The sequence below is a fragment of the Caretta caretta genome, chromosome 1, assembly GCF_965140235.1.
Source record: "Caretta caretta isolate rCarCar2 chromosome 1, rCarCar1.hap1, whole genome shotgun sequence".
Taxonomy (NCBI): domain Eukaryota; kingdom Metazoa; phylum Chordata; order Testudines; family Cheloniidae; genus Caretta; species Caretta caretta.
Window position 1 is genome coordinate 247,056,274 of NC_134206.1, and position 144,179 is coordinate 247,200,452.

Genomic DNA, 144,179 nt, shown 5'->3' on the forward strand with positions numbered 1-144,179 from the left:
AATCTAACAATCTAGCCAAAAGAGAAAGTGCCATTAAATAGAACTAAGTCTCCACCAACCTTATCCCCCCCCCAAATTCTCTCTCACACAAAGAGAATGCTCATGTCTCATCCTTCTGCTTTTATAGGAAACCAGTCTCTACTTCATGAGTTGATCAATTAATGATTGGACAAACCTGCCATGAGCTTCTAAAGCCTGGAGCACCCAGCTGCTATATTAAACTCAGTAGTTCCTGCTTTTTAAAGCTCCAGTGCATATTGATTTGCTTTGAAGGAGCAATGGCGCTATTAGCCTAAGGTGGCCAAGGAACAGTGGAAAAATATGGAATCAATAAGAACATCTCCTCCTCAAACTTTCATTTTGCCCTTTCGCTGAACACCATAGGAGACTGATGCCCTCTAAATTATGTAGCGTTAGGTAAAACTTTCCAAAATTATTTAAAGTCTTAAAAAGCCAGAGCTCTGAGACCCAGTGGATGAGCATCCTGCCATTAGCTCAATAGCCCTTTGGTGCCAGAGTCTGATCTCAGTGAAGTCAATAGGAAAACTCCCATTTACTTTAATTGAAAAGAAGGAGTCCATGATGCTATACGAATGCTTAGGATTTGTATACTGCTTTACAACACCACCATGAGTTAGATGGTTAGGTATTCCAACTTTCAATTTTATAGAGAGGGAAGCAGAGACAGAAAGATAAAGTGATTTTGCCCAAAGCCACACAATGAGAAGTAGCAGAGTCAGGATTACAACCTTCTGAGTCCAGAATCTACTGTTCATAGTTCTAAAATAGTCCCTATATGAGGATTTCTAGCTATTTATTTATTCATTGGGTTTCATTATGTCTCTAGGCTCCTGTAGTGGCAAGAACCATCCAGGACATACAGGGAAGGAGAGGTCATGTATTGGCTAAGTTATGAATTGTGACTTATTCACTGTGCTGTATTACTTGCATTGCATCCTGGTGATAATCACAGTGACTATTTATTTGTGACAGGGGACTGAACCAGAGATCTCCAGACAGTGGTGCTGGAACAATTTTTATAGTGAAGGTGCTGAAGGCAGAAACCATGTATTCGGGTTATTACTTCTTCATGCCAGGGGGTGTGGCAGCACCCCCAGCACGCCTACTTCCAGCGCCTATGTCTCCAGAGCTAAAATCGTGCATAGCAGGAGCTAAAGAACCAGGCCCCAGAGCAGAGAGCTGTAACTGAGTCATATCTTCTGTGGATCAGGCACAGAAAAGGATGCATAATACACTGGAAAGTGAAATATGTATTTATCACAGAATTTTGTACAGTGTCCATCACCATAATATGCAAACACTTGAGTTGAGAATTTCCCTGTTCGACTCCATTTTTGAAATACAATTGCAAAGCATTTCATCCACAACAGAGGTCAAAACCCTTAATTAAAGTATTCTTTCCTTGATGCATTGCTTACCGTATCTATATTACATTCTGGAGGAGCAGCATTTTAGGGCCAAAGCCTAAGGTCTTCACTCAATTTTTATTAAGTCTTTATTAGGACTTCAATAGGAGTTTTGCCTATATAAGTACTGAGTAAAACTGAATAAGGAGTTCAGGATTTAACTTGGATGCTTAACTGGGATGCTTTTGGACTTTCAGAAGACCAACATATATTTGTTCTTTCAGTGCAATATAAAGTTGTCAGGAGGAGTCAGACTCAGGTGGCATGCGATGATGATTCAAGAAAGCACAAAAGTTATGTTTTCTCAATCCCTGCGTTATCAAGAATAGGGTCCGTTAACCAAAGAAATTTAGAGACAAGTCAGTATACAATTATTAACAATGACTAATGGTGCATGTTTATTATTCTATTTGTAGGTATTTTCTTTTCATTTTCTCCTTCACTCAACTCCTTATCCCACAGGGAAACATTTGATATAACAGCATCTATGAATAATAATGTGAGATGTAAGGCTTTCTGCAAACAAACAGGGTAAAGGAGTTCTGAGCATTATATGGAGTATTTTTAGATGCTATTGAGAGCACAACCGCAGGGTTCTAGAGACTGAAAATCTTTTCAGGTTCATTATGCTGCTCCGGTCATCTATAGAGGACAGGAGTGGGAGCTGGGGAAGTTACCAGGAAACAGATGGGGAAGAGAGGAAAGGAAAGGAAAAAGAAAGGGATAATAGGAAGAAAAAGGAAGAGATTAAAAAAACAAACACAGAGAAGGTTCAGTCATCCTAGCCATTCATGGTGACCAAACATGGGAAATGATCAAAGCTAGGCAATGCCTTCCCTTGGAATGGTAGTGATCTCTGCTAAATAATAGAGGTTGCTGTACTCTATATTTGGGCAACGCCAATGGCCCATTGTGCTTAGCTGCACACAGAAAGCAGGTAACCCAGGGAAGGGGGGTGGGGTTCCCTGAAAAGTGGTTCTGGTGACAGGAATTAAACTAGTGTAGCACGAATTTACTAACAATGCACATATAGCATGAGGAAAGTAAAGCAGCCCGAGATAGCTTTAAAGTATCTGCCATAGTACCAACAGCCAGCTGAATATACAAAATGGAAGCAGAGGAGCTGCGTGTCTTGTTTTCATGAGCTGCATTTTCTCTCCGCATGCCCAGTGTGTGAATCACACTGGATGACTGTGTTCTATATGGGGCCATGTTTCTATGGTTTCCACTGTTCATCTGATGGGTGAGACAACAACTATATATTGCTTTAGTGTCACAGCTTTTCTTTTAGGCATCCCCTCCAGACATATTGTCACCACCACCTTTACTGCCACCACCTTCAACTAGCAAGAGTGCTAAAGTATGTTATGAGAAGTGGCGGTGGGGGAAAAAAAGGAAAAAATACCCCCCTTTTTATATAAGCCCCCCACAAAAATGAAATAAATAATTTTCAAAAAGATTTAAATAAAAACATTTTTTAAATTTTGTTTTCGTATTTTGACCAGCTCTAATTCAATCTCCCATTATGCAAAGTATTGGTCACATCAATGTATCTACAGACAGCAAATGACTACAGCAAACTCTGCATCTTCTAACATAATAAAATACTGTAGCAAACCTCTACAACTAATAATGTCGGAAGGTGACTGTTTGAGGGTTAGTCTCATGTGTTTAGTGGGGGAAGGATGGTTAAGGCTGGTTTTGGAGCCAGCCATTCTGCTTTGTGATCTGTTTTATATGTTAGCTGTTGTAATGGTCCTTGTTTTGTGGGTCAGGTATATATGTAGCAAATGTAGCAATCTCAAAACAAAGTTTTCTTTGAATAAATACATAATAGTTTGGTTAAAATATATGCACATCATCACCTGTATTCTTTTTACTCTCCTACTGATATGAGTGCTTTTGTGGTTTCCTCTTAGCTCTGCTCATCTGTCCTTTTCCTTGTTAATATAAAACACGCAGTACAATTTGTGTGTGTGTGTGTACACCCACCCCACCCCCAGACTCAATAAAGCAAAACATTATATTTATTCCTAGAATAATGGGATAATAAACTCAAATAAATAAATAAATGTGCCATTCACAACAGTTAGGGAAATTACAGGTGTACAGAAATTCACAAATATTGGGAAGAAAAAGCTTTTAAAACAGTTAACACTTAACAAAAGGCAGTTGGGCATATCTGTTAACGTAGTCACTTTATAAGAGATGTAAATGCTTGTCTTTGAATCACACATCCAGCTGCACATGTATAGGGATCAAAACCTCAAAGATGATAAAAAGCCTTTAAAGTATTTTATTGTTAAGAAAGAGAGCAGGAAAAATAAAACAAAATAGCTTCTCTACAGGAAAGAGAACCAATCTTACAAGGAGTTACTGAAATGTATTAGTTTTGTGTGTAGGAAGGGGCATGTGATGTTATCCTCTATTGACATGAAAGGATGAGGTGGAGGAGGGGATGCCTGGGGGCCCACCAAGGTGATAACTATGGAGAGAAGATAGATAGGATGTTCCAGTAGGCCATTGATGCAGTGGTCCAGTGCTGGGACAGCAATATCTCTGCCCAGAGTTCTGACACCCATTTAGGGTCCATTAGTCTATAAGGGTGGACCACTGAAACAGGAGGAAAGGTAAGCTTCTACTTCAGCCTGGAGGAGATAATGATCTGCCCACAGCACAAGTCTAATAAAATACCAGCTGAAATGCAGGTCAGATTCAGTGTCCCCCCCAGGTAAATGATACAATCCAGAAACCACTTGGGAACTGGTTTCCATAGAGCCCAGGAGGTATCAAGTCCTACAAGAATCATTGTCAGACTGGCTACTGAAGTCATAGAATCATAGCATCATAGAATATCAGGGTTGGAAGGGACCTCAGGAGGTCATCTAGTCCAACCCCCTGCTCAAAGCAGGACCAATCCCCAATTAAATCATCCCAGCCAGGGCTTTGTCAAGCCTGACCTTAAAAACTTATAAGGAAGGAGATTCTACCACCTCCCTAGGTAACCCATTCCAGTGTTTCACCACCCTCCTAGTGAAAAAGTTTTTCCTAATATCCAACCTAAACCTCCCCCACTGCAACATGAGACCATTACTCCTTGTCCTGTCCTCTTCTACCACTGAGAATTAGTCTAGAACCATCCTCTCTGGAACCACCTCTCAGGTAGTTGAAAGCAGCTATCAAATCCCCCCTCATTCTTCTCTTCTGCAGACTAAACAATCCCAGTTCCCTCAGCCTCTCCTCATAAGTCATGTGTTCCACATCCCTAATCATTTTTGTTGCCCTTCGCTGGACTCTCTCCAATTTATCCACATCCTTCTTGTAGTGTGGGGCCCAAAACATTGACACAGTACTCCAGATGAGGCCTCACCAATGTCGAATAGAAGGGAACAATCATGTCCCTTGATCTGCTCGCTGTTAGGATATAGATATTCAGGCCTGTCTGCAAAGGCCTGTACTTTAAGAATTTAGGTGTATTCTTATCGCTTGGCTAGTTCTAGAGGTATAAAAGAAAGAAATCACTGTCTGCCGGTGTAAGGGCCTTCTCTTACTGTGACAGTTTGTGGCCCTGTGCTTAGGCTCAGGCCTTTGACTAAGCAGCAGAGGCAGCCATAAGCTGGGAAGCGAACGGTCACATCCTCACATTCCAAACTAGTCACATTGAAATAAGGTGCTATTGGGCTGTTAGGCACTATCAGGACAGGATTGTATTCCTATCACCTCCAGAGAAAGGGAAGTGCCTAGAAAATGTAAAAGGAAACTTAGTTTGATAGCATCCTGTCTGGCAAGAACTCACTTATCAATAGCTGGGATGTGAAACCCTCACTTCTGTATTGTCTTGTCATTATAGTTTCCACTTTGCTATTGTTTGTCTGTATAATCTCTGTCTGGTTCTGTGATTGTTCCTGTCTGCTGTATAATTAATTTTGCTGGGTGTAAACTAATTAAGGTGGTGGGATATAATTGGTTACATAATCATGTTACAATATGTTAGGATTGGTTAGTTAAATTTCAGGAAAATGATTGGTTAAGGTATAGCTAAGCAGAACTCAAGTTTTACTATATAATCTGTAGTCAATGAGGAAGTGAGTGGGTGGGGGTGGGCGTGGGCATGGGCATGTGGGTAAGGGAGATGGGAACAGGGAATGGGGGTAAGAAAATTGGAATCATGTTTTGCTAAAGTGGGAAATGGGAACAGGGAATGGGAGTAAGGAAGTTGGAATCATGTTTGGCTAAGGGCAGGAATGGGAACAGGGACACAGGTGTAAGGCTCTGTGGTGTCAGAGCTGGGAAGGAGGATACTAAGGAAGGAAACTGGAATCATGCTTGCTGGAAGTTCACCCCAATAAACATCGAATTGTTTGCACCTTTGGACTTCGAGTATTGTTGCTCTCTGTTCATGTGAGAAGGACCAGGGAAGTAAGTGGGTGAAGGAATAAGCCCCCTAACACTCGCTATGCCCTTACTTATACATCCCAAAATGCCATTGGCCTTCTTGGCAACAAAGGCACACTGCTGACGCATATCCAGCTTCTCGTCCACTGTCACCCCTAGGTCCTTTTCCGCAGAACTGCTGCCTAGCCATTCGGTCCCTAGTCTGTAGCTGTGCATTGGGTTCTTCCGTCCTAAGTGCAGGACCCTGCACTTATCCTTATTGAACCTCATCAGATTTCTTTTGGCCCAATCCTCCAATTTGTCTAGGTCCCTCTGTATCCTATCCTGCCCTCCAGCATATCTACCACTCCTCCCAGTTTAGTATCATCCGCAAATTTGCTGAGAGTGCAATCCACACCATCCTCCAGATCATTTATGAAGATATTGAACAAAACCGGCCCCAGGACCGACCCCTGGGGCACTCCACTTGACACCGGCTGCCAACTAGACATGGAGCCATTGATCACCCGTTGAGCCCGACAATCTAGCCAACTTTCTACCCACCTTATAGTGCATTCATCCAGCCCATACTTCTTTAACTTGCTGACAAGAATACTGGGGGAGACTGTGTCAAAAGCTTTGCTAAAGTCAAGAAACAATACATCCACTGCTTTCCCTTCATCCACAGAACCAGTAATCTCATCATAGAAGGCGATTAGATTAGTCAGGCATGACCTTCCCTTGGTGAATCCATGATGGCTGTTCCTGATCACTTTCCTCTCATGTAAGTGCTTCAGGATTGATTCTTTGAGGACCTGCTCCATGATTTTTCCGGGGACTGAGGTGAGGTTGACTGGCCTGTAGTTCCCAGGATCCTCCTTCTTCCCTTTTTTAAAGATTGGCACTACATTATCCTTTTTCCAGTCATCTGGGACTTCCCCCGTTCGCCACGAGTTGTCAAAGATAATGGCCAATGGCTCTGCAATCACAGCCGCTAATTCCTTTAGCACTCTCGGATGCAACTCGTCCAGCCCCAAGGACTTGTGCAGGTCCAGCTTTTCTAAATAGTCCCTAACCACCTCTTTCTCCACAGAGGGCTGGCCATCTACTCCCCATGTTGTGATGCCCAGCGCAGCAGTCTGGGAGCTGACCTTGTTAGTGAAGACAGAGGCAAAAAAAGCATTGAGTCACTCAGAACAATAAGCTTGGATGACCCTATGACAGGGCAATATCCCACTCCTGTCTTCTGCTCCATCTACACAGACACAGAGACCTTCAGCTGCTAAAAACCGCAGTGCAGTTTATTTATATTTACTCTTCCCACCACCTTACTGAGCCATACACCATATTATTTACATATTATGAGTTTTCCCTCCGTTCTCTGCCCAGGAGAGGGAAGGTCTCTCTCTCTCTCCACTCAGAGCTTTAGTCTGCCTCTCTCCCCTTTGCTCTCCTCCTGTGCCTTCTTATACCTCCAGTGTAAATGGGCCAATTTGTTCATTAGTCCTCCCTCAGCCCATTAGTCGTTCCTCAGCCCATTCTAATGTAGTAACTGGGCTCCATTAAGTCCTCTCTGGGAGGGAATTAATTGGTGTTTAAGTGATGAGAGCACTGGCTCAGCTGTTGATTGCCAGCGCCCTGTCACAACCCCAACTCCTGGCTCCAAAAGAGCTCATTTCACTACAGCAGCTGGCCTGGCGAGTAGCGGTTTAGACTGTGTGTCACTCGGATAATGGGACTTCTACATTAGTTTCATTCTGGGACTCACAAATAGATAGGCATGCTGAAATGAATCCCTCTTTGAGGTGGAACACATCCTACATCTGAGATCAAATACAAACAGCACAACTACTATTGATAAGCCTCTGGTGGGCTCATGTTGACAGAGTAACCATCTGGACAAAGCTGCACCAACACAGGGCCAGTTGGTTGGTCAAACCCGGCCTTGAGTATATGACTGAGGTCAACAATCCTCCATGATGAAACCAGTGATGGTGATAGATTAGCAACTGACAGTGCATTGACTCAAAAGCTCTGGCTCACTCTAGTGACTACTATTGACCAGGACTCTCAAGTGAAGATATGAGGTGGGAACTGATAGACAGAAAAGAAATGCCTGCTAGCCAGCCTGTGCTCAAATACTGGTATTTTCCTTCCCAGCTTTCCTGTGCAAATAGTGATCAGAGAAACGGAAGAAACTCTATTTTGGCATGACAGATCCAGAGTAATCAGTAAACGTGCTCCACCATTTCAGCCAGATAAATACGATCATTGAGAGACTGCAGCTATCAATGCTAGGTTTTTTTTTAAATGAACCATAGAATGCAGTGCCATAGGCAGAACTCTCTTAATACATCAAACTAAAGTGAATCAAGTTAAATCACCATACACAAATCCACTTTCACCCCATGCCAGTGCATACCCCCACACCTCGTTCCCAATGCAGTTGCTGGACTCTTCTAACCCAGTTCAGACATTCTTTGGAAATACTGTAATTTCATAGTTCACGTATCAAAATATATCAACTATGGAATTTAAATGAAGATGGCACCTAGATATGGGCCACATCCAAAGTCTACTGCAGTCAGTAGGAGTCTATTGACTTTAATGAGCTTTGGCCCTAAATCTGTCCAGTAGCATTTTCTTTAAAAACTAAGATGAAGATATTATGAATATCAATTGTACTGTGCCTCACTTCTCAATTATGTTTCATTTATGTGCATTTCTTGTAGCTTTGCATGTGTGATCATTAAAGAGAATCAATGTATATTTCCCTGCCACCACATTAATGGACCTAATCCACTGAAATACAAGTCAGAAATGTCCAACTGAGAAGGGGAAAATTATAGTTCACAGTTTGCTCTTTAAATATGCCAATTAATTCTAAAGAAATCAATTTAACACCAGAAAACTTCAAAAAAGTCTCCTCAACCTGCAGAAAACATGTTCATAAATTCCAAGGAGGATGGAAAGAGAAAGAAGAAAGTATAAATTCAGTTGATTGTTACAAGATTTTTTCTCTCAAGTGTGTTGTTTTTCCATCTGTGTGTCGATTAAACCACTGTACTTAGAAAATGTTCTTGTTCAAGAAGAAAGTGTTCTTGTTTTAAAAGTGGATTTGCTGTTAGGAATATACCTCATGGGTCTCCTGTTTTAAAGCTTGTTTTTCTGTTATATGAATAGCCAAAGAAACATTGTAAAAGAGCTGTCTGACTTCAGCCATACAGATTCTGTCTACCTTGGGAAAAGCCTATAACTATAAAAGACAAGTAAGAGTACTTTAGCACTAAAAGGTCCTAATGGAAAACTAAACATGAAACCCAGGTAATTTCAAGGCTAATGCATTAACTATGTTAATTGGCAGTGCTCCTCCACCTCAAACACAATTGAATACATAGCTTTCTTTTTGTTTGTTTCCATAGTTTTATAGGCTTAAATTCTCTAGATTTGGAAACTGGTATTTTCAAAAGATGCTAATGGAGCGTGGCTCATCATTTTTATTGAATTTCAGTGGCGTTTGGTTGGATCACTCCCTTAGGCTTCTTTGATAACACCAGCCATAAAGAACAGCCTAGTTGCTGGCTAGTTGTGCTATGAGAAAAGTGCTATGCTTGTGTGAATGGATGCAGCTCCACTGACTTCATAGTGGAGTTTTGCTCATATGCACCAGAAGAGAATTTGGCCAAACAGTTCACAGGCTGGGCCATGAAGGCGGTGTCTGAATCCAGATCTAGAATAGGTCAGGCTAGGATTCCAGAGTTAGGTTCACTGTTGAACCAAAGCTAAAGTCTGACTTTGACAAGGCCAGAGTTTTACAGAATTTCAGCCCTAAATGCCAGAAGTCTCATGAGATCAATGGAGCTGGTAAGATTTCCATCAAATCTATTCACCATATTGTGTTATTTCAACCACACTGTAACCCAAACTCTAGGAGTGTGTTCAGATCTAGAAATTAGAATCTGAACATTCATCTCTGAAAGTTTGAATTTGTGACTTTGGTTCTCCTTTAGAGTAAATTATACCCCACTTCGCTACTGTCCTAAAGGCACAGTCTCTGGGCCACATCCAGTGAAGTTATAGACAAGACAATTTGGTCTTTCAAAAATAACTAAGCATTCCCTAGTAAACCAGGCACCATATGGAACAATCTTTTTCCTGCATTCGCAGAACACTGTTTTGAGCCTAGCCCCAAATGAAGTAAAATAGCATAGCGTAGTGATTTATTTAATAGTGTCTTCTTATTGTTATTAACTTTTTCATGTTTAAATACAAAGGACTAGATTCCTGAGGAGAGTTAGGCCCCTAAAGTGGCAGTTAGGCATCCAAATTCCAGCATCAGGCACCACTAGTATTCACAACCCCCGTCCCCTCCCGGCTGGGTTGCAGCCAAACCCTGAAGGCAATTAAACTCATTCAGCACCTAAGTGTTTGCAGTAAAAGTTCCATATTCATCTATGTTTCTGCCTCTAGCATGCACCTTGCAGGCTTGCTCTAGGTGTCTGGATGCTGAAGCCCCAGTGTAATTCTTGAACTGGAGGAAGAGGTGCTCCTTCTCCTAACTTGCCTGCAGGACCTGATCTGGTAGTCATGCTCATAGACTCATAGATATTAAGGTCATTATGATCATCTAGTCTGACCTCCTGCACAATGCAGGCCACAGAATCTCGCCCACCCACTCCTGCAATAAACCTCTCACCTATGTCTGAGCTATTGAAGTCCTCAGATCATGGTTTAAAGACTTCAAGGTGCAGAGAATCCTCCAGCAAGTGACCCATGCCACAGAGAAAGGTGAAAAACCTGCAGGGCCTCTTCCAATCTGCCCTGGAGGAAAATTCCTTCCCGACCCCAAATATGGTGATCAGCTGAACCCTGAGCATGTGAGCAAGATTCACCAGACAGATACCCAGGAAAGAATTATCCATAGTAACTCAGATCCCACCCCATCTAACATCCCATCACAGGCCATTGGGCTTATTTACCATGAATAGTTAAAGATCAATTAATTGCCAAAATCATGTTATCCCATCATACCATCTTCTCCATAAACTTAACGAGTTTAATCTTGAAGCCAGATAGGTCTTTTGCCCCCACTGCTTCCCTTGGAAGGCTATTCCAAAACTTCACTCCTCTGATGGTTAAAAACCTTTGTCTAATTTCTAGTCTAAATTTCCTAGTGGCCAGTTTATATCCATTTGTTCTTGTGTCCACATTGGTACTGAGCTTAAATAATTACTCTCCCTCTCCGGTATTTATCCCTCGGATATATTTATAGAGAGCAATCATATCTCTCCTCAACCTTCTTTTAGTTAGGCTAAACAAGCCAAGCTCCCTGAGTCTCCTTTCATAAGGCAAGTTTTCCATTCCTTGGATCATCCTAGTAGCCCTTCTCTGTACCTGTTCCAGTTTGAAGTCATCCTTCTTAAACAAGGGAGACCAGAACTGCACATAGTATTCCAGGTGAGGTCTCACCAGTGCCTTGTATAACGGTACTAACACCTCCTTATCTCTACTGGAAATACCTTGCCTGATGCATCCCAAGACCGCATTAGCTTTTTGCATGGCCATATCACATTGGCGGCTCATAGTCATCCTGTGGTCAACCAATACTCCAAGGTCCTTCTCCTCCTCCGTTACTTCTAATTGAGCATGTCTAACTCCCCACAAAACAACTGGGGATGGTATATGTGAAGACAACTATCATAACTTTTGGCCCTGTCACAAGGGTGCTCACCCAGAGTGTGGGAGACCCTCCTCAGTTAAAGCCCCTGCTTCCCGCCTGAAGCGGAATAGGAAACTGCTACCATTCAGATGAGTGCCCTAACCATCGGGCTACCCTGATGTGGGGCTCCCTCAATAACGCCTGCTGAAGCTGTTCCACTGTTGATAAATAATTAAAGAGTTATTGGCGCAGGGGTCTGGATCCTGAGTCTTCAGCATCCTGGGTGAGCGCTCTAAGCAGCAGGCTTAGAGTCATTCTTCTGCAAGTGGTTTCTCTTGCTGGAGGAAGGATTCTCCAAAGTGAAATTTAATCCACTGTGAAACAGTTTCAACAGGATAGATTGCAGGAGCCCGCACATCAGAGTATCCCACAGTCCTGTGGTTCTGGCATTCACAGAAAGGTGGCAGAGCCATATTCATATACATTCTCCCCCTTAGGCAGAGGAGGGACTTGAACCAGGGGTCGCCCACTTCCCAAGTGATTACGCTAACCTGGAGCTAAAAGTTCTGAGCGAGTCCTCTCCTGGCTTCTTTCAGAAAATGCCCAGGTGCCTAACTCCCTCCGAGGGGCAGGGCTTTGGACATGCCCCTCTCCCTGCCACTGTGCATTGGCTACCTTAGGCAGGGAGCTGCCTAGTGTGCTGGCTTTTATGAATTCCATTCTGAGGTGCCTATATCTGCCCATTCATTGTGTAGGAAGCCTGAGTACCTAACCCAGGCTTTGTGAAGCTCAGTGATTTTCTAGGCACCTACAAGTTAGGGATGATGATACCCAGCATCATCATGCCTAAGTGTCTTTGTGAACATAGCCTCACATGCTAAAACTTTTGGATTAGACTCTGCCTAGCTGTAATATGGGTCCACAGCAGGGGCTAGAAAGGAGCAAGGAGCCTCTGCTTACCTTTGCACAGCCTATGTAAGGGCTGGACAGACTTTCAGTTTCTGCATTAACAGAGCTGACCAGGTATACATGGGGGAGTGTGTGCTTCAAACTGCATACAGGTGTAGCAGATTGTGCTCTCCCCTGCACACTGGGTTGCTCTTTTTGTTCTGTGTTTGTACAGCACCTAGGGCAATGGAGTCCTGGTCAGTGATGTCCTTGGTACTACCTCAATACAAATAATATAATATAATACAAATAAATAAATACAATACTAATTCTGCCTCCCTGAGGTAGAATGCCACAAGTGCACTCAAGGGAGTGATGTGGCAGCTGTGTACTAATGCAGGGCGAAAAATCAAAAGGTCTGATCAGGCCCGTTCCCGTTAGTGAATAAGAAGAATGCAAAGGATATGTTTTGAGCCTGTGACCTGCAAAAGGGAGCAGAGCATGTGAGCTCTTTGTTGGGAGAGTGCTGGCAAAGTAAGGATTTGCAGGATCAGGTCCTGGATTTGTAAATGCACTTTTTTTTTTTAACCCTCATATGTTGTTTGTCTATTTCCTAATCCTATTAGCTATCCATTTTTCTAAAAGACATGTTATTTTGGTAATGCACGTCAATTTTAGGTGTTTTTATGTGTTAGCAATTACTCACTATTTATAATGCATGCCGCCTGCTAATTAAGTGGTGAATGTTCGGATTGGTTGTTTACTAATCATATTATTTGACCTCTAACGAAGAAAGCTTTTCCTGGAGCTGTCAAATAGAAACATTTGGAAATAGCAGGTGTCAAGGTTCCTCCCCCACTCTGAACTGTAGGGTACAGATGTGGGGACCTGCATGAAAAACCTCCTAAGCTTATCTTTACCAGCTTAGGTCAAAACTTCCCCAAGGTACAAAATATTCCACCCGTTGTCCTTGGACTGGCCGCTACCACCACCAAACTAATACTGGTTACTGGGGAAGAGCTGTTTGGACGCATCCTTCCCCCCAAAATACTTCCCAAAACCTTGCACCCCACTTCCTGGACAAGGTTTGGTAAAAAGCCTCACCAATTTGCCTAGGTGACTACAGACCCAGACCCTTGGATCTTAAGAACAATGAACAATGAACAATCCTCCCAACACTTGCAATGTTGGATAAAAAGCCTCACCAATTTGCATAGGTGACCACAGACCCAAACCCTTGGATCTGAGAACAATGAAAAAGCATTCAGTTTCTTACAAGAAGACTTTTAATAAAAATAGAAGTAAATAGAAATGAAGAAATCCCCCCTGTAAAATCAGGATGGTAGATATCTTACAGGGTAATTAGATTCAAAAACATAGAGAACCCCTCTAGGCAAAACCTTAAGTTACAAAAAAGATACACAGACAGAAATAGTTATTCTATTCAGCACAATTCTTTTCTCAGCCATTTAAAGAAATCATAATCTAACACATACCTAGCTAGATTACTTACTAAAAGTTCTAAGACTCCATTCCTGGTCTATCCCCGACAAAGACCAGCATATAGACAGACACAGACCCTTTGTTTCTCTACCTCCTCCCAGCTTTTGAAAGTATCTTGTCTCCTCATTGGTCATTTTGGTCAGGTGCCAGCGAGGTTACCTTTAGCTTCTTAACCCTTTACAGGTGAGAGGAGCTTTCCCCTGGCCAGGAGGGATTTCAAAGGGGTTTACCCTTCCCTTTATTTTTATGACAGCAGGTTTCAAGGTGTTTGGGCTAAAATTCAACTTTATGGGCTAAATTCTGCCCTGAGTTGCAGCCTGTGCAACCCCATGGAACTCAGTGGAGTCCAGGGGGATATGAATCACAGCAGAATTTGGCTCTATTGGGCTACGTAAAAAAGAAAAAAAAATGCATGATAAAATAGATTATGGAGCACCCTACAGCAATGAGCTGGCTGCAGCCTAGTTTCCTCAGTCTGGGTTTCAAGGGGGCTGGAACTAAGCCATGAATTACCTGACAAGGGACTTGAAGCCACTAGGTGACCTGGCCGAGGGGTTTGGAACTTTATAAAAGGACACATTCTCCTCTGAGCTGGCTCTCACTTACCAGCCGTACACTGGCTGACAACAGGCGTACAGTGCAGGAGGAAGACGGGAGAAGAGGCAAACTTGCCTTACACACTGACTAGACTTAAGGACTCACATAGTCTCAGGGGAGCCAAACATGTAGGTTCACACTGTTTTTACCTAAAAATCTATAACCCTGGCTTGCTTTGAGAATAAAATTAACTGTGGGGTTTTGTCTCGTGTGCAAAGTCTGTGTGTTTTTCTTTGCTTTAACTGCCACGTGTTCCTCAAGGGGTTAAACAAATAATGCAGAGGCTTCACAGCTTCAGAGGAACCCTGGGGAGTAAGCAGTAGCTACTGAGGAGGCTTGGGAGAGCCAGTGTTAGTTTCAATGCCTAGGCAGCATACCTCAGAAAGTGATGCTGGAAGGAGGATCTGCACCCTGAGACTGTGCCTAAAACAACATGGGATCCAGTAATTAGGATCCCAACACAACAGGCTGGAACGTGTCCACGAGGGAAACTGGTCTGGGTCGTAAAAGTGGTACTTCTAGAGACGTCATAAAAACATGGCAGTGGGTCCACTATCCATTCAGCAGGTCAGATCTAAGTGGTTCTGAAGGAGACACTTGCAATTGGATACCCTGGGTTTGGCTCAACTCTAGGTAACATACCAGCTGATAGACAAAATCAAAGTGACTGTAGAGTAAGGACTCTGTGGAATTAAAGGAGAAGTTCTAACCTGGCTTCTGGTTTCGTGTCAACTTTTACTGATCTCACTTTAAAATCCCATCTGGGTAGTGGTGGGACAGCTTTTCATTTCCAATCCAACTCCTTTACTCTATTCGGGTGGTGCAAAAGAGCCAGACTCTGGCTAGAACTACCCCGTGGACAATTCCCCTGGCAAGGGGTAAGCTCATGTGATATGAGTAGATATGGCTCTTCTCCCAATCACTCCCTCAGTCCTGGCCACTCCCAATCACTCCCCTCGCCTGGGAAAGTGGCAGAGAGACATGGAGTAGGGATGCTGTGCTGATCCTCATCTGTTGTATTGTCCTTTAGGGACCGTATGCTGATGGCAAAAATTAGAGAAGCCTTAGGCTGCTCTGACACCAAGGCTGGGTCCAGCTAAAACAAGGCCACAGAATCAAGGAGCCATAACCAGCTGCCTGACTCCCACCTCTTACACGGAGCAGAGCTTGGATACAGGAAAGAGTTTTCTCTGACTCACCTACCAGAATAGTGCCCCTTAAACTACAAAATACTGGCTCATAACACACTCAGAAGGAAGAGTGCCACTAAATGAATCACCAACACTGCTTCCTGCAGCATCTGACTTCACTTAGATATCTTTGACTCTACTGTATATAGTCTGTCCAATAAACCGGGCTTTCTACACTCTTTCCTCCTTTCCTTGTTCCCCTGCATTAGAGTCAAGCCTGCTGCTTGGCTGTGGAAAGTATTCATTCTATATGTCTTGAAGCTATTTCTTTGTCCTCCCACATCTGACTCTGTCACCTTTTAAAATTACTGAATGGGAAGCTTCCCAGGCTGTCACTGTAAGAAACAAAGATGCCAGCCATGAAGCTCTTTTTCTGAGTAACACCCATAAGTTCTTTACATTTGTGCATCTGGCTGTAGACTTACACTGCCTTGCAGTTTGCTTCTGTCTCCCTTGAGTAGCTTAACAACAACGGAAACAGCAGCAGCGATCTGCTCTTCAGACTGATGGGCACTGGTGCTAGTTTCCGACAAAATGGAAATACACTGTACTGATCATAATGGTATATGCTTCCCTTGATTTCTCTTCCACTTTAGCCTGTTTTTTCCTGTTTACCTCTGAGGATCTCTTTGATCGATAACATGCAGTAGCTAACAGAGGTTGAGCACAGATATGGTGACTATCTATTGCTGGGTCCTAAGAAATGCAACTCGTAGCATCTTTTGAAGGTTCTTGCCACTATATTTTTAGCTCAGTTGTTTTTGTTAATAAATAAATAAATAAATGGCATAATGTACTGAGTAAGACTGAAGCTATTTTATTTGTGTGGATATTGGATAGGACTGTTTTATGCTTGCTGAATAACTTCAGGCTCACAGGACTAATAGCTAAGAATAAAGCTGGGCTATGGATTGCTTTATCCAAAGGCTTTGGGAAGAATTGCCAAACACAAACTATGTACCCTTGATAAATCAGCAGCCAGCAGATGGAAAGTGATATATAGTTTAAAGAATGACATTTGGAAGCCCTTTATTGAATACATATATAGATATTGCAATGACCTCTGTAATACAGGGATTGTGACTTCCTGAGCAGATTATAAAGAAGTGCACAGGGTTGCAATCACTCTAACATTCCCATATTACTAACATGGAAAACCTGGGTTGAGAACCATTGTTTCAATATTTGAGCATAACAGATGCTAGATGACACTTGTTGTGTTGTTGAAAACTGTAAAAATTACAAGCTGTCACTTTAAATTGCAGGGATTTTCCTGCTCCTGCTTGCAGGCTAAGTGGCTCTGTAGGGAAGTGTGCAATCTGGCCCTAACAGCAGCACAATCAGCCTGCAGACAGCTGACGTATAGTAAGGTGGTGTGAGTTGAACCAGTCTGTTTTAGGAGCAGCCTGCTTTGTCTCTCCCTGTTTTGGGTGTGTGTGTGTCTTGCGTGCTATTCTGAATTCTCAGAAATAAAGCAATGTTACATTGCAACCTTCTAGAAAGAGTATTTATGTTTTTATCTAACTTCTCTGATGTGTGCCATGAAACATGACACTTATAAACAGGCGTGCTGAAAGTTAACCTGTGGTACTGTAAATTGGCATCAGATTCACTTGATCACCTAAAAGTATCACTTTGTTTTTGGCTTGTTGAGAAAATCTTTGTGAAGTCTCTAGGCAATATAGGGTGTTTCACAAACCTTTAAATGTCTAAACATGTGTTTAGACTACGTACTAGGAAATACTGCAGGGGGGCTGCTTGGGGATTTTATTTTGTACGTGCCTTCAGAATGTTAATTGTCTTAGTTTCTCTTTTTGTGAAGTGCTACTAAATACATATAGGCGTTTCTTAAAGCTTCTGGAGTCAGATGACGGCATGAGCACCCCAGCTTCATTATAAAAAAGAGTCTAGTGCAGGCAAAAGCTTGAAAATGTGAACTCTAAAGGTTCCCAAACCACAGGGCAAATAAAATGAACTCAATGTGCTACTGCTACACTTCTGCAGAGTGTGCAGCATACTGTCTCCATGCTAATCCGGCCGACTGGTTGGCATGTGCGTGTGTGAGAGAGAGAGAGAGAGAGAGAGAGAGTGTGTAGGAGTGAAGCTATGACGCTGCTTCCTCTCCCTCTTATATTCCAAATGCTGTTGGTACTGCAACTGTGCTCAGCTGCTGCACAGGGAAGCAAAGGGTGTGTATGTAGTGGGGGCTGTTTACATCGTTCCCTAAAACAGTTTATTTAATGACAACTAGGACTACGGGGCTAGTTGTACAGTCAGATTTTTTCCTGCATTAGACATGCAGGCTGGAACCCGTAATTTTTGGTATTACCAGCTGAATAGAATCATAACATTTAATAACATACATAAGTACAAACTAAAGAGCACTCTTGACCTGTTTTGAGAAGAAATAGCAGATAATAGCTGTGTCGGTACATGAACCATTACGACAACATAATGTGTTCCAACAAGCTTTCTATGGGCACAAAACAATAATGCACTGACACTTCAAAACACTTCTTCTATGGTTTTTGGATGACATGTTACACTACTGAAATTGTATAAGAGTATTTCATCATTTTAAACCAAAATTTCATCTGTGCGCTCATAAAATCTGCAATGAGATTATGAGTTTGACATTTCCCTGAATGTCATAAAGATGAGAACAATGGCAATAACTGGTAAGCATCAATCAAAACTTACTTTTTAAAAAAACTATGTTGTATTGAATTTTCAAACTGAATGAAGGGGCATATTTTGAATAGCAGATTATACAAGCAACATCGCAGGGGATTCGGTATGTTTGCCGAGACCATAAACATTCCTAAAATGTAGGCTCCAAAACACTGTGCTATCTCACCAGGCAAGTGTAGTGAACCTGAAGAAAATGGTATCAGTTGAAATCATTAACTCTTTTCTTATGGAACAAGATTAAAGACTATTCTGGCTTTTGCACTGTTGCACAAGCTGGGAAGGTACAAGGAGTTTTATGCAATTCTTGTGTCAGGCAAAACGACAGTCCTTGGATTCTGGGGGAGCGGAGGAGAACAACCACCTCATGCCCCTGGGTACAGAAACTAACTCAAAGGGGCTGGGCAGTACTGAACAAGAAGTGCTGCTGAGGCATAAAGAGTGGAGCATGCTGCACCATCTTAGTGGTTGATGAAGAGCATGTATCTCACCTGCATGCCCAGGAGGTCTTCTCCATTCCCAGTACTTGCTAGTAGTGGACATATTCTGGTCTACAGTAATGAGGGAGAGGTGAATAGGTTTGGCTGAAATAAAAACAACCTGGATGTTTGCCAAATATCTGAATAAAATCTGGCAAACTTTTTGAGGGTTTTAGTCCAGTTATCATTAACCGTGTTGTTTACAGAACAGTCTGGGAAGTGTAAAATGGGTGGGTTAGGAGAACAAAACAATACTCCCAGCACAGGCTCTTCCAACCTTCTTAAGTAGAGCTTGTCAAACATTTTTAGGCAAAAATATTTTTCATCGAAAAATGGGGCTTGGATGACAATGACACTTTTCATAGAAAACATTCATTTTGGTTCAAATGTGTCATTTTTCAATATGGGTTTCTCCCCACATTCTCTCGGGTTTTCTTCTTTCTCCCCACTTTTTCCAGTGTGGAGGAAAAGGGATTTTTAAAAAAAAAAAAATAAAGTGGATTTTTTCCCCACCAAAATTAAATGAGCAATTTTGATTTGTTTTCAAAACAAAAATTCCATTTAGAAAATTTTTATCAAAAAGTGAAAAAAATCACAAATAATTTCAAAGAAAATTTAAAAAAACCACTTTTTTTCTTCTCCCCCAGACACCCAATTTTCATGAAACACAGTAATCTTTTTTCTGTTCTACTCTTGATTCACTTGCCCTGGCCTGCTCCTAGCATGCCACCATCACTTTTCCCTGCATTGGCCTGTGCACTGTTCTGCAGCACTCAGAAGTGCTCATGCACAGCTGCTGAGCCTAATCCACCCCGTACAGTCCCAAAGCAGATTCTAAGTGCCATGTAAGTCCTTGTACTGGCTTTTTGCATCACTGGTGAATTTCAACTCATCTGAGAATCTGATGGTCTGATCCAAAACCCATCCAAGAAAAGGCTTCCTGTGCATTCATTGGTCTTTGGACCAAGTCCTTAAAGCACCTTGCACCTTTTAAGATAAACCAAACCATTTCCCCTCTCACACAAGCGAGTTAATTTCCATTGGTTTCCTTTGATTCTCCTGTCCACATGATACTTGACACTGTTTTACTCACCTTTAAAAATATTTGGAAGACCACTCACACACTTATTAAGCTGTACATTTTCTATTCTCCTTTTCTATTTAGCAATTGCAAATACATTACATGAAGACAGAATAGGGCATGAAAGATGAGAGAGGAAAAGATGTTTGCTGTGATCTAGCTGACAGTGGTGCAATTAAACTGCCAGAAAAGAAAATACACGCTTTATTTGCCTAAGAGTGGTTTCAAGCTGAGAACATTTTGTCCTGCACATTTAAGGAAGTAATTAGCATATCTGGCATTGTAATAGCTTAGATGATAGGCATCAGGATATTAGTCACTGCAAATAACTGCAGTATGGAACTAAAGACCATTACAAGGATTGTTGTCTTACATCATTTGTTTGAAGAGTAAAAATATAAATAAATCTAAATAAATTAGAATGTGAAATTACATAGTTTTTTTTTTGTTTTTTTTTTTTGCAAACAGTCTTTGATTTCCTGTAATGATTTTTCAGTGCCCATTTCACCTCATTGCTCATCCTTTTTGAAAAACGGATGTTGAATTTAATGGATAACCTCATGTGTCATTGGGTGCAGGAGTGACTTGAGGTTCCCAATCTGAAACTTTGCCTGAAGATGATGCAGATAGTCTTGGTTACAGCTGTAATCAATGCTGTGCTCAAGGCACCATGTTGTTAACATGATTTAAGAACATAAGAATGGCCACACTGGATCAGACCAAAGGTTCATCTAGCCCAGTATCCTGTCTTCTGACAGTGGTCAATGGCAGGTGCCCCAGAGGGAATGAACAGAACAGGTAATCATCAAGTGATCCATTCCTTGTCGCCCATTCCAGCTTCTGGCAAACAGAGGCTAGGGACACCATCTCTGCCCATCCTGGCTAATAGCCATTGATGGACCTATCCTCCAGGAACTTATCTAGTTCTTTTTTTAACACAAGCAATTCTTTAGATTGACTTAATCATAAAAACACAATAAAAATGAAGGCCTTAATCTCAGCTGTGCCAAGAGGAGGGGAATAGGTTTCAGTACATAATCTTCTGGCTTCCCTGATCTGTATGGCATGAGGGGGGAAAGTCAACCCCTGGAATAATTCAAGGCAGCCTCAGGTCATAAATCCCACACTAATTTTTTCTGGGAACAAACTTCCAGTTACAAATAAACAAAACCAAGAAAACACCAAAAAACAAACCCAAAACAAAAGAACAATAGCAACAAAAACTCTTAACACTTGTTCCCTTTTCCAGACTCCCCCAATATATTCCTTCAATAAAACTCTCACGTAGTGTAATTCATTTGAGCCTTTAAGAATACTTTATTTTCTTGAATTTTCCAAAAGGATGTGCCATTTTCCATCTGAAGTTGCCAATATATGATTGGAATAGCAGATGTGAAACATAATACTAATGATATGCCAGGACAGATGTCTGAGGGTAAAGAATGGGGTGTTATTTAAAACAATTTTTAATTAGCTTTTTTTAAAAAAAACTTTTGTGCATTTAATCTCGTCTTAAGCTGGAACGTTTTCAAACTGTGAAACAAATAATTAAGGAAATGTTCACTGTGGGCCTAATTCTCTTCTCATTTACCGTACCAGTGTGATTCCTTCAACTTCAGTGGAGATATTCCTGATTTCCAGTGGTGCAAGATAGAGGTGAATCCAGTCCTCTATCTCTAGGTTTTGAAATGAAGTCTCCTTCTTTTTTCCCTTGAGTATAAGAATCCAAAATATTGTTGACATAGGGGGTGGAAGGTAGAAACAAAGACATTCATTTTAAGCATGGCACTTGTGCTAATATAACTCAATGCCCAGAAGCTCTAGAGGGGAATGAGCTCTCTGCTTCTTCTACTGAAGGAAAGGGGAAAGTGCTGCCATACATTGCTTCGTTTGCATACGCTACCAAACCACAATTTCTCCATTGACACTGGGGAGTCACCGTAACAGTACATGAACTTGGATTTGGGGAGGGAGGGTAGGCTCAGAGAAGGGAACAAGCCCTTACCTTGCAACAATGAGCTCATTTCCAAGCAGCCAGGACTCAGCTCAATGGTCCTAAGTGCTCTTGCCTCCCTTCTGGCATCAGTTTCGCCGTACGAGACAATGCAGACTGAGGATTTTGCTGCAAGGGCTGTGGCAGATGGCAGCAGCAGAGCTGAATGGGCCCTGAGGAGGCCAGGCCCACCCAGCATCTTAATAAAGCTGAATTACTAAGATGGGTTTGGTGATGGCATCTCCTGGTGGGACCAGGCAAGCAGCTCTCTTGAAACTGGAGATGGACCTGCGAAAAGACACTTGGACTACTGCTGATCCAAACTGTGAGCGGGAGCTTACGGATGGGTGAAGTGGGGTGGCCAAGGAATGGGACTTTCTCACTGGTGGCTGGGAGAGGAGTTAGCCAAAATTACTGCAAGGGGACGCGGATCAATTGTATGCTTTATTTGCATATAAGTATTCTATTACTGTGTTTTCCCCAGTTAATGACTGTGTTCCCTTTCCCACAATAAAGGTTCTCTTGTTTGTGCACAGTCTCAGAGCACTTGTGCATGGGGATGTTCAGCCTGCTCAGGGCACCCCAGGAGCATGCATTTAGTTTCCGTAGTTTCTGGGTACGGACTTGAGCTGGTATAGTTGTTTTTCTAGAGGGACCCTACATATATTGAACCCAGCCCTTTTTTGCTGCTGTGGATCACCTGGCAGAAGGGTTACACTAGATCAGAATGGATTTTAGGAGTCTTACATTTTGGTGATCTCAGTCTAGCCCTCTACTGGCAATCCACCTGTATCACAAAATACCATTTGTTACTGCCTTTCACATAGCTAGAGTTAAAATCAGGAGAGTTCAGGTTGCCAAGAGTTATCTACAGTCTGTGTCCTTTCATCAAATAATTTATATGCTGTGGCACTTGTGTGATTTATGCTTTGTAGGGCCCTCAGCTGGGGAAAATTGCGGTAGCTCTGTTGAAATCAGAGGCACCACGGACATTTACACCAGCTGACAAGTGGCTCTCACTGTGCATTGTCCATAAGAGATTTTGTTTTAAATTAAAATTAGTTTGCTACTTTCCAGGGCACAAATATTACCCCAGATTTGTCAAGAAAGAGAAATTAAATGACAAGAAAAATAAATTTTTTAAAATAAATAAAGTAAAAAAACGTGGTGGATGATCAAGCCATGTATGTGTGTAGCACTCGATCTGTAAAACTAGCAATGAAATGGAAACTAGAGCATAAAGTGAGTGCCATAGGAAACGGAAACCCAAACAGATGGTGCTGTTTACCTATTGTACCCAGGCCTACAACTTTCACCCCAACCATTCTGAGATTTATACCATAGATCAGGGGTTCCCACATTTTTTTCCTGTGCCCTCCTTCTCCATAGGATTCACATAACAGCCCCCGCCCCTTCATCTCCTGCCCAGTTGGGGCACAAAGTGACTCACTGAGGCGAGTGGATGGCGCCCGCAATGGGTGGCAGCAAGACCTGGCTGTCGCAATCCCCGAAGCCCATGGCAGTGAAGTGCAGCTCAGCATGGAGCGGATCAGGGTTCATCATCCTCACTTCCCCTGCTCAGAGTGTTTTGCTGCCGCAGGCTCTGGAGAGTTTAAAATATGTGGGGCTGTGGCCGGCCAGGTGTCCGGGTCAGGGGAGTGGGGATACTGGGCGTTGCCTGTGGTCAGTGAGCGGAGGAAGGGGAAAGCAGCAGGCTGCTGCCAGGGCAGGGTGGATCTGTGCTAGGCAGGCCAATCGTGCATTTTTAAGCCAGACAGCCCTGTTTATGTAAGAACACTGGACGTGGTTTTGTCCACTGTCATTGTGGATGCACGGAGGACACCATTTTTCAGCGTGCACTGCTCACGCAAGTGGGGGAAGGGAAGGTCAATCTGCAAGATGGCATCCTCTGGGTCGGCCATTCATGCAACTGAGGGGATGTCCAATATTCTGAGGATACACCAGTGTCCACCCTAGAGCACGCTGTCCCCAATCCCAGATCCCTGAAGATTCCCAGCACACTCTCCTCACTGCTGCCTTGCCTTGGCCGGGACACCTGGCCAGCAGCAGCCTCGTGCCCTGCCTTCTGTACCCCTAATAACCTTGTTGTGCCCCCCTTGGGGGGAGGCATGCCCCACAGTCTTCCTTAGGTAGCAGAAATGCAGAAAGTTGCAAATGTTTATTAGCAGAAAGTAGATTGTCATTGTGATAAATGTCCCCAAAACAGGAACTTGAAAAAAATACATCTGTGTGACTCTGACCTATACGAAATGGCCTTCAAAACAGCTACAGGTCACACAGGTCTGTGCCTCAGCATCCTGTTGTTAGAAGCCAACATATAACGATAAATGTAAAGTAATGGGGGGGGGGGGGTAAAAAACAAAGCAAAATCAAGTCACTGAAAAGGCATTGCTGAATAAATATCTGCAGAAAATGCTAGTCCAAATACAGCATGAAATCAAAGGTGTGGACAACCCCTGTAAAGGATGGATTCCGGTTCATACTCATTTGGATTCACATGAATTTCATGTATCTGAATTTGCACCTCGCTTCCTGTTGCATGAGAGAATGTACAGTGCACGCAGCCCTGGCCTTAGGGCTCCTGGGCTTTGGAGTGAAGACAGAGGTAAAGGAAGAGGGGTGGTGAAGGTGCATAGAGTTCCTCCTTTTCTGTTAGAAGCAGATGGAGAGCTCCCTCACCTGACTTTCAGAGAAGCTCATGCTTCCTCAGAGCTCCCACTTCTCCTTGGCTGGGTGCCATTTTGCAGCCAGAGGACTGTGAAGGGGAAGCAGCAGGAAGGACTGAACGGTTTCTGGAGCTCTCAGTCTTCCCAGCAGGTAAAGCAGCAGCAGCACCCAACAGTACTTCCCCCACACCCTTGAAGGTAGGTGGGAAGTGGTTGGCAAAGGGCAGGAAGCAGGCTAAGCGTGGCTCTGTCCACAATGAAGTACATATATCTTGTGAAAACAGATCTGTCCCTGATGAATTTTATACAAATCCCTCTTTAGAAATGTCTTAATCTTCTAAAAAGCAGGACATTGGCTGCTCCCCATAGGCTTACCTAGCGGCAGCCTTAGGAAGGCTGAAAGAAACTGTAAACTTCTTTACATTGTAAGCTCAGTATTCTAATCTTCCTAACCCAAAGTGTCCAAAAATCATGATTCAGACCACCATATACCTGAGATTAACTTTAAAATCATCAGATTTTTTAAAAAAAATAATATTAAAACTTGGGTTCTTTTTATGTCTTTGGTTTTGGGGTTTTTTTTGAGTCTTTAGGGTACACTTGGGGCTGCTTTCAGAGTTTGCTCCACAACCAGGATAAGAAGCTTACTTTTAAAAAAAATGAAAGCTGAGATTCTCATGTATTTGGATGACTCTGGGGACTGAGGCTTCATGAAAACCAACCCAACTCCCACCATCCCAAATATTGCAAGACTCACGATAAAATTGTAAAGGTTGGCAACTGTGTAAATTCCACAGGGTAAGGCCCATGTTTGTTTTGTGTATTGTAGAGAACTAATCCTACTGTAGGGGTTTAACAAGCAAGGATTACACCAATAATGATAGCTGGTTAGCTCCAAATGTCATTATTGAAAAATGACTTACCAGTCAGTGTATGGTGGCAGACTTGCTCCTGCGAAACCGGAGTCCTGACATGCTAAGTTGGCCTTGCACTATTAGAAGTTAACCTAACTGAGGTCAACAGAATTAAAATAGTGAAAATGAGAAGTGAGTCAGGCCTATTAGTTGGGTGGTTAAAAACTGCTCCATTGAATCCTGTTTGCATAATAAGCCCTCCCGCCTTCCCAAATGTAGCTTTGCATGTACAGAGAAGTTATTTGTCTTTGCATTTCTTTTCAGGGTGCTATTTGCTTGTTTGTGAGATTCAGTTGTACTTGAACTAAAATACTCACCATTTGAAGAAGGCCACTGTACACATTCAAGAACCAAATGGGAAAGTAGCTTCCTTGCTGTTTTGGTTTATTAAATCTAAATAATATGAAGTGACACTGAATAGTGAAAGTAATTTATGTGCCTGCTGTCACCCAGCATTACTACAGAAGATGGATGGTAAAACTCACTGTGTTTTTCTCTTTCCCAGGTAAACAGCTGAAGGAAATGTGCCTGTGTTTCTCCATTCTTGCCCAAGAGCATTTTGATTAATATTGTCATCAGCAAACCCCATACTAGTGGGACTCAAGAGGAAAATCACATTCCTGGTGACTAATTCAATACGGACAGCAGCAAGCAGTTTGAATGGAACAGAGAAAAAATATTTTTAGTAGATTTCTCATGAGTCTTTAACTGTAACAGGCACTTAGTAAGAGTTGTCATTTAGTAGACTATTCTCCATTTCTCAGAGAGCTTTCAGAGTGATAAAATGATAGGTTTTTGTCTTTTTCAGCACCTTGCCTTTTATAGTCTCCTGTGAAAAGTGATTTATTTTACGCTCCAACTCATTTGGGAGAAATCTGCTCTTCAGAAGCATCCACTGATCGCCAGGGATAAGGAGTTGAATTTGGATGAAATAAAAAAACAAGATGAACCTTTGACAGATTTGAACTGAACCAAACTCAAACCTTTTTCATGGACTGAACAAGTTTCCTTTCCTTGCCTTCTTTTATTTTAACAGCTCTTTGCTATCTAGTTTAGGTAAGAAATATTGCATCACAAGAGTAGCTAGGCAACGGCAAGCCTTATGTGGACATTTGCAGCTTCCACTGATGTCATGGGGAATTGCAGGTAATGGCACTTTACAGGATTTTGTTGGTGGTATTCATCCCTCAGTGGGAACGAGAAAGGCAATTCTGTGGGATTTGCAGTCTAACAAAGCTTTTGGCTAAGCTTATGTTAAGCAATACTAACGCTAGTACTGACTGTTACTTCCCAAGAATAATTACAGACAAAGAATTTGTTGGAGAATTCTTCTGCAATTTTTTAGCAAATACATTTGAGAGGAGAGGGGGAAAAACCCACCTGTAAACAATTTTCTAACAGCAACAGGAGTAAAATATCTTTAATACATTATTGATTATGAGATAGTTCTTTTTTTAGGGGCCAGGCCATGGCCTTGCCTATGTAGTCACCCAGAAGTGTAAGGGGGAATAAAATTCTACACTTCCTTACCTTATAGCTACTGGCATAGGGAATGGAGTGCGGGTTGCATGCATTGTTCTTCCCCCCACTCAGGCAAATAAAGGGAAAGGGCAGGGAATGGGCCAAGCCTTGGTTCTGCCTCCCTTTCCCCAAACAGCAGCCTGTGGAAATGAGTGAGGGTGAGGAGGTAGGAATCTGTTACTGATAAAGGACATAACAGATTATTGCACCTTGGAGCAAATGGGAAACAGGGAAGTAATTGTTACTTCATGAGTCCCAATTCCTTCCCTTAGTTTGTCCTAGGTTGGCATAACTTTGCACCACATTGTACAGGGTTAGATGGATAGGCACAATCTAGCCCTATAAATATTGAACCCAAAGAACTATGGAGAGGTGTCCTGTGGAATTCTTCAACAGCAATTATTTTGCGTGGATGAGCGATCACCCAGCACCATCCTCTTGGTTCTTTCTGAAAGGGAAAAATGCAAAAATTCTTTCCTGAGCAATTCCATCAACCCCTAGTAGGGTCAGTAGCTGAGCCACAAAAGTCTAAATGATTCAAGATGGTCAGTTCCTGGACACATGGATAACTAAAAGTGTTATTCCTAAAGCTGGAAATTTTAGGCTGTAAAATAAATCAATCAATCCCATTTGATCATATGCTTTCACCATTATTCATACAGCAAATATTTCCAAAACATAGACTTTCAGCTTTTCCATTAAGTTTGTGAACCCACTGTTAATAATTTACCTTATGTTATTGAGTGTGCAGGGTGTCTCTCTCTGCTTGTGTGTATGGAACCTAACTTAAATAGTCAAAGACAATTAAGAACTGATGTAAATATTTAAATCCAGGATCACTTGCAGGAAGCACACTGACAATATTACCAGAGAACGATGTCAATTGAAATTTATGCTTAATTCGCTGCACTCTGAAGACAATCACAATTTATATGAGCAGTCATGTTCTTTATGCAGTACAATGAATGCACACATTAGCTTGTATTACAACATCTTAGGCAGGTTATCACAATCAGCTAGCTGAGATCCATAAAGCACCAGAGATGGATAGTTTCAGAGAGCTTTTATTGCTGCATTTGAAAGAATTAGGAAACACAACATATTCCTATTCAGGTACATGAACACCATCTGCCAAACTGCTCTGCTGCTGTTGGTATTTGCAGGATTTACCCCCTAAAGCCAGGCCAGAGGGATTAGAGAGAGAGTAAACACATGACAGCCAAAGACTGATACTTAAGGGTACTGGCTGCTTGTGGGAGCCAGGTGGGATTGGCAAATGTATTATTTCACTTTTCTTGATCTGTTCTGGACTTTTCCTTCATTCTTTCCCTCAACAGTGGTTGCATCTTAGAAGTATATTAGACTATGTTTGAATTTATGATTAAGTGACTTTATTTCTTACTTTATGTTGTATTGCTGAAGAGAATTTGTGGTAAGAATACAATCTGTGGGCCAAATTCTGCTTTCAGTGTTAGCATTTGGTTTATTCACTGTGAGTGGACAGTGAGAAATACCTTCCTTCTCTTGTTTTATTCCCTGTTTTCCTTTTGCTTGGTTGGTTATTTTGAATAGGTGTAAGATTGTCTGCAGCCGAGAAGGAAAAAGAGGGAATGAGTTTTCTTGTGTTTGTCTTGGATTGTTTTTGTGTGACTTATCTCTTGTGAGGATTCCCATTTTACAAAACAATGATCCCAAACCCTTTGAAGCCAACTGAAAGATTCCCATTGACCTCAACAGGTTTTTGGATCAGGAGCCAAGAGCATCTGGGCCCAAGTTGTTCTTTTGTTGTTGTTTGTTGGTGTTCATGGATGATGGCACTTAGTAGAAGGTTTTGGGCCGAGGGGGATTGGGTAGCCAAGGCAGTGTGGCTAGCAGGTTTGAAAATACCCCCAGGATAACTCTTTATAGCAGAGGTGACTCCTGGGCTATGAGAAGGCATCTTGCTTGAAGATAACAGGTTCAATAGTTTTAAAAAGTTGCAACTGTTTAGAACTGACAGTTGTGCCTTGGAACAGCATGACTATAACACAGGATCCTAAAGAACGGGATCAGGGAACTTAAAAGTTTATTATGCCTAATAATGCAGATTGCTTTAAACATATATAGTGGTAATGCAAGTATAGTAGAGGAATCAAGAACTCAAATGTCAGGAACTCCCAAATGTAAAGGATAAGTTAAATATCAAGATAACAGAGTTGTATTTTTCTTTTATATTTGCTTTTGGATAAAGTATAACATTTTAATTAGATTAGAATATGTATATTTTTGGCTAAAATTTGGGACAGTCTCTTGTGTATGGCTTTGGACTGAGAATCAAGAGGTTTGGATTTGGTTTCCAGTTTTGTCACAGTCTTCTGTGTGACTTATTGCTGACAGCAAGTATTTTTGTATTAGTGTGCCAGTATACAACATACAATTATGGAACAATTTAAATATTATTTATTCTTACCGGTTGAAAGATGGCCCACTAAGGGCCCAATCCAACTCCCATTAAGTCAATAAAAGTTGACTTTAATGGGAGCTGAATCAAAGTTCAATGGGACCACTTGTGGAATTAGGGCAAGAAAGATTTGGCCACCGCAATGTGTTCTAGGAAATATCAGGAAGTGCTTCCGCAGTATTACGAACCCCAAACACTCACAAGTCGTGACTCGGGCTATCAAAAGTCATGAGCTTGGTTTAAAAATTGTAAAGAATCTAAAAAATAATAAACTATGGGTGTTTTAATTTGCCTTCTGGCTCTTAAACCTTTAGGTTTCATGTTTTCCAGCTCCCCTCTGCTTCATGAGGTAGAAACTTACTTTTTTCAAAATCAAACCTGAAATTGTCAGCAATTACATGACCCTAGGAGCCAGAGTTTTAAGAAAAATACCTAATATTGCCAGACTCACGAAAATCTCATAAAAGGGCGGCTATGCTGCTTCTAAGTGGAGAACCAGAGCAGCTGATTTTCCAAAATAACTGGTAACACTCGTGGCAGTCAGGACCAGTCTGCCTGATGAATGTGACTATTTAGTGTATTAAACAGGAAATATTGAGATTAAAGGCAACATCAAAAAAGGAATGACGTTATTCTTTCTTAATAAGGACAAGCAACCTTTCAAGGGAAACTAAATCATCGGCTCACACTTGTAAAGTGAATCCCCACCATGAAACTCAAAATCAAATTGCATTTTCTGTCTTAAGCAGACATTTCATTTGGAACTGATGAATTTTGTGACACCAGCAATCAGAAGCATGACTGGAAACCCAATAGAAAATACCGCTACTCTCATTTAGGCAAAATCATCTGAGCATGGAATGGGGCAATTTGTGATACATTAAACTTTATTGCCATATTTTACAAACATTTTCTTGTACAATAAATGTGGTATTCTTTTTTAAAATTTGCACACCACACAGTAAAACTCATTTTATTTTTTCCACGTAGAAATAAGCAGCTGATCGGGTGTAAAAAAAACCCACATGAAGTTGAAAGTAAAGCTAATTCAGTCTGGGTTCTAATTGTAATAATACCATCTTTCTGAAAGACATGTAATGAAAAGTCAGTGACGACTGAGAATATAAGACCAGAATCATCATTTACCTCCACATTATGTAGTCACTTACACCAGTGCAAAGTTAGTGTAAAAAGAACCAAATCATAATTTTCCCTTTCTCTCCCTCTGGTAGCAGTGTTTTAAACTTGAATAGGTGGAAAGGATAAGACAGTTGAGAATCGGGGACCTATGTTTCTGTGTCAGACTTACAGTTACTTAATTCTGAATATTTAAATTAGGTACTATTATTCTCAATATTACACGGAATAATGTTGTAGAAGAAATTGTGCAGAATAGTACTACACCAAATCCCCTTTGCTGCAGTGTGACTACTTGTTTAAATTTCTTCTTCATTCCCAGATGTGCTGATTTTTACCCCATCAACTCGTGGCAGAAATGTATGCCTTTATTTGATTATGTTCTTTGCCAAATTCATTTATGTAGGTCATCAGAACTTGAAATAGCAAATTTGTTAGAAGACAAAATGCTAAAGAAGTATTTTGATACAGAGGATCAGTTCTCAACCCGGGCATTGGGGGGGGGGGGGTGTCACAAACACGTCTCAGAGGCTTATGAGCATTCTACCCTTCTCACCGTGATAAATAGAAGGGAGTTCCTGGCTAGGCCCTTGATTCTATACCATTCAAATCAATTGAAGGGTTTTTTAATTACTTGAATGGGAGCAGGATGAAGCCCTAGATGCAAAGAGGGCCCTGATACAGAAAGAAAGGAGAATCATCATGTGGAAAAGGATGAGACTTGCTGGTATAGCCATTTACTTAACTATGGCCCCAATCATGCAACTGATCACAGATTCTGCATGGGCACACCACTGCATCAACTCAGGATGCCATTGAAGTCTGCAGGTCTCCATACAGGTTCAGCACTGCACCTGCACACAATCTCTTGCCAGACTGGGGCCTATATGTGTCTAACTCATGAACAAAACTCAGGAGAATGTGGGCCAAAAATCTCTGGTTACTTTCCACTGTTTGCTTTTTGTAAGAAAGACAAAAATGAATAATTTTTAATCACTTTATTTCTTGTTCAAAATACATATGAAACAAATAGAATAAAATTATATTTCAAATGTGTTCTTTTCTTTTTCTTTTCTTTTTTTATAAAATTATCACAAACTGTACACTTCATAACATCTTTTGAGGTTTCATTGTTACATATTTTTTCAGAACTGACAAATAGATTCACACTTTCTAGAGAATACATTGTAAAAATACTGTAATGTGTTACATCTCTTAAAGGCTAGTGCAAAAACATTTACTATCAGTAATACAATTATATGCTGTCAAGTTTCACAAATGGCTGTTTAGCGCGTACAAAAAGCCAGTAACACGAGTTCCAAAAAGATTTTATTTTCTTTCCCTTCTATAATGCAGAAGCCATAGATATTGACTCGAACAATGGCTGGGTACCAAATCACAAACTGCATTTAAAAAGTCACACCATGAACACTGAATAAAAGGTACCAAAACAGTCAAGTATTTAATTTTAGATCCCAGTCAACCAATACCACATAGCAAGAAGAGACGAAAGCTTAGAATAACTCTGGAGTTCTTCATAGGCTACATAGATTTGGCAAAAGTTGTGATCTAATTGTAAAGATTATCTTAAAGGTAGGCAGTTTATTGGTGATTTTGGGCCTAATCCAATGCCCACTGAAGTCAGTGGAAGGATGTCAGTGGGATTAGAATGGGCTCTTAATTCTAAAATGTTTTAGATTTATATTTTGTATTTTAGCCCTCAACTTTTCCACAGGCCAGGAACCCAATCTTAACTTCTAACCTTTCAGGTCATTCGCTCTTGAAAGCGACTTCGCCATAAATAAACAAAATATTCTCTTGTGAAAAAAATAGAGTCCCAAAGGCTAAATCCTGTTCACATCACCTCATTCCCATGAGTAGTTCCACTGAAATCAATGGGCTGGAATATGATTTGTGTTACATGCCCTCTCAAAGGAGTAAGAGGTGTAAAGAACCCACTTTAGCTCCTACACAAATTAGTTGGGCTCTGATATGGAGTGCACAGGGTTAGGTGCCACTAACTTGGAGGGTGAGGAATAAGCAGAGATAGGTGGAGAATGGATGGAAACTTGACTCTACCTCCCACATCCTGGTTCGTGCAGCTGAGCTGGCATGAGGGCTGTTGTAATTTACTGCTAGTATAGGGTAGGAGTAAGACTCTGATACAGCCGTCCATCTCTATTCAGCAAAGTAGTTTAGCAGGTGCTTAACTTTAGGCACATGCCCAAGTCCCAATGACTTTAATGGGACTTAAGTTTCATGTTTTTCTGTATAGGAAGAGACTTAAGCATGTGCTTAAATCTCCTAAATGACTGTGCCCAGATCAAAGCGGAAAGAGGGAAGGAACTGGGAACTGGAGGGGTGTCCTCCTGGTCTGCTCCTGGGGTGGTGCAAGTAGCTGCTACCCCTGGCTCAGGGCTGTGCCTATAAAGCCCCATTGAGACTGCTCGTGTGAGCAAGGTGGCAGTGTTTAGACCTACATTTGGAAGAAGCGAAGAAAATAAACAATCTGAAATATATATAATTTCTTAAATTAATAAGTAGTTTTCTACTTGGTATTCTTAGAAAAAGTATATTTTATTTCCTATTTTTCATAGAAATATATATTGAAAATAAGTGCTTCATGTTTGCTGTACAACAGGACGATCTAAGGGTGACACCGGAAAGGTCTACTCTGTCCAGACACACGCCGAGCTTCACTACTAATATGGCATCAGATGGAAAACTCTAGGCTACAATTAAAATAAAAGAGCCAATAAAGATATGTCTGACCTCGACACCAGGCTACAGACACCAGACATTTTTATTTACTGAATCAGGCAGCTGAGGCTTACATTGCTTGCCAATACTAGTCAAATCAACACACGTGACAGGCAATAGTTCATACTCTAGAGGTGCACTGAAGACTTGAATGTAAACTGAATTGGCAGCAAACCAGAAGCATCAATAGTGGAACCTTCAGAATTAATTCTGCTTGCCTCCAGTTGGTTTGCTGGGTTCGTTTCATGACATTTTTACCTTACTCGTATATTTTATCATATGCAGCCTGATCCAAAGCTCATTGAATTCAATGGGGATCTTTCAATTGATTTCAATGGGCTTTGGATCAGGTCCATGGGGCTGTGCTTCAGCCCCTTGTCATCTGTCTTGGTATTGCAAAGAAATGACATACTAAAAGGAATAATAGAAAACTGGACACTGCCTGAACACTCATTTTTACTGGGTACATATAATGGCAGAGATGTAAAATATGACTTGGACATTTAAACAAAACTCCAAACCTCTCATTTGAATTAATATAAGAACAATTACTTCAAATACAGAAAGAACAGCAGCTTACCTGCTTAAAAAAATCTTGGTGTGAAAGACTGCTACAATTTTTATATATTGCAACTAAAATGGTAACAGATTTTAATAAGCTTCCTTTACCAATGCAAAATATAAAAAAGTGTATTATTTTTAAAAGTATATTTATATCTTTTTAAAAAGCTAAATGGAATAACTTTGTGCTCTATTCTTTCAATAATTATTAAAGCTGCAGTATTGTGTTATTTTGTGGTTTTATTGGGTTGAGGGTTTTTTTTTTCTTTTTGACAACAGAAAGGGTTGCAATTTTTTGTCCTACAATTGTTTATCACTGAGAAGGCTTTCAAAGTACAGTGTACAGCTTTTTTCTTAGCATCTCATAAGAATAAATATTTCTGCGAAGAGATTTTTAAAACCTTTCTTTGCATAATGTTATATCCCCTTCAGTTCACGAGTAGATCAATAGTACCACTTTTGCTGCTGGTAGATAACAAATTATCAAAGTTGCATCTCTTTTAATAAAAAGAGGATCACTTACTAACAACCCTCCTTGGGCAGGATTCTCATTTACTCCATTTGTGCATGAAGTGGTTTCAGAATCAGGCCTAAGGTCTTAAGAGGTTTCCCCTCAGGCACTGCTTTAACGTATACCACCTGACTATGATGCACAGTGGGTGTTGGCCAGTGGTGCCAATTCAGATTTTTCCTATGATGGGGTGGAGTGGGGAGGGTTTCTTTCCCTCCACCTGGGTCTCTGTTCTAGTTTCTGCTCCTCCGAGGGAGACCTGGCATCCGTGTGGGACAGAGAGTCTCCCTTTCTCTTATCCACACTGTGCATGAGTTCGTGGCACCAGGAGTCAAGCAGGCTCCCCAACCTCTGCTGTTCAGGAATAGATACCCCATGTGCCAGTTTGCTGCACAACTCACGGATATTTGGCCTGGTCTCCCATCTGTACGGAGGAGCAATTGGGTCAAATTTCAGTGGCATTGTGACCATGCAGCTGGAGCAACGCTCCAGACCACTTCAGCACTAGCTATACTAATTTGGTACAAGACCACTGCTTAAAAATGGTCCGGCCATGCCCACCCTGGTTCTGTGGCCTCCGGAACTTGGAGCAAGTGCAAAAACCCTGGGCTAGGGGAGGCATTCACTCCCTCCAATCCCCAGTTGGCACCACTGCCCTCTGCCAGGTGAGAGTAGCCAGAGCGCAGTCGTGCACCAGCCAAGGCCACTTTCATCCTAACATGGAGCACAAAGGTCTACCAGTGTAGATTCAATTTCAGGACTGGGGCTTAAACACAGTGAAGCAGTACATTTCATATTCAGCAGTCCGACTATACCCTGATAATAAACGTGTACTGATTTGGGGGAACCTGACAGATGAGAAGGTTAAAAGGTTCAACAAATTAGTCAAGCCCCTGTGCTAAGGGAATAATTCAAGTCATTAGACTCTCTTATCCTCTCTAAAGCTGAAAAGGAACAAAAAAATAACATAACATAAAGTGTTCTTTGGAGGTTCATTCTAATCTCCTTCCTCATTTTCTGTGATAATCAAGGCTCCCTTCTGATAAAGAAGTCCACTCACACACACTCATGTGCTAAATACAATAAAATAATTAGATTTGGCAATTCTAGATCCCTTTTCATCCAAAGGTCCTCAGAGCTCTCCACAAACATTAATTAATTAAACCTCACAAAAACCCTGCAAAGTAATGACTCTATTAGAATCACTTCAACCTCTGCAGAAACACAGTCACCTCTGGGGTGAAACAGTCACTGGTTAGCAGCAAACACCACCACTTTGCAACTGCTTAGGACAAGAGAAGAAGAACTCAGAATCCAATTGAAACTGTATATGTAACTTTAGATAGAAAAAACAAAATCAGTTGGAGTTTGGACTGGACACCAATCCCACTACCTCTATTCATACTGAAAGAGCTGTTGGATATTAAATGAGAAATACACTGTAATCAGGATTTCAGTTTTGTGAGTCCTCCTCAATAGGTGCAGGATGGCTACACCCATTATCTTCCTTCTTCAGGAAGCTGTCACAGAAAACCATTGACCCTGCTCCAGTGAATCATGGTCATCAGAGGTGCAGTAAGCAGCATTACTCCCATCTCCTTCCCTTCCAGCAGGCAGCAGGAGAGGGAAACACACTATCCCTGTGCTGCTACTTGCTGCTAGATTGAGTGGCATGGTGACCCCTACATTGTTCTGTGGCATTAGTCTAACTATGGTTCAGATTGAAGAATGGTATCTTCTGAATCACATCAGCACTTACAATAGGTGCTTCCTAGTAGGTCTTCCATCCAAACACGCACCTGGTCTGTAGCGATTGGAAAATGTGCTGGGCTCATAGCACAGAAGGCTGGTTTGTTCTAATCTGTGCCAGCTGCCAATGCCATTAAAAACCATTACAGCGGTAGGGGATCAGTGGGTCATGAGGAAGCTCTGGCTATGTCCCTTTTGCCCGAAGTATGCTGCAGCGGGGAGGGTAGGCACCGTTATGACACCACGTTAACACCTTCGAATCCTCTTTGCAGGGGAGCTAGAACTGCTGGGTTTAGGGACACTGCTCTAGGAATAGGCAAAGTGCCTGCAGTATGGCTCAGGCCAACTGGCACAAACACAAGGCCATGGAGAATCAGACCCAAAATATTCACTTTTTTTATGGAAGTGGAGCTTGCTGCATATACATTTTGTGACTCAGTCCATACAATGTCACTTTACCCCTGCCTTTAATTTTGTCACTCTTTTTTTTTTTTGACAAGCTTTCATAAAAATCAAGTGCTCTTCAGAGGCTCAATTGGCTCTTCTCCCCTCTCACCATGAGTTAGTGACTCGGATGCTAAAAAAGGGAGCTAAATGTCTTGTTATGCTGTTAAATCCTCATTTCCCTTTCTCCTTCATTTTCATGCAGCTCTCACTCTGGATTCATTTGATTAAACAACACAGGCCCCCACCTCCATAATCTTTCTCCCTCTCTCTGCTCCTAAAGGAGCTTGGCTTTCCAGGTGAAGAATACCAAAAATATTACTCTTACATTTTAAATAAAATCTCAAATATTTATCATTTTTATTTTTGGGGGGTAAAATATGTGCATCTACAACAGTGTGTTCAGGTGAAAACTTTTATTGACATTCATTTGGGATTGTCTGCATAATATATAAATGGCAAAGCTACCTGCGAGTGATGCAGCTGTCAGGGTTACAGGACGAACGGCAACTCTGTCCTCTTCCTGCGCGCGCCCCCTCAGGCATCAGGCCTCATGACTTTACCTCTCCTGGATGGAATTCCCGAATTCCCCCATTTTTAGACCAGGCCCTGGGCTACAACACCCTGTGTATTGACCATTCTTACCCAGCACATCTAAATGGGTTTAGTTACCTGTCATTCTTCCCTTTGGGAGTCTGTGACCAGTGATGTACATAATGGCCAAATCACTTCCATAAAACAAATGGATTGTTTATTTTGGCAGAAGGAAGAAAGCATTTAGAGAAAAAGAATTTTAAAATGCCCACAGTTTACATGCATGTCTATTTTACTTAACTGTTTGCCATACCCTGAGGTAATCTAGGCAGGCCTCACTTCTGCAGGCCCTTTCAGCGGGTGCCTGCATCTTAGTCTGGTTCCCATGAACAAATCCCCCATCTCCTGAGAGAAAGAGACCCTCACTACTATAGTCCTTTTGTTTTTGTGTTCTCAGGCAGTGAGCTTTCTGAACAAAACTAGTTTTGCAGGTTGACTGGGGAGGAGGTAAAGTCTTCAGAGATAACAGTTCAGGCATTGTCCCTTAACAACTCTCAAGCATTTGAGGTGTGGTGTATCTTGAGTCATGCAATGTTTTTGGAGATGCTGTCTATCAGGTAAGACATAAAACCAAGGCCCTGAGCACTTACTGTCTTTAAGAACCTTGTAGCACTTTTCACAAGATAGGAGATATTAGTTCCGTTTTCCTCTTTGGTATATAAATCCCTCATGTAGTTTCATTTGGATAGATTATTCTCTTGGATTTCCAGCCCTTATTTTCCTGTGTGTTGCTGAACAGCTGCCAACCTCTAACCCAGAAATGAGAGAAGGCATTTCTGTATATAAGAACTGAGTTCATTTCATATAATGCTTTGGGATGAAATGTACTATATTAATGTAAGGTTTCAGAGTAGCAGCCGTGTTAGTCTGTATTCGCAAAAAGAAAAGGAGTACTTGTGGCACCTTAGAGACTAACCAGTTTATTTGAGCATAAGCTTTCGTGAGCTACAGCTCACTTCATCAGATGTAAGGTATCATTTGTCATGACTATGACAAAAGACAGTTCAGCATCTCACTTCATTTCTATACTTGCTGCTTCTGTTTCCCCTTCCCACAACCTTTCTAGGCACCCTCTTTATCACTGCCTCAATAGTGCATTGAGGCCCATCATGAAGAATGAATACACAGCATGAATATCAGAAAGATTACCTGCTCTAAAGAAGTGTTTTGTTCCACCAACTTTGCAGTTGTGCGGTTCTTATCACAATCTCATCCTGGTTATTATCCTATGTTTTCAATAGCTCTGTATTCCATCATGTTTGGCAGTTGTACAATTTTCTAGAAGTTGAGTGCTTAGATTTTTGAATGATCCTCATAAGCCAGCTGGAAGTGAGTTTGTGAATAAAAGGTCAAAACTGGGTCTCGTTTCATATAAGAGGAACGAGGAGCCAAGAACATTTTCTCTCTAAAATATTCAATAATTCTACCCATCGCTGGCTTATCTGACTGACTTTAAATCATCTCTGGTCCAAAAGCTGCCTCACAATCTACTTAGCAATGCACATTTAGGTCATATTTTATGTCAACAGAATTTTCAAGCACATTCATTTGAATGCACACAAAACCCGTACTTTGAGTCAGGGAATCTCTCTTCCTATGTTTTTGTTTAGCATCTAGCACCAATGGAAGCCTATTTCTCATTGGGCTTCTGGATCCTATTGCATCGTAAATGCTAAATAATCATGATTACATATATTGTGTGTGTAAGTACTAGAGTATTTTCAAAAGTAGATTTTTGCATGCTCAGATAAATACTTTCTCAAATTTTGCTGGCATATTTATTGAACTCCTTTGAAAAGGTAGCTTTTTAAACACTAAAATAGTCCCGTTACATATGTAATGCTGCTATGGCTTCCCACAGGGCGAGTTACTGTAGACCAAGCCATGATCTGGGATTTTCAGTGCACTGTAGCAGCATCTACATGGGATATTACTCCATGGCAAACTGTAGAGTAACACCCTGGTTTGCCGGGCAGTACCTTGCCAGGTAGATAAGCCCCTAGTGAGTGTTAATATAATTTCTTAAATTCTCCAACATTTATGCTTTTAAAAAATGATTTAAAGTGTTTATGTGCAAAGTATAAATCTACCAATGAAACTTATGAAGCATCATAGACCGTTTATATCCCAGAAACCATCTAGGTACATATTTTCTTCATGGGTTAATCATCATCACCCTAGAAACTGATAGTCAAGGCTTCCAAATAGATAAAATAAAAGCCAACAGAAAATAAATGAAAATACAAAAGTAAGAGGAAAGGATGACTAGGTAAGGATTCCCTGGAAACTGAACAAATTGCTAAGCCTTATGGGTAGATGTGGTTAGAAATTAGTTTTTTCCTGAGAAAAACTTTGATGAAAATTAAAATTGCTTATTTTCATTGAAATGTTATTTCTGAATTTTTTGGTTTTAAACTGAATAATTTGCGGTTTTGATCACTGAAAACCAAAAGTATTTCAAGTTTTTGGATGTTTTGTTTTTTGATGAAAACCAGATAAGAATATAAAAATGGCCATAGTGAGTCAGACCAATGGTCCATCTAGCCCAGCATCATGTCTTGTGACAATGGCTGGTGCCAGATTCTTCAGAGGGAATGAACAAAACAGGGCAATTCATTGAGTGAAGCACCTCCTGTTGCAAGTCCTAGCTTCTAGCAGTCTGATGTTTAGGGGCATCCAGAGCATAATTTTCAACAAACGTGGAAATTTTTGAGAAAAAAAAATCCATTTAGTCAAAAAAGCCATTTTGATGGAAAATGTGTAACCTGATGTATTTATGGGTTACTGCAGTCCCTGCCCTGCCACTCAATCTAGCAACAGCTAGTAGCACAGAGATAGTGTATTTCCCTCTCCAGCTGGTGTATTTCCAGATAGTGTATTTCCCTCTCCAGCTGCTGGAAGGGAAGGAAGTGGGAGTAATGCTGCTTCCTGAACCTCTGATGATCATGATACACTGGAGAAAGGTCAGAGGCTTTCTATGGCAGCTTCTTGAAGAAGGAAAATAATGGGTGTAGCCATCCTGCACCTATTGAGGAGGACTGAGAAGGGCTTTCATAGATTCTAAGGCCAGAAATCCTCTTGAGGCAGTACAGGGGAAAGTCAGTGTCAGATTACTGCTGCTTGAATACAAACCTGGTAGAGAAAAGGTTGTAGGAAAAAAGCGGCAAGGTGTTGGGAAGATGGAGGGGGAAGAGACAAGTCAGTGGAGTTTGGCAGATCTACAGTCCAGATTAAAGAGGGCGATGTGTGAACTGCATCAGCCCAGTTTCAGTGGCTATTTGTGAACATCTGCTTCTGTTTGTTTGCAGCCCCACTAGAAACCGAAACCTACCCTGGTTTTCAAGTTCCACTCAAACTTTTTGCATAGACCTATGGACAGCTTCATTGTTGTTCAAACTGTGTTTTATGGGTTTTTTTTTTAACTCATTAGTATGGTGGGGAAACACTTCATTATTTACCCAAGAGACCAGAGTGGCTCATAGGAGAAATTTGCATTTAGGCTTTTCCATTTTATAGTGTATTATTGTAAGTATATATAAGAGCTGAACAATTTTTTTGGAGTCACTTAATCCATCATGTAAATACAGTTCATATGGGTGGAGTTTGCTGTTCTGAAAGCATTACAAATTCTGTAGTACAAAAAAATTTCTTATGAAAAATAATTACTGTGCCCAGCCAATTCAAGGTAAATTCAGGCTTTTAGAAATGTGAGTTTTTCAAATTGCCAGATGTTATTGGAATATATTTTACACAGACCACTTGCTAAGTTTGATTGTGTTTAAATCAAAATAATATTTATGATATTTCAAATATGCAAATATAGGTAATCAAAACATTTCTTCAATTTTTTTTGCACCTTGTCTACAAATTAAGCACAATTATGTTTCTTAAAAGCTGGAAGGAAAAGTTATTTATTCATTCACTGAGACTTTCTTTGCTAAGTTTTCACTCTAAGTGAACTTTTATGACAAAGGTGTACACTTTTAACATGGTGGTCTTCAGAAAAAATGGTATCATCTAAGGCTCCTAATCCTGCAAGAAGCTACACACATGCATAACTTGTGAGAAATCCCCTTGAAAAGAATGGAATTGCTCACATGGTAAATGAAGCACAGACTTAACTTTGCAGGATCAATACTCAAAGGATCAATGAAAAAATAAACCATTTTACATTACTTAAATACATCACTGATAAGGGCACAATAAGAAAAACAGTCTATAATCTACAGCTAGATTTTTTTTGAAAGTCGGATGCCTAAATTTAAGTATTTCAACTCATATGAGTAGGCACCTAATTAAGCAGCCTGGTTTTTCAGAGGGGCAGAGCACCCATAAATCAAGTTTGGAAACACAAGCCATTATTAATAATTTTATGAACAAAAAAAAGAGCACAAACTGGATTATTATTCCTTTGGTTCTGGATAATAATTTAAATCCAAGAAAGAGATCATTTAAATATCTTGCCACTTATAATAAAACATACATGATATTAATAGAAAATGATGAAACAGTTATAAACAAGATATTGTTCATTAGTGAACACTAATGCTACATTTGATTGTGAACTTGTTAGCTTTTTTTGGATATTAGATGCAAAAAAGTGCAAAGAATATGCAGTCAACTGTTACAGTACCACATTACAAAATAGTAACTTTTGGGGCACAAAACCCCATTTCCTATAATACTTTATATTAAGATAAATGTATACTCAAAATAGTTTTTGAATCTCGAGATATATAAGTATGTCTCTATATCAGCCTTGCAAAACTATCACGAAAATTTACCAGCCCAGGCACAAAATCTCATGATGATGATGGTGATGAAAACCAAATTACAGTTTACTCTCCTATTTAAAAAATTTACATGCCCAAGGCAAGTGGATGAGTAAAACTTTGCAAGGCTGTATGTATATATATTTATTTATTAAAATATAATCTTGAGGGTTAAAATACCATGGGACAAGAGGACCAAATCTCTAGAAGGAAACAGTTTCTATAGGATTCAGCAAAGGTGGTTTGCAACGAATTTTTTCAACCGTTGGTCCCTTTTTTTGTTTTTGTTTACAGTAATATAGAAAGATGGCCTATGTGTTTGTGTATGTAATTATTTTATGCTTGGTTTTACTAGAACATCAAGACTAGCTTTCTGTGGTTTTTCTGGAGGAAATAATAGACATCTCAGAGCATGTTTCCTGGGAGCTATCACACCCTAATTAAAAAGCTGGAGGTGATGGATTTTTATAAATAAATTATTTTTCCAAAATGTTAGTCACTGAAATAAATAGGTATTAACAGAGCCAACCAAACCCAAAAGATTTTTTTAAGTCTGAGTAAAAATCCCCTCCTTTCAGTTTTCATTCTCTTGACTTCTGTCATGTCAGAATTTGGTAGTTCTCCCAACATTACGGAGTTTTTCTGCATAAACAGGACATACATTTCTAATTTTAAGCTGTTTTGGGATTTGTTTTTAAACTGAAACCTTTCTGGCTTTCTTTATATGTCAAAAAGAAACAAGCAAACAAACAAACAGAAAAAAGGGAACAACCCTAATTAATTTTCCTATTGTAGCTCATCTTTAAAAGTCCAGGGCCCAGTCCTGCAGCCTTTTCTCTGTTCTTACTCAGTACAAATTCTCTCACTGAGCTAAATTGGAGTTTTACTGAGACTTGGATCAATACTGCAAAGTAACGTGCTAGTATTTGTTCAGTTTTTTTAACCAACTAGCTTTAACTGATGCTCAGTTTGTATTTTTTTTCCTTGAATATTCTTGAGTTTACTAGCAGGAATGTTCTATGAGTTAGTAACATTTAAGTTTCTACCTCACTATATTGACAGAAGGCAAATTTCAAATTCATAATCCCAAGTATTTTCACTGGACGCCTGATTCTAAGAAAAACACTTATCCAGTCCTATTAAATTCATAGGAACAGAACAGAACCAATCCCATGTGAACAAGGCATCCAGTCAAAATAGCTTGGATATCAAATACCACATAGTTGTCTCCATAATGTCAGTAGGATTGTTGTAAGGGTTCAACTGCATGCATTCATTTGCAGGATATGATCCATAGGACCTGAACTAAAACCAAATGAATTCAATAGGATCCTTTCCATTGACTTCAGTGGGTTCTGGTGCGGGCCCACGGTGAGCAAAGTAACATTCAAGACAATCATAGAGAAACTGGACATTATGTTGTTAGAATTGTTTTTTCCTAGTACATCAAAATCTGTAAACGTTTTCTTTAATGGTCATATACGGTTTAGTGCAAAATTTATAATTTATAGGCAAGTTACAAAATAAGTGCGGTATATGACAATTTTGCTACTTTAAAAGGAATAGCATCATAAACTCCATTTATTTTCAAGTGCTAGTATATATGTATTTGTTTTTTTCTGATTTCCTTCCATCTGCAAAGAAACAGGTTGTATCAAAACAATACTTTATGACAGAGAGAAAAATGAATATCTTTGCATAAGGAAGGAGTATTTTGGCTCAAGTGAAATTCATTCTTAAGAAATTATTAGAAACTCTAATATAAGACTTAGAACAGGAAGAAAATCTATTTTAATACAAAAATATGGATACAGTTCATCTCAGGAAGCCAAACCTTTTGTTAATGTAGGTGTGATGGACATGGAGCTTGGACACTGGATGTGATGAATCCGTTCTCGTGCCCTAGGGTGTAGGTGGTGGTTTTGGTGATGAACAAGACCCCTGGCTATCAAAACTGGTTGCCTGGCCAGGTAACTGAAAGAAAAGTTTTAGTTTTACAATCATCATCAGGTCTCTCCACTCATCATGGTTATTTCTGAGGATGAGAGAGTCATAAGGACCCTCTCCAAAAGATGGAGCTGAATTGTACCTCCAAATGAAAAAGACATTTTTAGAAAATGAAAACTTAATCTGAAGTAATTTTTATGCCTCAGTACACCCCTCCTGGAGAATTAACCATGGTAAGGAAAGTTTTTTGGGGGGACCTCATAAGGACCCTCCCTGAATCATTCCATTTGGGTGTGGTTTGCTTCACCATCTACTGAGTTCTGTCTCCAAACCGTGCATATATGCTGGAGAATCCAGGAGGAGGCCAGGAACCTCTGTGCAGTGCCCTCTGAACTGTTCTGGCTCCAGCTTCCTCTCTCTCACACATTCCCTGAGAGTGTAGCTCCGGCAGACACTCCCCAGCTGCCACCGCCCTGGACGCTTCTTTAAGGGTGGTTCCCCACAGTAGAGGGAGCCATGAAATAGTCAGTGCTGCCTCAGGTTGTATCAGCTCTCAACTGGGTTATCTGCAAGGCTTGATTGAAGAGAAGGGGTGAACAACATTTGTCCCCCTGACCCTAATCCTAGCCTGCTCCCTAATGAACCCAGTCTGCACCCTCCCAGCCCGAAAGCCATGACTCCAATGGGTGTTATGGATCTGGAAGGATGTTGTACTAAGACACTGAAGGGGATCTTCTCAAAGTTCACAGTTACACACAGAATTTTCCCTGCCTTAGGAGTAGAGGGTTCAAATAAGTGACTGTTTTAGCATTGCTGTATGTGGTGTGACAAAGCTCTGTCCTTGCCTCTATGGGTCCTGCATTTCCTGGCGGATTTCGCTAGCCTCAGAGGCTCACTGTGACCCTCCACGTAACCCTTCTTTGTCTAGAGACAAGGGTCACAGTCTACTGAGCCATTTTCATCATAAGCCAGCAAGGGAGGTGAGGAGAAGTTATCCTTCCTTGCACAGTCTCTGTTGTCTCCCAGTCTCAGTGATTAATCAGGGGGCAAAGGTGGGGGGGAGCCCGGGCCCACCCTCTACTCCGGGCTCCAGCCCAGGGACCCTAATAGTATCAGCTATGGTAGCTGACCTTTTAGAAACATGACATGTACAGTTCCCTGGGCTACTTCCCCCACAGCAGCCCTCACTTCCTCAAGCTCCACTTCACCCTTACCTCAGGGCCTCCTTCCTTGTGCCTGATATGGTGTGTACTACTCAGTCTCTCCAACAGTGCAACTTCCTCCCACAGCTCCTGACATGCACACTCACCTGACTGACTGGGAGGCTTTTAACTAGTTTCAGCCAGCCCCTGATTGGCTTCAGGTGTCCCAATCAACCTAGCATTCTCCCTGCCTTCTGGAAAGTTCTTAATTGGCCCCAGGTGTCTTAATTGACCTGGAGCAGCTGCCTTTTCACTTATCCTGGTACAAGGGATTTGTTTAGCTTGGAGCTAATATATCTATCTCCCACTACTTTTCTATAGCCATCTGGCCTTGCCCCGTCACAGTGGCTACTGGTGTGTAGCCTCAACTCAGCCTACTTAATGGAGAAATCTAAACTCAATATTTTAGTGACACAACTCTCTTTAATGCTAATGATTTCAGATAAGAAAATGATTGCCCTTGAAATATTTACATTTACCACTCCAAAGTAATTAAAAAAAAAGGAGTTCTTTTGGCACCTTAGAGACTAAGAAATTTATCTGAGCATCCGATGAAGTGATCTGTAGCTCACGAAAGCTTATGCTCAAATAAATTTGCTAGTCTCTAAGGTGCCACAAGTACTCCTTTTCTTTTTGCGGATACAGACTAACATGGATGCTACTCTGAAACAAGTAATTTTAAGCAACCCTTGGTAATCTCAAAATAAACACTAGGTAGCTGCTAAGAAGATTTGAAAGAACTTTATATCAAAACCTTGAGAGCAGAGCAAGGCAACTTCTGAAGTGACACTTTCAGATCAAAATTAAAGCCCTAAATCAGAACCTCACTGATTAAAATAACAGCATAAATCAACAAAATCATTCTTTAGACGTGAACTGAGTCATAGATTTCTTTTGACTGTCCACTATTTAGAGAAAATTCAATCCATAAACATAAGAAACTTCCTATTCAAGTGGAGTGCAGGAAGGTTTAGGAAGCGAAATGCATCCCTGAAGCCCAGGGTCAATTTCTGACCCCTGGCCTGCCCCAAAGTGGATCTCCATACCAGCCTTTTCAGGGCAGGGCAAGGTGCTTTTCTGCAGTATGTAAGGTATGCACAGGCATCCCCGCTTGGCCATTCAACCCTCTCTCCCCCTTCACACACAACTCTCATGCAAGATTTAAGTGGTGTGGAGGATCTTCCACAAGCTCCCCACATGGGGAGTGGTACCCACACCTTAGTGACTGTCATGATTCTCAGAGGCTCATGGAAATGAGTTATTAAATGCAGAGAGATGTAGCAACAAGTTGGCTATAGAGATATACTACTTCTTACCTCTACCAATGGATGCCAATGAGTAATAGGTTTACGGGGGTAAGCCAGCATTTCATTCCAGTGATCTCTTCCAAGTCCTTCAGCATCAAGTCCTGTCCTACACACCCCGATCACCTCATTGTGTCCTACTCTGAGGATTACAGAAGGGCAGAGAAAGCTTTTCGTAATGCAGATAGATTTATTAACATCTTTGAACCATAATGCAGTTTGATTGGTTTAGCACAAAATGTTTTTGAAGATGCCCAAAGTGTGCACATTATTGTTATTAATCATATTTATTACAGGATGACTGAAAAATCCCAGTCAGGTTTGGGGCACCATTTTGTTAGGAGCTATAAAATCACAGATGAAGAAATTGGCCCTGCCCTGGAAAGCTTACAGTTAGAGCCCTGCAAATCTGTGGATATCCACTTTAAATCCACAAATATCTGCGGATGCGGATAACCACGGACCATGTTCGCAGATTGGATGCAGATACAAATTTGGTATCTGTGCAGGGATCTACTTACAATCCAAAAGAACAGGCAAAGAGTTGGAGACAGGGATAACATACAAATAAATGACCATGGTTTTGAGTATGCAGTGTTGGTCCCAGGATATTAAAGAGACAAGGTGGGTGAGGTAATATCTTTTATTGGATCAACAACTTCTTGGTGAGAGAGACAAGCTTTTTGAGAGTTTACACAGAGCTTTGCTTCGGGTCTGGGAAACTTACTTATTGTCACAGCTATTTCTGTATTGGAGCAGGTTCTCTCGGGGTATTTGGGTGGCCCATTCCATGAGATGATCTACTTCTCTGGTGGAGTGTCCTTGTTTGATGAAGGTGGTTAAGTGTGTTAAGCTGTGTATCCCAAACTTTCTCCTTAGAGCATATTCTATGGTATTTGAGTACCTGGCTGTAGCTAACAGATTTCTTGATGTATTTGGGGTGGTTACCGGACCTATGAAGGTAAGCATCGTGATCCATGGATTTCTTGTATATAGTTATCTGTAGGTTTTGAGTGTCACAGGTTAGTTAGTTACATGTTTTGCTGTTGTGTTTTAAATTGTGGGGAGAGGGATGATGATGAGTAGGAATTGGAGGAATGAGGGTCCATCCAGGATCCAAGAGTAACTGCTGATCTTAAGGTATATTTTTCATCTTTAGTCTGTCAGAATAATTAGAACCTCAGATACAGAAACATAAAAGGTAGATCTATGCTTCTTATCAAGGCATTCAGGGGTGTAACCATGACTGGCAAAAATCTTAACACCAGCTAAATGCTTAATAGTGCTGACTCTAACATTGATCTATTGTGTGACCTTGATCAAGTCACTTTCTCTCTCTTTCTCATTTCTTCCCTCTGCAAACAGGCAGTGATACTTATCTTCCCCTATGACAAAGCCTTTAATTCTGAATGTCTCTGGAACTCATGAGTAATAGTAGGTGTGAGTGAAGTAGGCTCTGCCCAAGCACTATTCTGTCAATCCATTTCTAACGTAACTTGCAACCCCCAGGCTATTTTACTCATAGGGATGACGTTGTCCCCTTTGTGCTAGGAAACTGGGAAAGGATGGGAGGGGATGGAGCTCTGCCCTTATCAGAACATAAGTGGGCGATGCAGTTGTGGGGTATTTCCCTCCTCTATATGGAGACAGGAAGTAGGCAGGGCCAGGGTAATTGACCTGAAGTAATGAGTCCCCTGGTTGAATTATCTGTAAGAATTTAACCCAGGGTCTATAGAGCTAAAATATTTTCTACTGCTTGAGCTAAAGGAATAACTCCATTCGCTGAAAGTTTTACAGACTTACAAACCCTTACACGGTCTAGCCACAGAGTCGCGGGGGGCGGGGGGAAGAGGGGAATGGAACGGACAAAGACTCACACTGTTAATGTGGGTTACATTTACATGACAATTTCCAGTCATGTTTAATTTTCTTCATACCATCATTAATGACACTGATAAACAGAAGTAAACACTGAAAGGTATGGTAGCTTTGAATCCTCCAGGAGAGGATTCAAAAGTGTTATTTTACTGTCAGTGGATTTACTTAAAACACGAGGCAGTTAAAATAATAAATCAATTGCTATAATGAGGAAACCACTTGCTGAAGATTAATATTTTCAGGGGACAAATTGCACTTACCGATCATAGTCCATCACAGCAATGGAGAGGCTGACCTGGTCCACATTCTCTGGAGGGATATCGAAGATGATGGCCTCATTATAAATTGGATTAAGTGTGTTTTTCTTTGTAGTTGTTTTCCGCTTTTTCAGCCTTCGACCCTCACACATCAGTGAGACTTTGACATATGGATCTGAGTAACAGGAAGTCATTTTCACACACTAGTCTCAATGCAGTTGAAATGTAAAGCAAAAGAGCAGCACATTCTTAGCAAGTGAACATTCAGGAAAACCTAAGTTGTATAGGTATTACTGACATAAGACAACCATAGCTGTCTCTGCTGCAATTTCAATTTCCTGTCTACTCAAAAGAAGGTTCAAGCAGATAGAATAGATACACCCATCTCTACCTCACACTCAGCCAGTAGCTCTAATGTTGACCTCTCCACCTTAACCAGTTCTCCTGAAGTTTTCCTGTGATAACCATATTAGTTAAAAAATAAAAGGAGGAGATTTTCAAAAGTGCAGAGGGCAGTTAGGTACCTAACTCCAATTGAAAGTGAATGGGAGTTGTGTGTCTTTGAAAATCTCTCCCCATGTTTTAATGCTTCATTTTCTTTTAATTATCTTCTGCTATTATTTTAGCAGGATAGATTAATCCCCATTGTCCTACCCCTCCAGAAAGCAAAGCAAAACTTAACTAAAAAACAAACAAACAAACCCCAAAACTTTGTAGGTGAAAATCAAAGTACAATATAATGCCAACTGTATCAAAACTTTCCACTGGCTATAGAGATTTTTAATGCTCCACTAAAGGGGTGTCTTCTGAAGAGCATTTCCATTCTGAAAAGTGTCTTTGGTACAACAAGACTGTGGATTTACATGTTTGCCTCGCAGTGCTTTCTGTATCAAGTTTCAGTTTACAACTTTAAAACTAAAACAAAACAACAGTCCTGCAAACTCAGCCTGAACTCTAACAGCCAACCAGTGTTTTATCTTACTCAGCATCAAAATAATAAATGTTGGGATGGCCAAATTATACCCTGTCTTTCACCTGCATAATCCCATTGTCTTCAGTGAGTGCCCTCAGTGACTATTGCTTTCAATGGCTTTGCTTGGAATTGTTTGGAACTTTGTAAACAATTTCGTTGATCATGCAAAAGATTAAACAGAATCCTCATTTCACTCTTTCTGAGCCATGTTGTCTCTGCACAGCTAATAAAAAGAAAACGCAGGAAAAAAAACAACCCCCATTTTTTCCACAAAACTGAGCAGATATGACTCAGCATATTCAAAATATACATATTTGTTGAGTAAGAAGTTGTTGTTTTAATATAGCTACTTTTCAGACCAGAACCCCACGTTGTTAAGTGAAAAGAAGAATACCCACCCGAAGCGCCAGTTACATCCATGGCTTTGAGATTTCTACATTTGATTACTGTTAACGTCATTCGCCCGGCAGTAGGTAAATAGCAAAGGGAAAACATGATTTCACCCAAATCTATGCTTTCCTAAAAAGGAGAAATATGGTTAGAATTTTGTGCATTATGCAAACAGTTCAAACAATCCAAAACTGTAGAATCATTCAAAAAATGAATGTGGAAACCTATTTTGCTGAAGATCCAATCTCATTTAGATGTGTTTATAAAGAGATTATAAATAAACTTTTCCAAAAAAAATTATTTGAAGTACAAAAAATAATTAGAAATGGAAGAATATTTTGGTGACTGGCTTTTGAGTTTCAGATTGAGGATTTTAGTTCAGGAACAACCTCAGAACTCTGATGTTCCAGGCTGGTGGGACCAGAGGCATGTTGCATTCAGAGTGAGGAACAAGGAATGCTGAATGTAGGATCCTTGCATGCCATGGCTCCTTGGAAGTCATGGAGAGATACTAATGTCAGCTCCGGAAGGGACTTCGTGTTTTACCCTCCCAGCCAGGCAGTAAGGTGGTGAGGTATCAGCCTAATGTATATTCACATAAATTAAGCCCATTCCACAAATGTGTGAACAATTTGTGTGGATGTGAAAAATTTGCCTCATTTTGTGAGCATTTAGAGAGGTCATTGTACTTGTAAAAGTCATCAACATGAAGCTCTTTACCATTTCCTTCTTCTGTGTTCTATTGGTCAGACAGAAGGAAGGAAAGAGCAAAGTAGCATTCTCAACACTATCTTGTTCCTTCCTGGGTGCAACACAACCTTTAGGAAGGTGATGTACAAACCTGGGAAAGATGGACAAAGTCCAAATAGAAAAGGAGTACTTGTGGCACCTTAGAGACTAACCAATTTATTTGAGCATAAGCTTTCGTGAGCTACAGCTCACTTCATCGGATGCATACTGTGGAAAGTGTAGAAGATCTTTTTATCTATCAGAGGCTCGTTCACCTGCACATTCACCAATGTGATACATGCCATCATGTGCCAGCAATGCCCCTCTGCCATGTACATTGGTCAAACTGGACAATCTCTATGTAAAAGAATAAATGGACACAAATCAGATATCAAGAATTATAACATTCATAAACCAGTCGGAGAACACTTCAGTCTCTCTGGTCACGCAATTACAGACATGAAAGTTGCGATATTACAACAAAAAAACTTCAAAACCAGACTCCAGCGAGAGACTGTTGAATTGGAATTTATTTGCAAATTGAATACAATTAACTTAGGCTTGAATAGAGACTGGGAGTGGCTAAGTCATTATGCAAGGTAACCTATTTCCCCTTGTTTTTTCCTACCCCCCCCCCCCGCCCCCAGACGTTCTTGTTAAACCCTGGATTTGTGCTGGAAATAGCCCATTTTGATTATCATACACATTGTAAGGAGAGTGATCACTTTAGATAAGCTATTACCAACAGGAGAGGTGTGGGGGGCGGGGTAGAAGGGGAGAAAACCTGGATTTGTGCTGGAAATGACCCAACTTGATTATCATACACACTGTAAGGAGAGTGATCACTTTAGATAAGCTATTACCAGCAGGAGAGTGGGGTGGGGGGAGGTATTTTTTCATGCTTTGTGTGTATAAAAAGATCTTCTACACTTTCCACAGTATGCATCTGATGAAGTGAGCTGTAGCTCACGAAAGCTTATGCTCAAATAAATTGGTTAGTCTCTAAGGTGCCACAAGTACTCCTTTTCTTTTTGCAAATACAGACTAACATGGCTGTTACTCTGAAAAAAGTCCAAATAAAATTTCTTCCTATGGAACTTACTCATCACATTACATAGAGATATTATTTACATACAGGAGAGAGACACTGGGCAGAGATGGAACAAGGAAATAAACTGGCCCTGTTGCATAAATATGAAGCTTGAGAACTGAAGGATAAAAAAAAGAGATATGAATTATGGAGCCTTTCTCCCACGCATGTGTACAGTAATTTCCCTACAAACCAAATATATTTGACAGCAGATATGGTAGATATTGTTCAGGTATGTTTCTCCAGTGAAATCAACAAACAAACAAACACTTTTTAAACCTTAAAAACACAAAAATGGACAAAAAGAAAGTTGTATAGTAAGAACTAAAGGCTCAATCCAAGACTAACGGAAAATAAGGGAGGTCTTTCCATTGACTTCAAAGAGTTTTGGCTCAGGCATCAATACCTATAGTTATATGGATAGTGAGAGATGTGCTGTAGATACTTAATCTTAATACATTTGAAGTTGGCTTATAAATATCATGTTATTGGGCCATTTATGGTCAAACAATTATGGTACGTGGAGGAGAACATGAAACATTTTACCATAATATGCCGGATTAATAATGCCTGTGTAGAAGGTGATACACAGTATGTTGCTGATAATTATGGGCCAGATTGGGACTCTTCATTCACATTGGTGAGCAATTACTCTCATGAGTAGTTTCATTGACTTCAATGGGATTTAAATTTAAATATATGCTTAAGTACAGTCTTTTGCAAAGGTGGATGTAACCACGTCCTTCATTGCTTTTCTGAATCAGGGCCTCTAATTGTAGCTCTAAATTTGAGAATGTAGGTTTCAGAATAGCTTTAAATTATTTCTTGTACTATTAATAAATACAAATAACTGACTGCCCATGTGTGTGAAAAAGCAAAAAATAGCATATAACTTAAAAATTGGATGGTGCCTGCCTGCGAGTCCCAGTGATAATTCAACCTGGTGACGAACAAAAAATGCTCTTGACCATGCTTGTAGTTGTTTTCTTTACTTCACAGTGACTCAACAGACTTTCTGAGCTTCAGAGTAACCCATAGACATAGTGACAATCTTGGAAGCTTATTTAGATTGAATTTTGTGCAGGTCATCTTATATCCCATTCACATATGAAATATGTTTTAGAGTAACAGCCGTGTTAGTCTGTATTCGCAAAAAGAAAAGGAGTACTTGTGGCACTTTAGAGACTAACCAATTTATTTGAGCATAAGCTTTCATGAGCTACAGCTCACTTCATCGGATGCATACTGTGGAAAATACAGAAGATGTTTTTATACGCACAGACCATGAAAAAATGGGTGTTTATCAAAACCTTTTGTAGTGATAAACACCCATTTTTTCATGGTCTGTGTGTATAAAAACATCTTCCGTATTTTCCACAGTATGCATCCGATGAAGTGAGCTGTAGCTCATGAAAGCTTATGCTCAAATAAATTGGTTAGTCTCTAAAGTGCCACAAGTACTCCTTTTCTTTTTGCACATATAAAATAGTTTCCTTGGGGTTTTGTTTTGAAAATTAATAAGTTAATAGGCATGTGCCTATGCAATTTTCATTGCTTGACAAAGGTTCCAAATATTTCAAAATGACTTTTGCTCACATTCAGTCCACATCAGATGGAATTGACCACTTCACCTCTTCTCATACCTCTTATTTTGTGACACATTACTTTCAATTTTATAAATTACAATGCATTAAAAACACTTCTGGAAAATATGAATAAAACATAAACAAATGAAAAGAGACATTTTTCCACCCATTCACAAAAGGAGTGAAATGCCTTAAATTACCTTTAACAGTTTTGTCATATCTGCATGTTTATTCTAATACAGCCCTTTCAGTTATTAGTACTAATTTACGTACATGGGGCCAGATTATGACCCGTGTATTTGTATGCAGAAGGTACTCTCTTTGCATGGTTCCCACCTCATTACACATGGAAAGAGAGTGTAACTACCTTCATACCACCATCTCTTCCATGTCCCCTGCCACCGCAACAAATACACTACAGATGCTTCTTAACATAGTCTAAGGTCCATGCTGGGGGAGGGGATAGAGATGGACTGGCCCAGGTAAGGGAGTGGGCTGGCCAGAGGAAAGACAAGTGGGACACACATCATCCTTCCATTTAGTCCTGTGGCTATTAAGAGAAAGAGCTAACATAGCCCAGGTGGTATGATCATTCCTAAATAGCCTTTAAGACCCATGACCACCTGGCTGACCTGAGGGCTACCACAGCCAAGGGGATGCCTTGGCAGAGTCTCTCTTTGGCTTTATCATGCATGTTAAGGTTTACAGCTATGATTTGTGATCTTAAATGGGAGTTTCTCTTTTAAATTAGATTTCCAAACACTTCTAATGGAAACAAATGAAACCACAGTTCCCAGAATACTCACGTAACTCAAAGTGTCGGAACGTTTGTATCATTCATTTTTTGTTAATGGCTATTTGTTTACTAAGCATGAGCAGGGTGCTCAGCACCATACCAAAAGTACAAATCAGACACAGATTGTTCCTGAAGTGCTTGTACAATTACAGCTGGGCAAAAATTAATGAAAGAAATTGCAAATGTTTTTCAAAATTTTAATGAAAAGTTGTAAGCAAAATTTCAAATTTACTAAAGGAGTTGACCACTCCATAAGCTAGTTGTAAAAACAGCAAAATATGTGGTGGGGGGGGAAACTTTCAAAAAATAAAAATCACAACATATTTTTTGGACTTTTCAAAATTGAGAATGTTTCCCCCTGCAGTTCTACTTACAATCTAAAACCCAAGCAAATATGGGGCAGGAAGATCCAGAGGATGATGGTTACTTAGATCTTTTAAAAACATTTCTTACAAATATCATAATTCAAGTGAGAGTGAGATATTATGACTTTGTGATGTCTAATCTTTGGTTTAGTAGGCGATTGCTAGAATTATTCATGCATTAAAAAGCTGTCATTGAAAGTGCGTGGAGATGTAAGTGATATTGTAATGCAAGGGTGAGGGTGATATAGAATTATAGCACAAATTATGTTATATTTGGGATGGACACATTGTGCCCAATTCTTCCCTCAGAAAGCCAGATGTGGGGGTAATTTGTTATATTTGAATGGTACGTTCTCATTGTACAGACTTGTAAATTCTTAGGATAGTTACTATGTCTTCCTCTCTGCATTCTGCAGTGCTTAATAAATAATAAATAAATAACAATTCATGGCTCTGGATCATCCCTTTTTCATCCATTTAAATATTCCATATACAATGTAGATGGAAAATGACCTTGAAAAATTACTATCCAAACACCCAGTATTTAACAATATGTTGGACATTGAAGGGAGTATGCAGGTTACCTTGAATATAAAGGAAAACATTATTTCTAAATTTCCAAAGTCTTCTCTGTTCCACATACTATTACATATATCACAGAAGGAAAACTGAGTCATCTGGGAAGCATGGATATCACAGGAAAAGTAGGCTATTTGGAATGGCCTACACCAGTTGTAGGAGTCTTATTCCATTGCAGTCCATTTATATGGTGACTGTCGAAAGTGACCATCAGTTAGGAATAGATTGCAGCTACTTTCAGCTATAGTACAGTAGATCTCTGTTCACCCAAGCCTCCATTAGCCAGCTTTCCATATTAAGTGAACAACCAGCACACACCCTGCATGGTTGCTGATGAAACAACTCCGTGATTGTGCAATGAAAAAGAGAACCTTTCATCTAAAACAACGCAAACTGTTCAATTTTTTCCAGCCATTATGAACATGAGTGCTGCTGTAACTACCGCTGTGCTGTATACAGTATTGTATTTTAATGTGATACTTTATGCATATTATATATTCTTATTGTTGTTAGTTGTTACCATTGGTATTGCTGTTTGTTGCAGCTTAAAACGCTAATTTCTGCATTTTTAAAAACTGGTACTGGTTACGAGAAGTAACGTTTCGTGTATGCTGTAAATAAAGAAGAGCGCTATGTTTTAATGCTTTTCCGGGAGGGGTCAGCTAGTTTAAAAGCAACTCTGCATCTTTAAACTAATGGATAGAAAGCTCTTAGCCCATTCTCCTGATTGTGCAAATTTTGGATTATCTGATCTGACCTTGGTCCCAATTAGGTCAGATGAATGGGGTTCTGCTGTGTGATAACTGCTCAGGTGATTTCACCCATTACACTGACATTTGTGCTCTGATGGCTGCACTGCTGGCCTATTGTAGAGCGAGTGTGCTTTAGAATCTTACTACTAGTAAATCTATTTTTTTTATTAAGCGTGTGCACAGTCGTCTCGCCAAGTGATGGCATCTTCAGTGGCCTGATGCAGTTCTTCTAGGCCACCGCTGAACCTAATCAGCAGGCATTCGTCGACAATGTGCGTCATCGTCTGTGTTGCTCCACAGCTGCACAAAGGGCTGTCACAAAGGCCCCAGTGATACTGGTTGGCTGCACAGAGACCTTGTCCGGTCCAGAACCTGTTCAACAGGGACCATTGGTGATGGGGCAGGTCAAAACCAGGCGGGAAAATTGTGGGGTTGGCAACGAGGGACTGGTTGGGGATTATAACAGATATCCATTCCTCTTGCCAGAGTGTTTCTGCCCTAACATCCTGGTGTGGCAGATGAGATCATAATGTGCGACGTGATGGCAAACATGCAGCTGGTGGTTTAAAAAGGTTAATGTGCAGTGGCAGGCTTGAGTTGGCGCATACTTTCTCCAGTAACTTGCTAGTGGCAACCTCTCGTCCAATATGAGGAGGAGCAATATTGCTCAGAACTGGGAGCCATGGGAGTGGAGTCGGATACAGGGTGTCGGAGGTGATACGCATGGTGGCATGTAACTACTTATCCACCAGTTTGGTGTGTGACGATCGGCTCCATACTGGTGCACAATACTCCACCACCAAATACGAGGTGGCAAGAGGTGATGTCCGCAGAGGTGGGGCACGAGCACCCCATGATGAACCTGGCAGTTTGCTAAGAAGATTTATTTACTAAATAAATTAGTAAATCAGGCCCAAATGCTCTGTCCAATGTCTGGGGCAGTGGGGGTGGGGGGGGAGAGGATATTTCCATCCAGGGTGCAGAGTGGCTGAAGAGCAGCTCCACAGAGGTTACTATGGCCCAGTGAGCCCTTTCATGGGACTTCCCGATCTCCACAGGCTGAAGGCTGTGTTTATGCCTAGAAGCAAGGCTCTATACCCTTGCATTGTCTACACATATATCCTCCAGAGTAGCTGCTGAACTGCATCCATGGAGCAGGAGGCTGGTGTTACCCTTAAATTATTAAATAATATATAGTATAATCAGTCTACCTGAGGGAAACTTATTGCCCTATGTCTTGTGACAACAAATGAGTTCTGAATAGACTGGAATAGATACCATCCCAAAGTATCTAATCTCATCTATGCCATTTATAATGTGTCCATCACTGAAGAATCAAGGTATCAGAATTGAAATGAATGTTTCACTGAGATAATCTGTAGATTCCATCTCAAGGTCCTCTGTCACTGGAGACTGATACCATAGTGGTGTCCAGAGAGAACTGGTATGCACAGATTGCCACGAATGACTTGGAATTCTCTTGCTCTCTGGGTTCAGTATAAGCCATTTCCATATGGTTTGGAACAGTCTCCTTATTTTCTATTTTTAATTTAATTGTGGTGGCACTGATATCTATGTGAGAGGCGTATTTTTGGTAAGTGTGGAATGGAGGTTACTAGTATTTTTGTTCTGTTCTTCTTTTATAGATCTGTTACGGCATGTGGTCCTGTTTCATATTTGTATTAATTATGTATATTTTGCTAAGATATCCAGTAGCATATGGGAACAAAAAATTAAAATGTATGATTATAATATATATGCTGGGAAGTGATTCATATAGGTGAAATCCATCCTTGTGCAGAGGAGTAGCACAAAGCCTATGCACCTCCTATTTTGAGGGCTTGAATAGTGCATATGTAAATGACACTAGCAAAGATAGAGTTTTTGTCCCCCTCTAGAAGCTGATACGCTACAGCTCTCAGCTACTAGTCAGGGTTCTTTAGCTCAAGCAGCGGAGGTTCATACTTTTAGTGCTGAAAGTCCCATGTTCAAACCCAGCTAATGGACCAAGCAAGGATGTATACGTACACACACAGAGAGACTACCATGAGATGTGGGTCTACATAGCTCCATCTACACTTGCAACTGTACACAGTTACATGTGTATGTTATGCCATAACCCCCTTATTGTCCACATCTGAAGCCCTAAAACATGTCCCTGAAAGAGAGTAAAAAGCAAGAAAGCTAGTACACCAGAGGGGTGTGGGTAAGTGCATGCCTCTGCTGGGGCATAACCTCATACTCATTCTACAGTGTAGTGGAGATGAGGGTTAGGGGTGTGTACGAGGTCACAAGTATCAATAGTGTTCCAGGGCCATCCCTGTATTGAACCTTTTGCTGCCTCACCCTTAGGCAAAGGTCCCTGACCACCCTTGGCCAGCAGTAGTAGTGACCTGAGAACCTCAGAAAAGTTTTCTGGGTGAACTCTATCGATCAGCACAGACAATCATGGAGCACATTCCAAGAGCTGCTGCCTGGTCTCTGGAGCACACCTGATCAATGTGTGGTCAGAATATACCATTCTTTACAACTTCACCCAACAGGAGCACAGACCAGTACCTGGAGATTTTTCAGAGGCTGGAGGAAACAGGCGTTTACTGGACTCCATCCTACTGCCAGGAGCTCATGAAGCACCTCAGACTCCTGTACCAAGGGTGAAGGACAAAGAGTTGCTCAGGGATGGGGTATGGGGGATCTAGCTCATGCCCATGCTCTGATAAGCTGGACTAGATGCTCTTCAGGGCTGCAAGAACAGAGTCTGAAGTGACTAGTGACTTATGACCCCATCCTCAACCCCACTGGCTTCATCATACAATGGGACACCAATGACAGGCATTGGGGACGTTGGAGGAATTCCTGGAGGAAGCCCTGGAAGTCATGGAGGAGGAGGAGCAATGGATTCTGCCTCTACCTGTCAGACCTGGTTGAGGAAGCCCTCCCTGAGGAGCCTGAAAAGGACCCAGAGACACTGCAGGAACCAGAACCCAAGGCTGGTAAGTTACAATACACCTCCACACTCCCTGGAAATATTCCCTCTTCCTCCGGTGATACGTGCCTGAAACAGCCCCTTGCCTCCAGCCCCCTGCTCCAACCTGATATGATCCCCAAGCCAGACACAGCTGTAAACCAATTATTTTATTGAAATTCCATACACCACTGCAAAGTATTTAGCAGAAACTATAACAGATAATTAAAAAGCAGTCACTGTGAACCTGTGCCTGTGTCTTTCTTGGTCAGCACTGAGACTGATAGCCCTTTGGCTGTGCAGACTGGAAAGGAGGGAGGGAGAGAGGGAGTGGGTTTGAAAGGGCCCAGGTGGGGAAAGAACAGTTTTGTGACATTTATGTTTGTTCAAAGACCCCAAACCACACATCCCACTTATCCCCCATCTTTCCATCCCCATACGAATGGGAGCTGCATGGAAGCAAGATGGGGGTGGTTGGTGGCTTGTGTGCTGGCCTGCCGATGTTTGGCAGTGGAAAGGGAACTGTTTGATTGTCCAGCGAAAGCCATAGTCATTCATTCTCCCTGTGACCATTTCAAATGTTTATTACTGTTCCCAGTCCCTGGTGTCTAGCCTCTCCCTGCACTGAGCCACCCTGCAGTAGCCAGCAGAAGATAGGGTGGGTGAAGCATCTGCTTTGCCAGTTGCACACACAAAGTGCTATGTCCCTTAGCAGTGGAGAGGTAACAGGCTTGAGGTGTTAGTCTGAAAGTTCAGGGAAGAAAATACACTTGCAGCACAGCTACCCATTTCCCTGTCCTTTTCCAATGCTGGTCGCTGGACATGGGGCCTGAACTTTCTGGTGATGCAGGGAAGGTTAGGGGGTGGGTGGATGTTCGTTGTGGTTCTTTGTTCCTCTTCCATGGAACTCTGTCTACTAGCTTAAAATACAGTCAACTTCTTCTTGAATTACTTCCCAGTCCTGTAAGCATAATTCAGCAAATGTTTGGTGTAGGAGAGATTCAAGCTGGTTGTTCAGGTTCTGTGGCAGGGCAAATGTGTTTGGTTCACCTTTGTAGCTCTCCAAACCCCTCCACTCAGCAATATGTAGAGAAGTGACCTTCAGAAGAAACATTGCACTGGCATAGGAGGCCAGATCTCCTCCACAGGACTGGTAAACTACTGCTCTTTTCCATCCCAATACCTCAAACACTGCTTTGTTCTCCAAATGATGCCTGTCTTTTCAAGAACAAATAGATGCCTGGTAATGTACCCCCAAAAGGAACCAACCCCCACCCCAAATGGCTCCTTGATGCACTGTAATCATTACAACATTTTAATAACAGTACTGCAGGAACCTTACCATTATTTGCCTCAACTCCTTCCTTGTGGGCTGCAAAAGTTGTCTGAGAAGGAAGGATGCTGTAAACAGTTGCATTCCTGTGATATTAAAAAGTATCAACATTGTGGCCTTCAGGAGCACAGTTAAGTTGTGTGTGTGTTGGGGAGAGGGTGTTCATAGGTTCCTTCAAAAGAGAAATGAAATATAACACTACCCTTGTGTTTGACTCAGCAGGATGTTCTGATGCCAACGGGGTACCCATTCTGCCAGGAGGGCAGGAGCAGCACTGCAGAGACAGAGGAGGCAGGCAGACAGACTGGAGCATCTGCTCATTGCAATACACAAGAGAAGTCAGGAACAGTTTTGCTTTCTTTGGGCATGGAACAATCAAGCTCTTAGGCAGGGTGGGGCACTGATGAACCAGTTCCTGAATCTAGAGCAGGGGTCGGCAACCTTTCAGAAATGGTGTGCCGAGTCTTCACTTATTCACTCTAATCTAAGGTTTCGCGTGCCCGTAATGCATTTTAACGTTTTTAGAAGGTCTTTTTCTATAAGTCTATAATATACAACTAAACTATTGTTGTATGTAAAGTAAATAAGGTTTTTAAAATGTTTAAGAAGCTTCATTTAAAATTATATTAATATGCAGAGCCCCCTGGACCGGTGGGCAGGACCCGGGCCGTGTGAGTGCTGCTGAAAATCAGCTCATGTGGTGCCTTCGGCACGCGTGCCATAGGTTGCCTACCCCTGCTCTAGAGTCATGCCACAGGGAATGGGAGTATGCCCCGTGGGTAAGAGGATCATGCACTCATGCAGTCACTAGTACAGCCGGGGGTGGAAAGCTTTTGAGACCCACCTGCTGCTGTTGCCTGGGAACAGGCAGCACCTCCTCCTCTCCCTACTCCTCTTCAGGCTGCTGCTGATCCAACACTACCCACTCCACAGTGGGGAGGAACATGCTGATCTCCTGGCACAATACCCTTCGCCAGCACCCAAAAGCCCTCGCTGGGAGAACCCCTCCAAAGCATACAGATGTTGAAAAATGAGCCTGAGCCCCACCCATTAGCCCAGCCAGTGTTCATCCCTCACACTCCATGCAGGAGATGTCCCCTCATCTTCCCCACACTTTTTCTCTTCTAGTCCCCCCTTGTCAGGGGAAGGGGCAGGACAAGGAGACAGGTCCACAAAAGTAATGTTTGCACATTGCTCAGGGAATTTGATCCAGTTTTTGGTTCATTCGCAGTTCCGGTTAAAAACCTGTTTTTGTTCTATGTTCCATAGACCTTTTAAATAAAAGTTATTGTTCACTTCACTTGTGTGGGCACCTTGCTTTCCGAGTATCATCAGTGAGATATTTCCCACACATTTGGGATGGGTCAGCAGGATGCATAGCAAATGACTATCAGTTCTGTAACTTTCTAATGCAATGATGCCATAGAAAGACAATGAATTTTCTGTCCCTCCCACAAATCCTTCCCCCCCGTTGCCATGAATTTCCCAATGTTTAACAAAGAGAGAGAGAGAGAGAGAAAAGAGAGCAGGGTTTATGACAATGAACAAAGCTCTGAAAAAACTGTTGCTGTCCAATGCACCAGAACAAAAATCAGAGGAGTTTACTTAAAATGTCTTTATGGCTTTGTCAATAATTTAACTGACAATACAGAGAAAGGAAACAAAACTAAACTAATACTGAAGATGTCTTATGCTGAGCAGTGCTTTTATGGCCCTTCTTCCTTCACCCCGTCAAACAGTTGCGACATGCAACCAGGGGAGTACTCCCACATAGCGGCTGATCAGTTCTGTGATCACTAGTTGCAGAAAAGATTGCGAAGAAGGAACAAGTGAACCCCCCCAAAAACCTTACAGAACTGTTTTTCAGTTACTTTCAGAATGATTAAGTAGTCCCCAGAGAGCACCATGAAACAGAGTTGTTAACCTATAACAAAAAGATCACTCAGTGCTGGCACTGAATTGCTTTTACACCCTCGAAACTGAAACCAAAACCACAGCCAAAGGGATTGACCCTGAGGAGGAACCCTCACATAATGGTCTGCCTTCATTTGGTATATTAACATGGGTGAAATTCTATGGCCTGCGCTGTGCAGGAGGTCAGACTAGATGATCATAACGGTCCCTTCTGACCTTAGTATCTATGAATCTATGACACATAAGCTGCAGGGATCAAAACCCACCAATGGATGCCACAACACAACTATATAGCAATGCTCTATTGAGCTTCTACAGCAGCACTGTAGCATCACATAGCATCCTTTGGTGTCCCTTGGCACAGACCAAAGTCACCTTCTGTTCCCCCACTGTTCCATGGTGTGCAAGCAAATAGCACCACAAATGTCCCTTGCCCTCTAGGAGCTGTGTGCACATGTTTGGGATCTGGCTGCTTGTCTTGTGCCTGCTCAGTGCAGAAGTAGTCCCCCTTATCCTCACATAAATTGGGCAAGGCACAGCATACCACGATTATGCAAAATACATAGGACACATGGGTATCCAGAGGGGTCCGACAGTATCACCAGCAAGGTTTCAGCCTCCCAAATACACACTTGTAGCCAGCCAGCCAGCCCCCCCCTCCTCAGACCAGCATTGATGGAAACACAGGAGGAAGTCGGAACAGGGCACTTGACATATATTCCAGCACAGCCTTTGAAGCTGTGAAAAGCACAGGTGTGCTGCTACAATGTGCCTCTGGGAACATATACAACGATTAGGCTCACAGCAGACAGAGAAGCTGTGACAGACATGGCTCTTAGCCCCTACTAAATAGCGTGATGCACACACACCAACATCCTAGGTGGGAAAATATTTACCCTGATAAAAGAAATGTCCAGTAGTCGAAACTTATTGTTTCTCTCCCTTGCAAGTGTAAACTACTCTTGCGAAAGCTGGCGTCACCCAGACAGACCAGCCCCAATTTGGCATAAGAAAGGAGAAAGAGAATAAAGGAGAACAGAGGTATAAGTAGGGGACCTACAGCACCATGATTTTTGAGTGCTTTTCACTATCTATCTGCTGGTCAGATAAGTGACAGCCTCCCAAGGCTTCTGCAGCTAAGAGGGTCCCTAAGCCTTGTCCCTTATTCGTCTTTCCGCGGAATTGAGTGACCGATCCTGGCTTGGCACCGCTGGAATCGAGAGATGCAAGGAGGGTAAGAAGCACCCACACCTGATCTCCTATCTTTAGTGTACACATATTTTGAAATAGAGCTCTATACTTTGTTTTCTTTCTTTGGGATTGTGGCTTCAGTTTTGTAACTTGTTTGTGTGTGTAACATCTCTACATTTAAATAAGTAGGCACTAGCAATTTTGTAACCACATGATTAGAATCTAGCTTAATAAATTTTGGTAACCATTGGTGCATAAGCCTGACTTGTTTTCTCTGGTTTACTGTAAAGCAGCCAACACAATTAAAGAACCTCAGCCGTTTTGGCTCTAAAGCCTGGCCATTAGGTGAGAGTACTAAGAGCCTAGCATTGAGTTGTGCCGCCTCCACGGGGCAAACTCTTGGGGCACCTGTCAGTCAATCCTGGCTGCCTGCTGCGAAGGAGCTCTGAGCTCCAGCAGTTAAAGTCACAGGTGTGGAGAGGCTCTTCGTGCTGCCATTGGGGCACCTGTCAGTCAGTATTGACTGCCCGCTGCGAAGGAGCTCTGAGCTCTAGCGGTTAAAGTCACGGGTGGTTAGGACCTTGGGGCATCCGTCAGCCTAGCCCGGGCTGCCCACCGCGAAGGGACAGTGCATCCTAGCGGTTAAAGTCACGGATGGTATAAACAGGCATAGCTGGCACCTCACCAAACATCCTTGGCCGTCGGCTAACAACACTCCACCATCATTCTGCAGCTACTTAGTCTGTAGCTGAATTCTCTTTTTCTTGGATCAGCAATGTTGGGATACAACTTCATGAGCCAAGTTAGGAATGGGTCTGTGGGGTGCCCCAAAATAAATGTCAGACCAGAAACACTGTATATAACCACGTCATTTCTGGGGAATAAAGTTCCTTCTTTCCCCCTGCAATGCAATCCCAGTCCCCTGAGCACCCTGGCATCATGGACTTTTCCTGTGTCCCCAACATTGGTGATCACGCACCAACCACTGTGGTCCACCAAGACTTCAAGAATGAGTGAATTGTAACTTTTTGGTTCACATATTCACTTGCCCCCTTTGGTGGATAAAGTATTGGGATGTGTGTTCCCTCGATGGCCCCTGCACAGTTCAGAAACCCATTCCTCTGAAATCCAGCTACAATTACAGGGACCTGGGTGGATCTCAGTATTGATAGCCTGGCAAACCTATACAGCCACCACCCTGACAGTTGACTTCCCAACCTCAAATTGGTTTGCAACGTACCAGTAGCTGTCAGGTGCTGTAGCTACCCGCTTCTGTACTGGTACGGGTTTCTGAAATTGAGTGGCATGGCACTGGAGTGTTGGTGCCAACTCCTCACATAACTCCATGAAGGTTTGCTTCCTCATTTGGAAGTTCTGCAGCTACTGGTCATCCTTCCAGGTTTCCAAGACGATGTGGTCTGACCATGTTGTGCTGGCTTTCCAGGACCAGAAGTGGCAATCCAGCCATGAGCATACTACTGCAATCGCAGAATTCAATGTATCTGTTCCATGGGACTATAGTGGATTTTCATTAATCCTCTCGGTCAGCTCTCTTCAGCATCTCAACTATTTCTGGACCAATTCCATCCAGTATAAGTGAATGAACCCGCATGAACATTTGTCCTGCAAGCAGGAGCAGATCCACATCATCATGGACTTGGTTCTATGTCTTCCACATGGTTTGGTAGAAAGGAGAGGTGAGTGAGAGTTGCCATTGCCAACTGTGTGAAGGTAGCATCTAGTACCAGCAACACAAAGCCAGGCAATTCCCAGAGTGTCTCCTGTGACACGCAGGTCCCTGGGATACTGTCCCTGCAATAGTAGTGCTACCATCTTGTACCAAATATGGGGCAGCATGGATACAGGCATATATGCCTGTGCACAGTGTCTAGCTGTGCCCAGCACTGCATATGTAGACACTTGGCACTGGTATGGGTTCCATGTATTAGTAATACTTGGGTGTACATACAGATATAGCTTATATATTTTATTCACCCGCCCATAGTATTCTTTTCTAATAGTTTGGGTCCCTCTGGGTAACATTTTTGAAGGTGCCTAAATGACATAGTAGCCAAAGTCCCATTGACTTTGAATAAGTCGTAGGCACCTAAATCACTTAGGTGCTCTTGAAAATTCTACCCTATATCACTTTATGTCACACCAGTTCACTAAGTTTTACCTCAGCCACCTGACCAGAATATCTCACTGCTATCAGACTTCATAAAACCAAGGTGTAGATTGTCTGCAATGTTCACTTTTGTATCTCCAACACACTTGTTTATATGACCTGTGACTCAAGAGATACAAGCACAAAGAATTCCAGTCCACAGTTAATCAGATAAGTATTTATTTAACTATAACATCAAGAATTAAGCTTGCCAGAGTTTATTTTAGAAGCAGACTTTTATACTGAATGTTTTATTTTATTCATAATGGCTACAGGTTTTTTTCTTTTTTTTTTTAGGCAACTCCAGTGAAGTTTTCCAAATTTCATTAGTGTATTGTGAGTTTTTCATCTTCTTAAATTAAATTAAGGTTTCAGTTAAGAGCTAGCCTTACTGAGAGATACTGCTTTACTTTCAGATCCACACTGCTCATAATGATTCACTGCCAAAGGCTTGCAATAACTTGTACGAAAAAAAAAAAGCAACACTGAGAACAGATACAATAAAACATCCACTTGGTGGTGAGTATCTTTTATCTATTTGTTTCCTTGTTTTGAACACAAGCCATTATACAGAACCGTGGAACTGAAACAATGGTAAGCACTATACCAGCTTACATTTATTTCTATTGCTCCCTGTTTACATGACTAGCCAATATATTTCTGTCATGGTGAGGCAAGAAAGAAATACAAAAATAGGAGAAACAAAATTCAAAATAAAGGTGTCCACTATTCATATCAACTCTATTATTTAACTATAAAATATAGATTCCTTAGACAGCATTAAATTCTTATCCTTCACCTAGGGACCAACTCTACAACCACTCCTAAGTGACCCTGAACATGTAAAACTCCTGTTAGATTCAATGGGAGTTTTTTGAGTTCACTGTCTGTCAGCTGGGAGCTTGATCCAGGGGCCACTGAAATCAATGGATAGATTACCATTGTCTTGTAATCACTGTCATTTGGCCCACTGGAGAAAACTAAAGCTGCACCCATTCTCTACCTCTACCCACCTATGTGGGAGAGGTAGCAGCAATTCTGCAAATGCTGCTAGGCATGATGCAGGTAACCATGCAGAAGTGTAAGGAGGTGCCTCATACGCCCTTGTTCCCCGGTGGAGTGCCCAGGATGGTCCATGACATGGCCCTTAGGTCTTTAGTTGCTGGAGAAAGCTTCACTCTTTCCCACTCAGACACAGACTTATGGGTTTTCCCAGTTGTTCTCAATGGTTTCCATATCAAATGTCTTCAGTACACAATTAAAAACACAGTTCTATAGCTAAAAGAAAAGGAGTACTTGTGGCACCTTAGAGACTAACCAATTTATTTGAGCATGAGCTTTCGTGAGCTACAGCTCACTTCATCAGATGTATACCGTGGAAACTGCAGCAGACTTTATATACACACAGAGAATATGAAACAATACCTCCTCCCACCCCACTGTCCTGCTGGTAATAGCTTATCTAAAGTGATCAACAGGTGGGCCATTTCCAGCACAAATCCAGGTTTTCTCACCCTCCACCCCCCCACACAAATTCACTCTCCTGCTGGTGCTAGCCCATCCAAAGTGACAACTCTTTACATAATCAAGTCGGGCTATTTCCTGCATAGATCCAGGTTTTCTCACATCCCCCCCACCCCCATACACACACAAACTCACAGAAGAGTGAGTTTGTGTGTGTATGGGGGTGGGGGGGATGTGAGAAAACCTGGATCTATGCAGGAAATAGCCCGACTTGATTATGTAAAGAGTTGTCACTTTGGATGGGCTAGCACCAGCAGGAGAGTGAATTTGTGTGGGGGGGTGGAGGGTGAGAAAACCTGGATTTGTGCTGGAAATGGCCCACCTGTTGATCACTTTAGATAAGCTATTACCAGCAGGACAGTGGGGTGGGAGGAGGTATTGTTTCATATTCTCTGTGTGTATATAAAGTCTGCTGCAGTTTCCACGGTATACATCTGATGAAGTGAGCTGTAGCTCATGAAAGCTCATGCTCAAATAAATTGGTTAGTCTCTAAGGTGCCACAAGTACTCCTTTTCTTTTTGCGAATACAGACTAACACGGCTGTTCCTCTGAGTTCTATAGCTGCAAGCCCTGCAAATTCAACTGGGAATCAAACAACGACCTTTCCTACTCTGATAACATCATCAGAAATTCTAACCCAAATGAGGCATGTTGGTGATGTAGCTAACCTGAAGCCTGTATGCCTATTCCCTGCAATATCAGGGAAAGATATTGCAATAAGAATGTATTAATTCTGTTGATGGGAGAGCTGGGACAGATTCCATCTCACTTTCCAATAGCTTTGTGGGTTCTACAGTGCTAACAGGAACAAAAAGCAAACAGGGAGCAGATCTGTGAAGTAAGAAGGTGTCATTTTTGCATTATCATTTTTCTGACCATAACTGTAGTCTAAGCAGTTACTGTATTGTCACATCATTATTTCCTCTCTGATTTTTCAAACTTCCCAGGTAACTCAAATTAACTCCTTCAGCAGCATTTTTCGGTTCACTACTGCCATGGGCTAGTTAGATGTTACAAGGGCTTGGAACTTTATATTGTTTTATTCATGCTAGTTGGTGATTAATTGCTAGTATTAAAATAATAACTATCCATTTAATTAATACTGAATTACAATGGACATCCCCGAGAATACTGTTGATGACATTAATACTATTCAGATTATTACAATGAAAACCAGAGGAATTCATAACTATTTTGGCTATTATTAATCAATATTCAGTGACTTTACCAGAAATTTCCTGTTAAATACAATGTAAATGGTTTTTTAATACTAGATATGGTGTGACAGTAAAATAGCAAAAATATTCTTGGGCAGCATTTTCTACTTCTATATGCCATTATGTAGATTTCTAGCAAACCATTCTACACATCTTCGTTATCACCACTTTTTGGTTCACTTTCCAAATGAATCTAATTTACGCTATTATTTTATTAAATAGTGAGTCCTTTTTTCAGTTCCACAAGATGACATTAAAAATACCTACAATGGTCTCATCTCCCTCATAGACAGTGAGCTCCAGCAGCATCAGTTAGCTCTAGTACAGTCTCTAGTTACATTATATGACACTATTTTGAAAATCCAAATGATTTAGGACCCTATTCTGCCACTTTTACTCACATTGAACAGTACCTTACTCTGGAATACTAACATTAATTTCAACAGAAAGCTGGCAGAATCCGTCATGAGATAGTTTGAAATGACAGGAAAGCACAAAAAAGATGTTTTCTGATTTTTAGGGACATTTCAATGTTCCTGGTTTCCACCAAAAAATGTCCGAATGGGTTTTAACATACAGAACAATTGCACATTCCAATATCCAATCAGGGAGTAAATAAAACAATGTTGAAAAATCAGATTATTTTGTGGGTTGGGTGGAAATTAAAGAGGCGATGGGCCTTGGCCTCCAAGAGCATGATAGAATTGCTCTCAGAATTAGGTTACAAAAATTATAACTGCACTAGAGGAACCAGTGTCATCTCAATGAAAGATTACATAGGACCCAAACTAACAATTGTGATGTTTGTCTGTCTGTGTATTATGAGCTCATCATTGTGGTATTTACCTTGTAAAAAATTACATGAAGTCACATGGGCTTTTCAAAAATGCCTCTGGCAGATAGGAGCACTAATCCTATTGACTTTCAATGGAATTTATTCTTTTCAAAACATCATCTCCAGATGATATTTTGTTCTCTTCCATTTTCCAGGCACATGAATTTCATTCTTTTTTTCCTTCCCAGCATCATCTATTGACTTAGTTATTCTTCTGGGAGATTAGTGTTATTGTGGGAAGCTAGGCCACGGAGATGGGTTTTACGTTTTGACCTGAAGGCAGTGATGGCTGGTATTAAAAGCTGCTAATAGCGCAAACAACATCAGCATGTCCAATTAGCCTCTATCCATAACTACAAGAATAGCATCTGAAGCCTGAATAGGTCTAGAGCGAGGTATATGTGATTGCCCATTTTTAAAAAAATGTGGTATACAAACACTTACACCCTATTCAGTAATACCTTCCACTTATTCATATTCAAAGTGCTTGACAGACAAAAATTAATCCCATATCACTGCTTTAGCTCTTGGATTTAATCTTCACTCACAATACTGTGTCTATAAGGATGCATATCTTGCACCATTACTATCTCCAGTTTACCTATGGAGAAACTTTGACACAGAGATGTTAGTGACTTATCCAAGGACAAAGAAGTCATTGTCATAGCTTGAACTAGGAGTCAAGAGTTTCTTGCTCCAAGTCCTTTAATCAGACCACTATATAGCATACCTCTTCCTATTGGTAGTCTGGTATCCAAACGTGCAGAGGCACAGAAAGGTTAACCTGCATAGATTCTACATTTATATCAATAAAACCCAGAGATTTTATCTTTACTTATACAGTACCCAGTACACTGAGGTGCCCATCCTCATGGAGGCCTTAGGAGCCTACTGTAATGTAAATGTAAATAGTATCAGCTATCGTTAATGTGGCATATGGATCAGATTTAGAAAGTATCAGAGGATGGAAGGTTATACAAGAACACTTAAACAGGGCTGGAAGGGGTTAACGTGGCCAGGTAGGCTATTGACTCCACAGGCTGCACCTGCAGGAAGAGCCAGGGAGCAAGAATTAATTGCAAGCAGGCTCAGCTGGGCAGGAAGAGGCAGAACCTATAAAGCCAGGAAGCTGGCAACAGATTGAGGCAGCAGTCACTCCCTGGGAAGAGGGAGGAAGGTTTGGAGCTGGTACTCCCAGAAAAAGTGGGGAACCAGGAGTGGTAGAAAGCAGTCCAGGTAAGAAGCAGTAGGGGTTGGGAGAGTGCAGCCCAGAACCGCTGGATTAAGGGTCCCTGGATTGGAACCCAGAGTAGAGGGCAAGCCGAGGTTCCCTTACCAGCCACTAAAGGATTGGCACCTGAGGCAGTGAATGGGAAGACTGCCCAGGACTGCTCAAAGAAAGACTCTGATAAACCCGGAAGTGGGAGGACAAAGGGTGAAGTCATGAAGAGAACCCTGTGGTTCCTGAGATGAGAGAGGAGCTGCAGATATGAGAGAGAGATGGTGTGACATCGTGTGACCACATGAAGGACGTCGATCATGAGAGCCAGAGTGACCAAGAGGAGGCTCCAGACAAGCAATGAGTGGAGCAGCCCATGACAGATTTAGAAATATAAGAGTCCAACCCAGCAAGGACTTCACATGCCAAATTCTCATTAAGATGGAGTAGACTATTTCTTTTACTGGGGTTCTTTGCATATTTCTTTATATTAAAAACCATCAAAGTGCAGCTGGAAGGATTCATTTATTTCTTCATTGGTTGCCTTTCATTTTTTAAAAATCAGTGGATACAATGAGCATGTTTTGTGTGCATACTGGTTTCATTTTCTTGAACCCTGTTACAACAGATTGAGTGAAGTCTATGACTCCAACCTTGGAAAAGGGATGGCAATACACTTAGGCACTCTAAGGGAGCCGAATGTGACCGTATATGGACTCTCTCAAAAGCTTTGAATAAGAATCAGGTTCCATGGATCTAGAACATAAGATACTCCCAGAGCTTCCATATATCTGCAGCCCCTCATAAGGAGTCCAAGAATGCATCATTATCCTGGATATGGTGTTAATTTAAATTCTCAGCACATTTTACTGTTTCTATCAAATGGAATATCTTGATATCGTTGGGCATACTAAGAAATTTTACATAAAATATTTAAAATTCTCCATCTCTAAATTGACAACTATGTGTACGTATGCTTATGCTTGCAAAATGCATTGAGTTTCTTATAGATTTCATTTATTAAAAATACTACATTTCTATGTGTAGTAAATATTACCTAGATGTATCTCTTGTATATAACTAATTTCTACTGTGTATGGTAAGAAAAATGACATAATAAAATCAATATTTTCTGTAATATAATTAATGCAAGTGTTCAAAAAAATTTCTTCTGTACATAACATATTGTTAGTTAGACATCTATTACAAAAGTTCTGTGACTGGCTGAAGATTCCAACTCACACATTATCTTTTCTCAAATGAATATGTCCATAATAGTTGGGGGGGAACGGGAGAGCCAGTAAGCTGGTCTACACAGTGGGACAGGAAAGCTACATTAAAGTTAATTTAAGACAGAAGATGAATACATTTCATGCTTTTGACCAGAAAATCCTGGTTGAACTACAGCATAGCTCTTGGAAAGACATCCAATCTTGATTTAAAGACTTTGAGTGATAGAGAATCCCCCATATTGCTATGTATATTGTTCTAATGGTTAATTACCCTCACTGTTAAAATGTTCACTTTATTCCTGGTCTGAATTTGTCTAGCTTCAGTTTCCAGCAATTGGATATCATTATCCCTTTTTCTGCTAGAACCAAGAAACCTGGCACCAGAAACCTTATCCCCATGTAGGTGTCTTTTAATGGAGAAAGGGGGACTAAGGGAATTCTTAGCCATACTCTATTTGCAGAATAGGATATGAATATTTGTCTGTGGGAGGGAGGTGGTCCTGGGAAGGCTTGAAAGTCTGAGGAGATGCGACTCACCCTTTATTTGGTGATCCCCAATCCCCAGATCCAGACCTAGGGTTGGCTCCCAGTTACCTACAGTGTCAGTAAATCTCTAGGCATGCTTCCTGTGTACTGGAAAGCATGCCTGGACCCATTGGCCAGAGGTAATAAACCCCACAAAACAAACAAACCTGTCCAAAACATGGGGAAGATGGGAGTGAGGCAAGGGGGAAAGAAGTATCAGAGGAATATACCTATGGGTGGTGTCTCATTCACCTTGCTCCTGCTCCAGACATTCAATTTTTAAAATTATCAGCTGATCACTAATACGGGCAGGCCAGCTTGTGATGAAATCCATTTCCACTAAAGCACATTCATGTACCCAAGCATAGCTTTTCTCATTCCACATTAATGGCACTAAAGGAAGCAGAAAAGTGCATAAGTAAAAAAAAAAAAACTGTTCAAGGCGTAAAGTTTATTCTCAATGTCTGCTGAATCAGTTTGAGCACCTACTTCTCAAGGCATGACCCAAATCCTATGGACTTTACTTGCCGGATCCAAAACCTTTTGGCATCTTACCATTGACTTCACTAGACTTTTGAATAGGTTCTTAGAGTATAAATTCCTCATCTTATCTACTTAAGCATTGCTTAACCCAGTGCAGAATTGGACCCTCAGTCTTACAGTTTCTGCAATGTAAGAACTGGAAATCGTTAACACTAACCTGATTTTCATGAATATAAAATAGCTAAAATAAACTCCAAAATAATCCAAAACACAAGTTCATGGTAGCACATTCCAGCTTGTATATGTTAGTGATTTATTATAGTATAGTTTTATTTTGCCAGTAAAAATAATCCAGTCAACTACTAAAAAAATGTTGTTAATAATTCAAAGATTCAAAAAGTCTATAAAGTCCCAATATGGCTATACATAACTACAAATTACTTTAATTTTCACATGTTCATTGGTAGTCATTTCTAAGTGGTAGCCACTTTGAAAACAGGCTATTTGCACTAATTCAATACTGTACATAAAGTTGTGTTTACAGTTATAAGCTCCTTGCTGAATGACTGAAGCTCAGAACACAGCCACTACTTCCTAAACTGCATACTTATGATTTGAAATTGTAAAATAGTGGTTCATTAACACCAAACAAGATACTACCACGCTAAACTAAGCACTATAATTAGGCGGGTTTTGTTTCTCAATGTGAGGAGAGTTGTACTAATATCAGCAGCCAAGAACAGCAATAATTCTCAGCTACATGCATATTAGTATGTCTCTCCCAGTAGCACCATTTGGTATGGCATTCTAGTCTGCCCAAAAAGATGTCCAATAAGTTTAGAATGACGAGATCATTTTGGTTTATCAAGTAAAAAGTTTGCATTTTTGCCTGGTCTAAAGGACCAACAAACATTTAAATGTAAAATCTCTCAAAACCCACCAGAATTAATAATAATAAAAAAGCAATGCCATTGGGCTTCTTTTCTGCAAAGAACTTAAGGCACTCATTGAAGTCAAAGCATGTGAAAGTTAAATACATACCTAAGTGCTTTGCTGGATCAAAGCCTATGCCAATGGAAAGCTGGGATTTTAAGTTTTAAGCCCTGAATGTTCATTGGAAACATAAAGAGATGTTAATATTTTTACCTCAGCTGTAATTTCAATTAAAGTCTAAAAGACCATTTGAGTCCCATTTGCTGCTGACATCATGAATATTTGCTGTTTCCACCTTCAAGAGGAAGACGTTTGACTTATTTAGATATTATAGTATGATATTTTCTCTACTTAGTCTGATTTGCTTGTGAAATCATCAGCAGTATGAGTCTCAAATGGCCTATTAGACTTCTCTAGAAGAGGGAGCCAGATGGTTTTTCTTTACCTTTTGTGTGACTAACTGAATTTTCAGATATTTAATATACGAAAACAAATGTATTAGCTAGTTGACACTCATGCTTTATCATCATCTATAGGTAGGGCCCTACCAAATTCATGGCCATGAAAAATGCATCAGGGACTGTGAAATATGGTCTTTTGTGTGCTTTTACCATACAGATTTCACAGGCGAGACCAGCGTTTCTCAAACTGGGGGTCCTGACCCAAAAGAGAGCTGCGGTGGGGGGGCGGGGCGGGGGGTGGTCACAAGATTATTTTAGGGGGGTTGCGGTATTGCCACCCTTACTTCTGTGCTGCTGCCTTCAGAGTTGGGCAGCCAGAGACTGGCGGCTGCTGACTGAGGGCCCAGGTCTGCAGACAGCAGAGCAGAAGTAAGGGTGGCAATACCCTTCCATGCCATCCTTACTTCTGCGCTGCTGCTGGTGGTCACTCTTCCTTCAGAGCTGGGCTCCTAGCCAGTGGCCCTGGCTCTCCAGCCGCTCAGCTCTGAAGGTAGCCACCACCAGCAGCAGTGCAGAAGTAGGGATAGCAGTACCTGCAACACCCCCTATAATAACCTTGCAATGCCCCTCCCAACTCCTGTTTGGGTCAGGACCCCTAAAATTACAACATCATGAAATTTCAGATTTAAATAGCTGAAATCATGAAATTTATGATTTAAAAAATCCTATGACTGTGAAATTGACCAAAATGGCCTCTGAATTTGGCGGGGCCTTATATATAGGTATATGTCTACACTGCAGTTAAACACCTATGGCTAGTCTGTGTCAGCTGACTCAAGCTGGGGCTGAGGGGCTGTTAAATTGCAGTGTAGATGTTTGGGCTTGGACTGGAGCTCAGGCCCTGAGACTCTTCCCCCGTGGCAGCGTCCTGGAACTTAGGCTCCAGCATGAGCCCGAACATTTACACTGCAATTTTAAAGCCAAATAGCCCAAGCCGCAAGAGCCCAAGTCAGCTAACACAGGCCAGCCATAGGGGTTTAATTGCAAAGTAGATATACCCTTAGGTACTCAAATGGCACCCGTTATCATAGCATCTGATCTGAGTGCCTCACAATCTTTAAAGCATTTATCCTCAGAACACTCCTGGGCTGTATTATCACTTCAATTTTGTAGAATGAGGAACTGAGACAGAGACAGACTAAGGTCATGTCTAGACTTACCTCTGGAGCAATCGATCCAGAGGGGGTCGATTTACCACGTCTAGTGAAGACACGATAAATCGACCACCGAGTGCTCTCCCATCAACTCTGGTACTCCACCGGAGTGAGAAGCGTTGGCGGAGTCAACGGGGGAGTGTCAGCAGTCGACCTACCGCAGTAAAGACACCGTGGTAAGTAGATCTAAGTACGTTGACTTCAGCTCTGTTATTCATGTAGCTGAAGTTGCGTATTTTAGATCGATGCCCCACTAGTGTAGACCAGGCCTAAGTGCAACATCATCCAAGAAGCTTACAGAAGAGCAGGGAATTGAACCCAGGACCAAGGCTAGCATTCTGAATCATCCTTTCCATGTTTAAGATCCACTGTTTCATGTACTTGCCAGGCCAAAGAAATATTTTGGCAGTCTGTTAACTCTTCAGAGGTATTGGTGCTGGACCTATGATCAGAAAGAAAGTAGGTCCCTGTATCCTACCCATATCTGCACCACTGAGCTGCACCCAGAAGCTAGAACCTCCAAAGCACTACCATCCACTTGAATCTAGCAGTACCCAGTGCCACCACTTCTGATATGCCTGTCCTGAGGGTGGAGAGAACAAAGGGGAGGGTGATTCCTTCCTCCCTGAGGTTTGTAGGGGTAAAAGAAAAGAGGAGTTGTCTTCCCACATTAAAGAGGAGGAATGCCTGCGGTAGCCTGTGGTTTGTAATTTGGCCAATCCACCCCTCTAAAAAATTGCATGAGTTCACCACTATATCCCAGCTCTTGCTTAGACTTTCAGTCAAGCTGATCACTTTGTTCAGGAGGAAATAAATTAAAATGCATATGAGTGATTTTTTATTTTATTTAATTTTTAACTCCACTGGTATTGTACAGAAGATGGAGCCAACAGAACAAACCATCCTAAACTTGTAGAATTAATTAGTGAATGTTTGGAAAACCCTTCAAGATCCTTGGAGGAAAGGTGCTATATAAGTGCAAAGCATTATCATCATCATGAAACAGACTGACCTTCAAGAATAGACTTCTAAAAACAAAATAATATGCTCAAGAGGACTAAGAAAATGATGAGAAAAACAATTTCATATTCAGCCAAGAAATATTTTAATGTTACCTATGAACCTTTAAAGTCTGCACAATGTAGCAACCAGGGCTGACGCCAGAAAGGGCAGTGGAGCTAGCTGAGACAGTTGTTCCAGTCCTGTGCATGAGATGTTGGTGCTCATTGGTATCTCTAGTGGTGGGTCAGTGCTGATGCACTGCTCTATAGAGCAGCACAGGGTCTCACTAAGTGCAACAGCAACAGGAGGCTAAGGTGGCGATGCCATTAGCAGCTGCAGCTGTAGAAGAGAGGCAGCAGCAGGTGACTGCTGAGGAGGTGCCAGGCAGCATGAAGAGAGCCTGAAATGAAGCCCTGAACAGACCCTGGCTATTCCAAGATCCTGGAAAAGGCGCAAAATGGAAGGCAGACTGGGAATGGGGAAAAACAGGGGCACAGGGGACACAAATAAAGGGAGACGTGAAAAGATGAAGGAGGGTGAAAAAAAACAGGGCAGAGAGACGAGGGTGTGTTTGTATGTGTGAGAGAGAGAGAGAGAGAAAAAGAGAGAGAGAGAGAGAGAAAAAAGGGCACAAATAGAGGGCAGAGAAAAGGGGGGAACAGCAAATGGAAGAAGGGAGCCAAGGCCATCAGTGTGAAGGGGGAAGGAGGAAAACAACAAATGCGGGACAGAGACAAGGTAAGAGAGTGAGTCCTCTGGGAGAAAAGGGGAAAACAGAAAGGATGGTGTAGAGCTCCCACCTTGAGGGAGCAGCCCTGCTTGTGTTTTATCTCTTAGACCCACTAAATCTTAGGGGCAGCGCTGGCAGCAGCCCACCTCCTACTGAAAACGCATGGATAAGGAAGGCATATGGCTCAGAGTGATGTAGATACCCTCAGTACAACAACATAACAGGAAGTTTCCTTATGAACAGTGTAGTATTTTAGAGAAAACTGATTTGTTTTCTGAAACCATCTATCTGATTCCAAGTGGAAAAGATGAGTTTGGCCTTTTGACCAGTAAAGATAAGGTTGGGAGGTAGCATTTGTTAGTAGTTGCAGCATGTCACCTATTTGCTTCTGTTCACAGGTGAATTTTATAGGCTACAGTTCTCACTTGAAACAGTAAACCAATTCTCTCTGTTTCCAAATGCTCCCCCATACGTCCTTCTGCTCTCCATCAACATTGAGTGTCTACAGTAGACATTAGCAACAAAGAATACATAGATATTTCATATAGGATACCCTGTGCATGGGACAGCTGTTAGAAATCATTTTAGACACTGGATCATCTTAACCTCCATCTCTTTTTTCATTTAGATTCCAATATGTGAAAGGCGGTTAATAATACCAAGGTGGTTTCATGGCATATTAGTACATGAACATTTTGAAGGACAACGTGGAAATGTACATATGTTTTGCTAACAGGAAAATATTAACTGTTCCTGTTAAACAGTGACACTTAGGGGTGTTTGATTTAATTAATAAATCTAATTTCCATTTGTGTAGTGTGTCATGAGGGTAACTATGTTCCCAGAAGAGTTTTTTTTAAATTACATTTCACGGCTTCCCAATCATCTTATTTTCCATGCTCAAAGGAAAACACTGGCAACTCTTTCTTTCAATCTGTGCTGATAGACAGTATATGCTTTCCATAAAGTACAAAGGAGAAATTAAAATATCATCAATTTGAACACTTTTGGGACACATTACTTACTGTGGTGGCACAGTGGATGTCTTTCCACACAGTGGCTTCCCTGGAGAGATCAGAGACTTCAAAAAAGTTATCAAGAATAACTTCCCCAATCATGTCATGTCTAGAAAATCTGTCAAAATCATATACACTGAAATGCAATTTCCTGTTGCTGAGCTGATCATAGGCTACAGGAAACTGAAAGGTTTCATCAAAGACAGGATTTAAAGTCTTTCTGTGAACCCGTGTCTGAAACTTCTTTTTCCTGTCTGGGAGAAGGTAAATCTTAACATACGGGTCTGAGGTTCCTGTGAAGTCTTTAGCAGGTAGCTCTAAGGCTTTGACAATGGTAACAACAAGGAGTTCATTTTCATAATCATACTGGAGAGTAAAGTTAAGTTTCCCACAGATTTTCACATCTTCTTGCTTGTCTTCCGCATCAACAGACTTCTGTTTATAGAGTTCTGGTTTTATTCGCCCAATGCTGGTTGTTGTCTCACCCCGTTGTAAAATCGGATCTGTCCCCATGTTAAAATCAACACTGGACACTTGCATCTGCCTTGGCAAGTGCCTCCTGAAAGAATTATGCCTGCACACACAAAAAATTAGCTTGGATTATCTCCATGAAAATGTATGGGTTTTCCCCAAATAAAAATAAGAACAAAAATTCTAAACAAATCAAAGCTTAGGTTTAAAAACAAATAAATTGTTGTGGAAATCCAGCCTTGAACTAAGAATTACCATTAACACCATACAACATAATTTTACATGAAAATGGAACTTCTTATCCCAAAGGACACCCAATTTCCTAGCAATACAACACATACCTTGTTTTGAAAAATGTGTACCTGAAACTGCAGTAGAAATTATATGACTCCCCAAACTTCAGTAAGACTAAAACATCACTGTAAATTAATAACTTCATTTTTATGGTAAGTGCCATATGATTTTTTTTAATAATCAGAATTGGCCAGGACTTCAGTTTTATATCTCATAAAATCGGAACTCTAACCCTGATCCCTAGCACCATGCTGGGGTATTAGTACAGTGTTGTTACACAGGAAAAAGTACGGCCTACCACTCATCATCAACACTTCCTGTACCTCTTGGGCATTCCTTGGAGGTTTTCCATCTAAGTATTTAAGAGGTTCAACACTTCTCAACTTGCGAGATCTGTAAAGATCATAAGGTACTAGGCAGGTAAAAGTACAGCATTTAAACAGTAGAGGCCCTGATCCTGTAAAGATATATACACGTGCTTAAATCTTTTCAGGATTAAGATTATAGTTGGATTCTCGACTGGTGATTTAACATTTTATTCTAGTCGTTCTACCGTTTAAAGCTTTATTAGACATTTGTTTCTTCCATTTTTTCCTGCTTTCCTATTCATCCTACAGTGTGTCAGAAGATGAATTCACTTAATGATACCAAAAGAAATTATTTTTAAACCCTCCTAATTTGGATTGCTATAGTACATTCATGATACTTAAGGCCTTATGCTGTCTACAATAACAGTGGGAATTTTGCCATTGCCTTCAAAAAGAGTAGGATCTGGCCTATTATGTGTTTTACAGTAGTATAAACTGTAGGATAATATACTTACTATATTTAATCTGGTGAAGACTTTGTGTAACCTAAATGTCCATTTGATTTTTCTGCCATTATAAAATTTCCCTAGTAAGCTGTGCTGTAACAAAGTCACAGATTACTCCTATGACTACACTTATACTTAGTTGCCATTAAAAACCAATTTAATTGTCAGAATTTCCTCACTTTTGAACAATCTATTACTTATTAATGCCAGATGTAAATGTGCATTATTGCTCAGTTCTCCCCACTGTTCAGCATGCTGAAACCAAGAGGAGTCACAGCTGTATGTTTATTTCTTTAAACCAGGAAAACAAATTCTCCATTTGAAAATGATTATGAGTAATTTCATGGAAAATATTCTTATTTATGCTGTATGGGAGAGGCTGCACAATGAACAAAACTGCTGTGGATCCTCTGAGTGCTGCACCAAGGGGGCAATCTGCAGCCATTAAATAATGAACAAGAACATTTTCCATTCTGGATGCCTTAGGGGTGTTGACTGCAGGGAATGGTCCTCAACACAGCCATAATTTGGATTTGAACTGGTTACAGGAAATCTCAGTATTTCAAACCTGAAAGTTAGATGACTAAAACACACTTCTGATCGCACACATTTCTGTGTCAGAGAGAAACTCTCAAGCTGAACCCTAACCAAATTTTAAAAAAATAAGTTAAATATAGGCTCAGGTGCCACAAATGTCCTCGAGTCCGCCTGCAAATTTGGAGGGACTTATAATCACACATTTTTAAAAAATGTTTTTCTCCTCCATGCTGTATGAAAAAGTCTACACAAACAACAGAAGACTCTGACTATGCAGTGGAAACTGTGAAACAAACTGCTGTCAGAGGAACAAAGTAAGCAAACTAGAAACATACAAAAAATGTTCTTTGATCTCTTGCATTTATAACAATCTGCGGTAGCATTTGTAAAAATAGTAGGTAACATTTTTTGAACAAATCTAATTTCTAAGTTGCAAGAGTCCTTTCAAAATTAAAAATATTCACACACACACACACCCTGTAATATCCTCCAGTGAAACTAGTCACTATTTTTAAGTGTCACTTGATAAAACAGTGCAGCTGTACCATTGCTCTCTGTGGGAACCAAGGCTTAGTAGCACTCTTACTCTACTAAGCCAATGCCCTAATTACACAGTACTTAGTGAATGTTCTGAGTCACAACTTTTCAACAAGACAGATAATTACTCTTTTAATTATTAAGGTGCTTCACTGTTGTCATGGCAACATAGTTACATTCCTTTCTTCTGCAATAACAAAGGGATTAATGACTGTTATACTGAAGTGCAAGGATCTCAGCCAATCGCATTGTGGAGATGCTGCACAGTTACAGACTCATACCTCTACCAGGGCTTTCAGTGACAAGAGAGTGCAGGCCCATGCACTCTGATTCACTACTGCCCCTAAAATCGTCATCATAAATAATGATACTTAGCTCTTATATAGCATTTTTCATTCGTAGATTTGAAAGTGCTTAAAACTGGCATCCACATCCCCCAAACAAGAATGATTTCCTCAAATCGTATGAAAAAAACTTTGTGTCATAAATGTTTACTCCCTAGATATTTTCCAGTAATAATATTAGTAATTATATAACAATTAGTAACATGACCGTGCTTTCTGTTAACTCAGTAAGACTCACACCCAAAGAAATAAGAGCAGACAGATGAGACTATGATTAAGGCACCGGACTGGAAGTCAGGATATATGAGTTCAATTACAGACTTCCTGTGTGACCTTGGGCAAATCACTTAGTCCGTAGTTTAGCCAAACATATAAGTACATGCTTAACTTTAAACATGTGCTTAAGTTAATCCCTAGAATGGAACATAATCACATGCTTAAGTACTTTGCTGAGTATGGATAGACCTAAGGATGTGCTTAAGTACTTTGCTTTCGGATCATGGTGACTCAGTTCCTCATCTGTAAAATGGGGGTGGGGGTGGGTTTTGATAATACTCCTTTTCTCTCAAACTTAAGCTATCTTGTCCAGTTAGATTGTAAGGTATTCAGGGCCTCTTTGTATAATGGGGCTGCATTTTTAGTTGGGGCCTCTAGGCATTACTATAGTACAAATAATAAAGAGTAATAATTTGGCCTTTGGCTTTAGCGTTTACTTAACCCAATATAGGATTATTAACTTGCACAGAAAAAGCACATTCAAGTTATAAACTAATTATAAAATAATGAATAGTATAGAGCAGACAGTTTGGACACACTTATTTCTCCTTTTATATGTTACAAGGATATGGGGACTTACAATGAAATTGTAAGGCGGTAAGTTAGTCTGTTAATGGTTGCTCCAGCCATTAAGCATAAAGGTTTCTCTCTCTTATTTTTAATCATATCTAATGTAACTATTATGTTCTAATTATCTAAATAAATGTCTAATTATTTTTTCAATCCTAGACTCCTAGTCTGAATCCTACTGTGGTAATTAGTTCCATAGGTCAATTTTGCCCTGCATTTTTTCCCCATTTGATCAGCTTTAAATTTGTTGCCTTTCACTTTTGTTGAAAATTCCCTTGGTCTCGTATTATAAGCAAGGGTAAATAGATGCCTTCAATTTGCCATAAATTATTTTGTGTACTTCTATCATCTCCCCTCTTATTCCTCTCCTCTCTAAACTGAACTGTCCCAGTCTTTTCAATATCTCCTCATAGCAAAGTCTCTCCATGCTACTAATGATTTTCATTTCTTCCTCTGGAACTCTTCTATTTTTGCTATATCTGTGTTGACTATAGTGGGAGTTCTTAGCTCAACACCTCTGAAAATCTGTTTGTACGCATGTCAACCTGGGCACCCAAAAATGAAGGTATCCAAAGTTAGAAGCCACCTTTGCAGATTTGGCCTTAGTGACTTTCTCAAGATCACACAGTGAGTTAGTGGCAGAGTTAAAAATGGAATCTGAGTCTCCTCATAGTCTTGCATTCACCCTACTACGCAGTAGCTGCCTCCTGCAGATTTCAGCTGCCCCCTTCCTTTCTCTATTTTGATTAATTTCTTAAAAAGCAAATAATCTCTCCTGCAAAAGCTACTTTAAATTTTATTCCTACTTAGTTAATTTCAGCGGATGAGCTGGAGGAAGGAAAGAAGAGGAAAGAAAGAAGCTGGGCTGAAGTGGGATTGATTTGGGAGTGTCATGAAGTAGGAAAGAGGAATTTAATAATTTCCACCATGAGACCAACTTCTCTTTTAGAGATGCTATGGATTGTTCCTCTGGATAGTTTCAAGTCTCACTTTCTGTTATAGTGAATTAAATCAAGAGCTGTTTAATAAGCCCAGTTTAGATTTTTCAGTAGTTAAACTAAAGTTGCAAATGGCCAGAGGGCCACAAACTGCTTCTGAAAGGACTTCTGGTATCCTGGGGAAGAAAGAGACCAAACAATTCAAGATCTTTTTTAAAAAATGAAGTTAGATGAAATTTGTTAGAAAACAAATGTAGGTAAGAGTATTTGTAACTTACGCCCCCACTAAGAACTCCAGAATGGATGGCTATGTTACAATAAATAGCTCGAAATGATTTTTAAAAAGTTTTTTCCTTTCTGAAAATGTAAATGATCAGTAATCATTTACATATCATAAAAGTAAGAACATACGCTAGGGAGTGTGTTCCTGGGCCTCTAGTGAGTGTAGTTCTCAAGTGGATAAAGGTACAAACCCAAAATGTACCCAAGAGGTGCAACAATGCTGCAGAAATGTTCGTCCTGTTATAGTTTACTGCTTAGTTGGGATCCAGACACTGAAGAGTGACTTTTTTAATAAGTCAGCCTTCTTCATATTATTACAAACTATGATAATGATACAAAATGTTCCAGTTAAGCTGAGAAACCTCATTTTTCTGAACATGTCTCTGTGTTAAAAATACTATCCAGAAATTGTGATCAGACACATTGTTATGTTTTGAATAATGTATTATATGATTATAGTTATAATCAGTTAATATCATGCAGTTTGTTTGATTATTAATTAACTAATGCAAGAAGACCAATAATGTATCTCATTTGCATGACAGACTCCTGTCCAGATCGTCTGCTCTAAATCTAAGTTCAGCATAGGTAATGGGGGCTATTAAGGGTTGGTTACACTCCCAAATTCTCTGCTCCAGTACAGGTTAGAGAAGCCTAGGAGCTACTCTAACTTTAGCTACCTGGCAAACTTTACTGATCAGCTATGCTCAGCTGGCAGATGGTCTGAGGGCAATGCGTTCTGGTCATTTTCTGTTGTGACATGCCCTTTCTGAATAGTCTTCTGCTGAGAGTGGTATAGAAGCCAGCTACACCACTTCTATGCTTGCTAGGGACTCTCCTACTGCTACAGGTATCCCAGCAAGGAAGCTGTAGCAAGATTCTCAGAGTGACACAAAAGGGACTGAGCAATCCAGAGAATTGACCTTTGTGTCTGCTCACCTGATATATAAAGTTTTGGGTCATGATAATTACACTACTGAATGTGAGAGGTTCAAGGAGCAGTAGGCAGACAGCTATATGAAACAAGTGTAGGTATGGGGAAAAGGTATTTGTAAATACAGAAAGGACCATGTGGAAGGCTACTGTGAAGCTTTTATGGGGGATCTGATTCTAAAAATACACAAGAAAGTATTTTGTATGATAGACACTCAGCTTTGAGGGGAACCCTAAAAGGGCTATGTCTCCAAAGATCCTGCTGTCAAATGGCAGCTCCAAAGCCAGGAGAGATGAAAGGCCGATCTGAGTGAAGTTTTCCCCTTCATAATCTGGAATGAGCAAGAGAGAAAGACCCCCTGGAAACACTACCAGCTGATACAAGTGAGAAGAGGAGAAATAACTGCTTATATTCCTTAAGATTGTCCTCGGCTCCAAGACTTTTTATGGTTTTAGGGTCTGATCCAACGCCCATTAGAAATCTACAGGAATACTTCCATGGACTTGAATGGGCTTTGGATCAGGATCCTAGGAGTTGTTTCCTTTCCTATATGATACCACACGTAGTACTTGGGTTTGTTCTGCAGCTAGATATTTCTTCTATCTATTCATTGGAGGTTTACACTACCTGATGGAGATTTTGGAGTGTGAGAAGTGATGGTATGGGCAAGAACCTTCCACTTAATATCAAATTATTCTATGTAATATTCTCGTCATGTTAAATGGTACCAACTTTGGTCTTTCTCTGGCCAGAATGACAGTTATGATTTCATGGATATCTCTCCAGCATTTTAAAAAAGTTCCATGTAACAAGTCAGATTCTGTGCTCTGCCTCTTAGGAAGTGGAGCACTGGACTTGGAGCCCAGACAAAGTGGGAGAAAAAGATTGCTTTAAGTCATCTGTGCATCCTCCTAATTCAAGGATGTTTAAGAGGATTGTGCAGTTCCTGGTGTGAGTGAGACCTTCCCTAAGGAATGTTTTGATTTATGACAGCCTCACATGGCTACTTCACAGCCTGGAACAGTAGCAGAACAAAGCACTCCAGTCACTCACCATCCCATTCAGAATACTCCCCCAGCAAATCCCTATGCACAAGAGGTCAATATAAGGTTCTCTACGTACATATATACTGGGCATAAAGGGGCCACTGTGTGGGACAGAATCTGTCTCAAGATGTCATCTTCAACATTTGCCTGAACTGTTCATGTATTTTTGCTTCAGTTTCAAGTGTACATTGTACAAATCATTTATTGAGTAAAAATGAAATACTTTATATTTAGCATTTATTGTTTTCATTTATGTCATGATTCACAGCACATCTCTTCCCCGCTTTCATTTTCCCTGTGTCTAAAAAACATTACTAAATTATTTCAGATGTAGTGATTGATGTTGTATTTCACTTTTTAAATGTCTCATGTGCATTAAATACGTAAGTCACAAAAAATCCTATGATATTACAGGCACTACTACGTCACAATATATCTTTAGTTCACCATATATTGACATAATCCAGTACTTGAGATGGACAAACAGGTGGTATTCTCTAAATTGTACCAGGGCTTTCAGACCTGCTTCAGGTTTATTAAAAAACCCTCTGTATTATAGGTGTAATGTATTATGTATTTTGTTGAGTGTGGAAATTTTAATCCTTTTAAAATGTCAATCCACATCTTAAAGAAATGTGCATCAACCACGTTTGTAATTTATTTTATGAGTCAAATTTTCAGTTGATGGAGCTGTAAAAATATGCATACCAATTGTACCTGAAAGCAGGAGATGTTCTGTAAACTTGCCTGGCTCTGGTAAATTGCCCTAAAAGATCCTTCCTTAATAAAAGTTTGTATGGAAATGTGTCACAAGTACACGTACATTTTTAAGTACAATAGTGACAGACATAGACTTGATCTTTGCATTTATAAACAATGAAATATTTCAATTTAAATTTTTGAGAGAGTGTTCTTTATGGCTGTTTACTGAAAAATTTGCAGAAATGTTGATGCTTTGGCTTAATATGACTGTTTTCCCAAAAACGTGTAAGCACTGGACTGAGAACACTCCAATTTTGAGGCCTTAATTCACAACAAAACGCTCTGGCTCTTATCTATACTCCATAAATTACTATAAAACTGAGTTTTCCTTACCTGGATGAGGATGTAGGCTCAGTGATCTGTCTCTGCATGCGTGCATGTTTAATTAGATGTTCTTTCAATGCATTCTGGACTTCTGCTGGAATATCAGGTGAAGTGTGGCTAATTTTCATTGCAGCCTCAAGTACCTTCACTGAAGGTTTCCCATTTTCTTTAATTTCCTTTTTCTCGTTGGTTTCGAAAACCTCAGTAGGAGCACTACAGGTGCTTTGAGGGATATTACTGGTATTAGAAATAAGAGGTTTGCTTCTCCAGCATGGCCAACACAACTTCCAAAAGACAAATAGCGAGACTACCAGCAAGGCAAGCCCACAGAAGCTGACGACTACTGCTAGCAGACTGACTGAGATGTCTGCAAATAATCAAAAACAAAGATTGTCAAGACAGTCAAGCACAGAGAAAAAGAAACATGACACAAGTAAGGAAGCAGAAGATTTTAGATATTTCTCTTGTATAGAGCTTTCAGGATATGACAGATTAACATTTTCACTCTTGCAGATATCTAAACAATATACATTTTAAAAGTTTTGCCCACTGATAACAATTTAACTGAAATTCTATTAATTATTGCTTTGTTTACCAGCAAATGGCCAGTTTCTGCCAGTCTTACTCACACTAAAATGAATGGGTGCTAATCATTGAGAGGAAGCGTAGCCTGTCTTTCCATTGATTTTAGTGGGCTTTGGTTTAGGCCTTTGGTGGACTTTGTGTTAGGCCCTTGGGTTAGGCCCTGGCAAGAACTTTAATGGAGTAAAACCAAGAATGTATCTGACTCAAAAAATTAAATCACAGAAGCTATCTTCTTTGAGTACACATTAATAGATCATCATGTGCACCCTGGCAGATATATAGTTGTTCAGCATCTTCCAAACTTTAGTCACATTAAGAAATGTGCATTGGATGCATTGGAAATATGTCAGAAGCCCAAAGGCAATGCATAATTTGCATGAAATAGAACAGGATACAGCTGCTCTCTTTTTTAACAAGTATGGAGGTATAACCAGCACAGGCTAACATCTGAAAGCTGCTCAGATCAAGATGGCATTTAGCGTGCTGGTACCTGGAGTCTCCGTGGGCTATCCCTCTGTACTGAAAATGAGGCTCACCACAGAGCACCTTGTAGACCATATGCTGCACTTTAGCTACCCCTGCTATCCAGCATTTGATTTGGCCTGCCACCATGGTGAACATATCTAATAACATTACCAAAGTAAAAAAAAACAGATTTCATCTCAGCTTTGTGAACAGATTCAAATTTCAAGGGAAGGTTGATGTTTGGTAGTGCCAGTAGGAGTCCTCATTAGGAGAGTTATTATATGAGACACACTTCAGTTTGATTTTTTTCAGTACCATGTTATATTATAAAATATAGACTTAAAAATCCTCAAACCCCTTGTCTTTTGAAAAGGGCCTTTCACATGTTTTAAAATTATTCAATCGGCCCCAATTAAATCTTGTGGAGAATTCTTGTCCCTTAAGCAATTGCTGCTACTGCTTGCTCCAACAAGGGTTGACAGATCTACAGCTAATACTCTGCATCCAAAGCTTCAGGCTCCATGCAGCTAAAATGAACCAGCTGAGAAGCACATTGAGCACCTTAAATACAAGTTTGCTAAAAAAATCAGAGAAAGAAAAAATCCTTGAACTACACAGTGGTTCTATGAAATGATATGTAACTCACTCTTCTCTTAGGGGGATTAGAAGTACAACTGAAATTAGAGAAGTTTGTTTTTTTAAACATTATAGTTATGATTTCCAGATACATATCTTTCAATAATAAATATTGAGCTCAAGGTCCATATACCATGATAAGGGATAACTGTACAAAAAGAAAAAAAAGAAAGGTTTAGAGCCTTGAGAAAATTTGGAAGGACCAGAAAAACCCTGGGGTTTAAACTAAGCCAAATCAAAATAAAAAGGGTACTTAAAAATCAAAACACAGAACATTTTATACCAGAGAAATGAAACAATTACAGAATTTTAGACATATATATTTTGGCTAGTTGTCTAAAATTCTGGAATTGTTCTATTTCTCCTGTATATAGAGATTTATCTCTTCATATATTAAGTAACCCTTTAGAACTAAATTGTGGCTTGCCCTTACATAGCCATGATGGAGTAAGAAGGGAGTAAGGAATTGTTCACTCCCCTTGTTTGGCTTGAAAAACTGAAATTGAAACCTGTGCTCTGGGAAGAACAGGCTAGGTTCACTTCTGAGTTGCTCCCAGTGAACTCACTGGAAAAGGGGTGAAGGAGCAGGCAGAATCACAGTTCCACCTTTCCTAACCTCACTCATCTAGTGGCCAATCACACAGCAGGAGATTTGAGGGCGCATACTGCATGATTTAAATGGGTATAGGCAAATTACTCCCTCCTATGCAACTGAAGAGCTGCAGAGGGCATTGTGCCTCACAGAGGCAGAGTGTTTGCCAGGGCTACTCTGGGTGGGTGTTGCTTTGCTAGGTTCTAACCTCAGAGCTGAGACTAAATGCCAACATTTAGCCCTTAAAAATCCCTTTCAGATCAATTTTAAGATTAAAAAAATGCATATTGCTAATTTCTACCACACAACAAATTAATACATTACTACAGCTAATCATAACAATTGTGAAAAACAAACAAGTTTCAATGAGAATCATTCATTCTAAGGACAGAAGGGACCATTAGATCCTCTGTCTAGTCTGATCTGTATTTCACAGGCCATTCAGTTTCAGTAACTAATTTGAATTTTTCTGACTTCAGCTTCCAGCCATAGGTTCATTATGCCTTTCTCCACTAGAGTAAAGAGCCCTTTAGTACCCATCATTTTCTATCCATGAAAGTAATTATACACTGTAATCAAGTTGTTTCTCAAACTTTTTGATAAACTAAACAGATTGAGTTTTATGTAGAGAGGGGTGGGAGATGGTTCCCCATCCCAGACTGTGATGAACAGATAGTATTAGCTCATTTCCTCCGTTCTGATGGTCACTCAGCTGAGCAATTATTAAAATTACCCTGCTGTCATATTAAGCCAGAATTCATTCAAGCCCATCTGTGGAATAGTATTAAACCTGAGCTTTCCAAATCCTATGTATCAAACAGGAAATGTCGCCTATAATGTCTTTTTCACAGAAAGTTTGATTTGATAAGAGAAAATATCAAGAGACATTTCTTCAGACAGGAGTCTCTTCGTATGCCCATCAAGGAAGTTTAGTACTTAAGGCTGAATCTGTCAACAGGAATGGATTGTATTCCCTATATGTCAATAGTGTGCTATTTGTCCCTAACTAAGACTTAAAGATAGAGACAAAATTAAGAGCCTAATTTAATTTTTGGATGCAGATGGATGTACATTAATTCTGTTATGGCAAAAGTCATGGGTGTCTGTATTCTGAAATGGCTGTTCTAACCTGCTCTGGGTTCAAAGATGGGTCAGGAAATTGGGGACCTGTAATCAGCTCCCTGACAGTCTCATCCCCGCAGCTGCATTCAGCCATTTACCTTTGATGGTGTCTAGAATAGGGCATCTCAAGTTTTGTTCTTATGCTTCACAATATCTTATAAGAGCTGTGGATTGCATTTAGCATTCCTGTCCTCATGTTGTGCTATGGGTGAAAACATGTGCAGATTGAAGTCAATCACAGATCTCCCATTGACTTCAATAGGGCCAGGATTTCACCTCGGGTATTTTTTGTACAGCATCCAATCATTTGCCATTATTTCATCTCCACAAGCTAATAAGAGTTTATGATTGCAATTACCTGTCATTTTTCTGTTGGTTTTCCAATTAAAATGACTCCTTCAAGCTGTTGTATCTTTGGGCCATTTTGTATTTCTCATTTGAGTTTGTCACATTTATTTTTGGAAATGCAAAGTGACTGAGTAGTATTTACTTCAAATTCTTCTTCCTGTAGCTCTTGGCTTTCACTGTTTATAGGCACCCTTGAAAATACATCCACTACAAAAAGCTTATTGTCAGCCAGTATTTCACATTAAACAAGTACTCCATGAAATTTCATGATCATTTTCTGGATTCTAGACAGTGCTTTGCACAATAATTTCTGTAATAGAGCATCCAACAATTTATGGTCCATATCGACTTCAGTTGATTTCAGCTCATAAAATCATCCACTACCAAACACACTGCCTGCATTTCCTTTTCAATCTGAATGTAGTTTTGTTATATTTCAGTGCTTTGGAAACATATCTCACTGTTAACCCACTCTGTTGGCATCTGAATTTGCTCAATAAGTACTTTTAGGTTATTGCTCACTGCTAATGGACCTGAGGGTTGCACATATTTTTGGTGGCACACTGGGATATATATGAATGTGTGATTCATTATCTCTTGAGAGAATAACAATCCAGTCATCAAATATATTTTTCATCCTGAGCAGCAGACAAGTTACATATCCATTTGATCATTGGTACTTTCAGATTGCCTTTTAACCCAAGCATCCACAAGACTTTCCTTTTTCACTATTTCAGACTCTACTTAACAGTGTGTCGTTATCTATGTAGTCTATAGGAAGTGGGTAATGTCCTATTAAATAGTTTGAGAGTCCTCTAGGGTATGTCTACACAGGGATAAAAAAAAACCCCATGGCTGGCCTGTGTCAGCTGATTCAGGTTCGTGGGGCTCGGGCTTTGGGACAAAAAAATTGCTGTGTAGATGTTCAGGCTTGGGCTGGAGCCCAAACCCTGGGACCCTACGAGGGTGGAGGGTCCCTGGGCTCAATCCTTCAGCACATAATTCTCATGTCCACGGATGTACATACTGCTATTTAAATGTTCTGTATTCAAGTGTTTAGATATTTAAATATGTTAACATTGTTAATATTTTAACAACAAATGTGTGTTTGCATTACTTTTCTGGTGTCAGTAAATATTAAATTATGTTTGCTAACAGGGTTTAATTAGTGGGATTGTTTTTAATTTAATCTGAGTGTAAATTCAGTTGATGAACATCATCTGACAGCAATGGTTTGAAGAGGAAGAAGTGTTTGCAAATAAATGCAAATGCTCCTTCAAAAATCAGTCATTAATTGAAATTCACATTCACGTTCTAGCTGTGAGAGAAAAGATTATCTCAATTAAATTGCATGGTCAAATGCAATAATTGAAGAGAGACCAACACTGACCATTGACTTTCAAGTATGATAGCATACATAATATGGACATTTAATATAGGTTTTCGTTTGTATGATCATTCATAAAAGGCATTCACTATATTAAAAGAAAGGCAAAAGCTCAGATTATGCAAGCAATGTCCTGTATCACCCAATGACGTCTTGCACTGCTAAGGAATATAACTATTCTGTCTGTAGAGACATGGTTACTTTCAAACACAAATTACGTTATAGTACAATTGATAATAATCTTAATGAACACTGATGCTCAAGTAGAAGTATACATGGCTACAGAAAAAGCTTCCCATTCTTCAATGGAGAGATGAAAAAATGTGTAGGAGGAGGAAATCACTTTTTCATTCATGTCTCTTTGGAGTAGAGTGCCTACTATTCCATATTTGTGGTGGTTTATTGATATGATTTTACTAATATGAGCCAACTAATATGATCTCTTAAGCATCCTATATGACACTCTAATAATTTTGGACTAGATTCTGCCACCCTTATTCATGTTGAGTAGTTCCTTATTTGGCAAGTAGTCCCCTTGATATTAGTGGGACTATTTACTAGTACTACTCTCTGAATATGGTACTACATGACAAAAGTGGCAGAACTTGGGTACGACTATCTAACTTTTGGCCTGATCCCGCTGCTTTTCTTCAAATGAAACTCTGCTGTGGTCATGGGCAGATTGTGAACCCCTTACAATAATGAACAGCCTCTCACAGAAGTAATCCCGATGACTTTAATAGCACTACTCATAGAGCAACTGTTCACCACTGAGAGTTAGGGGTTTGCGGTCCAGCACCCAGTGAGTTCAGTGGAAGTTTTGCTTGAAGAAGAAGAAATGCTGGATCATGTCTTTTATCAGTGCATTAGTGGTCTCATTTAATGTAAGGAACAGTTTAAAAATGTTAGTGAGTTTTAAAACACACATCTACATATTGATGAGAAATGAAGAAAATGTCATACTACAGAAAAGAATGCCTTTATTTTAAAACATGCTTTATGTTTATTCATGTGAAGATGCCCTAAGATTCTATAGCTTATTAAAATGATGTAGATATACTCAAGACAATGTATTTGCTGAAGAGAAGTTAAAATTTTATCAAGCATTCATCAAATGGAAGACATGTAATCTAATATCCTGATAATTTAGAAAATACATCCTCTAGCATTATTTTTTATGTAAGATGTGTTTCTAGTAATCTTATGAGCAAGCAATTTTATATTCTCACCTCAGCCATTTTTACTTCATGACAAATTGTTATTGCCGCAGAATACAAAATTTAAAATCCCAGGCCTTTTGGCAAACAGCTGCAAATTGGTTAAGCATTATGAATTTAAAATACTGATAAAATTGCTGGCTTTGAAGAAATGCTAAAAATGAAGGTATGCAATCTAATATGAAAACAGGTGCTGAATTTAAATGTCTAAACAGGATAATTTGCTTTATCAGTACCTTGGAGAGCACCTTTGTATCTTTCATATATTATTCCTTTATATTACATTTATGTTTGTTAAAATAAAATTAATAATGACCCTCAAAAATTAATATACAGTGCACTAGGTGCTATTTTACTACAAGTAAAGCAACCCTACTGTAAGATTTTGAAGCTCAACACCAACTACATCTCCATTTGATATGATTCAATCTGGATCAAGATAATTAACATATGATGGATTATAACAAATATGCTAAAATATACTATATTTAATTAAAAATGCTAGTGGGAATACTGTGTAGTTCAACCAAATGAAAAATAATCAATCACATCCACTAGCAACACTTTCGCATACACAGTCTATTAATCTGTCTATCCATTTATAGCATGTACTATATTGTATGTATTCCTCGCGCACACAGACACATTGAAATACATACACGTCTTCTCCCCCTCCTCCCCCCCCATCGATGCAGATAAACTTCCTGCTGGATTCTGTTCCCACTGGAAACTTTGGGACTTTTCCCACAACTCCAACAGCAGTAGAATCACTTCCTTTGTTCTTGGCTCAGGTAAATAACCACATAAAATGATCCAGAGGCGCCAGCTAGCGTTAACTTGATTAGAGAGATTTCATTATGGATCCTTGTATTCAAGGTGTGTAAATAAACCTTAGAATAAAACTTGGCACACGGTGCCTTAGCCTATGAGAAAGAACTAGAAGGGTGGTTGTTGTTATGGTTGTTTTGGTTTTGTCAACAGGAGTTGGAAAAAAATTAGATCCTCATTCCTCTCTCTTTTTAGGTGGGAAGTTTCTCTGTTCTGAAGTGGGATTGTTGAGTGCTATAAAACTCCACCTTACTGCTGAATATGCACTAAAGACTTTGGGCATTAAAAGAAAAAAAACAAACAGGTGGGACATTTATAATACTGCTATTGCTTTTCATAATGATTTTTAAACTACATGTTTATTATTTTTCTCTGTTGTTCAGGTCCCGCCTGCGAGGGCATAAGAATAAAGCACCAAAAATGAGCTTAATTTTTAAACGCTCCCTTTAAAAACATTACCATAGAAAAGGCAACGGAATCATGAACTATGACAAAGTAAGGTGAGAGAGCTGAATTGAGCCAGAAACCCGGGACAATGCAGAAATTAATCAGAAATTCATTCCCTAACCTTGATGTGCCGAGGTACAAATAGTAAGTGTCCAAATATGGTACCACTTGAGCTCCGTTAACTAGGCAAAACAAGACAATTTCACCTTTGATAGATTATCTTGCTTCTGAGGATTTAAATCAGTCCCTTATTTTCTTCAAGTCTTCCCTGATGGATCCTAGAACAGATCTGACCCCAAAGCACTTCACTGAATCTACAGGTTTCCATTTGTACATTCCCATGAAACCTAGGCAATGTAAAATACACATCCTTAACAACAACTTCACCCTTAAACGAGGGCTCATCCTATGGGACTATTTTATTAAAATATCTGTTCCTTTCATTCATAAAACTCCTTGGTGTTGCCAGGCTTTATGGCTTTATCATCAGTAAGCGATCGCTGCAACAGCTGGTCATCCAGAAACAGCCGAAAGTGCACACAAAGATATATTGATGGATTGGTTTGGGGTCCCCCAGGATATTTTTCTCCCATAACTATAACACAATATACTTTTTTTCATAGTTAAAACTTCAACAACAAAAATCGGGTTTTCACATTAAAAAACATCTAAACACCGTGTCTCGGCTCTGTGAATAGGGTTCCTGTCCATTTCCTTCCCTCCACTCCCTCTAAATCTTGAGCAATGTTATGTAGAGCAAGCCTTCATTTGAAGCGCTTCCAATTCATACAACCTGTTGGCTTGGTGGTTGCCCGACTGAAAGCGTGTGCTCGAAATATCGCAAGGAAAAATAAGGGCCACTGGGAAGAACAGAGAAGGGGAGACGTGGGGTAAATCATACATGTAGACTAACACTTCCTTCCCCCGGAACATACACCATTGTTTATAACACTAAACCAGCAGCCTCTTCCCCCTTCCTACATCGGTGCAACAGGAGCAAATAGTTTTCCAGCCTTAAGAAAGGAAAATTTCCTTGCAGATAAAGCACGAAACAATTAACAATGGAAGTTCAAGTGTGTGTGCGCGGGAGGGGAAGACTAGCACTGGAAAGAGGGGAAAGGAGATGGGATACAAGGCGGGATATTTCCTGTTGCACAAATCCAACCAACTGTTGGGCTTTCACTCTGGGGGTGATTCTCTCTCTCTCTCTTTCCTCCACTCCCTGTTCCCTGATCCAAGGTCCTGACGCCCCCCCCCCACCCCAGCAGCATTTTCCTTTCCTTTGTACTTCTTGTCCTCACGCTCTGCAGCATCGCTACAGCAGCAGCCCCTCCGCACAACGTCGGAACCTTCCCGGAGCTCTGCTTTATAATCAGCGCCGTACAGAGCAAATGAGACTCTTGGGCACCAGCGTTTGCTGTGCTTGCGCTGAGTGCGGTCCTGAGCACTTGAAGACAAACTGCTTCTGGTTATTGTTATTTTAACATGGATTCTCCCACCGCCCGCCCCCCTCCACCTTCATAGGCAAAGCAAAGAAAAAGTTCAACTTTCCGAACGCCCACACAACCTGCTGCCGCTGCTATTAGTAGATAACCGTCCCACACGGGTGTTCCCCCCTCTTTGCACCAAGGAAGCGAAGCAGAGGCAAGGAGCAGAGTGAGGGGGACGGAGGACTGGGCGGGGGGGGGGGGGGAGAGGGTAGTGGAAAGAAGCTGGGGGGAAGCAGCAGAAGACGAGAGAGGAGCAGGAGAGGGGGGCTCTGCAGAGAGTCCACTGTACCTGTGCTGCCTATACCTTGCTTGGTGGTCTCCAAGGGGAAGAAGATGCCTGAACATTTCTCCCGCTCCACCTGTCCCCCCAGGCACAGCTCTGAGATGATCTGCAGCGCCTTGTGACACAGGCTCCCCACACCATCCTCCTTGTGGAAACTCATCTTCTTCTTCTTCTTCTTCTTCTTCTCTAAGCCATCGCTTGCCTGGGAAGGGTTTTCTGGATGTCACTAAAAAGCCACCCAGCTACCAAGTCACCATCCCCGGAAGATAAAAAAAAAAGAAAAGGGGAGAGGGAAGAGCAGCGAGAGAGCCAGTGCAATTGACACGTTGCAAGTGAATCAAGGCTCTCATCAGTAAAGGGGGGGGGGGCGCAAGAGGGGAAGGAAAAAAAAAAGGAGGGAAACAAAATAAGCATTCACTTAGCAACGCCTTTTGTGCCTAGCAGGCTTCGGTAGGCAGCGGCGTCCAATGGCAGCAGAGCGCGGGCGCTTGCACTGGGAGGGATACAGGTGGCGGCAGCGCCGGGCGGGATGGCAAGGCCCCGGGGCAGTCCGTGTCCTTGCGTGTTCCCGGGGGCGGGAGGAGCAGCCTGGCTCGCGGAGCTTTGAGGGGCGCCGCTCTCTAAGGACACTTCTTGCCTCTGTGCCTGCCCTGGCCCCTCGCTGACACATCCCAGTCCCCTCAGGGTTTCCCCCACCCAAGCAGGAGCTGGGTGGGGCGGGCGGGGGGGGGGGGAGACTGAAATATGACACTCCCCTTCTTTACTGGGGGGAGAAGGGACCCCTTACATGCACATTCACCGTAGTCCTCTGTTGAATGTCAAAGGTTGCCTTTCATAGCCCTGGGTGCTGCATGCCTGAGCTCAGACTGTGCAAGAACAGAAAGGAAATTGGGTTTTCCTGTTTTGTTTGATGTGAAACTCCTTGGTTTCCAATTCACACTTGATGGAACATGCTGAGATTATTTTTAAACACACTCGTCTTAATTTGGTGAAATCTTCATTTGTTCAAATGGCATGGATACTATAACCTTGCATAACATATGCACAGCAGTATCAGAGGACTTCACTCACCAGATCACCACAGGAGCTCTGGTGTTTAACTAATTCTTTACTTGTAAAGATATTATTAGGCTTGAAACTGTCCAGTTACTAAACAAGTTAATGTCTTACAGGTGCTTCATCACAGATTTAGATGTTCTTGATACTTTGTGCATACTTGATCATTTTTAAAAAGTCCAACACAGTTTCATTCTCAGTTCAGAGGGTTCAATAGTTTTAAATAAGGAATCCACTGTTTAGGGGAATTAAGGCTTTATACTATTACATTAATAAACTCCTTAACAACTACAAAGCATTTTATATAGTGATGAAATATAGTCTATTCCATGACTTGTGTATATTTTTCAATGCTAATCGCTGTTCATTAGGCATAGGTTAAAAATAATTTTGGTAGCAGTTTGCTTAAACAGCCACTAGTCTGCTCTAGTTTGCTACTTGGATTCTTGTGCTTCATGAGCAAGAACAGTTAACTTGTTCATTATTGAACTTTTTTCCAGTATGGAATTTTTAATCTCTCACTGTCAAGTTAATTTATAATTGATTTCTAATAAAATGTAAAAACCGATAATGTTCCTCCTGCAATTTTTTTATGCATAGACAATTAAGAACATACATTGTTTAAGTATTGTACAGTATTTCTATTTTCCATTCTGAAAGTTATGTATTTTGAATATAGAGGATATGAATGTGTGTGTAAAAATAAGTTTTGTTAGATGAAGGCATATACATTTATGCATATTAATTCATATACATTTACTTTTTCTGTTTTCTTAGCAAACTAGTGTAGGACTTAGCACACTGTAATACAAGAAAAAATGCCAGGTTTTCTATAATGTCTTTACTTTTCTATGTCCAGATAATTTTCTGGGAACTACATACAATGTTAGGATTCCTAGCATAGCACATCTGGTCAAAGAACTGTACAATCATAGCTGAAGCTCCATTTAATCTTTATATAGACAAATATATATGATTAAGTAAAATATATTTTAGGGATACAAACTTTATGTACGTCTTTCATTAAAAGTGAAGGAAACTATACCCTTCAGATTTGAAAATATGAATAATTATTCATTGTTAGATTTAGAGCTCAGTACACAAAATAATGTCACACATCACTGATTAATAATTAAGGAGTCTGTTCACTTCTAAGGGTATGCCTATGCTGCAATGAAAGCCCAGATCTGTGGGACTGGAGCCCACAGACTCAGTGTTTGTAAGCCTGTGCTTGAATGTACACCCTGAATATTGACCCTAAGGTTAGAATTTCTGGACCTGGATTTCACACTCATGTGTCCACACTGCACTACACAAACCTGAGTCAAACCAGCCTATCCCAGGCTTCCTAGTGCCCTCTCCAGCTCTACCACTCTAGCCCTTTGTGCACAGTGGGACAATTTGACTGTCCATCCTGTGGCACTTTATAGGAAGTTGTCACAGCCTGCCAGCGCATCCAACTGAACCTGTCTTTTGGGTCTTCACGCTCCAAGCAACCAGAGCCAGCAACGTGGAGGCAATACCATTTGAAGAAATTGTCCTGCTTTCACTCTTGTGTCAGGAAATTGGCATAGCAGGCATGAGGCTGTGGTGGACATTTTGGCAGCATTTTCTAACCTGCCGAAGGCAGCTGTCAGAAGAGGACAAAGATGATGACAAAACAAATATAGCAGACTTGAACTGGCTGATACTGCCCATGATTGTTAGTGTAGCTGCTGATGCCCCGATGAAGACTGGTCTTTCTGGAGCAGGGCCACAAGTACAGACTGGTGGGATCACATCACTGTATGGACCTGGGACAAGCAGCAATTGCTACAGAACTTTTGCATGAAGAAAGTGACATTTCTGGAGTTTTGTGAGCAGCTTGCCCTGATTCTCCAGTGGGAGGACACTCCCACAAGGGTGGTCATGCTGGTCCAGAAACGGGTTGAGATAACAATCTGGAAGCTGTCTACCCCAGACTGCCACAGGTCCATTGCTAACCAGTTGGGTGTTAGCAAGTTGGCTGTGGTGGTGGAGATTTCTGAGGTGTGTGATTTACCCAAAGGTGGTGGGCATAAACAATGTCCCTGAAGTCACTGCTGGTTTTGAGAGAATGGGGTTTCCTAACTAAACCAGGACCACGGATGGGACCCATGTGCCCATAGTTTATCCTCCTCAAGGAGCACATGAGCACATAAACCGTAAATGATACTACACTCCATTGTTATACAGGACTTTGTTGACCACAGAGGCCACAGTTTTTGGATGCCAGAATGGGCTGAACTGAAAAATTCATGTCAGGGTTCTCTGCTGATTGGGAGTATACATTCATAGACAGACTGGGACACTATCGCCAACAAATGACAGTGTCATAAATGGAATTATTGTCCTCACCATTGTGCTGGGGGACCCCGGGTACACGCTATTACTTATGAAAGCATACTCTGATATCAGAGGTCTTGGCAAAAGAAGGTTTAATTACATTCTCAGTAGGTTTAGAATGGTGGTTGGGCTTTTGGCAGATTGAAAGCCCACTGGCACTGTTGACGGAATGGTTTGGATTCCATTGTCATCAATGTTGTCCACATTATTGTGGCTTGCTGTCGCCTCCACAATTTTTGTGACTCTAAAGGTGAGCCATTTGCCCTTGAGTGACAATAATGGAGTAATGAACTGTACACTCAGCCAAAAAGTGCCTCTGTCATAGAATCAAGAGGCTTTGTACACCCACATTCTGTCTCTGTGTGAACAATGGAAGAGGGAGAATGGTATGTTGATTAATCTATTTGTACAGCAATGTTAACAGTAAATGAAGTACTGTCTGCGTACGGTGTTAGTGTGTGGGGAGGGAATGTGATTGTCATGAATTTTTAGTCATGGTTTAGATGATTGCTTATGTAATGGGGGGGCATTGCCTTTTGTGACATGAACTGTGGATTTTCATTATGGATTGATCTGAAAAGATGTATTGAGAAATTGTGTTTGGATACAACTTCCTAGTTGTGCCTTATTATGTCTTTATCTTTATTCTTTCAATACACTTAGTGTACATGATAGGATACAGTGAAGGTAATGAACTTTCTTAATGACAAATGTTAACATGGCTGTAGTACAAAAAACAAAGAAAATAAAACAATGTTAAAGAATTGTCAGGCAGGCCAGCTGCCATTAAAACACCAAAGCTAGTAATGAATCAAAGCACATAACAAATACTGAGCAGTGCAAAACAGTGTAACTAATGCAATCAAATAAATTCCCTACTTCTGCATGTCTCCTGGCCCCATTCTACTTTCCCTTTCTACCACGTTCAGCATGCACGTGGCACTAAATGACAGTGGAAGACTGCAGGGGTTATGTGTGCCCTGTCCAATTAGCATTCACTCCCACTTTTAGGGGCAACCCAACCATAGTATTCACCAATGCATTCCTGGTCTGTGGAGAGGTACTGTGGAGGGGACTCAGGATGTGGTGCAGGAGCCTGACCATGGCCATTAGCGCAAGCAGCAAACATGTCTTTCTGCTGTGTTCTGCTCTGCTCCATCTTCCTCCTTCAGTCACCATTCCTGGTCTAGAAACTACACTGCAAATCTCTCCTATACTCTGCAACCTGTCTGTGCCTTTTCCCTAGCTGTGAATCCTTTTCCCTTTGGTACTGTACCTGCTTGTTGGCCCTATCCAAGATATTCACCATAAGTTCATCATGGACAGGCATCCTTTTGGACTGCTTCATGACTGTTCAAAATCCCTGGCTCTTGCTAGGCTGCAGAAGTGGAAAGACCTGAAAATAGACATCAAATAGTACATTATTATCTCAGTACTTCAGAAAAGGTTAAGTACATCCTCAGAAAAAGTTACATTTTGAATCGCAAGGCAAAAAAAAAAAGCTTTCTAAAACTCAGCTTCAGTATATTCTGAGAGCAACGCTTACGATCCCAGGTGCTCTGTGCACATAACACAGTTAAGCAGAGTGAAAAGGCTGAGCACAGAATGGTAAGGTGAAATTTACAAATGCTATATGTTTAAAAGTTACAGACCATTTTAGCCTTGGTGTGTGTGGGTGTTTACTTCCTAAGCTTTCTCAGTCTTTTCAGGCATTCCACCTTCTGGAGGATAACAATCCTAGAGGTTCCTGAATGGCAAAGGAACATTCTGCTCCAAGCTACTGATTGGAAGCCAGCTGTGTATGCCTCGGAGGTTTTCAAGTTTATGATGACCGAGCAACACATCTATTAGTGGAGTGGGCTGATGTCCTACAGAGGAGGGCCTGAAAAATATACTCTTCCCAGAAATGTGACTACCTATATGAAGTTCCTTCTACAGGAGAAGTTTTCAGCTATGAGCTGTGATTGGGTGAAAATTCATGGGGAAAATCAACAGGATGCTGTGCTAGAGTCCACATGTATTACTGCCTCTGTGTAAACTGCTGAAAACTCTCTGCATTCCTGCCGTTACTGGGTGCAGCTACAATTTATGATACAGCCTGATCTGACTACATCTACCTATGGACTACACGCAAACAAACATGACAATATGGACTCTCAAAGAACTTCATAGCCAACCCCCCTCCTCCTTGGCACATTTCTGGACTGCATAAACCCAATTCTCTAAAATACAGCAAGGATTTAGTCATCCATGCGCTATATTTTCCCACACCCTGCATACAGCAGATGATTCATTGTGCTGTGGGATGGCCGATTTGCATGATGTGGTGTACTAAAAGGGTAGCACCCCACCAAATCTTTGTAATAATGTGCAAATATCTAGTAAAAAGTTTAATGTTAAATGCTAGTTTAACTGCTACCTATGGCTTGTAATAATGCATTAGGTCATAACTCAGAAATCCCTCCCATTCATATATTAAACAAGAGGCATGGAGCCAGACACATCCAGATGCAGAAGTAGTCTGGAGCCTTCTGCTGCCAGTTCTGAAGCAGGCTGATCTTCCAGGATGGGGGTCATCAAACAGCTCCTCTGGGTATGGGCCCAGGATGAGCTGCAGCTGCTTTGGTGGCAAAGCCTGCTGGGGGACCGACAGGGGACACCAGAGTCACTTGATTTGGCAGCTGCTGGCTCCCCTCTAGTGCTGTACGAGATCTGGAGGTCAGAAGGTTGTCATCCTGGTTGACTGAGCTATTGTACCCGACACTCAGTGAAAGTCCTGTAAAAAAGGCAGGATGATGGGGAGTTCCCAAAAGTGTGGTTCTTACACCTGGCTTTCCAGGAATTGCTCTTGATCTGCTTAATCAGTTCCCTGCACTGGTCACTGTTCCATTTAATCCCCAGTGCTTCCAGATTGTCCGTTATTTTTTGGTACATGTGGTCATTTCTGGTGCTCTTACTGAAGTTGAACATCTTACTTACCTAGCACCAGAGATTTATGAGACTCTGACTGTGGTGCCATGACCAGGTAGCAGCATGCTTGGCAAAGGTCTACTTCTTCTTGGTGGCCATAGCTAATGCAGGAGATGGTTCATTTTGTTTGCAGTTCGGTGGTTGGAATGAAATGGAAGAGTTAAATGCCAAACAGCTGTACTAGAACCAGGGGGTTTGCTTCCCTTTCCTGGGAGCTGATTGGCTAGTCTTGGGATAGAAAGGGCAAGGAACACTGACCCATGGGATAGTGTTGGCAGACTCTCAGGACATGAATCTGGGCATCCAGGCACAAGCTGCATCCACCTTGCAGTTTGGACCCAGTGGGACTTGGGCTCGGATCCTGCCCCCCCAGGTCCCAGGTCCTGAGGGCTTACTGGCCCGAGTCAGACAGATTTGCATGTAGATGTAAAGGGGGGTTGGGCTTGAGCTGGAGTCTGAGCCCAGGCTTACATTGCAATGTAGACATACCCTAAAGCCATATGCATAGCTCTTACTGAAGTTAATGGGAGGTATGAATATGCACAGAGGGAAGATGATAAATCTGTCTAGAACTCCTAGTGTTAATAGAAGTAAAGATTGAGTATTACTTTGTCTTACACTCAGGAAGTCCACATTCAGTTCTGAGCTCTGCCACAGACTACCTGTGTGACATCTGTGCTCCATTGATATCACTGAGTGTTTTTCCACTGAATTCAACAGAGCATAGGTGCTGGAACTAGGGGATCTGGGGGTGCTGCAGCATCTCCTGGCTTGAAGTGGTTTCCATCATATACAGCAGGGGTCTCAAACTCAGTTTACCTTAGGGCCAGTGCCAGCCCTCAAATCCTCCCAGCGGACCAATAATGTTACTCATGCCACGCAGAACCCACCCCCCAAAACTCCACCCCCCACCTGCCTAAGGCTCTGGGAGGGAGTTTGGGCGGGGGAGGAGGTCTGGGGTAGGGGATTGGGGTACAGGCTCTGGGAGGGAGTTTGGGTGCAGAAGGGGTGAGAGGTTGGGCTCTGGGAGGGAGTTTGGATGGGGGAGGGTGTCTGGGGTGCAGGCACTGGGCTGGGGAGGAGGTGGGGGTGCAGGAGGAGGGGGATGGGGTGTGGGCTCTGAGAGGGAGTTTGGGGTGGATAGGGGGTGTGTGGGAAAGGGGTGGAGGTGCAGGCTCTGGAAGGGGGTCGGGGGCTGTGCCTACCTGGGGCTCCAAGGCAGGGCGGGCCAAGGTGGGCTGCTGCCCCCAGGCACTGCCCCCGCAGCTTCCCTTTTGCCACAGGGGCACTTGGGGCGGGGGCAGCATGTGGAGGCACAGCCCCGCCCCACCCTGGGGCTGCAGGGAGGGGCTGGCAGACACATGGAGTGGGCATGTAGATGCTGCTCAGCTCTGCTGCACTGCTGGGGCCCCTGGCCATTGTGGAGCATCCAGGGGTGACCCGGGGAGAGACCCAGCCCCAAAACTGCTGGAGCCCCACAGCCCACAATGGGGAGGTTCGTGGGCTGCAGGTGGCCCACGGGCCATGAGTTTAAGACCCCTGATATACAGTTTGGTTCAATGGCTCTCAGCACCCCTATTATAAAAATTGTTCCAGCACCCCTGCCACAGAGTCAAATTTTCATCACATATAAGATGGGAATAAAAATATTTCCCTTCTCCTACCCTTTGTATGTCTTGTCTATTTAGATTATAAGCTTTTGGGAGCAGGGTGTCAGGGGACTGGGTCATAGACAGTTAGGCCTGTGACGAGTTCGGTCACATAGCTCCCCCTTCAGACTATCACCTGATGTGCTGGAATTACCTCTGAGCCCGTTTTCCCTGCCAGCTTGGGACTCCAGAACCATGCCTTATTGATCCAGACATGCTAGCCTGCTGCAACACAGACCCAGGTCTGGTCCATGCCCCCAAAGCTGCTCAGCAGGTTACCTGCCTCCAGCACCCAGACACCCAGTTCTCAATGGGATCCAAACCCCAAATCAATCAGTTTTACTCTGTATAAAGCTTATACAGGGTAAACTCATAAATTGTCCACCCTCTGTAACAGTGATAGAGAGGTATGCACAGCTGTTTGCTCTCCCAGGTATTGATCACTTACTCTGGGCTAATTAATAAACAAAAGTGATTTTATTAAATATAAAAAGTAGGATTTAAGTGGTTTCAAGTAATAACAAAACAAAGTCAGTCACAAAGCAAAATAAAGCAAAAACATGCAAGTCTAAGCCGAATACATTAAGAAACTGATTACAGATAATATCTCATCCTCAGAGATGTTCCAATAAGCTTCTTTCACAGACTAGACTCCTTCCTAGTCTGGGCCCAATCCTTTCCCCTGGTACAGTCCTTGTTAGTTCTAGCAGACATCTTAGGTGGAAAACAGAGGCTTTCTCATGACTGGAAACCCCCTTTGTTCTCTTCCACCCCATTTTATAGCTTTGGCACAAGGTGGGAATCTTTTGTCTCTCTGGGTCCCCCCCAAATGGAAAAGTACCAGATTTAAGATGGATTCCAGTATCAGGTAACATGATCACATATCCTGTGAGACCCTAGCCTCCATTCTTCCTGGGCTGGCCCACAGGAAGGTTTGTAAGTAAATAGAGCCATTTACAACCAATTGTCCTCGTCAATGGGAGCCATCAAGATTCTAAACCACCATTAATGGCCCACACTTTGTATAATTACATTAGGACTTCAGAGTTATATTTCATATTTCTAGCTTCAGATACAAGAATGATACATGCATACAAATAGGAGGAACACATTCAGTAGTTTATAACCTTTGTTATGATACCTTACAAGAGACCTTTTGCATAAAGCACATTCCAGTTACATCATATTCACACTCATAAGGATATTTCCATAAAACATATGGAGTGCAATGTCACAAGGTCTAGTGGCCAGAATCTGAATGTCAGAGCCCAACGTCAAAGCAGAATTAGAGGCAGGGGTCAGATCTGCGGTCAGAGTCCTAATGCCAGGGCTAAGGGTTGAGACAATGTCAGAGTCGGGAATCAGAGTCAACCATCAGACTTGGTTATTACCTGGAGTTGGGAGCAAAGCTGATTCCAAGGCAGAAGTAAGTCTGGGACAGGACTGGAATAAGACTGGGTGCAGGGCAGCGTCTAGGCTAGAACAGTGGAGGAGCAGTACTTGGAGTAAAGTGACCACAGGGAGGTAGAGAATCCATAATCATGTGTGTTGAGCAGTCAGCATGCTACTGCTGCTGCTGGGTTTACGAACTGGCCTGCTAGCTTCCTCAGCCAATCTAGCAGCATAGCTGACCTGTTAGGCTGTCAGAGGCTGAGCAGGCACAGCTGCAGGGCCTTACTCCTGACCCGGGTCCTTCTCTTACTATGTTTACGGACAGTGCCCATCACAATGGCACCTTGATCTCTTTTGGGGCCCCTCTGCACTGCCATAATTCACTTACTGATTATTGTTATTAAGCACCTATGTAGGGTATAACACAAACCAATTAAAAAAGAAAATTGTACATGGTTGTTTTTTAAAAGGTTATTAAGCCTGGGACTTTCAAAGGAACCAAAGAGAGGTAGGTTCCTAATTAGTTGGACACCTAACTTCCTTCAGTTCTTTTGAAAATCTCAGCTTGAAACCCTTGCAGTTTGTAAGGATGCAAAATAAATCTGTAATTACTCCTATCCCTTTATCGAATGCATCTGCATTCTAAATCAGAAACCTGGATATAAACTTTTTGAATTCATCAAGGTAAAAAAAAAGTGTTGCTGAGAGATTAGCTAAATGAATGATACTAATGGCTGGATGTGTTAGAGCTATCTTGTCCTCAGTCCTGTGAAGCCATACATTTTGCTGTTGGGAAGAGGTTGTTTATACAAGGTGATTCCTTTTTTGTTTATTCAGGGGATTAATTTGGAAATATTTAATGAGAATAAGAGTCATAGCGTTCCCCTCAAACTTGTCCTTTCAATGGAAAATCGTGAATCTGAATTGGAAGTGGTATGAAAGCTTTTCATTTTTTCCTAGCTGGTTGACCTCACAATTTCATCACATGCCCTTGTGTCCAAGAAGCTTGATTATTGCATTTCTCTCTTCGTAGGGCTCTCTGTAAGGCTGCTTCATTACTTGTAGCTTGTTCAGAATGCAGTGGGATGATTACTCCTTGGTTCAAGCTGTGATCATATTATGCCCTTCCTGTACTTGTAAGGTTGACTACCAGTAATTGGCAAATTTATATTGGGTCTACTGTTTTGTTTTTTTTAAAGGCTATAAGTGTTGACACTGGCTAGAAATTTGCTCTTTGAACTTTCTAATGGCCATTATCTGTGCTCACAAAACTGATGTCGGATTAAACTAGCCTGGGATGCTGAAGACCTGGGATCAATCCCAAGCTCTACTGGAAATTTCCTATGTAACCTTAGACCAGAACCTGGGGAGTTTATTCAATGCCATATGGATGGATGCAGGGCAGAGGTGAACAATGAATGTTATAATTTTGGACTTCAAGAGTCAGGGTTAGATTCTCAGCTGGTGAAACTGGCATAGCTCCATAGATTTCTATGGGGAAGCATGGTGGTCTACAAGGTAGGGAGTCAGAGACGTGGATTTTATTCCTGGCTCTGCCATTGACCTGTAGTGTTACTTTGGAGAGGTCATGTTACTTCTCTGTGCTTCTATTTCCCCTCTTACCCTTTGTGTGTGTTTTCAATTTAGATCATAAGTTTTTCAGCACAGAGATTCTATCTCGCTGTGTGTTTGTACAGAGCTTAACACAGTGGAGTCCTGATCTTGGTTGGTACCTGTAGGTGCTACTAGAACACAGATAAGGGCTTGTCTACACAAATACTTAGTTCATGGCAAGCTGGGATGTAAATCTACCCCACAGTAGTCTGCCATATGCTAAACGTCCTTGCTGCCATACACTAAAAGTTCTGGAGTGATCTTTGATCTACTCCCCTTTCAAAGCAGAGTAGTTCAAAGTGCACTACATAATTTTTCATGTATGGCAGCAGGATCCGCACAGACAAAAGGGGCATGGCTACACTTGCAGATGTAGAGCACTGTGAGTTAAACCAGCCCTTGGAGAGCACAGTAGGAAAAGTGCTGCAGTGTGTTCACACTGTCAGATTCAAGCACGGCTACATTAGCAGCTCTTGCAATGCCACAGAGAGCAGTGCATTGCGGTAGCTATCCCAGCGTTCAAGTGGTTGCAACATGCTTTTCAAATGGGGGGGGGGGTGGAGTGTCACAGGGAGTGTGTGGGGGGAGAGAGTTGCTTTTTTAGGGTCTGAGTGTGTGTCATCATGCTCTCTTGTAACTTGAGACAGCAGCAGACCCCACTCCCCCAGCCTCTCTCTCACACACTCACAGCAAGCAGCATTCCACAGTAATGGCTTGCTTTGTTCTGGTGCAGATAAGTATGCCGGCTGTCAGAAACGGAGCTTTGAAATGGCATATCCACATTCCTACAGCCGAGTTCAAAACAATGACCAGAGTGGCCACTTGTCTTAAGGGATTATGGGACGTTTCTGGAGGCCAATCACAGCACAGTAATGCAACACCTTGTTCACACTGATGCCCGGGCATTTCAGCCGAGGCGCAGCAAGCGTTATGCTTCTTGTGCAGGTGGAGTACCAGGACCGCTCCAGCTGCAGAGTCCAGGCGCGCTAAGTGCCTTGCCAGTGTGGACGGGTCGGGAGTTAGGGCACCCGGGGCTGCTTTAATGTGCTCCAATTTGCAAGTGTAGCCAAGCCCTTCGTGTGCAGCAGGCCAGTGCAGGGTAGGTTTACACTCCAGCTAGCTGCGAACTAAGGCCTGGTCTACACTAGAAGCTTACATTGGTATAGCTACATCACTCAGTGGTGTGAAAAATCCACACCCCTGAGAGATGTAGCCACACCAACCTAACACCCAGTATAGACGGTGCTGGTTGATGAAAGAATTCTTTTGTTGACCTAGTTACTGCCTCTCAGGGAGGTGAATTATCTACATCGAAGGGAGAATCCCTCTTGTTGGTATAGGTAGTATCTACACTGAAGCACTCAGTGGCCCAGCTGCATCGCTGTAGCATTTTAAATGTAGACATACCCTAAGTATTCATGTAGACAAGCCAAAATCAGTTTACTGCAGCTGAGAATCTGGCTCTCATAATTTCTTTGGTTTAAGGATCAATAACTGGGAATATACAAAACAAGCAACAAAACTGGAGAAAGTTACAAATTTCATCTTCAGCTTTTTAATTTATCTGTAAAAAAGTTAAGTAAAAATGATTACATACACGTTCACTTTTAACTGGATTATCTTTTGAAATGGATTTTTAAAACTATATAGCAAAACTCCAAGGCACTAAGGATTGCTTTAGCTTGCCTGAACATTTTTAACCCTCTAATTTTGAATAAGAAGTGTCTTTCACTGCTAATGTAATAAAAAATAGCTGTCCGATAGGCATTATTGCAGTTATAAAGCAATCCACAGGGCAGAGCCTGTCAAAGCTGAGCATTCCAAACAAGAAAATTTTGAACAAAGGGTGTCATAAAGAGTGGAATGGTATCTGCAATAACAGACCAACACATTATGGCTGTAGGGTATGGGAATGCTGCTTTCATTCATTCATTTGCTTTCAAGATAAAGGGATGTGGATGAGATCACTTAAGTCAGAATTTGAACTCCACTCATGAGGTGAAAGTTAGTGCACTAAGTCACTGCATGAGATAATTGTGTCATCCTCTTTTCTGACAAGAGATAACTGTTCACTTTGCTTTGTGATCCTATAGCTGAAGGTCAGAATTATTCTAATTCTTTGAGACAGTTCTAAATGTACATGGAGAGAGATGGCCTTGTGGTTAAGACATTGGAGAGTGACTCGGGAGTTCCAGGTTCAAATCCCAACTCTAGCACAGTGTTGTTGTAGCCATGTCGGTCCCAGGATATGAGAGAGGCAAGGTGGGTGAGATAATACCTTTTAATAGACCAGCTTCTGTTGGCGGAAGGCACAAGCTTTCAAGTTTCACAAAGAGACCTAAAGAAGAGCTCTATGAACTTCACACACCGAGGTGTAGGTGGTGTGACCTAGTAGTTAGAGGAGACTCAGAGGGGAAAAACAGAGGTGTGATCAGAAGGCAAACCAATGGTTGGAGCCAGGAGTCAAAACGGAACCGAAAGCCAGAACTAGAGTCATGGTCAGGAGACAAGCCAGTGCTCAGAGCCAGGAATCAGGAGTTCAGTGCTAGGCAGAGACTAGGGCTGGAGTAGAGCAGGCCGGGGTTGGAGCAAGGGCTGGACAGGAAGTAGGTCTGGCACAGCTGCAGGCTTGGAAAGCATCGAGCAACTACTTTGCTGTTGTTGCTACAGGGCTACAGCAGTGATGTGTTGGCTCTTCTGACCAATCAAGGACGACAGTCTCTCAGTGAGGGCCCACCCAGTTGAGCTCATTGAGTTGCTAGATGACTGAGCCCACAGGCAGCTGAGTTCCTAATGGTGAAGCTCAAAAGCTTTTCTCATACACCAACAGAAGTTGGGTCCAATAAAAGATATTACCTCTAGCACAGTCTCTCTTGTGAATTTAGGGAAATTGCTTCATTTCTCTCAACTCCGCCATCTGTAAAATGGGTACAATAATCATTCCTTTCTCCCATCCTGTGTCTTTCTTGTCCATTGAGATTATGAACTCTTTTGAGCAGGGGTTGTCCCTTAGCCCTGGTCTACACTAGGACTTTAGGTCAAATTTAGCAGCATTAAATTGATGTAAACCTGCACCCGTCTACACGACGAAGCCCTTTATTTCGACTTAAAGGGCTCTTAAAATCGATTTCCTTACTCCACCCCTGACAAGTGGATTAGCGCTTAAATCGGCCTTGCCGGCTCGAATTTGGGGTACTGTGGACACAATTCGACGGTATTGGCCTCCGGGAGCTATCCCAGAGTGCTCCATTGTGACCGCTCTGGACAGCACTCTCAACTCAGATGCACTGGCCAGGTAGACAGGAAAAGAACCGTGAACTTTTTAATCTCATTTCCTGTTTGGCCAGCGTGGCAAGCTGCAGGTGACCATGCAGAGCTCATCAGCAGAGGTGACCATGATGGAGTCCCAGAATCGCAAAAGAGCTCCAGCATGGACCGAACGGGAGGTACGGGATCTGATCGCTGTTTGGGGAGAGGAATCCGTGCTATCAGAACTCCGTTCCAGTTTTCGAAATGCCAAAACCTTTGTCAAAATCTCCCAGGGCATGAAGGACAGAGGCCATAACAGGGACCCGAAGCAGTGCCGCGTGAAACTGAAGGAGCTGAGGCAAGCCGACCAGAAAACCAGAGAGGCGAACGGCCGCTCCGGGTCAGAGCCCCAAACATGCCACTTCTATGATGAGCTGCATGCCATTTTAGGGGGTTCAGCCACCACTACCCCAGCCGTGTTGTTTGACTCCTTCAATGGAGATGGAGGCAATATGGAAGCAGGTTTTGGGGACGAAGAAGATGATGATGATGATAATGATGATGATGATCATGAGGTTGTAGATAGCTCACAGCAAGCAAGCGGAGAAACCGGTTTTCCCGACAGCCAGGAACTGTTTCTCACCCTGGACCTGGAGCCAGTACCCCCCGAACCCACCCAAGGCTGCCTCCTGGACCCAGCAGGCGGAGAAGGGACCTCTGGTGAGTGTACCTTTTAAAATACTATACATGGTTTAAAAGCAAGCATGTGAAAGGATTACTTTGCCCTGGCATTCGCGGTTCTCCTGGATGTACTCCCAAAGCCTTTGCAAAAGGTTTCTGGGGAAGGCAGCCTTATTGCGTCCTTCATGGTAGGACACTTTACCACTCCAGGCCAGTAACACGTACTTGGGAATCATTGTACAATAAAGCATTGCAGTGTATGTTTGCTGGCGTTCAAACAACATCCGTTCTTTATCTCTCTGTGTTATCCTCAGGAGAGTGAGATATAATTCATGGTCACCTGGTTGAAATAGAGTGCTTTTCTTCAGGGGACACTCAGAGGAGCCCATTCCTGCTGGGCTGTTTGCCTGTGGCTAAACAGAAATGTTCCCTGCTGTTAGCCACAGGGGGTGGGGGGAAGGTTGAGGGGGTAGCCACGTGGTGGGGGGAGGCAAAATGCGACCTTGTAACGAAAGCACATGTGCTATGTATGTAATGTTAACAGCAAGGTTTACCCTGAAAGAGTGTAGCCACTGTTTTATAAAATGTGTCTTTTTAAATACCGCTGTCCCTTTTTTTTCTCCACCAGCTGCATGTGTTTCAATGATCACAGGATCTTCTCCTTCCCAGAGGCTAGTGAAGCTTAGAAAGAAAAGAAAACGCACTCGCGATGAAATGTTCTCCGAGCTCATGCTGTCCTCCCACACTGACAGAGAACAGACGAATGCGTGGAGGCAAATAATGTCAGAGTGCAGGAAAGCACAAAATGACCGGGAGGAGAGGTGGCGGGCTGAAGAGAGTAAGTGGCGGGCTGAAGACAGGGCTGAAGCTCAAATGTGGCGGCAGCGTGATGAGAGGAGGCAGGATTCAATGCTGAGGCTGCTGGAGGACCAAACCAGTATGCTCCAGTGTATGGTTGAGCTGCAGCAAAGGCAGCTGAAGCACAGACTGCCACTACAGCCCCTGTGTAACCAACCGCCCTCCTCCCCAAGTTCCATAGCCTCCACACCCAGACACCCAAGAACTTGGTGGGGGGGGCCTCCGGCCAACCAGCCACTCCACCACAGAGGATTGCCCCAAAAAAAAGAAGGCTGTCATTCAATAAATTTTAAAGTTGTAAACTTTTAAAGTGCTGTGTGGCATTTTCCTTCCCTCCTCCACCACCCCTCCTGGGCTACCTTGGTAGTCATCCCCCTATTTGTGTGATGAATGAATAAAGAATGCATGAATGTGAAGCAACAATGACTTTATTGCCTCTGCAAGCGGTGATTGAAGGGAGGAGGGGAGGGTGGTTAGCTTACAGGGAAGTAGAGTGAACCAAGGGGCGGGGGGTTTCATCAAGGAGAAACAAACAGAACTTTCACACCGTAGCCTGGCCAGTCATGAAACTGGTTTTCAAAGCTTCTCTGATGCGTACCGCACCCTCCTGTGCTCTTCTAACTGCCCTGGTGTCTGGCTGCGCATAACCAGCAGCCAGGCGATTTGCCTCAACCTCCCACCCCGCCATAAACGTCTCCCCCTTACTCTCACAGATATTGTGGAGCACACAGCAAGCAGTAATAACAGTGGGAATATTGGTTTTGCTGAGGTCTAAGCAAGTCAGTAAACTGCGCCAGCGCGCCTTTAAACGTCCAAATGCACATTCTACCACCATTCTGCACTTGCTCAGCCTGTAGTTGAACAGCTCCTGACTACTGTCCAGGCTGCCAGTGTACGGCTTCATGAGCCATGGCATTAAGGGGTAGGCTGGGTCCCCAAGGATACATATAGGCATTTCAACATCCCCAACAGTTATTTTCTGGTCTGGAAATAAAGTCCCTTCCTGCAGCTTTTGAAACAGACCAGAGTTACTGAAGATGCGAGTGTCATGTACCTTTCCCGGCCATCCCACGTTGATGTTGGTGAAACGTCCCTTGCGATCCACCAGAGCTTGCAGCACTATTGAAAAGTACCCCTTGCGGTTTATGTACTCGGCGGCTTGGTGCTCCGTTGCCAAGATAGGGATATGGGTTCCGTCTATGGCCCCACCACAGTTAGGGAATCCCATTGCAGCAAAGCCATCCACTATGACCTGCACATTTCCAGGGTCACTACCCTTGACATCAGCAGATCTTTGATTGCGTGGGCTACTTGCATCACAGCAGCCCCAACAGTAGATTTGCCCACTCCAAATTGATTCCCAACTAACCGGTAGCTGTCTGGCGTTGCAAGCTTCCACAGAGCTATCGCCACTCGCTTCTCAACTGTCAGGGCTGCTCTCATCTTGGTATTCATGCGCCTCAGGGCAGGGGAAAGCAAGTCACAAAGTTCCATGAAAGTGCCCTTACGCATGCGAAAGTTTCGCAGCCACTGGGAATCGTCCCAGACCTGCAACACTATGCAGTCCCACCAGTCTGTGCTTGTTTCCCGAGCCCAGAATCGGCGTTCCACAGCATGAACCTGCCCCATTAGCACCATGATGCATGCATGGGCAGGGCTCATGCTTTCAGAGAAATCTGTGTCCATGTCCTGATCACTCACGTGACCGCGCTGACGTCGCCTCCTCGCCCGGTATCGCTTTGCCAGGTTCTGGTGCTGCATATACTGCTGGATAATGCGTGTGGTGATTAATGTGCTCCTAATTGCCAAAGTGAGCTGAGCGGCCTCCATGCTTGCCTTGGTATGGCATCCGCACAGAAAAAAGGCGCAGAATGATTGTCTGCCGTTACTCTGACGGAGGGAGGGGCGACTGACGACACAGCTTACAGGGTTGGCTTCAGGGAGCTAAAATCAACAAAGGGGGTGTCTTTACATCAAGGAGTATTTCAGGCAGGACTTCACAGAGGGTTCCAATAAGAAATGGTGCACCTAAGTTATTGTTTTTATTGGAACAAGGAGGTTAGCCTGGCCTCTGATTGATACATGGCTAGATTTACCTCACTGCACCTTCTCTGTGAGTGACTGCAGTGTGACCTAGAGGAATGAGTCCCCTAGATAGGGGAGGAGGCAAATGAGTACAAAACAAATCTGGTCTATTTCTTGTTTTGATCCACTCCATCTATCTTTTACATCTTTGGCTGGCAGCAGACGGTGCAGAAGGACTGCATGCCATCCACATCTCATGGCTGCTCGGCAGAAGATGGTACAGTATAACTGCTAGCCATCCTCATCTCTTGCCTGCCCGGCGGAAGATGGTACAATACAACTGCTAGCCATCCTCATCTCTTGCCTGCCCAGCAGAAGATGGTACAGTACGACTGCTAGCAATTCGTATCGCCTGCCTGCTCACCATAAGACGGTTCAATAGGACTGACTGCAGGACTAAAGAGAATGACCTGGTCAAGTCACTCCAAATTTAGTCCCTGCGCCCATGTCTGCCCAGGCGCTCCCAGCCAACGTGGCCAGGAGCACCTCGGACACGACGAGGACGGCTACCAGTCGTATTGCACCGTCTGCTGCCACAAGGCAAGGGGTTGCTGCTACTGTGTAGCAATGCCGTACCGCATCTGCCAGCACCCAGGAGACATAGGGTGACGGTTACCTGAGCGGGCTCCATGCTTGCCGTGGTATGGTGTCTGCACAGGTAACTCAGGAAAAAAGGCGCGAAACGATTGTCTGCCCTTGCTTTCACGGAGGGAGGGAGGGAACGTGGGCCTGACGATATGTACCCAGAACCACCCGCGACAATGTTTTAGCCCCATCAGGCATTGGGATCTCAACCCAGAATTCCAATGGGCAGCGGAGACTGCGGGAACTGTGGGATAGCTATCCACAGTGCAATGCTCCGGAAGTCGACTCTAGCCTCGGTACTGTGGGAGCACTCCGCCGAGTTAATGCACTTAATGCACTTAGAGCATTTTCTGTGGGGACACACACACTCGAATATATAAAACCGATTTCTAAAAAAACGACTTCTATAAATTCGACCTTATTCCGTAGTGTAGATATACCCTTAGTGTCAGAGGTGGTCAAGAATTGCTTCAATTTTCACTCACATCAAAATTTGAAATGTCAATTTTTGATTTTTTCCCCCCCTCACCCCATCTGTATGTGCTATGTATTAGTACAGGTTCTTAGTTGATATCTCCAGGCTCTACCTTAATACATGTAACAGACGTGTATACACACTTTGTATAAATGCATGTTGGCCTGATTTTCAAAAGGCTGAGTATACACAGCTCCCATAGATTTTTAAAGAGTTTGGTGCTGTTATTATTCTGATTTAAATTCCATTGGGTTAGACAAAGCAGTGAAGGTCTCATAGGACTTTTACAGATACCTGAAATCAGAGCCACATAATGCTTGAGTTTTTCTAGAAATGTTTCTCAAAAAGACTTTTAGCACAGAATAATTTATGGAGATTTAGGAGAAGATATAATTGCTTAAGATTAATGTTTAGGGAGAGGAGAGGAGATGATTACTAAAATCTTTTATTTCCAGTTGCCTTTGTACATGATCAGTTATTTTGGCATCTCAAAGTCTTGAGTCCTCTACGCATAGTTGTTTGCTTTCCAGTTACTAGTTGGTGATTAAATAAAAAATGCTTGTCTGATAATTCATTAAAGTGTGATATGATCTTTCCTGTGGCAATTTGAGCTGAAGTAATAAGCTCGGAATTGGGAGTCAAAAGGTCCTGATATCTAATTCTGGCTCTTAGACTGATTGTGTGGACTCAGTTGCCTCATCTGTAAAATTAGCATCACAACAACATTTAGCTATCTATTTACAGCAAAAGAGGTTGTGTAGATTAATTTGTTAATGGTAGTAAAATGCTTTGAGCAAGTAAAGTGATATATAAATGCTAAATATTAATATTATTACCTGAAAAAACCAATGCTAGCTGACCTCTTACCATAAAAACAAAGATGGGTCAGGCCTTTCTGTCTTGGTGGCAGCTAGCCCAGCTCATGCTGGTTTTGGAAATTTAGCCATTCCTCCATCATAAATTACTGACAAGCTTGTGACAGCTAATGAGAGGCCACAGACCTTAGTGAGGCAGCAACAACTTCTATCCTGTGGTGACAGAGAGATGGACCTTATTTTCATTTGGGGGCGCTGAGAAGTCTGGCTATGGTAGATCTTCTAGAACTTCCCTCACCTGACAAGTTGCCCCTCAGGTAAAGTTTCTTGAGATATAAGGGCGTTATTGTATCATCTGTCACTTAGCAGGAATGCTTCCTTGTCTGGGCCCTCTTAGGCCCCACTCACAGAACTCTGGACCTGCCCTATCTCTTCCTGGGAACCTCTTATGTGCTGTTCAACAAACAGAGGAATGGAAGGTTCACACCAAAAATAGTAAACCCAAGCATGTATGTAGGAGACTGTAGTTATAGAAATACACTCTGTTACAGCAGGTAGCATGTTAATAACGTTGGCCCTTCTTTTCTTTCATCATGGAAAGGAACGATGACTTACTACTGAAATTTCTTCACCTAGAGATAAGAAAACCATGTTGGCCCAATGCTGTGGTTTGGAAAATACACATGGTTGAAAAAGTCATTAAAAAGAATAATAAAAATTGTTTTTTTCAAAATTTTCCCAGGGAAATGTCAGGGCCAGATTCCCCAGTGTACTTTGACTGCTCTGATGATACAAAGAAATCAAGAACCTGAGTGAAGTAAAGTTTAAGGCTTGATTTGTGTCATTAAAGCAGCACAAAGCACCCAGACTGTACTGGTGAATTTGGCCCATCATCTAATACATTCCAATGTCTGCAAGCCAGTCAAATTGCCAAGGGCATGCTCCTTATTTACTTCTAAAAGTTAATACAGTATAACTACATCCTGTCCAAAAAACAGTTAATTGATTTATCCAATACTTTTGTTTCGCTCTTACAATGTCTCAATCATAAGAACTGAAAAAGGAATTCTGTCTCTCATTTTGACTTCCAGAATGTTTCATTTGGAAGTCCACCAAGAAGGATTCTGTGGCCCACTGGTCCTGATCCTGGTCTTATTAAAGTTAAGAACTGAATTAATTTCTTATCACTAAATATAATGGGAGCATGATTAGACCATATAGACCACAGGGCAAGACTCATTGAGCCAATTCATAGTAGTATGGTTAAATAAACATTAATTATGATAAACAGTTCTGCTTGGCTATGGTACATTAAGAAGCTTTCTCTCTAAGGCAATCAGAATAAAATAGGTCAAATAATTGTGCAGTGAATCTGTTATCTGCTACAGCAGTATCCACTGGACAAAATTACTACATATATATCAGTCATTTAGTTCAGCATAATAAAAATAATTAGACCTGAACGTTGCTTTAAAAATGCATCAGTTCTGCCTTGACATTTATTCTTGATAAATGAGCTTCACTTCAGCATTTGTGTAGCAGCAGGAGACCTTTATCTTGTGACATTGTTCTATTCCATTGACATTATTTCTTAATTATCACTGCCATCACTAGTTTGGAGCCCTGCATGTTATTGGCGAAATTCAACTTTGGCTGAAGTGGGCACGACACTGTTCGATCTCAATGGGAACTGTGCTTGCTATGCCAGGGTGGAACGGGGTACTCTGTTCTCAGGCACTGTTTGTATGGATTGAGCTTTGTATATTTACTGCAAATTCTTGAAAATTAGTACAGAAAATTAATTTTAAAAATAAGAAGCCACATAATACAAATCTCTTAGCCAGATCCTGGTCCCTGTATTTGTCCCTTTTACACTATTCTGTTGGCACCAAGGGGAAGGAAAGCTGCCTTAACAGGGCAACCAGTGTAGCCATCTCCTTGGTGGGCTGGGGACTGGAGCTGGAATGTGGTGCTTCTGGTGAGGAGCTGTCCCAAGGGATAACTGAAAATAAATCAAATTCTCTCTGTTGTGCTCAAGCCTTTAGTACCTGAAAAACTGCTGCATAATTTTGCTTGGCCAACAATCTGCTCAAATGTGAAATATTTCCTTTACAAATCCTGAGAGAACCCAGTAGCCTGTGTCCACTTCCCTAGTAGATCTTGATAAATAAATAGTTAGACAAAAAGGGTGTCAAGGTTCCTTCCCCACTCTGAACTTTAGGGTACAGATGTGGGGACCTGCATGAAAACCTCCTAAGCTTACTTTTACCAGTTTAGGTTAAAACTTCCCCAAGGTACAAACAATTTTACCTTTTGTTCCTGGACCTTATTGCTGCCACCACCAAGCATCTAACAAAAATAACAGGGAAAAAGCCCACTTGGAAACGTCTTTCCCCCCACGATCCCCCCAAGCCCTACACCCCCTTTCCTGGGGAAGGCTTGATAAAAATCCTCACCAATTTGCATAGGTGAACACAGACCCAAACCACTGGATCTTAAGAACAATGAAAAAGCAATCAGGTTCTTAAAAGAAGAATTTTAACTGAAGAAAAAGTAAAAGAATCATCTCTGTAAAATCAGGATGGTAAATACCTTACAGGGTAATCAGATTCAAAACATAGATGGAAAGGAGTACTTGTGGCACTTAGTACTTAGTACTCCTTTTTTTTTTTGCGAATACAGACTATCACGGCTGCTACTGTGAAACCTGTCAAAACATAGAGAATCCCTCTAGGCAAAACCTTAAGTTACAAAAAAGACACAAAAACAGGAATATACATTCCATTCAGCACAACTTATTTTATCAGTCATTTAAACAAAACAGAATCTAACACATATCTAACTAGATTGCTTATTAACTCTTTACAGGAGTTCTCACCTGCATTCCTGCTCTGGTCCCGGCAAAAGCAACACACAGACAGAGAGAACCCTTTGTTTCTCCCCCCTCCAGCTTTGAAAGTATCTTGTCTCCTCATTGGTCATTTTGGTCAGGTGCCAGCGAGGTTATCTTAGCTTCTTAACCCTTTACAGATGAAAGGGTTTTTCCTCTGGCCAGGAGGTATTTAAAGTTGTTTACCCTTCCCTTTATATTTATGACAAAGGGCTATATTGAAAAAGAAACATAGCCACCTAGAAAAATCACTGAGATTCACAAAGCCTGGGTTGAGTGCCTAAGCTTCTGGTACAATGAATGGGGAGAGGCGCCTTAGAATGGATTCACAAAGCCAGCACACTTAGAGGCTTACATTCTTGTGCGTGCACACACCTACACACACACGCACACACTCTCTCTCTGCGCCAATGTTGAAACTGCTGCACTGTGGATAAATAATGAAAGATTCATTGGAAGGGGCATATGGGACGCGGGGGGAAGAGAACAAGAGAATTACTCTGTAGCCTGGTGGTTACAGTACTCATCTGGAGATGGGAAACCCAAGATCCTGCTCCACTTAATTTTTAATGTATTTATTCAGAGTGGAACAGCTTCAACGGGAGAGACTGAGGGAGCACCACATCAGCATATCCCATAGCTGAATGGTTATAGACACCCCCTGGGAGGTGGTAAATGGTTGTTCAAATCCCTTCTTCCCACCAGGTGAGTAGCCTAATCACTGGGCTAAAAGATATGAGGGATGTCCTCCTTTTCTCCTCCCCAGCTGTTTTGTGTAAGCTCATGCCTAGGACCCTGCTTTGGTAGGCGAAGTCTGAGCATGTGGACAACTATCCATCTTCTCTTGATTTGTGGATCACTCTGGGGCTTAGACATCTGGATGGCTGTTGTGAGGCTGCAGTGAGCATGCTCAGAGGCAGAAACATGGGCACCTAGGGAACTTTTACTGCAAGAGGGAGGTGTTGAGCTAGTTTAGATGCCTATAAGTTGTGGGGGCAGCTGAGTGGGGGTTTTGTGAATCCCAATGGCGCCTGATTCTAGGATTTAGGTGCCAAAAGTGGCAGTTAGGAGACTAGGTCCTTTGTGAGTCCAGCCAAAAGACACTGTTTGTTCTCTGATTTTGTGATAATCAATCAGCCATTAATCTCCAATTAAAAGGAATCTCCAATCATTCTAATGGACACGGCCTCAGTTTGACATAACCTATCATTTCCAGCTTTTCCCCCCTTCACTTCTCTCATTTTAACCGACACTCTTGCTTGAGTTTACATGCAGAGTTTACAAACCACAGACTAGACATAAATATGACGTTTTCGTAGCATACAGGGGACATTTACCTGCCTGTGGAGTCTGGCACACAGATTCCCATTAGTGACCAGATTGCAGCTGTTACTCATTGTGAGCGCATAAAGGATGAATACTGATCATGTGCCCATCACCCCAGTTGGGCCAGGCCCCAACTTCTCTCTCCCCCAGCTGACAGGATGGGCAGGTCTGGTGCAATGGCAGAAGTGTGCTGCACCCACATAAAAGGGAATAGCTTCCCCTCCACCTGTGTACTAGGAAGCTTTAAGAGTCAGCGTTGCTCCCAGACCACCCCCTTTATGGGGTACGGTGGCTTTGCAAATGGCACAGATAATCCTAATTAAATTGCTAACCAAGCATACCTCAAACTCCAGTGTATTAGTCACCAAATTATATGTCCTAATACACAACCTTTAAGTGGTTCAGCAGTGTTGAAGAAATCTAAAGTATACTGCAATACCCCTTAGCCATAGGTACTAGTTATTATTAAGGCTATTTCTTATTAGGGTTACTTCACTTGAGATCAACTATATTGTTTTGTGTTTGTTACCTGTTTTAAAACTGCATTAATAAAACTCCATTAATAGATCCTCTCCTCAGGGATGTCTCTGTACGAACCACATGCTCCTATGCACCTGCCGGCTTTCCCCAGCCCTTAGTTTAACAACTGCTCTATGACCTTTTTAATTTTAAGTGCCAGCAATCTGGTTCTCTTTTGGTTTAGGTGGAGCCCATCCTTCCTGTATAGGCTCCCCCTTTCCAAAATGTCTCCCCGGTTCCTAATAAATCTAAACCCCTCCTCCCTATGCTACCATGGAGGTCCTGGACTTCAATCTCTTACCTAACAACCTAAATTTGGCCTCCAGGATCTCTATCCTATCCTTCCCTATGTCATTGGTACTGTGACAAAGTTCGTCCTCTGCTTTGGTGGGTCCTGTGCTTATTGGCGGATTTGCTCACCTCAGAGGTTCACGGCAGCCCTCAGTTTGGCCACTTTTGTGGCTCAAATCTGCCGTTCACTCAGTTAACCTCATCACTGGCTAGCATGGGGAAAAAAAGAGTAAGAACAATCCCACAGTTTCTGCTGATCCACCTAGTGGATTGGGGAACAGGCCAGAGACCTTCCCCTCTGGTGCAACCCACAGTCCAGGTCAATTCCTCCGGTATCAAGTAGGGAGTTGGGGGAATGGAGGGATGGGGGGAACCCGGGCCCGCCCTCTACTCCGGGTTCCAGCCCAGGGCCCTGTGGATTGCAGCTGTCTACAATGGCTCCTGTAACAGCTGCATTATAGCTACAACTCCCTGGGCTACTTCCCCATGGCCTCCTCCCAACACCTTCTTTATTCTCACCACAGGATCTTCCTCTTGATGTCTGATAATGCTTGTACGTCTCAGTGTTCCAGTAGTACGCCTTCTCACTCTCAGGTTCTTGCGCCTCTTGCTCCCAGCTCCTCGCATGCACACCACAAACTGAAGTGAGCTCCTTTTTAAACCCAGGTGCCCTGATTAGCCTGCCTGTCTTAATTGATTCTGGCAGCTTCTTGATTGGCTGCAAGTGTTCTAATCAGCCAGTCTGCCTTAATTTTTTCCAGAAAGTTCCTGATTGTTCTGGAACCTTCCCTGTTATCTTACCCAGGGAAAAGGGACCTACTTAACCTGGGGCTAATATATCTGCCTTCTATCACTCTCCTGTAGCTATCTGGCCTGACCCTGTCACAGTACCTACATGTACCATGACCACCAGCTCCTCCCCAGCACTACACATAAGTCTATCTAGATGTCTCAAGAGATCTGCAACCTTCGCACCAGGCAAGCAAGTCACCACACAGTTCTCCTAGTCATTGCAAATCCAGCTATTTATGTTTTTAATGATCAAAACACCCATTACTAATCACAGAATCATAGAATATCAGGGTTGGAAGGGACCTCAGGAGGTCATCTAGTCCAATCCCCTTCTCAAAGCAGGACCAATCCCCAACTAAATCATCCCAGCCAGGGCTTTGTCAAGCCTGACCTTAAAAACTTCAAAGGAAGGAGATTCCACCACCTCCCTAGGTAACGCATTCCAGTGTTTCACCACCCTCCTTGTGAAAAAGTTTTTCCTAATATCCAGCCTAAACCTCCCGCACTGCAACTTGAGACCATTACTCCTCGTTCTGTCATCTACTACCACTGAGAACAGTCTAGATCCATCCTCTTTGGAACCCCCTTTCAGGTAGTTGAAAGCAGCTATCAAATCCCCCCTCCCCCTTCTTCTCTTCCGCAGACTAAACAATCCTAGTTCCCTCAGCCTCTCCTCATAAGTCATGTGTTCCAGGCCCCTAATCATTTTTGTTGCCCTCAGCTGGACACTTTCCAATTTTTTCACATCCTTCTTGTAGTGTGGGGCCCAAAACTGGACACAGTACTCCAGATGAGGCCACGCCAATGTCGAATAGAGGGGAATGATCACGTCCCTCGATCTGCTGGCAATGCCCCTACTTATACAGCCCAAAATGCCATTGGCCTTCTTGGCAATAAGGGCACACTGTTGAATCATATCCAGCTTCTCGTCCACTGTAACCCCTAGGTCCTTTTATGCAGAACTGCTGCCTAGCCTGTGTAGCTATCTGAGAGGCGGGCAGTGCACAAGGCCTGGATGGTATTCAGCTAACAGATGTGAAGGAAATAAAGTGTAAAATAGCAGAAATACTGACTTGAATATGAGATCTAGCCTTTGAGACCACCGTCTACTAATGTGGTGAGAATTACAGACCAGTAGGCTTTCCTCAAGTCTGGGGGAATTGATTAATAAAATAACAGAGGACGGAATAGTACTAAAATGGTAGATTAGTATAAACTGACTGTCAAAAAACGCATCTTCTGTAAGGAAAAGTCATGCCTTGTCTAACTAAGAAGGAAAACAATCACAGGGTAAAGGCAAAAAGCCCTAAGCATTGATTAAAAAGTAGTGATACAGGAAGTAAAAAAATCATAGTGGAAAGAAGTTAACAGAAGTGGACCCCAGAGATTCATATTGGCACTAGTGTTCTTTATTAATTACTATAGTAGGTAGTGGATAGTGAACTAGTGAAGTTTGCTGGTTAAATTAATATGTAATTATTTAGAACCAATAGTAGGAAGTGTGACAGTTTTTATATTATGAATGGAAAGGGTCTGTGATTAAATTGTATTAGTTGGGAGTTTTGGAATTCTCTAGATAGTTTCCTTTCATAAAAGGAATAACAAACAGTTGTTCTTGGTAGCTGTGACCAAACAGTATTTATACTTAGTGTTCTATAGCAAACTTAATTTTTGAGCAATATTACAGCAAAAAGCCAGAATAGTCATTTCATTTTTATTGTTAGATAAAAAAGATGTCTAACTTTAGATTTCTCAGTGCAGAAACTTCAACTATACATTCTTCTTACTTTTTCTGATCTATAACCATTGGATAGTCACACAACAATATTGAAGTTAGGTGTTTTCTATCTCCTTCAAATAACTTACAATCTATTAATGTGATACAGTACTCATTTAGGACCTAAATCCAAAACCTGTGGAAGTCACTAGAAAGACTCTCGCTAACTTTTAGATAAAGTGTCTGTTATTGAAAAAAATGCACCAATTTGTTGTTACATAATTAGAGATAATTAAAACAATATTGAGAGGAATACAATCCAAACAAAAACAAGAGAGTCATGTAAAATGTATTTTTGAAATACACCAGTTTCAAAGCCTCACATATCGATAAAGTCTTCTATCTTTTAATAATGCACCACCTGCAACTGCCTATTTTAATATATTTTGTAGGTATTGTACTTTTAAATTTAAATAATTAATATCTTCATCTTAGTTTTCAGCAGAGGGCCTTTGGAACAAATCATAGATCAAAATAATACGCAAAAAGACACAGACCATACACATGGTATTCATCAAAGCCTCTCCTGTACTTTGAACAAGGCTGCTACTTATTTACATCTGTTTAAAATGTAAAACAACTGTTCTGAAGGATAAAACTTTCTAAAAACTTGAGCTTACTTCTATATTTGTCCTCATACTCTCCTAAGTCTTTCACAGCATGATGTAAGTAACCTATTAAACTTCGCCACAAAGTAGTTTGTTCATTTTTATGGATTAACTAGCTATATCTGATAAAAAATTTAACAACTTTTTAATGAACTAAGTCTGTCTTCCTGTCTACAGACATAATGAATGGTGTGTATACAAGTCCCTGCAATAGAAATTCTTCTTTTTCTTAATGCATTAAAAAATGCATAGAAGAAAACATTCTGGGTTTATTTCCAGCAAAAATTAACTGTTACTATAAAGAATGAGGTCCTGATTCCTTACATGTGTTACTCCAGCTTTTACAGCAGTGTAACTTGACTGATATCTGGAAATCTGGAAATCATCAAAATACAACACCAAAACCAAACTCAAAATTTATCAGAGCTGTGTACTTTCAAAACTACTTTATAATGCAGAATGCTGGGGAATGAGAAAGTATGACATGTCCAAACTGTCTTCATTCTATATAACCTGCCTCAGAAAAATCCTCCTTATCTTTTGGCCCAGAACAATCTCAAACCAAGATCTATTGACACGGTGCAACCAAGAGGATCCGAGCACCATCGTTGCCAGGAGATGGACCAGTCACGTGCTTCAGACGGCAACTGATTCCATCACCAGTGTAGCAATAAGATGGACACCTGAAGGCAAGCGAAAATGAGGCCGCCCGAAAACAACAGGGTGAAGAGCTGTGGAAGCCGAGCTGAAAAACCTGGGGCACAGCTGGGGAACCATTGAAAGACTTGCCAGAAACAGGCAGGAGTGGAGGAGCTTTGTCACTGCCCTAAACACCAGAGGCATAATAGGAACATGATGATGATGAACTTCACTGAAAATATTTACACCAGCATAAAACGGAAGTAATATTGGGCCAAAAAAAATGTTACACTTCATAAAGAAAACACTGAATATTCAAATTAATTTTTAGAAAAATGCTAGTGTTTATATTAATGTTCAGTAAAAGAATCTAAGTGTCTCACTTAGACACGTTGGAATGCATTTGAAACATAACTTTCAGACAAAAAATTCTCTTGAATCCTTTTAATTGGAATAACAATTGTGCATAATAGCTTTATTTTATTATTTTAAATAATCATTTTTATTCTATAAAGAAAAAAAGTTTTGCTCCCTTACACTCTGCCTGCAAAGAGCCTAACTAATTTTTTTGAAAAATATGTATTATATATTTTCACAAATGGAAATCTTTTGGGCCTGATTTTTAATGGAACATCAACCCAGCTCAGCATAAGCACACAATCTTTGTACAGCTATAAATGTGTATACACACATATACACACACACATTTCAGGCACAGTAGCATTTTTGTGACCAGGTGAAAAGTTTATGACATCTATGTGACAGGTAATGATTTTGTGCATGAACAGTTTCCTGCTTACGCAGGTGTTATAATGTATTATATATTACTCCTGCTTTGTGAGTGCTAAAAAAAAAAAAGTGCTTACGAATATGTTTGTTTGTGTGTGTGCATAAGTGAAGTGTCACTGTCTATTCCTTTCCTTCTAGCTGGTTTCCCACACAATATAAATGTGATTATTTTTCACCTTTACCGTGCCTTAGTGCAGGGGTTCTCAAACTTCATTGCACTGTGACCCCCTTCCAGGGCCAGATTAAGACCTTTAGAGGCCCTAAACACTGAAAAGATTATGGTTCCCCCTCCATATGTAATTCAATATAAACACAATACTATACCCTAAAATAAAAATTTATTTTTCGAAATAAACACAAAAAACTTACACGTATGCTGAAATTAAAATAGTTTCTTTCTAGATTTTCTGATTGCAAAATCTTATATCAAAATTCTGGATAAGTTCATCGAAGCTGACTCGACGAAGCATGTCCTCTTCCATACACAATAGGGAAAGTGAATCAAATCTGTCCTGATACATTGTTGTTCTCTGAGGGTTTTTTATTCTTTTCAGCTGAGAAAAAGAGCATTCTGCGGAGCAGTTAGTAATCATCAATGTTAGAAAAATACGTAGTGCGATCTCTACATTCAGAAATACACATTATATTCCGTCTTTCAATATTGTGTCATGAAGACCAATGTGACTGAATTTCATTTTTCCTGTTTCATTAAACTTTGCATGCATATAACAGTGGAACTGCCGTACTTCTCCACAGAGATTCATGTTCAAGTCAACAGGGTATGAGCCAACTAGCTTTTGGGAACCTTGTGAATATTGTTTATCAGATAAGTCCATATCATTTAGAAAAGAAAATCTTCTTGATACTTCTTTCTACACTTCACCTCTCCTCTTCATATGAGCTTCAAGTGTATCAATTATAGCGTAGTAAGTAGATATGCGAAATTTGTCTCTCGGATTCAATGCTGTTTCTGTTGCACTGCTATCATTTGCTTGGTTTTTCCTGATTCGCTTGCGGGACTGGGCTTCTTTGTAGTTAGTATCAGGCAAGATATATTTTGAAATCATTCCTCAAAGTGTGTAAGTGGTCTGCTAATGATTGACAGAGGTCTGCACATGTTTTCACATCCAATTCTTTTTCTTGGAGAGCTTGACTTGTGTGGTAAAAGTATTGTAAAATTTCATTCCACATGGTCAACATGAATACAAACTCTAGTTCTTGCATCTTGTTTGCAATGTTTTCTGCCTCTCGTATAGTTTCTCCCTTTTGTGATTGGTCTTCAGCTATACTTTCTAATGCATCCATATGCATCCATATCCATATCCTACTCAAAGATTATGCATCCATAATCTTTGAGTAGGCCTCCCGAATTGCACTTGTTGCCACTGCATGTGCCTGAAAGCGAGTATTAGAAAGAGATTTCAACACATGATCATTGCCCAAATATGTTTTAAGAACTGCCCATCGGTGTGTTGAGGCAGAGAAAAATGTATAAAGTAACTGGACTGTTGAGGGGAAAAACAAACAAACAAAACTTACTGCCACCGGACAACGATCAACAGCACCGCGGCCAACAAGATTGAGAGCGTGTGCAGCACATGGTATGAATATGGCATATTTGTTCTGTTCTAAAAGCTTCTTCTGCACGGTCCTTGATAACGCCCTGACACGTTGGCAGCGTTGTCATAAGATTGACCTCTGCACTTTGAGAAATCTAGTTTGCAAACTTGGCACAGATAATGCAGTACTTGATTTGCCATTTCTTCACCAGTGTGGCTTTTCAAATTGAGGAATGTTATAAATTGTTCAACTGGTTTTCCATCTGTGGGAGACACATATCTTAGTACAATACTCAACTGATCAACATGTGAAAGATCAAGTGTAGAGACGACAGACAAACTGAAGTACCCAGCAGTACTTATTTCATCCACAATAGCTGAACGAACTTTGTCACTCATTAGACCAATGAGTTCATCACATATTGTCTTGGATAAGTATGATAGGTTACCTTTGCCACCATTCCCATATTTTGAGATATGGCCTGCTAAAAATGGGTCAGACTGAGCCAGAAGCTCCAACAATCCCAAGAAATTTCCATTCTGCAATGATCCAAATGTGTCATTTGATCCGCGGAAAGGCAGACCACGTTCAGCTAATGTTTGAACAGCTATAACACGCTGCAAGACATGTTGCCAGTATTCACACTTCCCTTTAATTTGTTCTTCCAAATTTTGTATCAATCCAAAGCCCTGTCTTTGATTTAAATATGTCAACATTGAATCTCTGTGAATAGTGCTATTTTTATGTTGTTCAATTAAAACAGTATTCCGCCAGTCACTAAATCCAACTGCAGCAAACTGGGATGTTGAAGGTTTATATGCAAAAAGTTTGCAAACAAAACAGTACACAGACCCTGTTGAATCACAGAATCATAGAATATCAGGGTTGGAGCAGGGGGTTGGACTAGATGACCTCCTGTGGTCCTTCCAACCTGATATTCTATGATTCTATGAAGGGACCTCAGGAGGTCATCTAGTCGAACCCCCTGCTCAAAGCAGGACGAATCCCCAACTAAATCATCCCAGCCAGGGCTTTGTCAAGCCCGACCTTAAAAACTTCTGAGGAAGGAGATTCCACCAACTCCCTAGGTAACGCATTCCAGTGTTTCACCACCCTCCTCATGAAAAAGTTTTTCCTAATATCCAACCTAAACCACCCGCACTGCAACTTGAGACCATTACTCTTCGTTCTGTCATCTGCTACCACTGAGAACAGTCTAGATCCATCCTCTTTGGAACCCCTTTCAGGTAGTTGAAAGCAGCTATCAAATCCCCCCACCCCATTCTTCTCTTCCGCAGACTAAACAATCCCAGTTCCCTCAGCCTCTCCTCATAAGTCATGTGTTCCTGTCCCCTAATCATTTTTGTTGCCCTCTGCTGGACGTTTTCCAATTTTTCCACATCCTTCTTGTAGTGTGGGCCCCAAAACTGGACACAGTACTCCAGATGAGGCCTCACCAATGTCGAATAGAGGGGAATAATCATGTCTCTCGATCTGCTGGCAATGCCCCTACTTATACATCCCAAAATGCCATTGGTCTTCTGGGCAACAACAGCACACTGTTGACTCATATCCAGCTTCTTGTCCACTGTAACCCCTAGGTCCTTTTCTGCAGAACTGCTGCCTAGCCATTCAGTCCCTAGTCTCTGGCAGTGGGTGGGATTCTTCTGTTTTAAGTGCAGGACTCTTATACTGCCAACTAGACATGGAGCCATTGATCACTACCCGTTGAGCCCGACAATCTAGCCAGCTTTCTATCCACCTTATCGTCCATTCATCCAGCCCATACTTCTTTAACTACTGGCAAGAATACTGTGGGAGACAGTGTCAAAAGCTTTGCTAAAGTCAAGCAACAACATATGCACTGCTTTCCCCTCATCCACAGAGCCAGTTATCTCATCATAGAAGGCAATTAGATTAGTCAGGCATGACTTGCCCTTGGTGAATCCATGTGGACTGTTCCTGATCACTTTCCTCTCCTCAAAGTGCTTCAGAATTGATTCCTTGAGGACCTGCTCCATGATTTTTCCAGGGACTGAGGTGAGGCTGACTGGCCTGTAGTTCCCAGGATCCTCCTTCTTCCCTTTTTTAAAGATGGGCACTACATTAGCCTTTTTCCAGTTGTCTGGGACCTCCCCTGATCGCCATGAGTTTTCAAAGTTAATGGCCAATGGCTCTGCAATCACATCCGCCAACTCCTTTAGCACTGTCGGATGCAGCGCATCCGGCCCCATGGACTTGTGCTCGTCCAACTTTTCTTAATAGACCTGAACCACTTCTTTCTTCACAGAGGGCTGGTCACCTCCTCCCCATGCTGTACTGCCCAGTGCAGCAATTTGGGAGCTGACCTTGTTCGTGAAGACAGAGGCAAAAAAAGCATTTGAGTACATTAGCTTTTTCCACTTCCTCTGTCACTAGGTTGCCTCCCTCATTCAGTAAGGGGCCCATACTTTCCTTGACTTTCTTCTTGTTGCTAACATGCCTGAAGAAACTCTTCTTGTTACTCTTAACATCTCTTGCTACCTGCAACTCCAGGTGTAATTTGGCCTTCCTGATTTCACTCCTGCATGCCCAAGCAATATTTTTATACTCTTCCCTGGTCATTTGTCCAATTTTCCACTTCTAATAAGCTTCTTTTTTGTGTTTAAGATCAGCAACAATTTCACTGTTAAGCCAAGCTAGTCGCCTGCCATATTTACTTTTCTTTCTACACATCAGGATGGTTTGTCCCTGTAACCTCAATAAGGATTCTTTAAAATACAGCCAGCTCTCCTGGACTCCTTTCCCCCCATGTTATTCTCCCTGGGAATCCTGCCCATCAGATCCCTGAGGTTGTCAAAGTCTGGTTTTCTGAAGTCCAGGGTCTGTATTCTGCTGCTCTCCTTTCTTCCCTGTGTCAGGATCCTGAACTCGACCATCTCATGGTCACTGCCTCCCAGGTTCCCATCCACTTTTGCTTCCCCTACTAATTCTTCCCTGTTTGTGAGCAGCAGGTCAAGAAGAGCTCCGCCCCTTGTTGGTTCCTCCAGCACTTGCTCCAGGAAATTGTCCTCTACACTTTCCAAAATCTTCCTGGATTGTCTGTGCACCGCTGTATTGCTCTCCCAGCAGATATCAAGGTGATTGAAGTCTCCCATGAGAGCCAGGACCTGCGATCTAGTAACTTCCGTTAGTTGCCGGAAGAAAGCCTTGTCCACCTCATCCCCCTGATCCGGCCTATAGCAGACTCCCACCACGACATCACCCTTGTTGCTCACGCTTCTAAACTTAATCCAGAGACACTCAGGTTTTTCTCCAGTTTCATAATGGAGCTCTGAGCAGTCATACTGCTCTCTTACATACAATGCAACTTCCCCACCTTTTCTGCCCTGCCTGTCCTTCCTGAACAGTTTATATCCATCCATGACAGTACTCCAGTTATGTGAGTTATCCCACCAAGTCTCTGTTATTCCAATCACATAATAATTCCTTGACTGTGCCAGGACTTCCAGTTCTCCCTGCTTGTTTCCCAAGCTTCTTGCATTTGTGTATAGGCACTTGAGATAACTTTCTGTTTGTCCTGCTTTCTTAGTGTGAGGCAGAAGCCCTCCCCTTTCGCATTCTCCTGCTCATGCTTCCTCCCGGTATCCCACGTCCCCACTTACCTCAGGGCTTTGGTCTCCTTCCCCCGGTGAACCTAGTTTAAAGCCCTCCTCACTAGGTTAGTCAGCCTGCTTCCAAAGATGCTCTTCCCTCTCTTGGTTAGGGGGAGCCCATCTCTGCCTAGCACTCCTCCTTGGAACACATCTCATGGTCAAAGAATCCAAAGCCTTCTCTCCGACACCACCTGCGTAGCCATTCATTGACTTCCACGATTCGACAGTCTTTACCCAGGCCTTTTCCTTCTTCAGAGAGGATGGACGAAAACACCACTTGCGCCTCAAACTCCTTTATCCTTCTTCCCAGAGCCATGTAGTCCGCAATGATCTGCTCAAGGTCATTCTTGGCAGTATCATTGGTGCCCACGTGATGGTGTTGATGGTGAATACCGTAGCCATCCTCAGGTGTATTTCTCACCATTCGCTTTCATGCTGAAAAATATTTTTTGTGGACAATATCTTGTTTGTTTGCCATTGGTAAAAGTCGGACGTGATTTCTCAAATGGCCCTGTGTGCTGTTGACAGTCATTTGGTCCACGATCTATCCAGTAAGCTATATCATCGGTACTGAAATCAACCCACATACCAGGATCTTTTCTCTTATTATTTACAGCATGAGCAGGTTCAGTCTCTGACACGTCCACACCTTCTAGAACAATGTCTGTTTTACCACCAGAAATAGGATGATCAGTTACAGTTTCTGACACATCCACATGTTCTGGAATGGTGGAATGGTGTTCACCAATAGAAGAAGGGTCAGTTTCTGAAACACCTATAGGTTTTGGAACGATGTCTGTGCTACTGAGAGAAGATGTTGCTTTTGATGGATTCGCTTTGAAAAATGATGTCAGCTTTGGAATATTTTGGAAAATTTCACTAGTTTTTTGTTTCTTTTCTTCTGCCAGTTTACGTTTCTGTGCTCCACTCAGTTGGTTACATTTCATCCTGCCCCTTATCTCAGTTATCTGAACTTAAAAATAAAAAAAATTACATAATGTACAATATTTTTATGCGTGAGTATATATATATATGTAAGAAAGAAAAAAAATGAATCAAGTATGTATAACTCAGAAGAATATATCAATAATAAAATATAAATTTATTGCAATACATGACAGGATCTGATTTCCTCACATTATTTCGATCTACGTTAGTAGGACGCCCCCTGGTTTAGGTGGGGATAAGTAATAAAAAGAGAACAGAAAAATGGGGGAAAAGTGTGTAGTGGAGTGTAAGGAAGTCTAACAAAGTTCTGATTTTTCCCATGATGACTACTTCAATGCTTTTTTTGAAATATCAAATATCAAATTTTTTCAAAACAAAAATCTCATTTTTTTTGGTGCCCCCTGCTTTGCTGGTGCCCTAAGCATGTGCTTAGTCTGCCTATTGAGTAATCCAGCCCTGCCCCCTTCTGACAACAAAAATTACTACATGACCCTAGGAGGGGGACCGAAGCCTAAGCCCTCCCCCCCGCAGGTCCCGCTGCCCCAGGTCGGGGGGAAGGAGGGTGCAAATCCCAAGCCCCCCAGCAAGGAGGTCCAAAGCCGAAGCCCAAGGGCTTCAGTTCCAGGCAGGGGGCCTAAGCCCTGTGCCTTGGCCACCCAGGGCTGAAGCCCTCGGTCTTCCACTTTGGCCCCAGGTGGTGGGGCTTGGGCTTCAGCCCTGGGCCCCAGCAAGTCTAATGCTTGCCCTGGTGACCCCATTAAAAGTGGGTCATGACCCACAGTTTGAGAACCGCTGCCTTAGTGAAATGTACTTGGATGTTTATGTAAGAACATAGGGCCATGACCTACAAGGTAGTGTTGGAAACTCAAATTCCCTAAGTATCCACAAAAGAGGTGCAACAAACAAGTCAACTTTCCTGCACCGTTCCATAGTATGCCTCAAATTTGATGTGAAATTATAGCCTCTAGGGTGAGAGGGCAATTCAGCCTCCATGTCCATTAACTGCTGGGCATGACTTTTGAGAAATTGTGATGTTGAGGCCAGTCCTTAGTATGCTAGACATGAAGGTGAATGACTAAAAGTATTAGCTTTAGTTAAGATGCTGTGGACTTTCCCCACACAACTTTACAGTATACCTCACTCATGAATTTTAGTACCCTTCTATTTTAGTATGAAGCCTTTATTGAGCTGACACTATTAATCATGCTGCACTATGCAGAAGTTCTTTGAAGCTGACCAGTGTGAACTAGGAAGAGATGATCAAACTCATTTTTATTTGTGACCTAGGCTGGCACTAGAATTTGAAGCTAAACTGACAGAAGTGAAAAGCTAGAGTGCTAATCCATGGTTACCTAGCTTCCAATCTTGCCTCACATACTTTAAAGGTTTTAGTCAGTGCTGTATCACTGTGACAGAAGCTCAAGGCTTTTATCAATTGCCTAGTCCTGTTTATTTAGGTATTGTCTTTAAATATGCTGTAGTCCTGAAAAGAACTTTATTATCTGTGCTCCATGTCCAAAAAGTAATTACTCTGAAATTAAAATAGGACACAATTTCTCAAGAGAAGAAAACAGTTTGTGCTTTAGCATTACTGGAGAAAATATTTATTCATTACAAACTCACTTCAATGGGTTTTGTAAATGTATGCACTGTTTTTGAAGAGCTCGGGCACCCAGTCAGAAGAATGTATACACGGGGATGCTGCTTGAAATATTAGATTTTAATTCTTTTTACCCCTGCAGATTTAAACTACAGTGCTATAATATTGCACTATAATTCACAAACTAAACAGAATATTAACTATTTATTGTTTTAGTTTACGTATAGGTTGTAAAAAATCACATAACAAGGCCAAAAACACTTGCCTCAGTCACCCCCAAAATTCCTGTTGAATAATTCTTGAGCTATAGATTGTGCATGAAAGGTTTGTTACAAGTATTTTAAATTTGAACAGTGTTAGTTAGTTTTAAATATTTATGTATGACACTTGATAAATATAGGTTTCCCATTTGGATAAGTGTAACTTTTAAAAACAGATTTGCAGTGTGATTACTAATGTTTCTTAGTTCTTGTAATGAGGTTAGTCCGGCTGCAGGAGTCTTCTTCTTTGGCCTTTGTGAGGGCAGAAACAACATAGTTAGTTGTCAGCCCAAGCCCTAGGTCAGGGTGGGGCATGGTGAGTCAGGGGTTCAGGCCCTCAGGCAGGGGCTGAGCAACAACAGTATATAATAGTGTGTCCAGGACCTTGGTCAGGGAGGGGCAATGGTGAGTCAGGTGCTCAGGCCCTAAGGCAGGGGCTGAGCAACAACAGTTTATCAACCATGTGCCTAGACACTGGGTCTGAAGGCCTGGGTGAGGGGAAGACTGCCACCCGCGAGTTGAGTGGCAGGAGGGACCCAGGCCCTCCCACTCCACTGCGTCCCAGCCTGGGGCCCCAGCAGCAGCAGCAGAAGACCTGCTGCTGCATCAGTGGGGATCCTGACATGGGTTCTGGCAGTGCTACAGCCAGACTAGGGTCAGCAGTCCCTGGGCTACTTCCGGACTCCCCCTCTTGAGGTACCTGGGTCAGGCTGGTGTCCTCAGGGGGGTCCAGAACCACAGGTTCCTCGGGATTGCTGGTGCAGGGCAGGCTCGGCAACTCCTCCAGGTAGCTGGCCTGGGGCAAGCCTGGACAGCCCTTGGGTCCACTGCAGGTTGCTGGGGCTTCCCAACCAGGAGGTAGGCCAGAGGCGTCTGGTCTCCCTGGCGCCTGCTCTCTCAGTGAGCTCTGGGGTCGGGCCTTTATACTTCCTATGCCACACCTGAGCCTCTGGGGGGCAGGCTCAGAGCTCCCTGGCTCCACCCACTCTGTTGTCCAGAGGGGCTCGTTTCTCTCTGAGGCGGTGGGGACCCACACCGCCTCACTACCGTTCTCAATTCACTTTCCACAGATATTCTCCAATTTTTACATAAAATTCAGTGTTTTATTGTCTATTCCTGCCAGTAAACTAGTTTGTTACAATATTCAAATATAAAAAGGGGCATGAATACAGTGATAGCAAATGAATATTCATGGACATAGTTTTGCACTGTTTGCTCAGATCTAGGCTGGACCAGATGCTTTTTGACCAATGGAATAATTTTTCACAGTTGAAATAAATATTTCTAATGTTAATATTTTTAACAACCATAGGAACACACACTTTATTTGCACTGGAAAAATTTAAAATGGATGTAAAACAAGAATAATCCTGCTGCACAATGCTGTGTACAGTGACAGCACTAAAAAATGTTAGATTAAAAGAAGGCCTTTAATCAGGTTAAAAAAAAGAGTCAGATTTTCATCACTGAAAACATTATTTTCATCTTGGCAGAATTCAATTTTTTTTTAATAATAGCTGATACTGATTTTTTTTAAGGATTTTTTTCTATTTTTATCTATTTGAATTTTCTGTTGCACAAAATTATGGGGTTTAATCATTTTTAAATTATCTATTTACATTTTCACAGTTGTGGGATATTATGGCAGGGTCAGGCAATTGGGGGCAAACAATTTTTTAATCACAGATGTTGAAATTCAAAGAGTTAATACACAATATTGTCAACGTCATGTGTCAAAATATACAGAGTAAATATCCTTAAATCCAACTCTAATAAGTTCTCAAGCAGCATTTTTATTGCTTTGCTCAGCTGTAAATGTCTATTATTATTATTGATTGAAATATTTTTTCATTGGCTTGTGTGTGTACAGTGAAATTGACATTTATCGACATTTACTAATAAAAATCTAATTCTACCAAACCAATAGTTCCTCATTTTTCCATTCCTATTTACATTGTTCATGTCATTGTCCTCACCCAACTACAATTGCAAAGTACCTTGTATTTTTTTTTAAATCATGGTGTCACAGCTGCTTAGATAAATAAATGAGCAAATGATTGTGTGACTGCAGAATGAGGGAGCATAGACAGGTGTTCTGTCATAGAGTAGTCTTCAAAGTGTGAATGAGCTTTGATGGATGTCATAAAAGCCCAAGGTCTTCAGACCACTGTTGGAGAAACTTGCAAATGATTATGTTAGAGAAAAGTAACAAATAAATCTACTGTATAGATAGCTTTTGCTTTCAATATGGGAAAGTCAAGACGTGTCAGCAGGAACAAGAGCAAAGCCTTGATTCTGCAATTGACTGCAGCACCCACTCAGAAACACATTGATAGAACCCCTGGGGCTATGCAGAACCTATCAAATGAGAGTCAGGTGCAGGATTGGGGTCTGAGTTTGTGCTAATTAAAACCCACTGCTTTCAAAAAATATAGTCAAACTACATTCACAGTCCATTTACACAGTGTAAGCATCCCAATGTATCTGTATTATAGAGACTGAATTAGCTCAAAGTATTGTTAATGAGCTAGAATACATAGCCTTAGGAACATAGCAACTGCCATTCTGGAGCAGACCAATAGCTCATGTAGTTTGGTACCCTCTCTCAGACCATAGTCAACTAATTCCACATGGATTAACTCAAGCAATCTCAGAGCTATTAGCAATTATCTTTGAGAACACAATGACGGGTGAGGTCCCAGAGGAGTGGAGGGGGGGAAACAGTACTTATCTTTAAAAAGGGGAGCAAAGAGGACCCAGGAATTCTAGATCAGTCAGCCTAACTTCAATACCTGGAAAGATACTAGAACAAATTATTAAACAATTATTTTGTTAGCACCTAGAGGATAATAGGATTATAAGGAATAGCCAGCATGGATTTGTCAAAAACAAATCATTCCAAACCTGTCTAATTTCCTTCTTTGACAGGGTTACTGGACTAGTGGAAGCAAGGAACTGGTAGATGTGATATACTGATTGTAGTAAGGCTTTTGACACGTCCAACATGACATTCTCATAAGCAAATTAGTGAAATGGGACCTAGATGAAATCACTGTAAGGTGGGTGCACAGTTGGTTGAAAAAGCATACTACAAGACTAGTTATCAATGGTTCACTGTCAAACTGTCAGGGTTATCTAGTGGGATATACCATGAGGTGGATAAACCCCACAGTGGAGAGACAGGGGTTCAGGAACAACTCTAGCCCTAGGAAGCCCCACCCTAGCAGGCCTGCTGGGCATGCTCCAGTTGAAGAATGGATTTAAAAGAGAGTCTTTAGCGCAGTAGGGCAGTGGTTGGAGAGAGAGAGCTGCACTCACAGTTATGGAGGGTCTATTCCAAGAGGGTATCCCCAGAAGGAGGGCAGTTGCATGAAGCTGAGACTCCTTAGCCTGTAGAGGCCTGTGAACTGAGTGGCAAGGGGTAATCTCAAATTAGGATGCACCCTCAGAAGGAAAAGAGCAGTAAGAAGAGACCCCAGGGTGGGGCCCACAGGCAGCAGATGACAGGTAGCCTACTAAAAATGACAGGTAACTGATACCTTCCTTATGGTGCCTAAGAGGGACCCCGGTTGGTCCCAGAGTGGAAGGGCTCAAGTTCCTCTACCCTGACCACTAGGGGGTTTCATTAATGACTTGGATAATGGAGTGGAGTGCATGCTTATACAATTTGCAGGTGATATCGGGCTGAAAGGGGCTACAAACACATTGGAAGATAGAATTAGAATTCAAAATGACCTTGATAAATTGGAGAATTGGTCTGAAATCAAGATGAAATTCAATAAAGACAAGTGCAAAGTGCTACTCTTAGGAAGGAAAAAAAAATCAAATGCATAACTAAAATATGGGAAATAACTAGCTAGGTGGCAGTGCTGCTAAAAAGGATCTCGGGCTTATAGTGGATCACAAAGTGAATACAAGTCAAAGAATGTGATGCATTTGTGAAACAGGCTATTGGGTGAATTAACAGGAATGTCATATGTTAAACACAGAAGGTAATTGTCTTGCTCTACTTGGCACTGATGGGGCCTCAGTTGGAGTACTATGTCTAGTTTTGAGCACCACACTTTATACAGTTTATCCACATTTTTCCTAGAATCCAGAGGACAGCAACAAAAATAATAAGAGGTTTAGAAAATCTGACCTATAAGGAAAGGTTAAAAAACCTAGGCATGTTTAGTCTTGAGAAAAGAAAACTGAGGGGGGACGTGATAACTGTGATGGGTTCAGTCACAGAGACCCCCTTGGGACTATAACCTGATGTGCTGAAACTACCTCCAAGCCCATTTTCTTTGTCAGCCGGGGACTCCAGAACCCTGTCTTGTAGAACCAGACACGCTAGCCTGCTGCAACACAGACCCACGGTCTGAACCACACCCACAAAGCGGCAGACTTAACTGAAAACAGCTCAGCAAGTACTCCTGTCTCCAGCACCCAGACACCCAGCTCAATGGGATCCAAACCCCAAATAAATCTATTTTATTCTGTATAAAGCTTATACAGGGTAAACTCATAAATTGCCCACCCTCTGTAAAACTGATAGAGAGATATGCATAGCTGTTTGCTCCCCCAGGTATTAATCACTTACTCTGGGTTAATTAATAAACAAAAGTAAGTAAAAAAGATAGGATGTTGGTGGTTCCAAGTAATAACAGACAGAACAAAGTAAGTTACCAAGCAAAATAAAACAAAATACGCAAGTCTAAGCCTAATACATTAAGAAACTGAATACAGGTAAATCTCACCCTTAGAGATGTTCCAATAAGCTTCTTTCACAGACTAGACTCCTTCCTAGTTTGGGTCCAATCCTTTCCCCTTGTACAGACCTTGTTAGTTCTAGCTCAGGTGGCAACTCGGCGATTTCTCATGACTGGAAACCCTCTTGTTCTGTTCCACCCCCTTTTATAGCTTTGGCACAAGACGGGAATCTTTTGTCTCTCTGGGTCCCCACCCCTCCTTCTAAATGGAAAAGCACCAGGTTTAAGATGGATTCCAGTACCGGGTGACATGGTCACATGTCCTGAGAGATCCTAAGCCTCCATTCTTCCTGGCCTGACTCACATGAACACAGGAAGGCTTACAAGTAAACAGAGCCATTTACAACCAATTGTCCTAGTCAACGGGAGCCATCAAGATTCTAAACCACCATTAATGGCACACACTTTGCATAATTACAATAGGACTTCAGCATTATATTTCATATTTCTAGTATTAGATACAAGAATGATACATACATACAAATAGGATGAACACACTCAGTAGATAAGCTTTGTAATGATACCTTACAAGAGAGCTTTTGCATGAAGCACATTCCAGTTCCTTTATATTCACACTTGTTAGCATATTTTCATAAAACATATGGAGTACAACATCACAATAACAGTCTTCAAATATGATAAGGGCTGTTATAGAGAGGATGGTGATCAACTGTTCTTCATGTCCACTGATGGCTGGACAAGTGGTAATGGATTTAATCTGCTTAATATTAATGGTCTAGCTCTACTTGGTCCTGCCTCACCACAGAGCAGCGGAGTTGCTGACTCCTCAAAATCCCTTCCAGACCCACATTTCCATGATTCTACCATATGGGTAAAAACTGCCACCATGGACAATTATAGAAAATCCTTCCCATGAGTGTTTTGTAAACTCCAAGTAATTGTTCTTAGAGCATAAGCCAAGAAATGAGGATTTATATCCCTAATATATATTTATCTTGTCTAATACAAGAGTAGATATTATTCATATAAATAATAGGGTTTATATATATAATCCCACCAACCTCTTGGCTTCCAAATGTTTGTGGCAGTGAATTCCACAGGTTAATTCTACAGATCCCTAACTTTAGGTTACCAAATCAATGTTATCTTGGTTAGTGACCCAGCTTTGTTAGTGTTTGTCAGCTACTTGGGGATCTAGTGGAAATTAGTTACTCTTCTCTGTTAATTCCCAGGAGCCAAAACAGCGCTACAAAACTTGTAACAATTAAAACTATTTGGCAGCCTCTTCTGAGAGGCCAAGGACTGGATGGGCATGGATCATAGACCAGTCCCTACACCTACAGGAAAGCCTGGAATCTACAGCTGTGCAAACCTTTCCAAGTTTGAAGCATGCATGGATATATTTTCATCTGAATCCGTGCCCACACATTTTTGCTGGCAGCATTGACTGCAAGTATTTTAATAGGGAAGCCCATTGTGTGCATACTCAGACTAGCACAGTGATATCATTGTTGGTATCACAGAGATGTTCAGGACTGGCCTCTGGGGCTTGACGCACCCGTGGCCATAGGCTCCCCCACTATGAAGGAGTTAGAAATGCAAAGAAAAATCTCAGCTTCTTAAAAACAAAGAGGCAAGACAAATCAAACCAAACGCACAGCAGAACCAGTTTTCTTGTGAAGAGAGCATAAAGCATAAACCAACACAAATAGACTAGTAAGTTTGAAGACCTGTCACTGATATCTGTCACTGTCACTGATTTCTCCTGAAGGTCATAGGGCATTTGTGTTGCACAATACATCCACCCAAGGCTGGTTCCTGAGAATACCAGGGACAGATAAATTTGTGACTGAGGAGGGAAGAGCTGCCTGGGCGGACACTGATAGCACTAGGGCGACCACAAACTCCTCAGCCTGTTGTTTAAAGCTAAGGTACCTTCAGGCGAGTGGCACTGTGAATTCTGGGAGCACAGCCATCAATGCTCTGATAAGCAGTGTCAGACTAGTGCAGCAGCTTCTGCAATTGATACTACTAAGTCAGAGGTTTTCAACCTGTGGTCCGTGTACCCTGGGGAGGGGGGTCCACAGAATGTCTAAGATTTCCAAAGGGGTCTGCACCTCCATTCAAAATTTTGTAGGGGTCTGCAAATGAAAAAGTTAAAAACCACTGTACTAGATCACTGCTAGAAACATAAGCCAAAATCTTCAAATGTGCCCACTAATTTGGGATGCCTCTATTTCCTTTTCTGCTCATCTGGAGACACTTAGGGCATGTCTACACTGCAATTAAAAACCCGTGGCTGGCCCATGGCAGCTGGCTCAGACAGTGGGGCTGTTTAATTGCAGCGTAGACGTACTGGCTCGGGCTGGAGCCTAGGCACTGCCAGGAGGAAGGGTCCCAGAGCTCTGGCTGCAGCCTGAATTGAAATGTCTACATCGCAACTGAACAGCTCTGCAGCCTGAGCCCAAGTCAGATGGCCCGTCCAGCTCCAGGTTTAACTGCAGCAAAGACATACCCTTAGGGTACATCTACACAGCAAGTAGCTGCAAGTCTCAGAACCTTGGTTGACAGGCTCACACTACAGCCCTAAAAATGGCTGTGTGGAGATTGCAGCCTGGGCTGGAGTTCAGGCTCTGAAGCTTAGGAAAGAGGGTGGGCTTCAGATCCTGAGCTCCAATGTCTCCACCGTTATTTTTAGCCCAATAGCGTGAGCCCCATGTGCCCACGTTTGTTAACCTGGCTCTGAGAGTATCTACTGTGGGCTGCCACTCACTGTGTAGATGTACCCTTAGGGACTGACATTTCACAAGTGCTGAGCGCTCAGTTGAAGTCAGTGGCAGCTGTTGGGTACTCAGCACCTCTGAAAAATCAGGCCTGAAATGGCTCAAGCTGGGAACCCAGAATCAGGGGTCACTTTTGAAAATTCTCACTGGAGGCTACATAAGTCTTCTGTTGCTATGAGAATATTTCTTTGTCAATCATGTATACCACAGAATAAAATCTTTACTTTAAAGCATGAGTTGTTTTTTTTAACTACAGACAAAAGGGGGAAAAAAGTCCCTTGTCTCAGAATACACTTCTCCACTTACACAAGTGGGATCTTCAGATATACATATTATCACATGCACGTTTCTTCTGTACTAAATTGGCTAAGAGAACTTACCTAAACAGACATTCCCACTCTGAAAAAATTGAGTCAAGATGGCTTTTGCTGTCCCTCCTGATCTAGTGAGGTAGGCTTAGTCCCCTGGGGATGCACATGAAATACTATGTGACTTCCTCTTACTGAAAACAGCTGTTTACATGGATTCTGTACATATGTTCCAGAACTCATTATCCCTTTGGTTACTAGCAAACAGTATTGTGCCAACCAAAAACAAACAAACAGTTAGATCAAATGGAGTATTACATTCTAGTGCAGGACTATTCATTGGCAAGCTCAGTATAAGGAAGCTTGGAAAGCTTCTGCCTTTGCTGTGACCTCTCCCTCAATAAATGGAGGATTTCAATGTGTGTAGGGATGTCAGTCTGGCACGTTCCACCAGTATTAGTTCACGTTGTTTTCTGAAATGCTAAAGTGTACAAAAGGCTAATGCATTTCAATAGAAATATCAAAGAGCAGGGCTGTTTCTGAAATGTTACAGCTCAAAGTGGACATTTCTTTGAGAGTCTATTCTTTCACAAAAAGAAAAGGAGTACTTGTGGCACCTTAGAGACTAACCAATTTATTTGAGCATGAGCTTTCGTGAGCTACAGCTCACTTCATCAGATGTTTACCGTGGAAACTGCAGCAGACTTTATATACACACAGAGAATATGAAACAATACCTCCTCCCACCCCACTGTCCTGCTGGTAATAGCTTATCTAAAGTGATCAACAGGTGGGCCATTTCCAGCACAAATCCAGGTTTTCTCACCCTCCACCCCCCCACACAAATTCACTCTCCTGCTGGTGCTAGCCCATCCAAAGTGACAACTCTTTACATAGTCAAGTCGGGCTATTTCCTGCATAGATCCAGGTTTTCTCACATCCCCCCCACCCCCATACACACACAAACTCACTCTCCTGCTGGTAATAGCTCATCTAAACTGACCACTCTCCAAGTTTAAATCCAAGTTAAACCAGAACATCTGGGGGGGGGGGGGGGTTAGGAAAAAACAAGAGGAAACAGGCTACCTTGCATAATGACTTAGCCACTCCCAGTCTCTATTTAAGCCTAAATTAATAGTATCCAATTTGCAAATGAATTCCAATTCAGCAGTTTCTCGCTGGAGTCTGGATTTGAAGTTTTTTTGTTTTAAGATAGCGACCTTCATGTCTGTGATTGCGTGACCAGAGAGATTGAAGTGTTCTCCGACTGGTTTATGAATGTTATAATTCTTGACATCTGATTTGTGTCCATTTATTCTTTTACGTAGAGACTGTCCAGTTTGACCAATGTACATGGCAGAGGGGCATTGCTGGCACATGATGGCATATATCACATTGGTGGATGTGCAGGTGAACGAGCCTCTGATAGTGTGGCTGATGTTATTAGGCCCTGTGATGGTGTCCCCTGAATAGATATGTGGGCACAATTGGCAACGGGCTTTGTTGCAAGGATAAGTTCCTGGGTTAGTGGTTCTGTTGTGTGGTATGTGGTTGTTGGTGAGTATTTGCTTCAGTGAGTATTTACTCACCAACAACCACATACCACACAACAGAACCACTAACCCAGGAACTTATCCTTGCAACAAAGCCCGTTGCCAATTGTGCCCACATATCTATTCAGGGGACACCATCACAGGGCCTAATAACATCAGCCACACTATCAGAGGCTCGTTCACCTGCACATCCACCAATGTGATATATGCCATCATGTGCCAGCAATGCCCCTCTGCCATGTACATTGGTCAAACTGGACAGTCTCTACGTAAAAGAATAAATGGACACAAATCAGATGTCAAGAATTATAACATTCATAAACCAGTCGGAGAACACTTCAATCTCTCTGGTCACGCAATCACAGACATGGAGGTCGCTATCTTAAAACAAAAAAACTTCAAATCCAGACTCCAGCGAGAAACTGCTGAATTGGAATTCATTTGCAAATTGGATACTATTAATTTAGGCTTAAATAGAGACTGGGAGTGGCTAAGTCATTATGCAAGGTAGCCTGTTTCCTCTTGTTTTTTCCTAACCCCCCCCCCCCCAGATGTTCTGGTTTAACTTGGATTTAAACTTGGAGAGTGGTCAGTTTAGATGAGCTATTAGCAGCAGGAGAGTGAGTTTGTGTGTGTATGGGGGTGGGGGGATGTGAGAAAACCTGGATCTATGCAGGAAATAGCCCGACTTGACTATGTAAAGAGTTGTCACTTTGGATGGGCTAGCACCAGCAGGAGAGTGAATTTGTGTGGGGGGGTGGAGGGTGAGAAAACCTGGATTTGTGCTGGAAATGGCCCACCTGTTGATCACTTTAGATAAGCTATTACCAGCAGGACAGTGGGGTGGGAGGAGGTATTGTTTCATATTCTCTGTGTGTATATAAAGTCTGCTGCAGTTTCCACGGTAAACATCTGATGAAGTGAGCTGTAGCTCACGAAAGCTCATGCTCAAATAAATTGGTTAGTCTCTAAGGTGCCACAAGTACTCCTTTTCTTTTTGCGAATACAGACTAACACGGCTGTTCCTCTGAAACCTATTCTTTCACAGTGGCTATTATTCCTTTGAAACTGGCCTGGAATTTTGCATGCAGCCAAGAGGGGGGCAAAATTCATGATCTGTCCACAAGTCATTGTGCATTTGAAGTATTAATTGTTTAATTTACACATTTGCTTAAAAATAATTCTATTCTAAATAGGTTCTTATACTACGCTCATCACCACAGTATCTGAGCACCTCCCAGTAGTGCATTAAGCACCATGGTTAACATCAGACATGTGTTTGTTCTCTCATGCTCTCTCTGGAGGAGAAGTGTATGGAGTGGATTGTTTTGTTAGATCATTTGTATTGCTTTGTTTTATATATATATATATATATATATACACACACACACCCCCCACTATGTTTTTGTATTAGAGAAGTCAAAGGTCAAGGAAATTCACCTTGCACTTTCAGAAGAATGTGGGGAGTCTTGTGATAGTCCTTCATTCCCTGGGGGTGTTCCTTCCACTGTCTCAGAACACCCCCAGGAAAATTTATGTGGCGCACACAGACAAATTTTACCTTTGTGTCAGAAAGTTCCATTGTGCCAGGAGCAAAGTTGTCAGCCACACCCCAGAGTTTTCTACTGTCTTTTAGCTCTCCCGGGGTCAGGCCATGGAGCACCTTAGAGAAAAGAACTAAGGCCTTGAACTAGATTTGATATCGTACCGGACACCAGTTTAGAAAGCAGAGGACAGGTCTGATGTGCTTGCAACAGCCTGTGTTGCCGAGGAGACGCACTGCAGCATGTCTGCACTAGTTGGAGTTTAAGTGCTGCAGGCTTCATAGCGAGGTCTGTCACAGTGCTGTAGTCCAGCCCAGAAATGACAAAGCCAAGGTGTCTCTGAGGCCAGGTCATCAGCCGTCAGGATGGGATAGAGTAACCTAGCCGACCAGAGATGACAGAAAGTGATGTTGCTCTGTAATATCTGAGCATACACAACTGAGCAATTGTGGGTGTGTACTTTCAACCAAAAGGAGACCGCACTGTGGCTAAGTACTCCAAGATAGTTTCTTATGCCCACCAGTGTTATTGGTCTTGCTCGGGTTCAGCTTCAGTCAGCTGTTCTTCATCCATGAGCTGATCTCATCCAAGCACTGGGCCA

At 41.7% G+C, this 144,179-nt stretch overlaps 1 protein-coding gene across 2 annotated transcripts; it reads right to left on the bottom strand.

Moving 5' to 3' along the window:
- Positions 1–31,561: 31,561 nt before the first annotated feature.
- On the bottom strand, positions 31,562–95,585 carry SYT10 (synaptotagmin 10). Of its 2 annotated transcripts, none has more exons than XM_048830180.2 (7): positions 95,270–95,585; positions 85,858–86,215; positions 77,729–78,293; positions 49,929–50,049; positions 48,561–48,732; positions 46,435–46,564; positions 31,562–43,943 (listed from the first exon to the last, which is right to left on the bottom strand). In XM_048830180.2, the coding sequence occupies exons 1-7, from the start codon at positions 95,406–95,408 to the stop codon at positions 43,872–43,874; spliced, it is 1,557 nt and encodes a 518-aa protein (XP_048686137.1). In that variant the 5' UTR covers positions 95,409–95,585; the 3' UTR covers positions 31,562–43,871. The 2 variants fall into 2 exon arrangements, with proteins under 2 accessions (XP_048686137.1, XP_048686129.1); XM_048830172.2 differs by having other exon boundaries at positions 95,255–95,585.
- Positions 95,586–144,179: the final 48,594 nt, after the last annotated feature.

Bases quoted from the DNA above. Each gene is read 5' to 3' on its own strand.
- SYT10 (XM_048830172.2), bottom strand. From the start codon at position 95,408: ATGAGTTTCCACAAGGAGGATGGTGTGGGGAGCCTGTGTCACAAGGCG. The intron at 86,216-95,254 runs GTACAGTGGACT...GATTATTTGCAG, and splicing joins GCAAGGTATAGGCAGCACAG to ACATCTCAGTCAGTCTGCTA. The intron at 48,733-49,928 runs GTGGGTATTCTT...CCTGTTACTCAG, and splicing joins GGATGTAACTGGCGCTTCGG to ATCCATATGTCAAAGTCTCA.